The following is a 121896-nucleotide window of genomic DNA, read 5'->3' as shown; positions in this document are numbered from 1 at the left end:
AGTCCGAGAGAAACTTGTATTCTCAATTTCCGAATCAAAACAGAAACTTATTCACGGCACAAGACACCAAGTTACGTGCTAAACGGAAAAAAAACCACGCGTACAGTGTTGCCAGAATATATCTTGGTCAAAAAATCATTTATGATGATTTTGACTTTCTGGCAACAAGGTAACAAATTTAAGCGTCATTTTCATTAAGAACAAGAAAACAATAAAATTTGGTATATCACATGTAGGACATGAGTTCAGGGGTAAACAACCTTTTTTCAAAAAAAGGTTTTTTTTCGAAAATGACGCTTAAATGACACTACATGTTATCTAAAACTGTTTATTTAAAACAAAACTTGACAAAAAAACAGAGCTAATAACACTGATATGGTGACTAAAATGCTATATCACTCTAATGGAAAAGGGTCCACTAATGCACTAACGTTTCCTAGGGCTCTTTTACAGTTCTTACGTATTTAAAAGAAAAAACGTAGCCAAACTTTAAAGGGGCGAAGAGCAAAAAAAAAAAAAAAAAAAAAAAAAAAAAAAAAAAAAAAAAAAATCTGGCATCTATTTAGAAGAATTTCTACAAGTTTTTCGGCGACAGGCTATCCATTCTGTCTTCTTAACAGAACTTTCTGCTTTAAATAATGTGAGCTTTTTGCTATTGAGTATAATGGATGTTTTGGCCAATTTGCACGACATTCTTTTGGAACGAATCATTAATTTACAACCTAGATAAAAAGAGGAAAACTTTTGCATCCTTTCTTGGTCGCTAAATCCGTTTTCTTCGTTAACCATTTAAAATGGTCCTAGCATAGCCCCAGGAACTGCAGCCATAGCCCCTTCATAGCCTCAAGTTTCATAGCCCCAGGAACTGCAGCCAACAACAATTACATGTTATAGTCAAAGAAACAAACAGAGCATCAGTTAAAACCCATGTCTTAATACGTGATAAAAAAAACACACACATACATTGTCTGTGACCATTTATAGATGAGTGAAGTGGCTCACCAGGTCAAGAATTTGAAAGCGCAAATTTTTAAAATCAACACGAATTTGGTGCACAGAAAAAACAAAATCACGACACGAGCAAATTTATAAAGTGGCACTTTAGTATTTAAATGATATCAAGTAGGGAGATGGAGAAAACATTTAATATGTCCACCTTTTTTTTTTTTCTCATAGTATTTTTTTTTTATTGGTGGTTGAACGCTTCAACAAGGCTATGGGGATTCGGCACTGACTAAGACAAACTGATAAAGGCACAACCCTAAACAGAAACAGATCAAACACACACAAAATTTCCAACATGCATATGTCATTGCTATTACGTTTAGAGGTTAGAAATAATATTTTCAAAAATATTAAGAAATCCCAAGTTCGTTCAGCTGCTTGACAAGGGTAGTGTATCACATATATGGATAGGTAAATCTTAGCTTCTTGCCCTGTGTTCAATTAGCGTATTGTAGTTAATTTTTTGTAATTTTATATGTTCAACAGACAATTGCAATCATTAAGTTGGCTGTAATAGTGCTTATTCAAACCTATCAATTTAATTATTTGCTTCTTGTGCGTCAGAACTCAATAAGCTACAATTCCTTTTTTTTCTATATAGAAATTCTGATGTAAATTCTATCTGTTAGAAGAAATTAAAAATCTTCCTCCTAGAACCTTTATAAAAAGGTGCTAGAGTTTTAAGTCTTAATATTTCTTTTTTTTACTTCGACTACAATTTTTGATACAATAGGAACAATACTGGCGAAAAAAGGGGGGGGGGGGCAGGAAGTTAGATCACAAGACATTGACCATGTCTTCCAATTTTCGAATTACACACGTAAATTAACTTTGCTGTCAAAATGGGATTGAATAGACGGGGTTTTCGGCACAATGATATCTTGATCTTTTCACTCCAGAGGAGCATACGTTTGGCAAGCACATCTTATCAGAATTTTTTTAAGAGGAACTTCTCTTTTTTCTGTTGAAGGAAAATTAGATATGTCAGCAAATTACAGTATTCGTGGTTGACCGAAAAATTAAGGGGCATTTTGCTTAAGTAGATGCACAGTGCTTGCATACATAGCAAGCATAAAGATTTGACTTGAAATGACTTCTGCATGGTCGTAAAGGGAGCTAAGAAGTGTTACATTCACCTAACTCTCTAAATAGTATCTCTAGTCAGTGTTGCCAGATAGGGTACACCTGGGACATTTGGGCATTTCTTTTTTGCCATTTGGACATATGCAAATACTGCTTTAAAAAATGGTGCTTTTAGAGATTTTTTGGTTTTAAGGCAGCGCTATTTTACAAATGTTAGACTATTTGGTAATACTATGTTCAGTACATAGTACAGATACAATTTTTAGTTGTTTAATGTATATTATGCACCGCAAGATTAAAAAAAAACTTTCAAAAGAAGGTGAGGCACAACCCCTTGCCGCAACAACAACGATTTCAGAAGAAAAGAATACACTGTAAAGAGTTTCTTTTAAAGCTAATTTTCCTAATGAAGCAGTTAAACTATATTTCATTGATAAAATTGTGTTAATATTCAGATTTTCATGTAAATATTTAAACGATAAAAAAACTGTCATTTTCTTCTGGTAAGGACAAATAATAGAAAAAAAGAAAACATTTAAACTTAAATCTCATCAAGAAAAATGCATGGAGTGAATTGGCCGGAGCAATAACGAGCATGTGCATGCATAAAAGCACAAATTATAGTTGGCAGACTAAATTTATTTAGTACTACTTCTTAATTTAAGATGCTAACGTAAGTAAAGACCTTCAGATATCCAAAAATTGGCAATAATAGCAATACAACAATAGTGACTAAACTATAATTTTGATAAGGGAGTGTAATAACGTGGCAACACTGTCATACCTGTGTTGTCATATACATTAGGGAAAGCAAAGTTATAGTGACTATATACAAACATATAAGCTCCAACCAGCAACCACATTCAATTTTTATCAGGCAGCAAAAAACGGATTTCTGACTTTTTTGTTATTATTTTTTTTTTTTGCCAGAAAACCTTCGGCTGTCAGGAAAGCTCAACTTAAAATTAAAGCTATTCTTTTTTGTTTTTAGAAAAAAAGGAGACTTAAGCTAATCAAGACCAACGTCACAATTCTGGCAGGAACTAAAGATCACGTGACCATCATGTAAGAAGGAAAAGAATAACACTGTCTGAATTTAGAAAGAAACCTTTTTGCGGTGTCCCCAATTCATCAAAAAGGTAAAGTTTGTCTTTAAATACTTATTTCTGGCTAAAATTACGATGATGAGGGCCTCTAGACGGGATTCCTTCTTAAAAAGGTCAAAATCAAGTCAATATCAGGAAATAGGATAAATTCGATAATTAATCGATAACTAAATCATGATAATTCTAAAAGGATAATCACTCAATATTTTCTTACCAGTTCTAGACAAACATTAGCATGGACAAACACACGGGAAGGCTGAGTTACTAACAAACCTGAGGATTATTTACGATATTCTCGAAAGATACCCCCCCCCCCCTGAAAGCAAAGATTGAGTACGTGCCTGTCAGTGCAATTTATCTACAAGCAATTCGATCTTAAATATATCATTATATTAAAAAGTCACCATTTTTTATTGGTTTTTCAAACATTACTTTCTAAATTCATTTAGTTGATTCTTTACCGTCTTCGAGTCAACATTTCCAAACCCGTAATATTCGGACTCAGAACATCCTATTCTCAACAGCAGCATCGAAGTCCTTCTGTTTCCCAACCTCTCTCCGATCCTAGCTTTTAAAAAAGCGGCACAAGGTCAATAATGACAATAAAAAGAAAACATCAAATAAAGCTTTGACACATTACGAATGAATTTCAGGTGGATATATAAAATAAGGTTAAGCTATTGAAGACTAAAACTTACTGCCAGGGTTCCAGGACATGTTAAATCATTAAGAGGGGAATCACCTGGTAACACTGGCCCACAACCTACACTTAAAACTTGACAATTTAGGTACACAGAAATCACCATTCTACGTCACAGCGCCATTTTGGACATGGCGTATAAAAGAAAAAATATCATAAAACAGCCAATAGAGGTTTCATGTCTCCCCCTATAAACAAGATAAATTACTATCTGAATCTGAGGCTCTTCAATTTGAGCATCGTTTTCCTTCAAAGGAAAATTATACAAATACGACATTCGCTTATGTCCAACTTCATGTTTAGCTACAAATAAATATTTAACATTACTGTAGCTTAAACCAACAATTCTTGCCCTGGCACTATATAAAACTAAAAATAAAATTTGACTATCAGTTGTCTTAAGCAGAATACATATTAGACAATTGTTCCCGAATTGGAGTACAAGCTACCAAATAAGGCAAGACTGAAATCCTAGCCACAAAGAGAAAGACTAAACGCACCCAGGAGACTAAAATTTAAGATACTTGCACAGTGTTGTCATATCTAAGACTTCTGGCCAAAACGCAAGACACCAAAAGTCGAACTAAAAAAAAATGCATAATCAGAGTCCAAATCCGGGCAGGGGGTGTCGATAATCCGTGCACTGACACCGTGATGATCACTCCATTGAGATCACAGAGTCAAAGAAACAAAAGACAGAAAGGCATTACGTTTGTTGCTGATTTTCTAAAGCGATTCACTTTCACTGAGGAAAAAAACATTATCGTCTAGTGTGCGATGATCCAACATAGGACGGGCATAACTTGAATGCGTCGACACATTTTATACAAAGCACCTCAAATGTCAACCATTAAAATAACAGAACTTTTTGCGGAACAAAAAAAAACAGCACTTTGACAAAGACTAAATGGTAGTCGTACTTCGCCAATAACTGGCAGCAGATATAATCTTACATCGACTCACCGCCAAGAAGATCGCCAGGCAGGAACGCATTTAGTGAGGCATTCATTCCCGAATTGCCTAGAAAATAATTAAAATTGGGAAGCTGACTATTTAAACCTGTTGATAATACCCATTTAGTCAAAACACTAAACGAAAAATGATCACCAAGGGCAAAGAGTGTGGGTAACTGTAAGAGTGGAAACTGGTGTTAATGTCGACAAAAAAAAACTATCAATGCCATCTGGCGTTTGGCAATACTTGAGATTTTTATCAGTGTAATAAGAAGAATAATGTGTAATCGGTGAAAGTAGGGTAAGAATAGGTATCAGATCTTAGTTCCTGACAGAAAAACGATTACACAACTTGAAAAAAACGGCATGTGTCGTCACACGCAAGATGGCGTTCATATTTTTTTGTCGACACTAGCGCTAGTTCCCACTGTCGTAAGTTACCCGTACTCTTTGATCAAGGTTTTAATATTATTATGAAACACATCTAACAGGGTTATTTTCGAACTATTGCCCCTTAAGGTTTCAAAAAGAAAGAGCTTTTTTCTTTTCCTGTTCAGCATGTCCGTTCATGATTTTTTGCTTTCTTTGTCCTTAGTACGGTAAACGAGGATATTAAACAACTTGGAATTAAAGGTATTTGGAAAAGTTGTTGTAGCATTACGTTTTAGGTTATATCCAAAGACAAAGTTAATGGGTCTTTTAATTATGATGAACGAAATGACTATCTCAAAATTTTGTTCGGACGATTTTGGGAAAAAAGGGGGTGGGGGAGAGGCCTAGTTGTCAGATATCAACGTAAGTAATCTGCTGTCTTTCTAAGACCTTGAATCTTTGCTTTTTTCTTTAATTTTTTTTCCTTTCTTTCTTTTTTGTACCCCACTGTTTACAATATGGTATAAGTGGGCTAGAAATAAATCCTTATTATTGCAAAAATTGGGTCTTTAATTCTGATTGTGATGTCGTGTAAGATATAATGTGTGACATTGTTACAGAGAAAAATTTGCTGTTCAGGAAAATTTACAAACAGCATGGCATCATTACAATTAAATTATTAATGACATTACTACAGAGAAAAACTTACTGTTCAACTTGTTACAGAGAAAAATTTGCTGTTCAGGAAAATTTACAAACAGCATGGCATCATTACAATTAAATTATTAATGACATTACTACAGAGAAAAACTTACTGTTCAACTTAGCTCAACTTAGAGATGTAATCATATTTTTTTTTTCAACAAACCGATTTTTTAAAAAAAAAAAATTGTGCAGAACTATTGGCATTTCTGACACTCTGAACCTACCTGTAAAAATTCAATTAAAGGTAAAATTGATATTAAGAGAATCACATGAGCAATTAAATTTACATTTTAGACTATTTAAAATTCCAAATAAAAATTATGTAGTTTTTTTCGTAAATTGAGGAGGCTGGTTCCCCTCCTCTTGGATTGACCAGGGTTGGTCAATATTTTATATGGCAGAATAATCCCACACATAGAGCATTGTCAGCATACACTTTGGTTTGGTTCTCATTAAGTTTGCGTCGAATTATATATATATATATATGTATATATATATATATATATATATATATATATATATATATATATATATATATATTACTCAGAATCAGAGTTTGGCGTCAATGCTGATTCCGAGTCGGTCAATTTCTTAGTCAGAGCCAATCTATCTCAGTCTGCATACCGATGTTGATACCTTTCCACAAATCGCATGGAAACTCCAAAATTTTTGACAAAGCGTATTACATTCTTTAAATCATATCCAGCCATAATTCTAGTACAAACTCTAAAAATTTATATACACGAGGCAATAATACAACAGCTCAAACCAGTCAGTTTATAATATCTGTGCCAAATAAGTTTTTATTTTGATCACTTATGTGATAGCACTGGATGATTTCCATGGTTGTGAACCCGAAAATTATATAGCATTTTGAGACAGAAGACCACATACACATAATAATTTCAGGCAAAGTCGCTATTTAATTTCACTTGAGATAAAATTAGTCTTTTCAAGGTATTTTGCAGCACAAATTTGTTTTATCTCTTCCATATTTGATTTGAATGCATGATTCAAAACGATTGCAGAAATATGTGAAAAATCACCAAGTCAGTTAATGGGTAATTTAGTTTTGGAGTGTACATCTTTAAACCGACTTGTAGCAAAATCCCATGTTTCCCAGGGAACACAAATCATAAGATTCATTGAGCTAATAGTAAAAAGGAAAGTCTTACACATTGCAAGCAAGCCCTTAGTTTCTTATAGTTAAATGCTTTTATGGCGAAATCTCTATCTCCGATCAGATACAATACAAAATAGATGACCGAAAATGAACTCTTGAAAATATAGAAGATACAATTACTTTTGATTTATTTAGCACCAACAATTCTCGTCAAAATTTGTATCTTATACTAGGTAATTACTGAGTAAGGGCAAACAAATAAGAGGCCTTAGACCCTATAAGGTAAAAGGGTTACAATATCCCTGTTTGAAGAGGGCTAAAGTCACAATGATCTAGAATTTCACTATATTATTAATGTTTCAGCTTTGAAGAATCCAGTTGTAGTTTCAGTTACGAACTTCGGAATGTAAGTCCGATTTTAGCCATCTTCATCCCTGTATGAAGAGGGATAAAGTTCCGATAATCTAGAGTTCCGCTATATTACTAATATTCCAGCTTCAAAGAATTCAGATTTAGTTCTAGTTACAAGAACTTCGCAATGCACGTCCGATTTTAACGCTCTTCATCCCTGTATAAAGAATTAAATAAGAAAAAGTTTTTTCAACTGAAAGTAAGGAGCAATACTAAAACTTGAAACGAACAGAAATTATTACGTCCATGAGGGGGTTCACCCCCTCGTCGATACCTCAATCTTTACGCTAAAGTTCGAATTTTAATCCAATTCTTTAAGAATGACCCCTGAATCACAAAGTCCGTTTAATTAGAATAAATAGCTCTTTGAAAGTACAAAAACTTTAGCGTAAAGAGCAAGGTATTGACGAGGGGGTGCCCCCCCTCATATACGTAATAATTTTTGTTCGCTTTGAATCTTAATTGTGCTCCTTATTTTCAATTGATAAGACATGTTCTCTTATTTAATTTCTGATCGTTTTTTAAATAATGCTGGAAAATCTGGCACCCCCTTCATGAAAAACTCCTCCATCAAAAGATCCTCCACCTCCCACCAGACAAAATCCCCCCTGTAAACGACTGCACACTTCCCAATAACCTATACTATATGTAAACAATGGGTGAAGTTCCTAAATTGTAGCTCTTCCTTCGGGGACTGTGGAAGATTGAGTCATCCTCAAAGACAGTTATTAGATTTTTCGACAATCTTGAACTAAATAGCCACTTTAAACTTTTGATCGGGTGACTTTGGGAAAAATGAGCGTGGGAGGGGGCCTAGTTGCCCTCCAATTATTTTGGTCACTTAAAAAAGGGCACTAGAACTTTTAATTTCCGTTCGAACGAGCCCACATGCGATATTCTAGGACCACCGGGTCGATATGATCACCCCTGGGAAAAAAACAAATAAACACACATCCGTGATCTTTCTTCCGGAAAAAAATAAATAATACAAAATTCCACGTTTTTGCAGATAGGGGCTTGAAACCTCTACAGTACGGTTCTCTGATACGCTGAAACTGATGATATGATTTACATTAAGATTCTATGACTTTTATGGGGTGTTTCCCCCCTTTTTCGAAAATAAGGCAAATTTTCTCAGGCTCATAACTTTTGATGAGTATTAGATTCATTACATTTTGATGAGTATTACATTAGACTTAATGAAACTTATATATTTGAAATCAACATAAAAATTTGATTCTTTTGATGTATCTATTGGTATCAAAATTCCATGTTTTAGACTTTCGTTAACTATTGAGCCGGGTCGCTCCTTACTTACAGACCGTTTACACAAACTGTTTGATTTAGAATGATTTCCACGAAAGTACCTTAGCAAGATAGATACTGTATTTTCTTCGTTTTTTTTTTATCAAATACAGCGCTTAAATAATGTATTTAAATAATTTTAAAGGTCGTGGAGCCTTTTTGGGTGGCATTTTGTGTTTTTTACTTATCTATGAATGAATGATTTTTAGCATTTTAAATATTTTGGAGAAGCAAAAATGTCCATAGAATCTAAACCATAAGGATACGATTCTCGAATGACCATTTTTTATATTACTTAATAAAAAAAATTCTCGATATTTTATAGCATAATCTCACCGTGCTATATATTATTTTCTATATAACATTAGCAGCTACTGTTTATTTCAGAGTTAGGGTAATTTATGAGTGAAAACTGGCACTAGTGACAAGAAACAAAAAATACTTACACCATCTAGCGTTTGGCAGTTCATGACATTTTTCAGTGTAATAATAAGGCAAAATTGGTGTATTTAATTTAGTTTGAAAAATTAGTGTAGTAACAAATGTTTGATAAGACTTTCTGAAAATAAAAAGGAAAAAAAAGACGGCGTTGATGATATTATTTTGTCGACACTAGCACTGGATTTCAAAGGCACATTTCAATTATAGAATTTTATTTTCTTCGTATTTTATATTATTTCATTGCAAAACACAGTGAAAAGCCATATCAAAAAGTATTTTTATGAGCTTTCCATGGATAAGGCTCATTTCTCAGAGAGAACTTAGCCTCCCGGATTGAAAGACGAGCATTTGAATTATAGAATCTTATTTTCTTCGTATTTTCTATAATTCCATTGCAAAACACAGTGAAAGGCCACATTAAGAGGTATTTTTATGCGCTTTACATGTAGAAGTCACTCATGTTGTTTAGTGTATTTATTAAAGGACAATCATAGGATCTAGGTAGAAGATTAGAAAATGGAGTTTTTAATTTTGGTATATGGAATAAGAGCAGATTTTAAGTTAAATATTTCGAACTTTTAATGAAGTGTTTGATTTTAGAGTTTAATTAGAATTTTCAGATTATAATAGTTAGCTTCAGGGTTTGTTCAGTATTTTTAAGTTTATTTATTAGGTAAGATTTAAATCTAACTCAATAGTTATAGTATAGGATTTTATGAATTTTTAAATTATAGATTTTAGATTTGGTCATTTTTTTTAATGTTTATTTGGAATTTATTTTATACTAGTGGAATTTATTTTATATGTTGATGGGGATACGATTCACCTGGATTGTGAAGTATTTGATTTTTGGGAATTGTTTTGAGGATTATTGTAGCTACCTAACAACGCAAGGCCCAGCCGAGAGTAGAGTGTGTTGAAATGTGATGTATTAAAAAAAAAAAATGGTGTTATATATTTAATTTTTTCTTTTTATTTATGTAAATATAGTGAAAAGTGTTTTAAAGTGTTATAAGAAAGGTGAATATATTTTAAATTACAGAAACGTATATGAATTGTATATTTGTATTTTAATTGTATATGTTCTAGGCCTAATGAATGGAAGGAGCCCTTCGCTGCCGTGGGTAGCTGGAATAAAAATTTTTAAATCTTTGTATGGAAAATTAATGGATGGAGAATCGTATGAATGAAAAAAAAGGGTTTTAGGAGAAAGGTAGATAAAATGTACTAGGAGAGAAAAAATTATGTATGTGAGGAATTTTAAAAGTGGAAAGCTATGGAACGTCGAGTAAGAGCTAAGATAGATAGGTAGTAAAGTGAAGGAATAATAGAGAAATAGGGACAAATTAGATTACAAATAAGCAAAGTCTTAGATAAAAAAAAAAGAAGAAAGAAACAGGATTGATTTTTTTTTTTCAGGAGTACGAAAAGGAAACAAAAACCGGTTTGATTCTATCCATTACGTGATATATCACCAGTTATTACACAAAAACACAAAAAGAACACAAAAGAGAACACAAAAAGAGGAGGAAGCGCAGAAAGGAGGACCAAATACCGCTGGATAAAAGAAAGAAAAGAAGAAGAATTTCAAATATGCATTAGAAAATAGTTTTGTATCTTTTCAATATTATAGTATATTTTTGATAAAAAAAGGACAATTATAGGAAACTTCAAAGATGACAGATGAAGTTACCTCCTTGTCCATTACCTTCTCGTTCAAGACTTGGTGCCGACCACACACTAGAGCCACTAGCTGACGCCACGCCTGAGCTATTTGCCCACACTCCCCAGCCATCGTTAGTCTGCTTGGATGTTGGAGTAGAGCCCCTCATTCCTTGCCATTGTGATTGGTTATTGGATGACCCGCCTCCAAGCTGGGAAAGCCAAGCGTGAACATCGGTTTCTGATGGAACTTCAGCAAGAATTGTCGTGTTTCCAAGAACACATGAATTCAAGGCACATTGGGCCTAAAATAAGACAGTTTTGAATATGAAATAATGATAAAATAAATAACGAATTGAGTATAAATAAAATAATAGCGATAACGAAAACAACGAATTGAATATAAAATAAAACACAATAATATTAAATATAAAGATAATATTAAATACAGAAGGAAAATAAAAGAAATCTAATGAAAGTCTAAAGTAAGATTTAACAAAATACAGCACAATAAACCTGAAAATATCCTGGGCCATTAGCCGCTGCCACGAACTGCTTGGCTGATGTTGGTCAACCAAAAGAAATTTTTCAGCCTAGGAAAAGTCTAACCCCTCTTGGAGGCTTTGTGCAAAGTAGTACATTTTATAAAACAAAGTACTAGGCGAGAACAAATCAATCTTACTATTATTGCCGATATTATTTCTATTTCATTTTTATAATCAACTTTTAGAAGTGAAATCAGGTGTCAATTATAGTAATTCGAATCTTACAAGACAAAAATCCACTGAAGATAGTTTAGCTTTCATGTACCTATTTGAACAAGGTTTTACAAATAGAGACAGGGGAGGAGGAGAAAAGAAAACAGAGAAGAGAGAGAAAGAAAAAAGAGAGGAAGGGCAAGAGGGAAAGGGAGAGAGAAGGAGGAAAGGAGAGAGAGAGCTCGTAGGGAAGAGAAAAGGAGAGTAAGAAAGACAAGGATTCAAATCCAAGATTACAAGTCAGATCTATATTCATTCTTTGACCATACCAACATTTTATGAGGTCTCGATGATCCCAAACCCACTTCAATCATACTTTCACAGAATCGATTCTTTTTATTTTAAGAGATGGTGCTATAACATACCTGAAAAAGGACAACATACTTGCATTATTGGATCCATTAATCTCAAATCCATTTCCATTCATCTGGATAGCCACAACTTTGTCAGGTTAGCAATTTCATTTCTCTTGGAAAAGGATCTAAACTTATTTAAAAAACAGAAAAGCTGTCTCTTTTCCCATCATTTTTCAACTAATACTCAAAGCATTTTCCTTACTTCTATAATAAACCCCCTACCGCTCAAGTTGTTCATTCATTGACGCATTATAGAACTATTTTTTTTTTCGTTAGTTTCTTTCAGCTTAGCGTGAGACAAAACAAAGAGTAGTGACAGAATAGATGGAAAATCTTTAACTTGGGCTATATGTTTGCACATTATGGGGAAGGGGGAGGGTAAAGTGTTTGGACAGTGTGAAGTTAGAAAATAATTCTTATTACATAATATGCAGAAAAATTGTACCTAATACATTAGGCATGCAGATCCACTATAAATTACCCGCCCCCCCCCTCCTCAATGTGCCAATATAAAGCCAAATTTGTTTCTAGAGTATTATATTTTTATCGTACTTTGGTATATTTCATTAGGATTGAGCGTCAGAGAAACATATTAGAACAATATTAGGTAGAGGGTTTATCATAGAAGTACCGCATTTTCAATCTAAAAGACCGCGCACACAAAGTTTTCAATATATAAATAAATAAATTAATCGTAAATAAATCTTAAATAAAAATTTTTTTATGTGATTTTTAATTTTTTAAATAAATCTTAACTACCGAATGATAACAAAATTCTTGTCTTTGGCTGTATATTATATATCTCGTTATGTATTAATATATATATACATTATATGTATGTATGTTATATATATATATGTATATATATATGTATATATGTTATACATCATATATTTCGTTATATATTAATATTTATATATTTCTTTATATAATATGTTAAAACAGTCACAGAGCCACAAAAGAATATACAAAAACTGCACAAGGGAATAAACCTCACGGCCAAGGAATTTAAAAAAATGGAATATTGAATGGAAAAAAACTCCAGCAACTAACTGAGTAGCAAAACTCTTTACTTAAATAACAACGTCAGATATTAACGTTTTTCCATGGACAGGGATTTGATCAGAACATCTTTTTTTTTAAACGTGTCATTATACAAAGGAATAAGATTGTATTTGTCCGTGTGCCTATTTGATTTGCTAATTTTTGTCAGAATTTGTCTTAAGCACAAAGATCTCTGAAAGCGTGGTTTCGAATTTCTATGTTTATTTGGTTTGTTGTACTAGCCTTGATGTACCGTTAGTTGTATGAGAACTCGCACCAAATCCTTTCTTTGTTGTTGTATTAGGGCCCGTTCAGTTAATGTTCAGGTGTTAGTTGGAAACATAGACGAGTAACATGAATCAAGCCAATTCATTAGTTTCACGAAGTAAATATAATCTTTTTTCATCAAAACCTTTTATCAGAAATATTCCTTCAGAAAAATTGCGTTAAAAAAATTAATTATTAGCAACAGAGCATGTTGGATAGGAGCGAATCTAGGGGCGAGAGGTGCTACCCCTCCCTACTAAAAAATCCCCGAATCGTAAATCGGTCTTAAAACTGCAGTTAAAAAGACTATTTCTAAAAAAAAACTAGAAAATATTTCTCCAACTTAAATTGGTCTTAAGAATGCAGGTAACCCCCCCCCCCCCTGAATAAAATTCTTTTAGTCACCCCCAACACCAAACAAACATGATTTTTTTAAGAAGAAAATGCTGTAAAAAAAATTTTTATTTGAATATTATTTATATTTTTTTCCTTTTTTTAAACAATTTTATCCTTAAGATAAATTGCGCGAAAAAGTACGCTTTTACAAGTAATTTTATTTCCTATTCCAATAAGTTGTTTTTGATAAGATAAGGACCATCTAGTAAGTACTATGGAACATTTAGTAAGTACTATGGAGCATTTAGATAATGTAATTAGAGACGGCTAGCGTGTCTCTCCTTCAGGGGCGTCCTGAGGCTTATTTTATTGGGGCGACAATCTTTGAAAATTTTACCGAATCGCTACCTGATTTATGCCTAATTTTCTGCAGAAATCATTTCTTCTGAAATTTTCGCCTTCGGCAAAAATTTTACCGAAGGCCGGGAGGGGGGGGGACGCCCCCCCCCCCCCCTCAGGACGCCCCTGCTCTCCTTCTCCAACTTTTCTCAAATAAGAAGCAAAATCATCTGTTGAGAAAAAAGAATGAGTCAACTCACTTACGCTTAACTTGGCTTGGTAAAAAGAAAAAAGAAAAAAAAGGACATGTTTACATGCCCATTTCTGTGTGTAGAATGAAGGTAGGAAATGTTCTGTTTCCCAAAACTGGAAGCCGAACTTCAATGATCTCTCGATACTAGAGCAAACATAAAATTAAAGATCAAAAACATGAATTGTTATTATTTTCTTGAGTATGTCTCCAAAAAAAAACACAGAGATATTTAAATTTTGTAAATGACATCTATAGTTTGCGGGTACACGGCATGTGTGTTTCTAACTTAGCCGTGAATTTTCTGGGTTCAGATTCACTCAGTTTCTTAGTGCGGAACGAATTAATTTGTTTTTTATTTCTTCATTCTGAGGAAGAGCCACATGCGACTCGCCAGCCACAATTTACCAATCTGTAGTATATACCATAATTGAAGGCAGGCCCAACCTTTAGAGGGGAATTAGGGGATTCTTTGTACTTACATCAAGGGTGGGGGGGGGGTCACCTCAAGTGTAAATTTACGACCCAGCTAATCGATTCCGTTCCTTCAGATAAACGAAAATACGATAGATCATAGTAGACTGACTTCAGGGTTTCTAATTTCTCTGAACTTGTCAAACCTGAAATCTGGTAGTCTAGTACAAGTAAAAAAAAAGCTCCCCGCTAGCTACTAAAAAGCCAACGTGTCAATACAGCGCAATTTATTTTGATGCATATATAGTGATATCCATATATAGTGATATACATATATAGTGATTTTGAAGTTATATATTGTGATTTTGATATTTTTATGTTATTTATATTATCTTTTATAATACTGTTTTAAAAAAGATGAGTGTTGAATCAGATCTTAAAACCCAGCTTTGGATCATTCTCTGGTATAAATTGGAGTTCAACTTTTGGTGTCTGAACACCGTTATTGTGCAGTATTCTAAAGAGCAGAAAATCATTCGGTAAGATGCCTTACCTTAGCTGCTTCGTCTCCACTTGAGTAGCGGACTAGAGCAATCCCATGATTCAAGTACAAATGAAAGTTTTGGAGGGGGCCGTGCTGAAGACAAAGAGTTTTCAAAGTCGAACCATCAATCTAGAAACAAGATAATTTATAAATATAGATAGAATTTTCTGAAATTCATTGTCATTTTGAAGTAGTGTGGACGAAGTAAGAAAAAAGGAGAGAGAGAGAGAGAGAGAGAGAGAGAGAGAGAGAGAGAGAGAGAGAGAGAGAGAGAGAGAGAGAGAGAGAGAGAGAGAGAGAGAGAGAGAGAGAGAGAGAGAGAGAGAGAGAGAGAGAGAGAGAGAGAGAGAGAGAGAGAGAGAGAGAGAGAGAGAGAGAGAGAGAGAGAGAGAGAGAGAGAGAGAGAGAGAGAGAGAGAGAGAAAGACGACAACAGACATCTTGACTTTTTTCAAAGACGATCATTTTTATTTTCTTCTCTAACAGACAAAAGTTCTTGAAAAAGTTTACAAAAACCAAAAACAAAGTTAGATCCTCATTATAAATATCTTTAAATACTGATTGGAGTTTACAGAAGACAAAACTAAAAAGAAGTTAAATAGAAGCCTAATAGAGACGAATCTCTTTTCTGAGAGGTACGTAAATTTAAGATCCTTCGCTTCACCGAGTCTCCGGACGTAAAAAGTGCACAAGAAATCCTACATCACCAGTACATTTATCCTTCGCAAAACTCCAATAAAATAAAACCTCCCATATATCTTATTCCTTTTGCAATTAACCACAAAATATCATTAATTAGCTTCCCACACAGGTTCCATACGAGTAGTCCTAGAAATTTTGCTCTAAAGGAAATATTCAGTTTTCTTCCAAAAGACGTTTAGACACCACATGTGAGGCCAACATGAGATGCCTCGGGTTTTTCTTAAGAAGAGTTTTGTCGAGCGCTGAAAGTCGTAAAAATCTGATACATTACGGTAGCTAGGAGTTCGTTTTTTTTTTTGCAATTTTCAAATTTACATTAAATATATTTTATTCCTGAGGAGTAAGGAGCAATATATAATTATATATTTTAATTATGATATAATAGCCCTAAAAATTTCGCTCCTTAATCAAAAGTGAAATATAATTATATATTTATATAATTAAATAATTGTAATATGTAATTATATATATGAATATAATATAATACCTGAGGAGTAAGATTGCGAAGTAATAGCCATGGAGATCCATTTCCACCCCAATTAGAACCACCTGAGCGAGACTGACCAGTGCCCCAGCTTTGAGATCCTTTTATTCCTGGAGGTGGGCCACGAGATACTCCCCCCTTAACACTACCAGCATTCCAAAGATCAGCAGAAGAAGGTGTTGTATCAGCCCAGGTTGATTTGGTTCCGCCGTTTCCACCGAATTTACCTAAAATTGGAACATTTATTTGAAGCAATATTAAGTAGCAGATGAATCTAGAACAATAGAATTGAATGAACTTTGACTTTATTCAATATAAGCACACAAATAAAACACAACTCCTGGGACTGATCAATGATCCCTAGGGCCTAAATTTAGTCCTTGGAGAACTGGAATATTCATACAAATACTATCACTAATTATTGACAAGCAACAAATTGACAAACAAACAAACTTTGAAAAAAAAGGACTGATCAATGATCTCTAGGGCCTAAATGTAGCCCCTGGAGAACTCGAATATTCATACAAACACTATCACTAATTATTGACAAGCAACAAATTGACAAACAAACTTTGAAAAAAAAGAATAAAACTGAAGAATCCAATTGAATAAAATCAAATAGTGGAATCTTAAAAAGAATATAAATAAAATAGAACTAATATAAACAGAGTCAGACAATTTAAATTATAGAAGAGGAATCCAAACAAAAGAAACAATTATTTTCTATACATTATCTGGTAAACAGAAAGCAAATAAACAAAAGCAGAATAGCTCATGACTAATAGAAATCAAATCAAACTAGAATAGTACAACGCCTCGCGCACGAAAATATTCCGTTTAATAAAATTACCATTTTTGTTATTCTTAGATATTTATTCGTGGACCACCCTACCGTTCAAATCATAATTAGAATAAAATGAAAATATTAAAAAACGGGTAAAAATTTTAGTAACAAAGTGAGGCATGCACAAAAAAAAGAAGAACTTATTGTACAAATTATGATCCAAGTCCGAATATTTCGGCTTCACATCGGGAAACCTCCCTAGGTTTCGAAAAAAACCTTTCGTTTTGCTGTTTTCACTGAAGAATACCCCTTTTTTAGTATTTTCAGGCTACTTTATTTGATTGCCAGGAATCAATGGAAAACAGACAAAACCTAGACTATAAAGACCAAGAGCAAAACAGCCATAAGAACAAATATCAAACATACAGAATAAGAAAACGAATAAAAAATATAATAAGACTTAAATAAGAAAGAAACAACAGAGTAACAACAAGTATCGATGAAACTAAAATAGTACAGCACCCAACATACAAAAATATTTCATTCAATAAAATTATTATAGTCAGCGCAATACCGCTGCTTAAGTAAAGAACAAAGTTGGCACAAGGTGTTTTTTTTTTTTTTTTTCAAGGAACTTGATATGAAAGTTGTTGAAGAAACTTCAGAAGGGGCTTATTTGATTGCAAATTGAAGGTTCTAGTGCCCTTTTTAAGAGTCAAAAGTGCATGGAGGGCAACCAGCCCCCGTCCGCGCACCTTTCTCCCCAAAGACATCCGATCAAAATTTTGAAATAGCCATCTTCTTCGGCATAGTTGAAAGGTCCAATAATTATGCCTCTGAGGACAATAGCCCCCCCCCCACAACCCTTGAGGCAAGGGATGTAAGCTGTACAATTTGCTCACTGTTTATATATAATATTTGTTATCGGGAACACTTACTACAACTACTACTTCTATTGCGACTACTACTAAAGCTGGAGACATTAAGGTGAAAATTTGACGAAATGTTGAGGGGGAAGTTGAACTAAATTAAAACACACTATGTACATAGTAGTTGTCAATCAGGCGCATCAGCAATATCTTAGGAACAGCTATTTATATTAAGTTAAAACTTGCTGAAAATGATGAGGGGGACGTTGAAAAGACAAAAAGGCAATATGTGTATACTAATACTACTGCTGCTACTGTTACTACTGATGCTAATTCAACTACTACTACTAAGGCTAAGGGTATAAAGGTGAAAATTTCAGGGAATATTGAAGGGAAAGTTGAACTATTAAATCTCAGGGATTCCATAATGGATAAAAATCTTCCATAAACTTTCACCGTCTTCGGAGTCGAAGGCCTTCGCAATGTCTATAAAGTTCATTTGTTTTCAAACACCAATCTCTGCTTTCTTCAGTTATAAGCCTAAGCGTGAATATATGAATATAAAATCTGCACATGAGTGGTTCAGCCAGAAGCCATACTGTTCCTCTCTGAGGCATTGATAAAGTTATGCTGAGATCCTCTGGAGGGTAATAAGACAGAGCATCTTCACAAGTACTGCCAGTGCAATTATACCACGTTAGTTGCATGGCAGGGTAGTGTCTTCTTTTTGAATATCTTAACTAGATTGGTGCATTTTCGGTCCGAAAGTACTTTAGCCATTGTCCAAATCTGACTGATGGGAGATGGTCTTTAAGGAGATGTTCCAAGGGTTGCTCAAGGTTGGTTCAGCAGTTTCGTACTAACAGTACTTTATAACTTCTCGTACAACTTCAAATTCAGTTTCCTCTGGCACGGATAGGACTAAATCTGTTGCATAGCTTTATTTTAAAAGCTTATTTTACGGTCCTGCCATGAAGCTTCTCGATGTCCAAAATAGGATGGAGACTGTCTTTTGGTTGCATATATTTTCAACTTTAGACACAAATTTTACTATAATAATTTTATATGATGCGTCTGCACCTCTGTAGGCCCGAATGCCCGAATACATTGTATGTCCGATCATCATTTTCTGCTTATAAAACAGTGATCAATGCGGTTCCTGGTCAACCCATCTGGCGACGTCTAAGAGTATTTGTACACATCTCTATGAGGAAACAGATACCCACGAAGTGCGTGGTCATTTATAAAGGCTGAATCAAGCACAAGCTCTAAATTATTGAATCTTTGACCCATACTATGCTGGCCAAGAAAATGTGAGAAACACTGGTCATTCCATACATTGGCAACGTATCTTTGACAACGACTTAGACTTAGAGTGGTCTACAGAACTCGCTTTTTATTCCAACCAAGGTATTTGTCTCTTATTTTAAGTCAGGATCACAAATTAGAACCATTTAAAAGCAAGCGAAAGTACAACTGCTCACATTTAAAAAGATATGTCCGAAAACTGAGGCTAGCTTTTGGAAAAATGACAGAATTTGCGTTTAATTTCAGATATCTGTTCCGTATTGTCAATAACAAATAATTTTTTTTCCTTTAATTAAAAATCACACACTGAAACGCCATGGCGAAAATCTTTCTAAATATAGAAAACTCACCAAGTCCTCCTCCAAAAGCAGGTGTGGTTGACGTAGAAGTCGTAGTACTAAAACTCCAAGCATTTGAAGACAAACTTGTGAGCGGCGTGAAATCGCCAGTTACGGAAGGCTGTTGGCTAGGTGACTGTTTCCCACTTTGGAATATATCCGAATCTTTTAAGGAGGAAAGGGCGAATTGACCAGGAGTTAGGGTTGGGTCATCGTCAACAGATTTAATAGGGTGACCCTAGAAATAAATAAATAAAAGACCTTTTATTGCCAAGAACAGACCAGTCACAACAGACCAACAGTCACAACAAGAAGTATCTTTAAAACTATTTTCAGCATATTTGAAACACTTACCATACTTATATGCGTCCAGCTCACTTTTGGCGCAAATGAGCTAAAAGCTCTCTAGTAGCTAAAAAGCTACTGACTACTTTTTTACATTTAGTATCTACTTTTCTGAATGTAAGGCCAACCAACTTCAGCAAAAACACACTTGTTTGTGCGCTTAGCTCATATATTACCAAACAAAAGTTGTGTATGTGAAAACGAAGCATTATTAACTACCAGCTACACATTGGGAGTTTTATCACTTTTTCTGGTTTAAATAATCGAAACAAACTCCCCCTCCTCCCAGAATCATTGAAACTTGTGGTCAACACTTTTATACAAAACAGCATGGAATATAAGGCCACAGGTACGATCACTTTGGACTTTTTCTAGGGGGATAGGAAGATGGATCAAAAGGTTCTAACAAGCAATGGAGGAACCTGGCACATGCTAAGGTTTCATTTTTAGTCCAAATACTTGGGACTAGTGGGAGTACGCTGACATACGTTTCTCAAAACATTCGAAGAGCAGTTCTAAGAGACAGATCTTAGGGGATATCCCTGTGTATACATTTATGCATGAGATCAGACTTAAAAAGCTAGCTAAGAAATTGAAAAAACTCGATTACAGAAGAAAAATCTTATATAAAGTTCACAACAAACACTAAGTTTTTCCACTCTCCTATTGATTTTCACCAATATTGACAAAATATATCTTCAGGATAATATCTAAAGCTTTTTTATACTTTAAGAACAAATTTTTTTGAACTCTGAGTTTTTTGAACTTTGCAAAATACGTTTGATGTATGACAATAAAGAGAAAGACAAAAAGAGGAAGAAAGAGACCAGAGCTTGATGTAAGATTCTTTTTCACTTATGCCATTCAAATGTCAAGCCAAAGGTCTGAACTACGAGAACTGTTTAATGACTTTTTGGTTACTAAAAACATACCTCTTTTGCTGAAGTTTTTTAAAAATTTTAAGAAAGGTGTAAGCTAAGGCATAGCAAGTTAAGGCTCTGGATGAATGAATGAATTTTCGGCTCTTGAAGAAACATTCTTATTAGTAAGGCGTGGGTTTTGTGTCACTAGAGATACCTAAACACCGCTTTTTAAATATAGACCACTATGGGCTGTGGTTTCCTATTTACTAAGTTGCAACAACCGCTGCAACCATAATTGCCATTCCTCAGCGCTAAGGTTATTAGTACATTTTTTCCAATTTCATAATGTTAGAATTTTTCTTAAAGTAAAAATTTCACAAAGTTAAAAGTTTCATGAAATTAAAAGTTGTCATAAGATTGACGCTAAAATGCTTCATAAAGTAAAAATTTCATAAAGTTCAATTTCATAATGTTAAAAAGTAAATAGCGACGACCACACTGCCTTTCCATCATAAACAATAAGTAGAACAATAGGGAATTTTTTTTATATAAGACAGTGGTACGCAACTTTAAATGAAAAATGTTAAAAAGAAACAAGCAAACTGAGTAGAGCATAGCCCCCCCCCCCCACGAGCCTTCATGACTGGGAAATAAAGCAGGGAACTGGATTTGATCGGCGAGTTTTATTGAAGTAATATCACCGTAAAATAGTAAAAAATTCTTCCTATAAAACTTTGTCATCATTAAAGAGTAATGAATATAATAATATAATAGTAATGAATAATAGTAATGAATAATAGTAATATAATAATAATATAAGTAATGAATATAATAGTAATGAAATGATAATGAATATAATAATCATTTCTATAGGAAATGAATTTCAGCCCCTCCCCCTATATTCCATTTTTTTAGGATTATACTTCCTTTTTTATTCATGATAAATAGTTATATTTCCTATTTCTATTTTAAGGTTATGCGGTGTTGCTAGGTATAAATAACCCGTCAGAAAGATTTCAGCAAAATTGAAAATGAAAAGGTTCAGAAGTTAAGACTTTTAGGAAATGACTTGTTCCGAAAATAAATTTGACTTGGCCCATACTATTACAGCTTTTTAGAACCTGCAAATAGTTTCAGGTTAAAGCAATAATGTTTTTTTAAGCTCAAACTAACACGGAATTATTACATTCTAAATAGTCAACAATTAATTACTTACCTTCCATGGTTTTCCAGGTTCAAATTCAGGCACAAGATCAGAAATTGAGGAATACGCCTGCTGATTTGGAACTGAAGACCATGTATCTTTACCCGAGTCACTGGCAGTACCAACTTCAGATGATGTCGAGTCAGGCCATCCACTCTCGGAAGTATTACGAGACATCGTCGACCATGTGCTAGAAATTATATATACTTTTACATTTCAGTCCAAATTATTCTCGCCTACTTCCACAGCAATATTCACACACGTCTATATATCCAAAAGGGTAACACCAAGTCAACGTTATTAATTTTGGCCCATTCAACCCCATTGATTAACAAGACAGCTTTCAATTTGCTTTACTTGAAAGTTTAGGCCCTTAGTACAACAGCATTGCTATTCTTTAACATAGTAACATAAAGGGGATTCGACGCATTAAAATCATTTTATGAGCCAGCACCACAGGCAGCTCCCAAAACAACTTAGGTAACAATTAATAGGGGATCTTAATCGTGTCAATAGTTCGAAAACTTAAGAAAAGGCTAAAAGCACAGTCTATGTAATGTACCATAGAGTATAAAGATTATGCATCCTGTTTCTGTAAGGCTTTCAATCAAGGCGATTAACACAATAGGGAACTCCCAAACATGCCAAATTTCTCAGATGATACTTTCTTTTAGATGATTTTTAATGTTTTCCAAGCAGGTATGTTGGAATATTTTTAGGGACTGCTCTTTCCTGAATTTCAAAAAGAGAATTCTGCTTTATTCAATCGAAAAAAAATCACATTTTCTAATAACGTTTCATCTTATCTGAACTGAAAAATAAAATAAAATGAACTGATTTTTTTTCAATTTTTACGTCACGTCACTCATGACGTCATATATGGTTATGAGTACACAATCGGTGTTAGATATTACGTCATGTCACTTATTACATCATAAATGGTTATTAGTAGACAATCAGTGTAAGAAATCGGACTTGCTTCACGAATCAAATATCTTTGAAAAGATGCAGTATGAAAAGATGAAGTATGAAAAGACATCAAAAATGCAGTTTTTGTATAGAGATTTTTTTTTATTTTTTTTTTTATTAAAAAAAGCTCTAGAACTTTTATCCCCCTTATTTTTAGCCGGGTGATTCTTTTGATTTTCTCAGGCTCGTAAATTTTGATGGGTAAGACTAAAATTAACGAAGCTTAAAAATTTAAAATATTTACCACGTTCGTTATCACGAACTGTTTGATTGCTTCAAAAACCAAATATCTTTGAAAAGACTGCAATATGAAAAGACATCAAAAATACAGATTTTTTTTATAAAAAGTGATTGTATTTAAAAATTTTTTGATTAAAAAAGGCACTAGAACTTTTAATTTCCGTTCGAATGAGCCCTCTCACGACATTCTAGGACCACTGGGACGATACGATCACCCCTGAAGAAAAAAAAAATAAAAAAAAAAATAAAATAAACACGCATCTGTGATCTTTCGTCTGGCAAAAATACCAAATTCCATATTTTTGCAGATAGGAGCTTGAAACCTCTACAGTAAGGTTTTCTGATACTCTGAATCTGATGCTGTGATTTTCGTTAAGATTCTATGACTTTTAAGGATTGTTTCCCTCCTTTTTTCGAAAATAAGGCAAATTTTCTCAGGCTCGTGACTTTTGACAGGTAACATTAAACTTGATGAAACTTATATATTTAAAATCAGCGTAAAAATCCTATTCTTTTGGTGTATCTATTGGTATCAAAATTCGGGTTTTTAAAGTTTCGGTTGCTATTGAGAAGAGTCGCTCTTACTATACAGTTCGTTACCACGGGCTGTTTGATAGCTCTTATCTCCGAAAAGAAAACTGGAGAACTTAAATGGTTTTCTAAGATTTCCGGGAAAGTAGATGTCGGCTTTTAGTTTTCTATCGTTTATTTGGATCTCTTATCTGAACTCTACAGATTATGGCAAGCCCGCCTAATCAATCCTAAATAGTTGGACCACACTAACTAAAAAAGCTTATAATGGAGACATGGTGATACTTAAAGCTATCGAGTCCCCTTAATATTATGCCCAGTAGCTGGGTGTCATGTAAATACATCTCAGCTAAGGTCCTCAGTTACTACAGTGACCATATTTTATTCGCTAATATTTATTATTTATTAAAATAATATCATTCTATGATTATGGAGACAAATCAACTACGTAGACGAATTCTTATTCAGTCAAGTTATGGAAGAGCAACCAATTATAGAGAAGGATTTTATCAAATCAAGCCAAAGATGTCACAAAGCAGTCATTACAATGGTAATGTCTCATAGCCTATCTTTGTTCGGAAACCTTTCTCCATTTTCGACATACTTTTTAGACAAGTATAATGGAAAACTAGCCATAGAGCAAGCTCAAGTTTTCAGACCCAGCCTGAGACCCAGACCCACGCAGCACTATTTAAATATTATTTACAGTCAGTCAGAACCAAATTCATTTTTCTTAATTGTGTTACCATTAAAAAAAATATATACATAATTCTTTTTGTTATATTTGAATTACAAAATTCCAGAAATTCAAAAAAAAAATAAAATTTTAGGATAGGCCGGGGGAAAGGTTAGAACATACACAAAAAATGCTCTTAGATGGTATCACTTCAAAAGGAAAAGAATATTTTTCCCCCTCTCAAGGGAAAAAAGAGAAAAGAAAAGGGAGAGAACCTTGACAGCTAATTAAAACTGCGTATTTGCACCTTTGTTTGTAGCACAAAATTACAACATGTACGACCGGAGGAATTAAATGACAAATGGCTCCTTCAAACAACGTGCTATTTGCTTGGCAAAGCAGGGTAAGGAATTTTATAAAGCAATATTAGAAAAATTTAAAAGCACCATATTCACCAAACTTAATTTTGAAAAGGAATTACCTCTAGTTTTTCGACTTTGTGACACATTTAATACATTCCAATATTCTATTACAGTCAAAAGATTATATATTGCACAAAAAGACATAAAAATTAACAGAAAACAAATTGGGTATCAGAAAATTTTCCAATGTGTTTGCCCTTTTGATAAACCTTAGGAAGAAGAAGGCCCTTGCATCCCCACCCCCTTCTGTGCAGGTATGCTTATGACCTTCAGGCACGGCATCTGTGGTATATATGTCCAAATACAGTCAAGCTTGCTTATTTAACCCATTAACTGAGTATCGCTCAGCTCAGTATCATGGCTAAGCTCTCAATTTATTTAAATAAGCTGGCTATATTGATTACTTTTGTTCGGGGGGGGGGGGCCTTTAAAACACATCAAAAAGGTGTTCATATGCAATTTTATTATGTTTTAAGAGCCAAACAATTCGGAGGGGGGGCGCAAAGCCCCTAACTCCTCCCCTGAATATGGCCTTGGCTCTCACTAATTTATTCTTTTTTAATGTCACACAAAAACTATTAAAATCTAGTCTCAATTGTTAGCACATTTGAGCCGTTTAGATGTCAAATTGACTGCAACCAAAAAACAAACAACGGGATAAAATCCAAAAAGAAGATAACAACCGGCCTTCAAGTGCTGAAGATATGATGAAAAAAACAATCTAGGAATGTTCATGTGCTGTTAAACAATGAGTTCTGAGAATCTGTTTAAAATTCACTTTGAGGTAGACCTATTCAAATTGTATTCGGCAAGTTGTTTACTATTTCATACCTAACACGCTCTTTGCCGTTTTTTGGTATCAGTCCTTTTTAAATATCTTTATAAACATGCCAAGTTAAGAGACAATCCAGTGCTTTGAGGATAAAATCTAGATAAAAAAGTAAAGGGTAGACTTAAGTGATTTGAGTGTTAAGCCTTCCATTATCCTTCTAAAAACTGAAATTGAAGGATATTATCAACTTTTAACATGAACAGACTTAATAATGCCTATTACCATAATCCAAAAAATCAAGTAAAGCACTTACTCAGAGGGAGAATTGAATTTTCCAGCCCCTGCAGAGCCTGGAGCGCGCATAAAATCCATTGCATAATCTGAATCCTTGCTGTCTAACGAAGGGAGCTTCCAGGTGCCCAGTCGAGACTGACTTGAATGACCCTTAAAAATAAAAAGAGCCGTAAAGTATTCAATCCTGATGAGAACACTAAATGTAAAGACAAATGCATTATTACATCGAAAAATATCCCTAAGTACGAAGCTTTATAAATTTGTAGGTAATTATAGGATAGTTTAACAGTATTGGAAACTAACAATTTTCACGACATTTACAGCGAAGTAGACAGAACTGACTGAAATTCTCTCTATCAGCCATTATTCAAAATTACTTGGCTTAAAGTAAAAGTGTAGTTCCAACAGCCGAGCTCACAGTGGCGTTAATTCCAGAAAATTGAAGGAGGGAAAGGAGAGGGCAAGATAAATTTGTCAAAATCTAGGATGGGGGGGATTTGTCGTTTTTTTAATTTTTCAATGAAAATAAAATAAGGCACCAATCAAAATACCCCCCAAAAGATATTTTTCAAAATGTGAAGGGGCATATCCCCCTTCCCCCAATTGACCCCACTCCCAGCTTAAACCAGTGACTTCAAACACTGGAACTCACCGAAATTCCAAGAGACTCCATCAAAAAGTGGGTTGACTCAGGTGACCCTAGCATATGGTAAACAAGAATATATGTGACAAAATTGGAAAAGAAAATTATCCATATTTTCCAGAAACATTCTAGGTATTTTAACCAGACATGGCTATTTCAATGCTTATAGATTCAACTGTTTTACTTTAACGTATTTCGTCACTCAAGGACACGAATTCTATCACGAGTATGGAGGAATTGAACTAAGAAAGAGAAAGAAAACAGACAAAAATAATTATTCTAAAGCTATAGCAATCACTCCAACTATTCAATAAACTTGTTTCGTAAGAAACGGCTAACTAAGTAGTACCGCAGCACGCAAATTTGAATACCTAGTTTCAAAAAGTAAAAAATACCAAAATTTCGATATAAAAAAAGTATTTTTTCGAAAAGTTGAGTCACGCAGTAGAAGTTTCAAAAATCGGTAAAATTTTGCTATCAAAAGAGATTCAGAGTGTCATTCCGATCTATAGAAAGACTCCAGCTTTCCGGATTCCAATCCACTGTCACATCACTAATATAAAGATATACCAGCCTATGGTGTAAAAAGTGATCTTTGAGATTGATCCCATAGTAATAAAATTAAATAGCCCATAACTCCAAAAACTAGAGTCAGATCAAAAAAGAAGGTTAGAACGGCCTTGTCCAATACTCCTATGTAGGAAACTAACTGTCCCTTGGCTTGAAGAACGAGGAAAATTTATTGGCTTGAAAAACAAAAAGTGGGTGAAAAAACGATATTCTGCATCGATGGCATCCCCCCCCCCCTCTTTTTTTTCCCTCCTCAGCTAGCTGGGCACTGGAAAATCATAGAGGGCTGTTTAATGGCTCATTTTAAAGGAAATTGTTACATCTAGTGCCTTTTGTAATTAAAAAAGTGTTTACAGTAGAATCAGTTTTTTGCAAAAAACCCGTATTTTTCTATAACTATTCAGAATTGTGCATATTTTTGTATAAAGAAAAACATATTTTTGTATAAAGAAAGCATAAGTTTGTATAAGAAAAACTTAGTTATAAGAATCTTATCCTCTTGTATTTTGTTTAATTTACTTGTTTGTTTAAATAAATACATTTTGAGCAAAGTTCTGGTTTGTTATACAAAAAATTAGTATGTCAAGCATCAGCACTATCAGCTTTCTTTCTAGCTGAGGTTCTCTCGATTATGGAACTTCAGTTGATGTCCTCATGACCTGAAATTCTAATCGGATCAACATAAAAACGATAATTTCAAAGTCAAAGTCAATGCAACCCCATTTTTTGTCTTGCCGAGCTCCCCTTGGCTTGAACAACGAGAAGAATCTATTGGCTTGAAAAACAAGAAAATTTGCTTGAACAACGATATTCTGCATATACGGCGTCTTTTTTTCTTTGTCTTCCTCCACAGCTAGTGGGGCACTGGAACATCATATAGAGTTGTTTAATGGCTCATTTGAGAGGAAATTGATTTCTTTAAAAAAAACTTTCGTAATCAATAAAAATAATTTTTAAAAAAGAATAAATTTTTTACGAATAACTGTATTTCAATGTACAAGATTGATGAATGACGTCATAATCGCAGGTTGTAACCAATGTTGGGGGAAATTCTATTTCAGCCCGAGAACAATAATGTAAACTATTAAAAAGCAAAAAAAGTAACGTCTTTTGTCATTGTTATTGCTGTTTTATTATGTTATGGAATTGTTATTGTTGAAATGTTTATTTCCGTAGAGCGTTTTTTTCTTCTTTTTATTTTGCCATGGCTCTAAGAGGCAATTTATAGCAATAAATATCTTTCTAAAATATCTATCAGAACTATAACGTGAGCAATTCAAAAGCAATGGCTTTTATCAGAGGATTAAAAACTGGGTAGTTTGACAACAAAATGGGCCTACAATTATGATCCCAGGGTTAAATTTCTATGTTATTCTATTCGGCAGACCTTTTTGCATATTCATACCGGCAAATTATTATATACTATTAAGAATCAAATTAAATTGTAATGTGCAATTTGAAATGTCTCATCTTCAGCAAAAATTTTTATTTGTGACGTTCTTCATATGAATTCTTGTGTTTCTTTTTTCAAAATTAAGGCCCTAAACAAATTTTCCTAAAGTCGTGACCAATCTAAATCGTCTTTTCACACCGAAAAATGGTAGTATGCAAATTTCCAGAAACAAATTATAGTCTCATTTTGGAGGAAAAATTTTTATATATATATATATATATATATATATATAAAAGAAAATGTAGATATATACAATTATTATTCGTTTTATAAGATAGGAATGATAAAAGATTCAGTCCTTCTATTGCCCCCCCCCCCAAAAAAAGAAGGAAAACAAAACAAAAATTACCTCTTGAACAGCCATATTCTGAAGGCCAGCAGAAATGGAAGCAATTGAATCTTTAAATGGATCTGCACCGCCAAGGAAGGGGGCGCTGCTTCCCCCTTGTTTAATAAACATATTTTGCTGAGTTTGGATCTGTGCTTGAAGGCCAGATATTTGATTTTTGACCTGAGCCACTTGTTGAACAACACGCTGAATAGTAGGCTGAGGAACTTGGCCACGACGAGCCATCATCTGCTGATGCTCGGCTGTCAAAGTTTGCAAAGTCTGGAACACCGAAAAGTGGCAATAAATAATAGAAAATTAGACAAAATAAATATAAAAAATGTTTATAGCCAGAGCCACAAACCACGACGAACCATCATCTGCTGATGTTTGGCTGTCAAAGTTCGTTCAGTCTGGAACACAGAAAATTGGCAATAATTCACAAAAAATGAGACAAAAATGATATAAATAAAATTCATAAAAAAATTATAATCAACGCTATAAGCCACGACGAGCCATCACCTACTGATGCTCAGCTGATAAAGTTTTGAGGAGTCAGGAAAACAGAAAACTGGCAATTAGTCATTGGAAATTAGACAATTAAAAAATATTAAGATTTTGTTCTCGCTAAAAGTTTTATTTGTAAATTTTTGAAAAAACAAAATCGAATCTTAAGCCCCTTTTGAAAAAAGGTTTTTTTAAACATAAATTTGCCTGTGAAAAGAGCCCGATTATCATCTGTACACATAATAAAAAGAGGCACCATTTAAAGACGGGGAAGTAGGCAAAATCCAGGGCACGTATCCAGGGGGATAAGCGACAAAAATATATGTAGACAAATTTGTGTTGCATTTTATAAAGTTTATTTTGTAAAAGCCCCCTCCCGGACAAAAATACCCCCCCCCCCCTCCAAAATATATGCTGGATACGGACCTCGCTACATCCTTATCTTTTGAAAACTGACATCGACGCCTAACGATTATCTATTTAGCCATGGGCACATAAAACAGCACGCAACAAGCTCCATGAACAAAATTAGTTTCGCGAGGAGAAAGTTCCGTTAAACACACTCCGAGGCTGCACTCACGGAGTCCAAACACGCACACACACGGAGTCCACACACTCCAAGGTCAAATTCTTTGTACGTCCCTGGTAATAGGTATAATTTTTTAACCGAAATAAGTCTCAAGCATGATCAGGATACATTGGAAAAGATCAATTCAGCAAAATACACATTACAGAAAAACTTAAAAAAGATATTACCCTCGTTTTGCCAATGCGTTTGGGAAGAAGTGACAAGGACCCTCCCCAAAGCACCCTTCTCTTTCCCCCTAAATACTCCATTAGTACTCCAAGATGTGTCAAGATCCTCCATTTAACAATTGACAATTTGTCTTGACACTCCAGTTTAGAATACGTTATTTATAAAGATATGTGTAGCAAACAATACCTTCGACCTTCCACCATTAAACTGTCTCTTTTATTTCTTTCAACAAATCTACTCCAACCTAGATGCTCCATCAGTACCTAAAGAGGCAGAACTCTCTACTTGACTCAATAATTGTCTTAATACTCCAACTTAGAATAGAATTCGACTCTTTTTCTTACAAACCTACCCATCCCTAGATAATCCATTAGTACTGGAAGAGGCAAAACCCTCCATTCGACTGAATACTTTGTCTTAATACTCCAATTTAGAATAGAACCCGACTCTTTTTCATACAAATCTACCCCTCCATAGATAATTCATTAGTACCGAAAGAGGCATAATCCTCCATTCGTCTCAATAATTGTCTTGATACTCCAATTTAGAATAGAACCCGACTCTTTTTCCAACAAATCTAGCCCTCCATAGATAAATCATTAGTACCGAAAGAGGCATAACCCACCATTCGACTCAATAATTGTTTTAATACTCCAATCTAGAATAGAATTCGACTCTTTTTCTTACAAATCTAGCCCTCCATAGATACTCCATTAGTATTGAAAGAGGCATAACCCTCCATTTGACTCAATAATTTGTTTTAAAACAGCAATTTACAATAGGTAATATACCACATATAAATACATGTGTAACAAACAGTCCCTTCGATCTTCTCCAATTAGACCTTATTTCGCTTCTCTTTCATCACCCAAATTCAAAATTTATATAGTCATCAGGGGCATTGAACCATAAATCGTTGTAACTTGGCCTTTACCCAGAAATCATAGTCTATTCAGACCCTGAGAACTGCATAATTTTCTATTTTCGTACAATTAGTAATAATATTTTATTTCTATTATTTTATATTAGTCTTGTATTAGTATGTATTTCAATTTAGTATTCATTTTTTGATCTTAATCCTTTCTCAAGTCTTCAATTTTAGTTTGTGCTCTTAAAAGCAAAAGTAGTCACGCTTAAACAGGACAAAGAATATAACGTTTTTGTCATTTTCTGAAATAGTACTGCAGCACATTTTTTTAATTGTGCTGCATCACGAGCTCTCCAATTTGACAGTGACCTTAATCTGATTCTAATTTATTGCCCTTCGACTATCGTAAATTGCCCTGATTTATGTAACTTCAATTTACGCTGCCCGCAACTTCAAATTAGTTGCGTAAACAACCCTTTCAATTTACGCAACAACGATAGAAAGAATTCTGAACTATTTTGCAGACAGAGCAAAAAACCATTTCGGGTCTCACAAACGGTATTTCTTGTTACATAGGGCTAAAAATTCTCATAATTCTGAAAATAGAAATTCGTCGTGTGTTTTTTCTGGGACGGCTACGATTAAATCGTGTTCTTTAAATGGTTTATTTGGACGTTAAACGATCAAATGGCATATATATTTTTTTAAAGTTTAATTCAATTCATCCGTATTATTGATTAGAACGATGAAATTATCCTTTGGTTGACATGGAACATTTCCTAATTGATTACTTTTTTATGAGCCTGTATACAATAATAAAAACGGCCTATAGCGGTTAGTATTATCTATCAACTATCTTAAAAAAAACAACCCACGTGTCTGAATCTTTTCAACTAAACTGTAACTAACTCATGCCCCAACCCCTCCTCATCTCTAAGGGAAAAGGATGATATAGAACAATTAAAAATGTTAAGAGGGAGCGTTAGTGACAAATACAGATGCCTCTGACGTCTTAAAAAAAATATATCCAGTTCCAAAGGTATTTGAAACACGAAAAGCTACCCTACTGTCTCATGTAATAACAAAAAATAAGAAAACAATAATTATATTTCAAGCTATGTTCAAGTTTACTCATTGACTCGTTAATTATTTTCTCTAGCTCATTAACGGGTTACTTTAACTATAGACCAGGTGTGAGAAGACAACTTCCATCAATTCTCTGTTGGACATGTTTAGCGCACAAAGTTCAGGGACGTACAGTCAACCAAACGGCTATTTATCCGGGCAAGGAATTTTTTCCAAAAGTTCAAGTATGTGTCGCATCAAGCATGGCGATCTATACAAGGATTGCGAATTATAGAAACGGACCGTGACAAGCTTACAGAAAAGGTATCCTTGCAAGTAGCATGCAATAAAAACGGCTTAATTAACGAGACTATGCCTCGTTCTCTTGCTTCTCGCTATTATAATAAACTCGTTTTTATTAACATTGTTCAACATTAATTAACAAAACTTTTGTCTCGTTAATTAACTCGCTTTTATTATATCCTCGTTGCAAGGTATCTTTCCTGTAAGCTTTTCAGTCCAGTTCTCCAATTCAATGAATTGTTCACATATTTAGCAAATTCAGGTGATAGAAGCACATAGCTACATACAAATAGAACAGTGAGTTAATAAAAAAGTGACTTACTTTGATTTGTTGAAGCAGTTGATTCAGAAGATACAAAGTTTGAGGAGCAAGTGGCTGATTCAATATTTGTGGATTTAAATGACCAGCTGTGACTGCCATTTGGATCTGGCTCACCAAATAGCGTACTTGATTCTGATTGGCAGCATTAGCACCTCCTGAAGGAGCAGCTTCAGCACGTATATCAGATCGACCCATGGCACCTCGCTAAAAAAAAGAGGAGCTATACTGTTTGAAAGATCTTCACTGAAATATTGGGATGAAAATGCGGGTTTTCTTGGCATTCCAGATACTTGCCATTAAAAGGAGCCTCCTGATACCCTTCTAAAATGTTAAGTTCATTCATTTATGAATATCTTCACAGCAGCAAATGACATACTTTTAGAGGAAGATGATCAGACGAGTTTTAAATAGATATGAGGTAGTTGATTTTTTTTTAATATTCAAGGGCTCTTCCTCCATACCGGGGATAAATAAAGGTGAAAAGGTGATGCTGGGTAACAAGAAGATAGATAGTGGGATTCACTTACCCGAGTAGCATCATTAATAAAGATGGTGGATGCAGCGACGATGTAAAAAGTAGAATAGCCAAGACCCAGGATATTTTTCACAGTTGAAAAAACTTTGGAAGAATAGGAGGATAAGCCTGCGAATCAGGATTTAGGAAGGCTATACAGGAAGTATGGCTTGGATATGTGGGCACTTCGAAACTTCCACACTTCGGAAGACAAGAGGACTTGTTACATGTTTTCCAGAGGTATTGTATAAGGAGTCTTGGGTACCCGTTTGCCTGACATTATGTCAAACAGCAAGTTGTGCAAAAAAAAAAAAAAAGTTCTATCCCACTGTCTAGGGCTATAGTCACTATCAGTGATCAAGTATGCTTCTGAAGCATGGACGCTTCAAAAGATTGAAAAAACTATACAAGATTTTTTCTCAAGAAATTGTTTAATGATTGTTCTAGATACTCCTTCAAAGTATCGTATATCAACCAATAAGCTGTATGAAAAGTGTAGTCGTAAGAAGTTATAAGAAAGGATTTAAATTAAACTGAAACCTCAAGGGAGAGTGTAAATAGTAAAGCTTTGAAAATATTAGGTTGGAGGAGGACCAAAGGAAGTTGTGTCGGTCTAAAGAGGCTTAGTGCTGCAATAAGTTGTTGGTAGTAGTAGTAGTAGTATTACATGCAGATATTTATATATTTTGATATTCTGTCTTCTTTACCACAAAAGTTTAACCAACCAATTAAAAACAAAATAAATAAACGTTTATTCAGGATTCAATAAATACAGATAAAAAAAATGTTTTTGTAAATTTTTTCTCAATTCTTTTTTTTTAATTTACTTCTATCAGGCACTGATTTGAAGTAAAAAACAGTAGAGGGTTTTTTTAATCTTGAGTATTGAATGATCAAGGCAACAAATTTGGTGACAAAGTGGCTAATACTGTGGCCAAAGCTGAATACTTAAGCAGCTAAGGCATTACATTCCTAAGGAGTGAGTAAAGTTTTCATTCTCAGCTTTAGCCAGATTTTGCAGCATAGAAGCAAGCACTAGAGTCTGTCAGACGAAAGGCTGAAAAGACCTGTTACGTATACTCTCTTGTGAGCATCGGAAACCTACTGGCGCTGATTGTTTAAAAAGTAACACTCGCTTCGGATAACCGTTGTACATACCGTTAAACTACAGTTTTCAGAGCTGAAGATTAGCTATTCATTGGGAGTTACAGACACTTACGAAGTATAATATAATAGGTAGACGTTTATTTGAGCTATTTTTTTTAGATCCTTGGAGAAGGGTAAAATCAAGCCGCTTGGAGGTGTCAAAAACCACCTAAGAATTAAAGTAAATTGAGAATTAATAGCAAGCCCAAGATAAAAAAAAAAAAAAAAAAAAAAAAAAAAATCAAAATTGCATGGATAATTCAGAACATAAAAGATCTCTTGATTGGACGAGGCTTAGGACGCAACTATGATTATAAATGCACATTATTTCGCCTCTTTTTTCCTTCTTTGAACTATTTAGGTTTTTTTTAAACTTTTGTTTTTAATCATTTAATTTTACTGGCCTAAGTACCGTTTTAAGATTTTTTTCTTACTTTTTTTAATTTCATTAAATAATAGGCTAGCGAAATAAACTAACAATATAGAAATCATAGTCATGGAATATAGTTTCATCAGTAGGTTAATTATGTGATAACAAAACGTCATAGAATTACCATGATGCAAAATCATAAAATCATTCCGCTAGCACAAACAAAAATATTGGTGGGGAGGAGGGGTTTAACAGGTAAAGGCTGATACTTTACAAGAGCAACATATTAAATTCGAAGAATTGGCAGCATTAGTTGAAACCCTCAAGCCTACTAAATTTAAAAATTAAATGCAAAACATAGGATCACTCCCAAAATTGTCGAATAGCTTGCTTCAAAGGCCCTGAGTAAGTCCATTTCTTCAGATCGTCTTGGTGGGATTAATGTGACAAGTGTCTAATCCCAAAACAGAGGACAATCACAAACCCCAAAACAAGTTATTTGGACACAGAATCACCCCCAAAACTTTTTTTTTGCGGCCTGGCTACGTTTTTTATGTAGTCCTGCCCTAGTCCCATTTTGGGTCGAGTAGATCTTCACAAGCTGAAGAATTTTGTATTAAATACAAAATGAAAACGATTTCGCAGTGTTTGCTTAACAGGATTTAAATTACAAGTAAAATTAAGATTACTCAAATAAACGATTAATAAGAGATACGCTTAATTTATGATTAAAACTGGATAGGGTAGAAAGCCTTACAAATATATCCATTGCCACAAAAGACCATTTCTTCAAATACGGCTTTAAAGCTTAGGAGAACGATTTTAGCGAAATGGGTACATGGAGAAGAGAGGAACAAAGAGAAAGACATAACTCACCCCAGGATACATCATGGGTGGTTGACTCGGTTGTCGAGTGGCCATCGGAGGTGGTACCTGTTGATTGGGAAGAAATTTACTCATTCCACTGACTAGACCAGCCTAAAATATACCACTACGTGTTAGTACATCCACCTTAGAATAAAGTACACATCAAAGCCATATACGGTGGCGTATCTACGAGGGGGAGGGGCAAGGAAGGAAATCTGTCCCTTGACGCAGCCTCGTCGGGAGCTCCAAACTGAGTTTTTTTTTGTTTACTTGTATTGTGGTAGTGATGGTCGGGGGAAGGGAGGAATCGGCATTGTCCCCGGGCACTGAAAACCTTAGCTACGCCTTTGGCCATACACCACAGCTTTTAGAAGCTTCGTTTCCCCCTGAAAATGATCAACAAGACCTCCCCTTTCCGCCTTGAAAAATTAAAAATGATGATCAAAAATTCAATGTAATATATTTTCCCGACTTGTGAAACTCAAGACAAAGCTACCGCAATATGATTTTGACGCTAAAAATGAGTTTTTAAGTAAAGAACTAACTTGATGAGATCATTTTTGGCAAGAATGTAATTAAATATACCGCGATTACAGTGGTTCCCAAAATGAGATTCCAACACCCTTTGGGGCCCCAAAGAAAATCCGTAGTGGTTTTGAAAACTAGGTTAAAACAAAATTTACGCAAGATTTAATTCATAAGTAATATTAGCTTAATAAAAAAGTATAGGGAAGATGTTAATTACAATGAATAAGATTTCATTCTTTTTAATGTCAAGAAGCTATGCAGGCATAAAATAATTCAGAGCCCGTTTTCCAACAAAATAACATTTATAAGATAATCTTATAATTCTTTTTAAGCGGTTAGGAACTCTTCCAGTGGCTTCGGGGAATATTAATAAGTATTTATATATATATTGTATATATATATATATATATATATATATATATATATATATATATATATATATATATATATATATATATATATATATATATATATATATATATATATGGTCTTTTATCTTTTCATCTTTTAATATATATATTAAAAGATGAACAGAATGTTATTCATGTATATACCCTACTGAGTGTATCTCACTACTTTTACTTCTTATTAGTAAGTTGTTTCGTTGACAAGAATTTTTGAGGAATAAAATTACAGTCTTCAGTAATTGCAATAAAAAGATTTTAATTGCAAGTGTTATTACGGTTCTATTCGTTACTTCTTTTCAAACTGAAATGATATTAGCGTTGCATTAAAATAAATAAAATGAGTTACAAATAGAAGCAAAATATTACATTACAGAAATAAAATATAACTCCAAAATACGATTAGTTCAAGATCCGAAGCTATAGCATGTAGTTGATAATTAGAAGCCATAACACAAGAACCATATCAGTAGCACCCCCCCCCCATTTTCAATATTAAGTATTGCTTAGCATGAGACTAGTATCACTCCTTACTAAATTGCCATTACCATCACCACCATGATTATCCAAAAAACGTGATGGTTCTTATTTATGTAGAGCTAAATGCATACCGCTCTATACCATAACAACAATTTCCTTTTTTCTAATTATTGTTACAAGTTACCAGAATAAAGAGCTTTGTTTCATTGCTAAAGTAGCCCGTGTATGTGTAACGTACGTCCATAGACGCGTTTCCATCCCTGAAGGTTACCAGGGGTGTAATGTTCTAATACTTAAATGTTTAAAAGTTTTGTTTCATAATCCCCTCCTTTACAGGTCATGGAGCCTTTGTGGGGATTAGTGATCTTATTTATTGAATGCTTTTTCTTATTTTTTGTTGGAAATGTGTTTTATCTTATTACTTTGTATAACGTTTTCTCAATAAATAATACAGCAATAATATAATTATAATTCTTTTTTTTTTATTTGAACAGCATATGATATCTTATTTCCATAGTCAGTTTCAGATCTGAGTTATCTATATTCACACACACACACACACACACACACACACCAAGCCACAATCCGAGTTAAGAAAAATGAAAGAATAAGTAAGAAAATTGAAGACACAAGACAAAAAAAAAACTTGTCCAAAATTTTTGACAACTTTGCAAATATGGTTACTAAGTACTGCAACAAATGCAGCTTAAGTTTTTTTAAAGTACAGACTGATTTACCCCTCCCCCTTAATTTTTATACCCCTCCCACTTTTATAGCTTCACACATTTTTCCTTTATTTTATGTTTGCTTTACCTTTTTTTAACGCTTTTTTTTTAAGCGTTAACAAAATTTCTCTTTAAAAAAAAAAGACAGAGGGATAAAAAGCCCTATAAAAAAAAACAAATTAATATAAAAAACAATATTCTTCCAAAACAGTATTCTTTTGAAACAATTTACGCAGTAAAAAATACCATTATAATGCTAGAAAAAACACTGTTCCCAACATTAAACAAAACTAAATGGCTGGACGCTTTTCGACGCTAAAGACAGACGCTTCTTCATAAATGAAAAAGCCTGGACAGACGCTATTATGACTAAATGACTGGGCAGACGCTTTTTCGTATTCTAGGCAAACATGTTGAATTTGTAAAAAATACAGGTTCAGCTAAGAATTCGCGGGGCAAAGCATGCCGTAGTATATAAAGTGAAATTGCATTAACTCTTAAATTGAGACATAAACAATAATAAAGGAACTACAACAAACAGAAAATAAAAAAAAGGAAATAAAAACAAAAAATTTTGAATCCTTATGCAATAAAATAATCAAATGAAAAAAAGGGGAAACAGAGCAAAATAGCTTCTGAAGCTCCAATAAAATTAATTTAGCCTATCAATAGAAATAAAGTAATGTTAAATACCACATTGTTTCCATAAAGTGGAAAACAAACCTGAGAGCCGAATTGCATATTTTGAGAAGTCTGGCCACCAAAACGGTTTGAATATGAAGGATCAAATGGAGGCATATCTCGGTTCAAGTCGCCACCAAACATGTTCTGACGACCGGCATTTAACATCTCAAGGGCATCTTCAATTTTTCCACTGGAATTGATTAAAGCTGTTTCTACGTCCTCTTTCTGTTAACAAAAATCAAAATTATTTTTCAATTGCTATTTAATCAATTTAGTTTAATAATTTAAGTTAAGTATTAATTTCATTTAATTAATATTTTATTATTTTATCTGATTTATTATTTAATTTAATAATTATTTAATTAATTATTATTTTAAAATTATTTTTAATAGTCTATAATTAGATTATAAATTCGATGTCCATGAATAACTAAAATGAGCAAAAATTAATTAAATTTAAATCTAAGTAGTTAAATTAGATTATTTATAAATTTATATATGAGCGAAAATTCAAACATTATGTATAATTATGCAATTAACACATTTAATTGATGCGTGAACATTTTTAAAAATGAATCAAATATCTTCTAATGTGATATTTCTTCTTTATTAAGCAGTTTGCTCACTCCATGGAAAGGGTCTATCTTGACTATTTTAGGGTTTCTTCTTGTGACATTATTAGGTCATGCCAAAAAATCTCGTAATTACTACGTGTGAAAGTATTATATATGTATGAAAAAAAAGAACGGTAAAAAAATATATTGAATGATTATAATTATTTGAATAATCATGATCTAATACTTTTTGTGAATTCGCTTGAAAAAATTTCCGGTATAAGCACTATTTACTGAAATGCTAACACTGCTCTTTAGGAAAGAGGCGCACCTTTTACACTCAGCATTTCCATCATGAAAGATAGCTATAGGTACATTTACGATGAGATTTTACTAATACCAAGATTTAGCTAGCACTAATTTAAGCGAATCAGAATATTTCGAAGTATTTTTCAGCCAATCAGATGATCCTATGAAAACTCTGATAGGCTCAAATTAACGCTAGCTAAATCTCGGTATTGGTAAAATCTCATTACATCCTCAGATTACATAAGGATCATATCCCCAGAATGGTTCTACTGAAAAGCTAAAAAATTAGAGAAACACCAGAAACCACACCGGTGTGGGACAAGATTATAAAAATGACAAAGGACATATTCCAGCATTTTCTAGGAAGAGAGAAAAGCAGCTTAAGGATAAAAAATTGCAGTAAAATCAATTTAAATAACCCGTACATAGTATCCCATCTATTGTAAGGTAATTTAGATTACAAGTTATTTTATCTAATTTTAATTACCAACCGATATTCTCAACGTTTAAATGATACAAGACAGCAAATTCTAATTCATAAACACATAAATTCTCCAAGATCGAAAATTTTATTACCTCTTTTGGTGTCAATTGAATTTACTTTGAAATTTCTTGAAGTTTAACCACTTAACTGAAAACACAATTACTCGTAAGCTATTTTTTACTATGCCTCATTGATAACTATGACTGACATACTCCTATTTACACATCGTTGACAAGAAACTTGCCAACTTCTGAATAAATTTGAAAATTGTGTAAGTTGTTTGGATCTTTATTTGAGTGGATTTTGTCTTCAAAAAGACAACAACGCAACCTGATGCAGCAGTACTACTACTAATAATAACAACTTACCGCAGCACCAGGCCTCCTGAAGCCAACAGAACTACACACACTCCTCATACAACCTAAACTATTCAAAGCCTACCTCTTTATACCCTCCCTGGAAGTTCCAATTTCCCTTAAATCTTTCTTTACGACATCCTCCCACCGCAACCGCGGGCGACCTGCTTTCCGTTTAGTTCTAGACGGTTGGCCAAGAAGGACAATATTCGGCAATCTATCATTTTTCATCCGCAGAACGTGCCCTAGCCATCTCAACCTTTGTCTCATAATAGCCCTTGAAAGTAAGATTGAATCATACTTTTCGTACAGCCTACTGTTTGAAATACGGTCAGTCAGCCGGGTACCCAGAACAATCCATAGACAATTTCTCTGGAAAACATCTAGCAAATCTTCATCTGTTTTTCGGAGAACCCATGCTTTAGATTCATATTTGACCACTGTCACACTGTAGCTTCCAATATTCTAATCTTGGTTTGCATACTTATCTTCCTATTCTTCCAAACTTTTTCAACACGGGTAGGACGGACACAAACCAATAAAATTTTTTATAAAGCAGATTCTGGAGCCAAAACACGATGTTGCAGCCCTCTCTGTTAAAAATACTTCATGCTGGGAAGGTGGCAATAGAGTGCAGATTTTTTAAATTGTATGACATAAACTAGTCTTCAACAATTAAACATTTTTATCAGAGGTCAAAGGAATGAAGAGCTGGATTACTCTCCACATAGATACACCGTGAAGACTACCCATGAAGGACCCACACCACGACCATTGGTCGAACCAATTGGTCGACCAATGTATTTCGTCATTACATTACACATCGAAATACACTATGTATTTGGAACCCGAAATACATAGACATTTGTTAGCATCTGATGTTTCAGATCCTCATTAGTGAACAGTGTATGCCAAATACAATAGTTTGTTTATATGGTGTTTATATGTATTTTTATGTATTTTCTGTATTATATGTATTTTTTTAAACGACAAAGAACAAAAAAGTATTATAACAATACAGTAATATTACTTAATCCAGTCACAGCAAGACTGGAATAGTTTTACTGAATTGTAATAAAAAATGGCATCAATTGTGAATTCACTTGTGTGGTTCATTTTTTGATCCCACCGCCGATAATTGTTGAGCCCCAAGCTTGAACTCGATTTCAGCGGGTTCGGGTTGAACAGACAGAACACATTGGCTGCAAACAATCTATAACAGATTCCTGTTAGGCCAGGAATTTCAAAAATGCACGAGGAGCTGAGTGTCAACCTATTTTGGAACACAATGCCCTAAAACGAGACTAATAGGGGATGCCTTTTTTAAGCTTGAAGACAAAGGTGTATTTCTTATTGTAGAGACTGATTTTGTTTTTGTTTGTTTTTTTTGCTGGTTTATCACCGACATTCAGTTTTTCTTTAATTTGACACTAACTAGGATTGAAAACTCCTTAACTACACATGGTGGGATTTTGCCCGCCAAGTGCTTAAAGACTTAAAGATTTAAGTCCTGATTTTCCCGTGTTTTTTTTTCGGACATATAAGATTGCGTATCAAAAAAGGGAAAAAACTCACTGTCCTTGGTACTTTAGCAACTGGATCGTGGAAAAACCTTTGAATAAACGGCACTTTTTTTCGTTAATTTTAAAATAGTGCGTCTTCTGTTCCGGTACATATATGACTGCGTATAAAAAAAAAGGGAAAAAGCTCAGTGTCCTTGATACTTTGGCAACTTAATCGTGAAAAAATCTTTGAATGAACGGCCTTTTTTCCTCCTTAATTTTAAAATAGTACATCTTATGTTTTAATATGAAGGATTTTAGATATTCGACGAATTATCCGACAGCTTATTAATGATAATCTGATGAAAAGACAGTTTTAAGTAATGGACAATGAATGTTTTATCCACTTTGTCAATTTAATTTTGTATTCTTTACTCAGTTTAAAGTCTATTGCTGTTTTTACACTTTTTTGTCCTGTTTTTGCTATTTAACCCCGAAATAACAATTCGGCCCTTCAGGACTTGTGAGCACTTTTTCGAAAAATATCATATCAAATCGATTTTTCGTGTGAAATTTATCCATCATCGAGAGCGTGTGTCAGCATTCGTCATACTGGGCCAAAGATCTAGAACTCAATTCCAGCTCAAATTCGTGATCATTATGACAAATGATTGTTTAAGAGATTGCTGAAATTTGTCCGAAAGTTCAACCCGCAGAAGAATAGTTCTGTGTGTTTTTTTTTTGTAGAATTGCAACCCAGTTCCAGCTCAAAAGACTGTCAACAAGTTTGTTGAAAAATTACCTGTAAGTTCAACCCGTAAGAACGTAGTTCTCTGTGTATTTTTGTTCGTTTGTGTCTGTGGAAATGGAAAATTCCAGCTAAAAAGACTGTCAACAAGGGTGTTAAAAAATTACCTGAAAGTTCAACCCATTAGAAAGAGTTCTCTACTACGAGCCATGACCTCACAAGCCATGTAGTTTCATGACGATTCGTTTAGTATTATTAATAGATCATCCTCCATCAATATGTAAGTCATTTGAGGTACCCATCTTATACAATTATCTACACTTAACATTAGAAAACGTACCTTATAACCCATTTCAATTAGAATCCTGTATGGTTTACTATTCCATACCATCTCTCTTGTAGGTCTTTGGGGCCCCCGACCGCTGCCTGGCCAAGATGGTTCATACACATCAGGCTCAACACCCCACCCTCCAGGTCCAACAGAAGGTACTTTCTTCATCCAAGATGGCGTAGTGGGTACTTCATCAAGGCCCCATCCAGGCTCACGTCCCGCATCAGGCCATGGCACATTATGAGGAGGGCCAGCGCCCCAAGATATGTCAGGATTGACACCTACAAAAAACATTAGCTACAATTCAGAAGGTAACTTGATTGGATTCAGTCACAACAAGGAGGATGATCACCATGTTATAGTTGACTGTTAAATAAAGCATGTAAAAACAAAATATATACCACACCACTGAAACCAGAAGCTTAATGGCCTATTGAGTAGGAGCTGAAATACGACTAACTAAAATATCTGTCTCAAATTTGTCCCGCGGCGTGCCCATCAATTTAGTATGGATGGAGGAGGAGGGTAGCTATAAATTTCATTCGGACAGAGGAAGATGGCATTTAACTTACCTTCATTTAGTTTTCAGTTGCTTTTTTACAATTCTATTGACTGAAAAAAGGGAAAAGCTTGACATTTGCAGGAAATTAGATTATGATTTTTTTTGGCATTTTTTGGCCGGAAAGAAAATTACATTACGACTGGCAAAGTGTTAATTTTACTACAGTATTTAGGACATTTTTTGCATACAACTTCGTCTGGGATATGAGAGGGCAGTATTCAGAGCCCTATCCTCGCCCCACGAGTGCACTCCTAGAAATATAATTTATTTAAATCTATTGCAAAGCAAACTTATGATTAAAAAAGTAACGTTTAAGATCATGTCCCTTTTTGGTGTCATTCTCCCATTTCGTGTCAAATCTAACATTTGACAGCTTACAGTTAACAAATTCTCACGAAACAACTGAAATTCAGATTACAGACGAGGCAAAATACGCCTGGTCCTGCTGGAAGTACAAGCACAAGTCAACTTTAACAGTGTCCAAGTCTAGCTAGTTTATTTCAATGTTAGGGAGACGACAAAACCATTAAAGAAACAATATCCCTTTTTAAAAGAACATTTCCCTTATGCAAAAAACAAAACAGTTAAGCTGATACCAAACGACCCTCTTACGGTTCTTCCTGGTACCTATACATTTTTTCCTAGCCCCATAGATCCTCGAAACCTAACGATTTGGACATGAAATTCACATTTGTGCAAAATCTATACTATCTGTATGTAGACAATACTTCTAAAAACAAAAGATCCATTACCTAACTTTATTACACTACAACTGCATAATTAAAGTCAAAGTAATTTATAAAAAGTTTTATGTGAGCAAAACTGTCAATTCTTTAGCTTCTACAAAGGGTGCACACCCCATTCAAGGTCCAATGGTATAGAACTTTATATTTTGAAACGACAATCTGCAAAATGTTCCATATTTGAATTGTACAAGTAAAAACAAGTAAGTTGTGTCTGAAGATTTTTGGAAAAAAAACTCATTAAAAGCTTTAGCAAGCCTCTGGGCGGCACCTTGAAAGAACTCAAGTTTTGGGGAAAAGAAAAGCAAGTTCCAAGAAATCCTTTTCAAACTCATCAAGTCAAAAACCTCAAAAATAATCTAAATTAATTCCATTCAATTTAGAGGAAAAATACGTTAGGAAGGTTGTTTGTTTTGGGTATGCCAGATAGACTTCTTAAAAATATTTTTTTTAGTTTGGAATTAAGAGTCTTAGTCGTCAAACTGTTCCCAAATGAGCACGAACAGCAAGCTGTTCCCAAATGAGGTAGGAAAAGCTCACAAAATTGTTAAAAAGGAAAGTACAACTCCATGGGAGGGGAAAATTATGGGGTAAAGGAGAAAAAAAACGTGGTGACCATCCACCGGTTAGGAGCCACAGATCTAAAAGGTAAGCGTTGTAATTTAATTCAGTAACTAAGATACAAATTTTCTTCCCTTGGCTCAGTGTTTAAAATGGGTCAGGTTTAAACGTGTATCATATTCTATTTAGACTGAATAATGAGTTACTAATAAGCAACACAACATTCTCTATAATTCACTATGTAAACATTCTAACAAAATAGATTGTGAACATTCTTTATAGACTCTTGTTAGCTTAGAAAGCCTTTCCCTCCTTTAAATTTCTACTATGCAACATGTTGTACATTGTGCAACATTTTTCTTGTCCTTTATATGCAAAGAAAAAAAAATGCGACAATCAGTTAAATTGCTACGTAAACAACAGCACAAGAAATGCTGTAGAGTATCACAGTAGACTACATAGCAATTTAGATGTAGACTAGAAAGCAATAAGTAGATTAGGTAGTAATTGTACAGTAGATTAACAAGAGTCAGGGACGTACGCAGGGGGGAGGGGGCTCTGGGCCCGCCCCCCCCCAAATCTCACGATTTTTTTTCATTTTCCCATAATTTTCTGATTTTTCTCACAGAATAATGGGTTTGAAGGATTTGGCCTCCCCCCCGAAACAAATTCCTGCGTACGTGCCTGACAAGAGTAAAAACAATTCTTTCAGCTACCAAGTTTCAGCCAAGAAATTGATATTAAATTAAAGCACTAGAATATTTACTGTAAAACAAGAGGGATATAAATAAGAAGCAAGAGAGAAAAAATAATAAACACAAGGAAAATAAACAAAAAATAATCTAACTGTAGAGGTAACTTTAATTGCGAGCAATATAACTGTAAAATAAATAAACAGTCAGAAACAAGAGGGAAAAAATTCAACCAAATTTACTACAAAATTCTTTTCTGTGTGAGAAAGCAAAATACGTACCTCCAGGAGGTGCACGAGGAGGCGGTCCAGAAGGCATTCCACGCCCGCCCATTTTGGGGTTGGGCATTTCCTGCCAACCAGTAGATGGCTTTTGAGCTGTGCCCCACAAATTGGTTCCATCATCGATCGAATTAGCTCTTTTAATAGCTTGCATCGTTGGATCGTCCCATCCAGTCGGTTTCGTTAGGTCCTTTGGGGGTAAGGCACCTCCCCATTGACCACCACCCATTGATCCTGGAGGTTTTCCCTAAAATTTTAAATAAACGTTAAATTCTTTTTGTTTTGCAAATCTAATGTTACCTTCAAACTATATCAAGCCATCTAAACTTATATTTACTAGTAAATTAAAAAAGCATGTGAAGCTTTTTGAAAAGTTGTTTTGCGCAAAAAAAAGAAAAGAAAAAAAAAATCAACTGCTAGCATTTTCTCGACCTTAGGCGTCGTTCAGACGCTACAGTCAGTCTTGGATAGAGTCCCAATGTTTAACATCGTTGAACTTTCTACCAATCAGAATCCAAGATTCACATAGTGTGGGAGTTGTTCAAAGATAGAGTTCATCCTATCTTCCATAAATCATTCTGAATTTTCTATGTCACGAGAAACAGTTGCAAGAGCTGGAAAATGAAGCTCTCAAAATGCCCCATCTATGTACAAAGCAAAATTTTTAGGTGAAGTGCAAATCACACTGCCATTGCCAACAACGCTGTGCTGACATCGTCATCAAAAGCCGATGTTGGGATACAGTTAATGATTTGAAAATCGTGTATCTTTGACATCTTATAGCCTGTATCTTGTAGCCTGTGGTTGCACAGTGAATTGATGCTCTGCTTTGCAATACAGGTCCCATGGTTCACGACAGGCCTGCTACTTGTCCCTGTAAAAAAGACCCAGCGCCAAATAAGGGACCCTTGGCTCTGGTTTGTTGGACTTTATGGCTCTTAAGGGTCCTTATTCTTTAACCTGTATCTTGTAACAAATTTTAGTTTCGATACCCCATCATAATTTTGGGCCTAAGAAAGATAATTTTGAAGTTCGTTAAATAGAACTCATTCTATGAACAAGGTACTATGCAATACATTAATCAGCACAGCCAAGTATTTTCCCAATTGTACTTAACCTCAAGGACACCGTAACCTCCTTTTTGACTTTAGAGCATTCTTGAACGCTATTCTGACATGTAAGATGTTAATGTATTATCGGCACTTGTGTCTTATAGTCACCACCCTCAAGTTCTGTCGAGAAATGAAGTTTGGTTAATGCTAATGAAACAAAACAATATGATGAAAATTTAATAGTTTATCAGCAACATTATGAAAACTACTGCACCGGATTATGGAAGGGGGGCCGCCCTGGTTACATTATATTAAATACACAATTTAAACTAACCTAATCCAACCTTAATACTAACTAATATTTAATTAAGTCACAACCATACTGCATTTTCCCATCGATCTAATGATAATATAGAAAATGAAATAATAAAGCTAATATAGAAAACAATAAAGAAAATGAAAACCGGTTATTGTCTCATGTTCGCGATACAAGATCTTGAGTGCGGGGGCTATAAGACAAAATTATCATATTATCTTTATTATATATGTTAGTATGTTAATGTATATAAGTCTGTTATAGTATTATCTTTAACGAAATTCATTTTGCTAATTAAGCTTTAATCGATCTTAATTCAGTAAATGTACCCAAATTTTTAGAATTCCAAATGGAATTAGATTTTCGGATACAAAATTGGTTTTATTCTTGCTAATACATGGGTGAGTGCAAATGGGGAGGGGGGGGAACAGAATTTACCAAAGGAAACATGAGAAAGGGGTTATTTTTACTTTCTATGTATTTAGCCTCCACCCTTTCAACAAGTCTTACGGCACGAATCCTAAGCCATTCTATGCTAAAAATAATTGGATTTCCTTCTGTTTTTTTTTCTATTTCACAGAGAGGTCAAGCAAAATAGAAACAAAACTATAAAAAAAAAACCGATTTTATTTGTTATACTCAATATTTGCATTAATTCTGATTCACATCTTTTTCCTTCTCTTCTATTTTCACGCGACAACATTACATTTTATTCTTAAGCAACATTATTATTTATTGTACTTTTAATTTCATCAATGACTAAAAACAGCTCATGGCCTCATCGAACGCAACATCTAGACTGAATAAAAGCCTGCCTTCTCGCAGAAAATCTCCCCTAGTTTCATAGTATTTCGTTTAACATAGACAAGGCCGTATCCAGGGAGGAGGAGGATAGCCGAGTTTGACCCCCCCCCCTGTATCTTTGTCCAAAAACTCCCCTTGAAAAGACACACCCGCCCCCCCCCTCCGAACAAAAATCCTGGATACGGCCTTGAAAATTGGCTTTAAAGCTATTTCTGCACTTGATTGTTCTTGAATTTGCCGGTCCAGAAATGCCTGAAAATCTGTGCATGAAGCTTACGCAATTAATATTGTTGGAACAGCATTTAGAACGAGAAAAACTCTTACCTGTTGCCAGGGTGCTGGTCCAACACCAAGTTCTGGTCTTACGACTCCCATTCCGCGATCTGACCATCCAGGACCAGCTGCTGAGGGACCCATGCTGCCCCAGTCTCCGTCTTTTTTCCACATAGGTGTTTGGGGTGCTTGCTGTTGCCCTGATGGTGGACCACCCATAGGAGGAACGACTCCTAAAAAATCATAAAGGAAATTAGTCATACATCCCCGTCGAAGAATACATCCCCATCGAAGAATACATCCAGTAAACGATGCAACATCTTATGAAATAATTGAAAAAAAAAGATAACCAAGTAAACCAGTTTCTTGCGAAACGCTAATATTATGCCAACGAGAACCTTAACGTAGCAAAAGTGTCAGTAGTACATCATGAAAACAGAAACCTCGATAAAACAACGACCGAAATGGTTAAAAAACGGAGGAAATCGATCATGAAATAATGCGATATATTTATTTATTTTACAATGATGTAACGTTTTCTTCAGAATTTAAAATCTTTCAATCCAACTAAAATTTGTTTAGTAAAAACAAAAAGAGACGGAAAAAGGGAGGAAAATGACAGGAAGTAAAAAGAGAGATAAACAAACAACTTAAGTGCAATTTCACATTAAGGTGAGAACTTCTGGTGGAAATTTAAAATTCGCAACTTCCAACATTTGCAGCGACTGGGGCAGAATATAAAAAAAAAAAAAAAAAAAAACATAAATAAAATTAGTCCTTCCAAGTATCTAGCTAAGAACGCAAATGATCTTAAAAAAATTGAAAAGTCAAAAAGGGGGTGGGGTAGGGCTACCTTATAGCTTTCAATTACTTCCCTATATTCATCACTTCTTTTTATACGGAATTGTCGCGCAAAAAAAAGGAAACGCAATTTTGGAAGGTTTCGGTTATAAAAATATAACCGAAAAATGCAAAAATTGTCTGTAATATTCATAATACATTTTTGCAGCATGCGATCTGGATGGAGCAGGGCTTGGTTTACAAGACCTTTCCCCCAACCCCCCAATACACTGCTGAATACATAAGTTATGCCATTCCTAGTCACTTTATAGTAGTTTCTAAGACCTGTGGCTATTACCTATTTGCCTGTCCCATGAATTATTCAAATCAAAAGCGTGAAATGTAGCGATCCTAATAAAGTAAAACAGAAAAAAAAACATTAAATTACCCATGAATTGACCGACAGTAAGTGTATAGAAAGGTAGTTTTGTCAGATAAAAATAGGTATAGTATTCACGAAAGAGGAAATACTCTCCTTGGGTGTCTAAAAAGAAGCTTAATTGTCAAAAAAATTATGCTAGCCACGTGTTCACTCTTTCTGATCAAAATACAAAAGGGGTGAAGCATCAACACACTTGGTTTAGCGAAAAGGTTTCCCGATATGACTACGAGTCTTATAGTTTTACCAAAAGCGGACTTCTTTGGCTTGACCTTTTCCCCCATAATAATGAAACAGATCATCTGTTCATGATGATTCTCAATGACTATTTATTAACTTTTGAATTAGACTGGACTTTACAGTCCCTACAGGCGGTGCTGATCTCCGTTCCATAGCCCTTCAACCAGGAAGTGACATGGGAGGGGGTGCAGCCACCCTGTGATTTCACACACCCTTCCTATTTACCTCCCTCACAATTCTCTAGGTACCCAATTGAAGCTGGGTCGACTCTGGTTGAGCTTACAGGGTCACGTTACTGACCCCCCCCGTCCCAATAATTAGCGACAGCAAACCCCTGTTCTCACGGACACAGGATTTCAAGTCCAGCATTCCGACCACTCGGCACGATTGCGACTCGACAGCTTATACAAAGTTTACATAACAAAAAATTCTTGGAAAGAAAGCCCTTTTTCCAGAAATATTTTAACTAAAAAAGAAAATCTTTTGAGGGTGAAGATTCATAATTCCAAAGTGAGACAAGAAAACTTGTAGACTAAAATAATCAAGATATTTGATGCAAAATATTTTCCTCATTCAGAAAGAAAAAAAAACTTAAGAAATCAAGAGAAAATTTTACTAGCCTGCATTGAGTTTGGCCTTTGAAGCCTTTAAAGTCAAAGGTCTAAAACATACAAGCCCCCCCTCCAATCTTTCAATAGTTAATCTAAAAACTACGGCGTAAATAATTCCTCAGACCACGCTGCGTTTCCATTTACAAGTTGAAAAAATGAAAATCAAGAAAAAACGGGTATAATATTTTAAAAAAGATAGTGAAAAAAAAAATTAATTATAAGAGAGGTACGCATATTTCGAATTTATGCCCGGAAGCCTTTATCAATGGAGAAAATTAAATATATAAAAAGAACTAAACTAAATTATCGAATATTTTGCTAAATGCATAATAATAAAATAGAGTTGATCTTTTTGCCACCCGTAGGCTACACGTAAACAATTTCTTAGATCAAACTGTCTCCAATTACAAATTAGACAAATGAAAATACAGAAAGAATAAAATTTTGTGACGAGATCATAAAACAAATAAAAATTTCAAATAAGAAAGTGGGGAAAAAATTGCACTGTGTTACAAAGATGTAATAGGACAGTGAAAAAAAAAACTACGACAAGATGCCATCATGAGAACAGGTAATAGTTTCCAAGAAAGAGGGGACACTTTTACAATTAGATCAGCCAGTTGGTTTCCAAGCACCCCCCTCTTTTTGCCTCGATATAAATAGCTATACCCCGTTAATGGGATCCGTCCCATATCGTAGTGTATAAAATATACACTACGATTTTCTTTTATTTTTTTTTTTATAGAAGTCATCTTACATGCTTCTTGGCTATTTTCCTTATATATGGTAAAAAAACAAAAAAAATAAAATAAAAGTGTCCAGTTTGAAACTCTGGATTCTCAAGTGCAAATTTTCCTTAAATCCAAGACGTTCAAATGTTACACTTCCTTTTCTTCCACTGGACGAAAAGGAATGTTAAAACATCTGGATAACAAAAAAAAGAAAGAAAATCAATCAATGCACGTCGTAAATACTAAATCAAATCAACTGACATTTGAGCACAAAGACTGTAAATTAGATGCAAAAAGAGTAAATGAAACAAAATATGCTTGCCGTCTAAAAATAAACCCGATTATATATATTTTTTTTAGTGTTTAGATGGATGTTCAATGTATTCTAATAAGCCCTGCTGTAGTGGCTGGTGACCTCCTTAATATCAAAGCCACTATTAGCCACTAGCCACTATTCTTTAGTTTATCAGCTAAAGGAGAAGGAGGAGGTCGTTCGGACCAATTTCAATATGAGGTAAGTATCCAGCCTCTGACGAACATGTATCTGCACTATCATCTCCCACATAATCATGCAGCGTCAAACTGGAATTGCCCAAAGATCTTCTCTGCATACAATACCCTTTTAATTGTGAGCAATCAAGACGTGAGGAAAATCATTAAAGGAACAAGAGGATACTTACCCCACGGCTGAGGTGGAGGAGCCTGACTTGCGGGTGGAACGCCAGTCCACATACTTGCTGATTCCGGAGTATCATCTTCCTCGTCCCATGTCCCCCCAAAATTTGTCTTTGGACCACGACCCCAGGGTGTTTTAGGGGTATTGTCAACGGGTGGAGCAGTAGTGGCTCCGCCAGAGCGAAGATAGGCTTCCCAGACTTCGGTTCCTAGATAGAAAAGTGTGATTGGAACACAAATAATTTCTTTATTCATCTTTACATTTATCTAAATTCGACACATTTCAATGGAACTGTTTCGCATTTATTTGATGGTAACGAATTAATTTTAAAATATTATTTATTCTAAGAGCAAGGGTATTTTGTCACTGTCCTATTACTAACAATTTCCATTGGCTCACAGAACTACAAATATTCCGAATAAAATCTAGAATCATACGGTTTAACATCTAAATTTCAGATACTACTTGGAAATTTTCTTAATTTTTCCTCCAGTAATCAAATTATAATCGTAAATTTATTTATAATTACCATAACGCAGAACTTTTGCTTTTTACAGTATGAATCGTTGTATTTCATCTTTGTTTTATTCGCTACTGTCGTACATTCCGTATGTATTTAATCTAACGCTTTATTTATATTAGCATTAACTTGACTTGAACACACTAACCATTTGGTAGGAAATAATGTCAAGAATTGGTCAGAGCATATTTAAGAATGAGCTTGGTCAAACTGGCAACTGGAAAAAAGGTAACAATTGGTATCAAAAGTGTTTTGTCATTTTTTGGTGTGAATCCTTAGCTTGAGCTTTACGTTCCCTGTGTAGTTTTTTTGTGTCTTGTTTTGTTACATGAACAAAAGAAGATAATTCTGCTATTACTACATACCTGAGATTCAGCTCTATCTATTGAAATTCGATGTACATGGTTTTTTCAATTTGAAAATATGTTGAAGAATAGAAGTTTCCCTGTTTTTAAGCAAATTTATATCCCTCTTGAAGAAAATGTCCAAGTAATATATAATTTTGCCTTGGTGAATGGATAAATCTGAGACTAATGAATCCGCTCATCCTTACGCAGCTTTAGGCTTGTCAAGAGATCTCTTGTTTCAGAGGGAATATAAACCTTAATCGAATATCTTCATTAATGTACGAAGTATTTGTTTTCCTATTTCAGTTTTATAATACTTTTATATAACTGAATATAAACAAATTTTTGATGCGTTTTTAAAGTTTTTTGGTACCCCCCCCCCAAAAAAAAGATCCTGGATACGACCCTGTTATACTACTACTACTACTACTAACAACTCACCGCAGCACCAAGCCGCCTGAGGCCAACACAGCTACGCACGCTCCTCCTCCACCCCAATCTATCCACAGCCTCCCTTTTTACACCCGCCCACGAAGTTCCCATTTCCTTTAAATCTTTCTTTATGACGTCCTCCCACCCCAGACGGGGACGACCTGCTTTCCGTTTAGCCCTAGATGGTTATCTATCATAGTAATTTTTTTTGTGTAAGCCTAGACTAACTGGCTAGAATTATCTAGCTTGCACCACAACCAACATGGAAAATTAATCGTGACTTACCGTTGCTAGCTGTCTGCTTCCACATGGGCACTTCTTTATTAGCCGGTTCTGGTGAGGCAGGAACATCCCATCGTGATTCTTGAACAACATTACTGCTGCTCCAGCCGTCTTGGGCAAAAATAACTTCTTTGATGTTGCTCAATTGTTCGAGAGTTTTACTCATATTATTATTAATACTAGGTATACCAGCGCCTGACTGGGATGGTGAATTCTGTTGACCTTGAGGTGGTTGCGAGTTGGTTGGACTTAGTTGAGGCTTGGGTGGTTGTCCCCATCCAGCACCTGGGGAAAACATGTTAGCTTTATCAAATTTCAAATTTGCCCTTTTATTAACTCATTAAAAGATCGTAGGATATTTCATAGACTTCTATATAACATTGAAAAAAATTAACAATGATAAGAAAAGGAATAAAACCTAGGAACTCAAATTTTCTTTTTTTCTCTCAGAATTAAATTTCTCCACACATAGCAAAAGCTGAAATTCAATATATTTAAATTTCTTCACAGTCTTTATATTCAGCACAGACCACTTAGAATTTACCTTTTTTTCAGTAAATGCGGTGTGCTCAGAAGAAGCGTGTTATCCCCTGAGCAAAATATTATTGGACTTTCATTAAAATCTTTCGCAAAAAAAACTTGCGTCATCCAAGTTAGTCAAAAAGCAAACACAAAATAATTAGAAATAACAAAAAAACAAAACAACAGTCACAATAATAAAAACAAAAAACTGGGAACACCTTGAAAGAGAAGCACAATATCCAAAGGAGAATTCGGGTGCTCAATTCTGCTGTAATAATTCAAAAGGGCTACGTTGGTTAAGTTCGTTTTTCAATGTCTCACTTAGCTCTCCAAATATCGGTAGGCTTTCATCAGAAATCCAATACATTTCCTAGTCTAATTTGAACGAATTGAGGATCTTAGTTAACATTGTTGTTCGTCATGCACTTTTAGTAATACAAATTGCTTTTAATTCAGTTCCAACCGTTATATTGGTACACAAACGTAGGAAATAACAAATATTACCAAATAACAAATAATTTAACAGGAAACGAACATAAAGTCTTTACGCACTAAGCAAAACATGACCCCCCCCCCCCCGAGTTTTCAATAAGAATACATTTGCCAAATTATGATTTCTTGCTGGATAATGATTGTGCATAATTTTGTGCTTAAAATGATTGTGCTTAATTTTGTGCATAAAATTGTGAGTCAGGTATTGAAAAATGGTTAGTATGAATTTACTTAAAGTTGAAAGCGATATTTTGGTGGATTTAGACAAATCTGAATTATAGAAATGTTTCTAATAATATTTCTGGATTAATTCATTTTCTAACTAATTAGAGATAATAAATATTTCTGACCAATGATAATAACTACATATTAGCATGAACAACACTTGTAATGAATCAGATACAATTTTTTCATATGAATGCTTGTTTCATAATCAAGAAAACCCAAAGCTAAACAACCATTCAAGCAACTGATGGCAAATATTGATACTATAAATAGTAAATTTCACTTTATTTCACAGCCAGTGTTGCAGGGAAGACAAAGATAAGATTGGATTTAAAACTGAAGATTTCGTTTCGTTAGATAAGAAAAGATTTCGTTAAAACTTATTATTACCAAATGGATTATTTCTCTTTTTTTATAGCAATCATTCTTGTCAAAATCCACGTTTATAGAAATGTAGTTATAAAAACATCAGGCGGTACTGTTTTTAGATGTGAAAGCGGTTATCTCCAATTCCTGAAATTCTTCGTGATGAGAATTTGTCTAACAAATTCCACACTAATGCAGTAAATCAAAATTGATTCAAATCTGAATATGTTACATAATCTGAAGGACAGATTCACTGGATCTATCATACAGTGATGATAGTAGTCAAATATGGTTCTGAAGCATGGGCGCTCCGAAACACAGATGAAGATTTGCTAGATGTTTTCCAGTGAAATTGTCTACAGAATGTCTGGCTACCCGGCAAACTGGCCGCATTTCAAAGAAGAGGCTGTACAAAAAGTGTGGTTCCTTCTATGACTAAATTGAGAGAAAGGTTGAGATGGTTAGGGCACGTTCTGTGGATGAAGGATGACAAGATTACCGAGGATTGTCCCTTTCGGCCAATCGTCTGGGGCTAAACGGAAAGCAGGTCGTCCGCGGTTGAGATGGGAGGATGTCATAGAGAAAGATTTAAGGGAATAGGAATTTCCTGGAAGGGTATAAAAAGGGAAGATTCTGATAGATGGGGATGGAGGAGGAGCGTACATAGCTGTATTGGCCTCAGGAGGCTTGGTGCTACAGTGAGTTGTTAGTAGTAGTAGTCACAATCCGATCGTTTGAACGTCTACTTTTGAGTCATATTTACGGGGTATCAGATCCCTTCATTAGAAGTCTACACTGGCTGAGAAGCTTCTAAGATCTACTGTAAAACTCCCCTTAAATCTCAAACCAATTCCTGTCATTGTGTCCTGGGTTCTAGTATACTTTTTTTCGATTCAACAGCTTTTCGCATATCTACAACGTTCTGACAGCATTGGGTGGGTCTCGGCCACGTCTTGTGTGTGGTTTGATTGGTGGCATCTTTAAATGTGTAATACATACTTCCAGTTGCGGCAAGGGGCTGTTATTCCTTTGGCACCTTCAAAGGTCTGGTGCTTGAGTTGTTAAAGATAAGTTTAAATTTCTACTAAAGAGTTATTGATAATTGTATTTGGTGTAATATGGTTCATTCTTATAGCTTGGATGTATTTTTCTTCTCTTACTTTCTCCTTTTAGGTTTAATATTTGATTTTCGTCGAAATTTTATTTTTTGAGTGGTTATAAAACATTCTACTTTTTATTGGTTGTAAGCGGGTTATGTATCATTCCTTTCAACTGTTATTTTTATTCTTTTTTTTGCTGGGTCTGTGGAGTCTCGGATTTTCTGATGGGTTGATTAACGGTGATAAATGGCAACGGGTTGCTTTTTTATTGTTTGACCCATTTTTTTCTTCTTTCTGTTTTCGTGTCCACTGAGAAGCAATCTCAAATTTCATGTTTCTTGTTTTAAATAAAGGATCTTGAACTTGAATAGAATGATTATTATTTAAATAATAACTACTATATTTATTAGATCAGATTTACCCAGCCTGAATTTCTCATCTAGACTAGATAAATCAAGTCTAACAGAAACATTTTTATTTTTAGAAGTTCTGTGAATACTAAAAGTTGTATAAACATCAATAAACTCGTTTCAGAATGACAACTAAAATAATTCTATTGCAAAGCCACTGTCAATTTTGACCACAAATTCAAATTAGTTGAAGTTTTTCATGTATGAAAAACCTTTCATTTATGAAAAAAGGTTTAAATTGTGCAGTTTTTCATTTATTTATTTAAAACAAGACGTAAATAAGTCTCAAGCTTCCCCAGTGAAATGGAATAAACCGCGATATCTTCTCTCGCTCTCTCTCTCTCTAAACTTGAAAAATGGGTTGTCCAGATGACAATTCGCTTACCTTCATAGAACAAACAACAGAGAAAATTCAAAACCAAGATCCATTGTTAGTTGTGATCAAAGAGTATAGGTAACTTAAAAGAGTGGAAACTGATTCTAGTATCGAAGAATAAAATCATTAACACCATCTAGCGTTTGACGGTTTTCGATGCAATAATAAGGCAAAATTAGTGTAATTAGCACAATTAGTGTAGTAATAAAAGTGTGATCTCAGTTTCTACAAAAATAAATGCAATTTTGAAGTTTGAGAAAAATGCCAAGAAACGCAAAAACACTAAATGGCTTCGGTATTTTTTTTCGATATTTATTTTTTCGAAACTAGTACCTGTTTTCACTCTTCCCCTTACGTTCCCTTATGTTCCCCTTACTCCCCTTATGTTCCCCTTACTCTTATAGTTAACGTTAAAATATACTAGTCAGGTGGTGAAAAGAAGCCCGACATTTTTAAGTATTCCAAGTACAGAGGATTTGTTTCAGTACACTTTAGTATGGAGCTGTTGCATTAGCTTCTAGGTAAATGATTTACTTTTTAATAACCAGTTCTTTTTATTAATTTAATGGTGATCCTTATTTTTCAGTGCTTTATTTATGAATATATACCCCATTGTTGCTAATTATTTCCAATTGGTTTAATTTTCTTTAATTAAGTTCTGTATACAGACATGAAATCAATAGGAATCAGTCAAGTAACTGTTGAAGCTAAATTTGGACCCTGTCTTCTAATCTGACCAGGGAGAAATTCTCCCACTTCCATTACGCTCACCCCCCAAGATAAGAACAGGAGCAACTAAAAAATAAAAGCGACATACCCTGTTGCTGTGGCTGCGTCAATGGACTAGGTGGCTGTTGAGTCATTCCACTTTGAGACTGCGCAGTGGGAGGCGGGGCTTGAATTCTATTCTGAGTTGCTGTAGGAGTCCCCCATTGTGTTTGCTGTGAGGAATTGCTGTTCAAACCCCATTGTGACGGCTGTGGATTTGGAGGTTGTGCACCCCATTGTGTTCCAGAGGGAGGTGGTGCACCCCATTGTGCCGTACCAGCATTAAGAGTAGAAGCTTCACTTCCACCCTGAAAATAAAAGAGCATCAATTTACCCTAGATTGAAATCAAGGCCACTGGCGATTTATTTGCAAGCCTTTTTCTTCACCATCATCAGTAGTTATGTTTTTTCTGAATAGAACGCTCAACTTTACAGGAAGCAATGACGGTAGGTCACTGTCCGTTCAAGAACGACCGATTTCTAAAGTTGGACTCGTAAAATTTCACTTTTAACTATTAATTTATTAGATTCCTCCGGTTGTTTTAAGCGTATGCTGAGAATTCCGCCTGATTGGATGAATACATAATTGAGATAACTTCTTAAACACATTGGCCAGCCATAATATAAAGATGAAACGATCAAAAATGGAAGTTTTTAAGGCCAAACGAAAATACCGAAAAAACAAAACGAACGAATATGTGGCTCGCTGGTTCACTTGCTTGAGTAAATGAATTTTCTTTCATTGGCCAGTCGTTTGCAAGTATCCATCGATGGCAGTTCAAGAGTTTTTGGAATGAGTTTTTGGCAGTTCAAGAGTTTGTGCAAATTGTGGATATTGGTGAATGACTCGCTTTTTTGGTTGTTAGATATTTGGTTTATCATTGTTTTTTTTTTCACATTGACTCTCCGCGTTTGTTTCAGTTTTTTTCTTTATCTTTTTGGCATTTTCCTGAAATATTTTTTGTTCGTGTCGAAGAAGAGTGGCGGTTGTCCTTTCAAAATATTCGTTGTTTTTTCAGTATTTTCGTTTGGCCTTAAAAAAACACAATTTTTTATCGTTCCTTCTTCATATAATCCATAATTAAGAAGCAATGTCACAGGCAGATCACAATAGCATTAAAAGAACCCACTTTTGGTGTGTATCTAACCATAATAAGAATACTAACAGTAATTAATGCAGTGAACTGGAATATGGTCAATTTCACATATGTTCGTAGTGCAACTTGGAAGGAGAATTTCGAGATTATAGTGAATTTTATAACTCTACCTTAGAAAACTTAATATGTTTGATTGATAATAGTAGCTACTTCTAGTATTAAAATTAAAAATAAAATGCTCACAATAATTCTAAGTAAATAGCGTTATTGGTGCAAAACTCTAAAATTACAAACTATCGCTTCACGTCATTGCATAAGATTTACATTAAAAAATCAACTTTTGCCACTAAAGTTGAGAATTTAACACTTATTTTTATTCTACTAAAATGGCGTCGTTTCTACAAAATTCTACAAAAAACTACCACTTTAAGTGATTGCATAAAATCTTAAATCAAACATTAACTTTTACCACTAAAATTAGAAATTTAACACTCATTTATTATTCTATAAAAATGGCGTTGTTTCTACAATAATCAGCAGTTGTGTTATGAAAGTCAGCCTTTGTCTATCAGAACAAATATGTTTTATGAAAGATTCTTTTTGCCACTACATAGCTAAAAGGAGCATATATTCATTTTTCATATTAAAAAGGGGGGCTTATCACCTTGGTATCAGGAATCACTTAAATTTTAAAAAAATGCTTCTTTTAAATGAAGTTTTCAGGAAGTTTTCCGGTGATTGGTTTAACTTTGTGCTTTATTATCTCTCAATCAAGTTGGTAACAATTGGCCATCTTTCCAGGATATCTTACAAACTAATTTATACTTAATACTAATAATTAACCATTAGTGCACAAATCCCAGAAAGAAACTTAACTAGAAAGAACATAGAAAGGAACTTAAAACCTACAAAGGAACTTAAAAGAAAAGAAACTAGACTATACACAAAACCCAATGGTCTAAATTTATGCATCAAAGAAGGCATGGACACCCTTCATTAGGAGCGCTATAGGTATATTCACAATGAGAACTTACTAATACCAGGATTTAGCTAGTGCTAATTTGAGCCTATCAAGAGTTTTTCATAGCATTGCCCAGCCAATCAGAACATTCTTTGAAAAATCTGTTTGACTCAAACTAGCCCTAGCCAAATCTCATTGTGAATGGGTCTTGTGCGCCCAATCAATTGTGAATACATCCATTTTATTATCCTTAAAAGTGGGAATTTTTAAGGGACAATCAGCGAAAATTTCGATTACATGATGGAAAACAATTTTGGACTACTTGTAGTTTATCACTCTACAGCTTAAGTGAGTGTTTAAACGCCCCCCCCCCACCCGAAAAATTCAACATCATATTCTTCCTAGATAATTCCGAATGTTCATTAGAAGGGAAATTGAGTTCTATTCACCAGTTCAAGTCAGAGGCAATACTATAGCTTTGCCGTAAAAGAGCCATAAGGGTTCAATGTATCAATTTTTTTTTTTTCAGAGGCACATCACAATGGAAGGGGTGGTCAAATAAACTTCGGAGGGGGCTCATTCGATTACAAATTAAAGGTTCTAGTGCCATTGTTAAGAGTCAAGTGATTGGAGGGCAACAATCCACCCCCACACCATTTTTAACAGGTAACACCACACATCAGTTACCTGTTAGCATTCAGACAGTGAAGGTCTCCGGGTGTGAAATGAATTTGGATTAGCTACGTCACTTGCCCAAAGGACGCTGCTTGGATAAACAATTTGGATAATAAGTTTTGACTGATTGCGATTGCTAAAAGTGGGCCCTAAGTAATATCTGTATATTACAAATTACGGGCCCTTGCGAGTAAGTTTTCTTTCAGGACTTTTTAAGGATTTTTTAAATTGTGCGGCATTATTGTTTAAAAAGTAAGAGATGGCTACATCACTAACAAAAGAGCATTTTGACCGGCGAATGGATGAGTTAACTGCTACGATTTCGATGCTACAACAAGAAAATAAGGTGTTGAAGACTAAAAAAAAGCTGTTAAAATTGGAACTGATTAAGGTGAAATCGTCTGCATTTCGTGTGGACTTACATACACGGAGAAACAATATTCTGCTTTACGGGATCGATACGTCAAATGAATCTGAAAATTTTCGTGATACAGTAAAAAATTTCTTCGGAAAAGAACTCGGGATTGCATATCCTGATCAAATAGGTATCAGTGTTGCGTATAGGGTCAAAAAATTCACCGCGTCTTATGATGGTGTTGGCCCTAGTCTGCGGAGTGGTAGGAAAAAAACAGTTGAGCCTATTTTCGTGCAGCTCAAGAATTATGATTGCTCATTGATTCTTAAAGAATGTGGTAAACTAAAGAAAACGGGCTATAGCGTGTCAACTGACTTACCTGCTGAATTAGGAAAGTGAAGAAAGGAATTATTGGCTCTCGGTTAGAAGCTAAAAAATGCAAAGGGAGCAGAGAAGGTCATTAAGACTTATGTTGTCCAGCGTAACGTGAAACTCTGGCTGGAGACAACAAGGTCAAAAAGCTCACAGCAGTGGGTTAAATACGATGGTGACTGTTTCGATCCGCTAAAACTGTTTGCCAAAAATGACCCAGAGGAGGTTGTTTTCGACCAGTAGTTTTGTCATTTTTATTTCTCCGATATTTAATTTTTATGTACGTGATATCGTGAGAAATTTTTTTAATTATTGTTGAAGCCGCACAGTAATTCTGTTTTAAGTTGTATGACAGTGAACGATGTAAAGCGAAAATTTTGTTTTCTTCTTTTTTTGTTTCATATTTGTTCAATTTTCTTTTCTCTTTTATCATGTTCCAAAAATTCAAGGTATCTAGTTTGTTTTTGTTTCCTTTCAGTTTTCCATAAAGAAGTTCAATCGGGTATGTTCATTGTTTTTGACTCCTTGCTCTTCTTGAATTTTCACGACGGACCGCCGATTGCAGTTGGTAAGTGATGACTTTTTCTTCAGCTTCATCCCCGAGAGGTATCAGAGATTTTGATATAGATAGATTAAAAAATTTAGAAGAGTCTTATTTAAATCTCAAGCTTATTTTTGATCAAGAAATTGGTCAAGAAAATGATTTCCATTTTTTTGATAATAATAATTTTCCTAAAAGTAAATATGTAATTTCTAATTTAATTAATGGGAAGTCCTCCAATTCTCAGGTTTCTATATTTCATTTGAATTTCCAAGGACTGTATTCCTCATTTTCTGATCTAGAGTCGCCATGTCGGGAGCTTAGACCAGATTGTACAGGCCTATGTGAAACATTTATTACATAACAAACCGAAAGCCTTTTGGATATTCCAGGTTACACTAGCCATTTTCTCCACAAAAAAAAAACAGATGAAAAGGGGTGGTATAGCAATTTATATCCGCGACACACACACGCTTCAAATTAGGCAAGACCTTACACGAAATACTGAAGGAATTTTTGAGTCGTTGTTCTTAGAAGTATGGCTGTCCCCAAATAAAAAATTTATTGTGGGTGAAATTTATCGTTCTCCGTCAGGGTCAACGTCTCAGTTTATGGAACATATGGCTCAAGTTCTGGAGCTAGCCCAGTGTAAAAAAATGAGCTTATTCTCATGGGCGATTTAAATATTAAACGCAGTGTTCCGTTAACGGCCGAAGCAGCAGATTTGTTAAGTAATATGGCAGGTTCAGGCCTATATCCTGCTCTTACTATTCCGACACGGGTTACTGAGATTATGCATTCACTTATCGACAACATATCCATCTCCTTGCTCCCAGAGTCGGTGGCAGTCCTCGTCAGCGACACATCAGACCACTTTCCCATTCCTGCAACACTCGCCCTTTCAGAACCAGCTAAGATAAGGTCCCGAATCAACCCTATGTTACCGATTATATGTTTAACAGAGGAAAACTTGAAGAATTTAAAACAGGAACTAGAGCAATTAAACTGGGATAACGTAATGGAGATTCAAGATGTAAACGAAGCATTTGGGTCATTTCACTCGACGTTCATGGATGTATACAGTAGATGTTGCTTGAGAAACCCGAGAACTAATAAACGAAAAAAAGACCAGCCACTTAGCCCCTGGATGACGGATGGTCTTCTGGCCTGTGTGAATAAGAAAAACCAGCTTTGGGGAGAGTATAGACGCTTTCCGAGCTTAGCGCGGCTAGAGGAATATGAGCAATACAGGAAAGTCCTTCGGACTGTGTTACGAAGAGCAAAGCGTGGCTATCTGCAGCAAATGCTGACGGAAAGCGGGAAGGATGGTCAAAAAGTTTGGCAAATTATCAACTCGGTTCTACGGCCAACCACTAAGTCTTCCACATTACCAGCGAAATTGGTCGTGAATGATGAAGAAATTAAAGAACCTACACAGGTTGCCGCATCGCTGAGTACATGTTTCGCAAATATTGGCGATACCACAATTCCGTCGGGATAGCATCTAAGTCATACAAAGAATAACTTGGTCCGAAGTGTATGAAATCAATGGCAGTGAGACCTGTAACACTAGGTCAACTCGAATTACTCGTAAAAATTTAAAGGGCTCTTCTGCTTCAGGTTTCGACCTGGTCCACACAAAGGCACTGAAAGCAATAGTGACGACCGTTGGTGAGCCGCTAACTTACCTTGTAAATCTTTCATTAGATAAAGGGGTTTTTCCTGAAATGTTAAAAAAGGCAAAGATAATACCTCTTCACAAAGGTGGAAGTCATACAGACACAGAAAATTATAGACCAATCTCAATCTTATCAGTTTTCTCGAAAGTCTTTGAAACGCCAATGAAAAACCAGCTTTACCAATATTTAGAGGCCAAAGGCTTTTTTAACAGCCGCCAATTCGGGTTTAGGGCTGGCCATTCAACCGAAGACGCCCTTACTTCACTAAGTTTATTCGTAAACAGAATCCTAGATTCGGGTGCTTTACCTGCAGCAGTGCTTCTAGATATTAAGAAAGCGTTTGATAGCATGCACGACGAAATATTACTAGGAAAGCTGGATCATATTGGAGTTCGTGGCTAAGTCCTAGATTGGTTTAAGTCTTACCTGGAAAATCGTCGAATTTACACAGGAAAGGACCATACAAATGATGTCGTAGTTAATTGCGGGGTGCCAGAGGGCTCTAAATAGGGACCGGTCTTGTTTCTTGTTCACGTAAATGATCTTCAGCAAGTACTGACTCCTGCAAGTCGTAGCCCTTATTGCTGCAAACTATGTCACCCACAAACGACGCCGGGGTCTATAGTAGAAGCGAGGACAAACTAACGGCATTTGCGGATGATTCACTTATGGCAAGCTCAGAGTGGAACATCAAGTCTCTCAAAACGAAGCTACAAGACATTCTTGAAGAAACGTACCTGTGGATGGACGCAAATCGTCTAGTCATCAACATTGACAAATCGAGTGTTTTATTTTTTTCACGTATAGATTCGCTGGCTCCTGATGTGATTGGTATTGAAACCTCTCGTGGACTTATTAAGAGACCAGAAAAAGGACACGTTCGTTACCTAGGGGTTTTTATCGACGAAAACCTCTCGTTCAGACACCACATAGCAAGTGTCGAGACGAAGCTTTCAAGGAACCTTGGAATCTTGAGAAAACCGTCACCATTTCCATAAAAAAATACTGATCCTGATTTACAATGCAGTTATAAAGCCTCACATTCAATATTGTTCTACGGTTTGGCAATCTAATTTCAAGACACATTTACAGAGACTAAACTCAGTTCACAATAAAACACTTCAAATTTTAGGCCCAGGACCGAACAGACTATCAATGGCATCACTTTAGAGACTATCTTGCACCGTTTTTTGTTTTAAATATTTTTCAGGAACACTCCCATCACCTTTTAGAGGCTTATTCACACTAGCATCACAAATCCATAGTTTAAATACACGATCTTCATCAGATATTTACATACCCCTGACACCGAGAGCTAGGTCAGAATTTTCTCCGAGAATTGCGTGTGCTAGAGAGTGGAATTCACTTCCACAAGAGCTGAGGTCATAGAGGTCTCTAGTCTCATTTCAAAAGAATGTGAAAAAATATCTAAAAGATTAAATATTTATTTTCTAGATTTATTTTATTATTATTATGTTTATAATTTTTCGATATTATTATTAATTATCATATTTTAGTTTGATACTTCACGGGGTGTGAGCGGAGGAGAAGTTGTGTTAAATTTATTGTTATTTGATGGCGGTTCGGGGTGGAAATTGAAGAGGACAGGAGGCCACGCTGTATTTAGAGTGTGCAATTATTACGGGCCCAAACTTGCATCAATGCACAAGGAATTAAGTTAAGTGTATTTTTATATATATATATTTTTGAATTAAAACCCATATTGAACTGAATTGAACTGAACTGAACACCGTTTTCCCCCAAAGCATCCGATCATAGTCAGAATATTTAAGATGTTCATTTTGTTCAAAATAGCCTAAAGATCCCATACCATACCTCCAGGTTTGACAACCATCCTTCCAGCCCCCTGGGCAAGGGCTGGAAGCTAAGCATGTTGCCCATAAGGTTTTAATGGGAAGGTTGGTCAAATAAACTTTGGAGGGGGCTCATTCAAGTGGAAATCGAAAATTTCAGGGCCTTTTTGAAGATACAGCCTGATTTCCAACCAGTAGCTATTTAATAAGTTGTTACCGACTACAGTGTTTTAAAAAAGTTTCTTAAACCAGTTAAACGGCCCTAGTGTTTCAGCAGTCGTTTTTAAAGTATAATGACAAAACTCCAACATTAGCATAAAGAGAGGTTTTGAGGAGGGGTAGCCGCCCTCATATACAAAATAATTTCCGTTTGTTTTAAGTCTTAATTTTACTCCTTACGTTCAGTTGAAAAAAGTTGTTTTTTTTATTTAATTTCTGATCGTTTTTCAAATCATGCCCAGGCTTAACCAAGATATGATGTGGGCTACCAGCCCAATAAAAAAATAATTTATTGATATTAAAGCGCACGTACCAATTGTAAATTGGTACGTGCAATTGTATATTGTAAATAATTGTAAATTTGTTGGTAGCTATCCCGTTTTTCCAGTTTTCTGCTTGAGAATTAAAATATTAGATAGTACATAAAATTTTGGGCTCGATTTTTTCAAAATAAAGATTTGATTATTTTAGTCAAAATTTTCAATGAACAGTAGTTTGGTTGAATAAGTTCTTACATTCGGGTAGACGGAGGAATTGTTCACGTGGATGGAAGTTCTGTGTGACTTGGACTTCTACGTGGCTGAAGCTACACGACCTCCACAGTAGTGTTTTTTTTTTCTGTTGAATTAAATTTTATATGTACATTTAAAACCATTTAAACATTTACATAGGAAAAGAGTAAAAATTAACATTTAAAATCGGCAAAAACAAAGCTGATAGTAGTTTTCATTCCATCCCCCAAGAATCCAGGCCCTCTGTGCCGGTAGGCATGTGCATTTATATTCCCAGGAATCGAGGGATTATATATCAATTTTTACCTCCCCCTCCTTCCCCAAGACTCATTTTATATTTATATGAAGGTTCAATAAGAGTTAGGACATTTGGGCATTAAAATGCACTCTTTGGGGCACCTGTCCCTCGCCACCCCTTCACACAGCTGATGTACACTTTACACATCACTTTATATAACCTTTAAGAAATAGCTTAGTTAAATTAAATAAATTAAAATATGTTTAGTTAAATGAAGCTTAAAATGAATATAAAAAACGTTGTGTGCAACAGAAAGGGAGGCATCTCCCCACAGCACCCTTATCCAGGCTTGATCTAAATGAAAAGAGACAATAGATAGGACTCCTATCCCCCTTTAGATCATTTCCTATATTTATCCGAAGGCTCATGGAAAGTTAGACAATTTGGCCATTGAAATATGTTTTTTTAGACATCTGGCACCCCCCCCCCCCCCTCGCCCACACAATGACCCGCCGCCACTTCTTTATAGTACATGATGCACAATTATACATCACCAAACATAATTGCATGAAAAATCATTTGAATCAACTGAGTTAAATCTAACAATTGGCCTTGTATGGACTACGTGGCTTTTCACTAACGAATGCGCCACCGTGTGGCATTACTTTCTCTGCAGCTGAGAGTTCAATACACGGTTTTTTTTCGGACTTTTAAGTTGATTGGCACTATCAGAATTTTCAATTGATATCAATAGTAACTTGGTTCTCTTTGAGGCAAAATCATGCTTTTTTAGGAATTTCCGAAAAATAGAAAACTTGTCTCACGATTGTAACTTTTAATGGGTGATGGATGGACATTTTGAGGTACCTATTTTTTGTGCTTTCTCTTTTACTGCTCAATCTTGCGTGTGGGGGAATTTTCCGTGTGGGGGAGCGGGAGGTGGTGTTTTCCGGGGGAATTTTTTGCGGGTGGGAGGGGGGGGCGAAACGTCGGATCCCGTTTAAACCACTACAGAAAATATTTCTACGAATCCAGCACTAAATATAAAACCTTAAGAGCAGTCCGATTATCATTGGGATGTGCTTCAGTTCAAACAAGCCTGATGGTGGCCAACAAAGAACCGCGAGGTGACCCACTTTCAAAATTACCGAAAAAACGTCCCAAAACAGAGTTAAAACTATGTAACAAAATTTAATGATAATGTGGATCCCATATTAAAAGAGAAAGAAAAGCAAACTACCTTGAGACCAATATTGTTACTGAATCCCCACCGTCTGTTGGTTGCAGGCCCTGTTATAAACACCGTCTTTTGTACATCAATTGGCAAAAACACTTTATCACCCGATTCATCACTGGATTTCGAGTTCTCGCTTGTTGATTGGCTGCTAGCTCCTGTGGTTTGCTTTCCATTGGCCAAATCATGGATGACTCCACCTTCTGAGTGGGATGGAGTCAATTCAGGTACATTAATAGGTTGAGATTGCACCGGAGCTGAGGCAGCTCTGTTTGGTTGTGCTCCGTGAGAACCCGTCTCCAATGCAGTGGAGTAACTATTGCGATCAACAGGCGAGACCATGGATGAGTTCAACTCCGTCTAAAAAAAAAGAAATAAAACAAACATATAAAAATGAGCACCTAAAGGCATATTCGGGATGGAATTTTATTAATACTGAGAAATAGTTAGATAATAAAAAGAAATAATAGAATTTTCGGACAGGCTGAACAATGCTACGAAAAATTCTGATTCGCTAAAATTAGCGCTAGCTAAATGTGGTATAAGTAAGATCCCATTGTTGATGGGCCTTAACCCACCAGTCTAGTGAGCCCATGCCTTTCTGTCATCAAATTGGCTTGTCATTTACTTAACCATATGACGGCTTTTTATCGTTTTGAGTACTTTATGTATGTATGAATACTTTCTTTTTGTATTTCGACCTAAAATTTAATACGAGTCATGATTTGTAATTTGCCATTTTCTGCAAAGAGTGAATTTTTTTAGTGACAACAGACATTCGCTTTTTTTCGTATTTATAATATATATATATATCCTTTTAATGAGACTTATTGTTAATGAGTTTGATAATTCGTTTTTTTCACTACATTTGCTCATTTAACAAAGAGCGCAAATTCGTAATTTGTTGCATGTGAAAATCATTTCCGAAGAAGAATTTCATATTATCTAAACACGAAGAGGTCAAATGAAACGGTAGCATAATACACTAAAGACTCGAAGTCCTGAGAAGTTCTAAAAGTGCAAATTCAACCAGATACTTCTTGAATGCAAACCGTCTGCCCTCAAACTGATAATCATGCTAATGAAAGAAAGGGGTCCAGCAATTCAAGGTAGGAAATGCACTGGAGAATGTACTTTGTCTAAATAGCCCATAGGCCTCTTTCCAATGTCGCATTGTGATCAAATTTGTTAAAGGACGGAATCAAAGATCTTTAGGTACAAATATTAGCTGTCAATAAATCAAAACATTTTTAGGTGCAAAACTTAAAAAGGGTAAAAGAAGAAACTTAGTCAGCCTTTGAAAGGAGAAAAAAGCCTTAGAAAGTAGAAAAAGTTGAAAGTACAAAGTAGATGCAGCCATTTAAAGTGAGCGCCTAACCCACTAGTCTCTTGAATTACCCCTTTCCGTCATCAAATTAGTCTATTATCTATTTTATCATTTGACGACTTTTTATCGTTTTTACTGCTTTTTGCATTTATACATACTTTTTTTTGTATCTAGACCTAATATACCCAAATTTTAATACGAGTCACAATCCGTTATTTTTGCAACGAGTGATTTTTTTTAAGCAACAAAAGACTTAATTTTGTTGTTTTTTTGTCTTGTACTTATAATGTCCTTTTAACTACATTTGCTCATTGACAAGAAGTGCAAATTCGCAAAGCATGGCTTGTGAATGTCGTTTTCGAAGCAAAAACTTATCTTACCTAAACACAAAGAGGCCAAACAAAATAGTAACACAACACAGTAAAGACCTGAAATGCCTGGGGAGTTTTATAATTGCCAGTTCATTTCGACAGCAAAAACTCTGCTCAAACTCAAATCAAGGGAAGCAAGAGGTTCAACAGTTTTGGGGAGGAGCTGCATTAGAATATGTACCATGTCTAAATGCAAACTTCAAACTGTCATAAGTTCTCTTTCCAGCAGGGCCGGATGTAAAGTTTCGACGCTTCTAGGCCCAAACGTTTTTGCTGCTCCGTTTTTACGAGATTTTTTGTGAAATTCCCGAAAATTCAGGGATAGTGTAAGCACTGAACAGAAAGCAACTGATGAGCCAAAAGTAATGAGAGACAGGTGATACCGAACTCTTAGCTACCCTTCTTGGGAGACATCTGACAGTTTATAAGTGACCACGGTATTCCTGTGTTGTTTTAAAATCATTTATCTGTGAATAGGTAGCGCGGCAGCGGAGTGCACCTGGCACTTGAAGATAAATCATATCAGTCCAGTTTTTGTTAATAAAAATCACTCAGTAATAATTTATTGCATCCCCTGGCAATGTGCGTCCCTCGGCCCGGGCCTAGTTGTAAATCTGGGCCTGCTTTCCTGTGGCCTATCGTTGGCAACAATTTTTGTCAAGACACGGAAACAAAGATCTTTATGTACAAACATTAGTTGCCAATAAATCAATGCATCAATGTGATGAAGCATCAGCCTGACAATTGTGATCTCGAACGTCTTGATAGACTAAGAAATCTATAAAGCAACTGGTATGAAAACAATTATTACTTATACATTTGGTGTGATATAGAATAAAATATTTAATTTTCATTTTTGTTAATCATAGTTTATGAAATTGCAGCTGCACTCAGGAGACTATGTAGGAAATATAAAAAACAATAGAAACTTTTTTCGAAATTTTAAGTAGGGATAGGCCCAGTTCCTTTCGTTTCCCCTACGTACGCACTTGGCGTACATACTTGACTGGTATTACATGGTATCTTTTCAATAGGCACTAACAATTTTTTTTAGTTTAATACATTCCTGAAAAGATGAAGTTAGACAAGAAATTTCTTTTCTAAGAAAAAAGAATCAAAAGGATACCTCTGATACACAATTTATAGTCACGTGCACAAAATGGGTGGGATCCACAGGCCTATACCCCTCAAAAATCTCAACCCCCCCCCCTCCTAGTTTAAATGAGTAAATGTTTTTCCTGCACGCGTTAAAACTGATACGGTTCTTTTTTAATATGAATTTCAACCCATGCTTGACATAAAATGACATGACTTACATGTCATACTTGACAGGATTTAAATTCATAAATAACATTGAAAATAGCACACACTGGCCTTGTGCTGAACGCATCATGAAAACAGAACCTCTGATTCCAAGACCCATTAAGTTTTGTAATGTCTGTGATCCACAAGTCACAATTGTAGAGCAAAAGGCAACAGTGTTTAGTACATTGTTAAGAAGAGCTTAAATAGTGTTTTGTTTTTAATATTATTTTTACTTAATAGTTTTTAATTTAATACCGTTTATAATAGTGTTTAGCAGCTAGAGCCCTCTAAAGGTGCAATAAAGTTATAAGTACTATTCCCTGACACATTTAATTGAGACCCTACAGAACAATATTATGGATGCAGATACCAAGAATAGATCCATTCCCTCATGGGGATCCGCCTAAGCATGAACACACAATACCACGACTACAGCTGTTGACCGGGCTTCGTTAAGTAAATTACACCAGCCCATCAAGTAAGGATGCTGACAAAAAGATACCTTTATAATCCTTGCCCCCCCCCTTTCCATAGAGTTCAGATCAGTTACAGACCATCAAAATGTGTAATTACGAGCCAAGTTCTCAGTTTACATCACGGTTGATAGACACAGCAAATTGTATTCCAAGAACTTAAGGCTCTTTAGGTTGAATCAATTGTAGACTCTAAAAAGCATATGTAAGGCAACAACTGTTAGTTCTAACTAACTTTAATTGATATCCTGCAGCCACTTACGGTACACAATGTAATAGCTACATATTTAGATACCCCTCGCCCCCCCTAGAACTCAGAAGCCCTTTGCCAATTACAACCCTCAACCCCCCCCCCCCCAAAGAGGTCAGAAACCCTTTGCCAGGCTGCAAACATTATTACAATACAATATTCCTCCTTAAAAAATTCATCATCACCAAAATAGCTTTCATGCAAAAAAGATAAGATAATTGAATTTGACAAATACATACAGACCCTTTTTGCAGCACCAAAAGGCTTGTTGGCAGGAGGTGGGAGTCTTTTCTATTCTACATAATGTAAAAGCACTATTTTGTATTATTCTACATGGCATCAGTACTTAATTCATAAGTACACAACAACCATTCTAATTACATAAAACAGGGAAGGCGTCATAACATCTAACCATCAGGAGCACTACAAAATCCGTCATAACATTGACAAAAAATCCGTCAGAACAACTAACCATCATAACATCTAAAATGTTAAAACTTCAATTTTTGGGGGTTTAGGAGGGAAAAGGCACCTAGGTTAGGTTACGTATTTAATATATGCTATGCTTTACGCCCCTCCCCCCCCAACTGATGTGCAAATATATAGCCAAAATTTGTTTCTTAACTATTATCTACTTAATACTATAATATAAACTTAGAAAAATCTTTTTGCTGTAGCCTTGAAGGATGCCAGATGACTTGAAATTCGTCTTGTAAACTGGAATTATATCCCACATACAGGGGGCAAAATTTCTAATTACAAAAGACGCATTAGTCGTATTTCTAAATGAATGTACCAGCTTCAATGATCCTTGTGTATCATGACAATAGAGATCCCTATTAATGGAAAACAAAATTTGAAAAAAAGGGTAAGAACATTATCATGGTATTTTTATGTGAGAACTGACTTAGATAAGTTCTAAAGAAGTTGATTCATAATGTAACATTCATAAATATTATGTGTAATGAACATTTTTGGTGACAAAAATTTAAGGGCTTTATTTTGAATTTTCTGAATTTTTTTATAATATATTTGCCCATATAGAAGAATCACAGGAAATATACGGGTAAAACAATACAGGGAAAAAATAAAGCAATCTGAAAATTTCCTTCAACACTAGGTTTTTAAGTTGGTGAAGCCTGCTCAGAGATCTAGACAATTTTGAAGCCATAACATCAGAATGTTGTCTATGATAGATTTTCACCAATCATAAAACTCTAATACTTTGTCCGTTTAGTTCTGAGTTAGTTTCAATGTTAAATGTCCAAAAAAATGAATGTAATTAGTTTTGATATAATGTAATGTCAAAAGTTTGAAATGTGCCCACTCAATAAATTCGGCCAATGCCTTTCCTGTTTTTCCAAAAAGTAGATCAACTGATGGGGCAGCAACAAGTAAAAGAGTATCATCTTTCAAATAATGAAATATGGCTGACAAAACGGCAGAAACATTAATTTTTTTGAAGGCCGGGACTCTAGTTGGAATGTAGGTGTTATTGACATCCCCCCCGATTTTGCTCATACAGTTCATTTCTGTAACCGAAAAAAATGAGAGGGTAATTGACTAGCCCTGACCCAAAAGGTGTCCCTGTTTGTAGCTTCCTGAGACCTGGTGCCCACGTCTGTGGACACCCCCATAAAATATTTTTTGTGCAAAGGCCTCGCCATCTAGCAAAGGTTTCGTTCTTTCAACGTGTTTTTTGGACCTGAAATGCCATCTTGTGATTTTTTTCAGAAAGTTTCTGCGACTTTTAGTGGTGTTTTAACAATCTTGAAAAGGCTAAAATAAGGAGATGAAAAAAAGCAAAGGTAAGAAAAAAGGAAAAAGAGAGAAAGTGATGAGAACGACTTCTGAGAAAAATCAGGTGTACTCTCTTGATTGTAGACAGTGCTTAGATAGTTTTAAAAGCATTTAGTTTGATAAGTGCCATCTTTTGGAACTTGGAAAACCTCCATGTCCACGCCTGTGGCCAGGCGGTTCCAATAGAGTAAAAAGCTAGGGTTGATTTTTCGTAGTTCAAATCTCGATTCTAATGGGGATAGCAGAGGCCAATGATTGTTTTATTTACTAAATTGGCAACAACCTAGCCACCACTCACCCATAAGAAATCTCCACCCTCATATAGTGTCCCCATCCACCCCCATCCACCTTACGTTATAAAAAACTTTTATTCCCTTTTTTACAAATAAATTCAACCAAAATCACAACCCGTAAGTCTGCTAAAAATTAAACTATTTCGTATATATTATTTTTTCATTGTTGAATATTTGGTTATTTTATTTGTTACCCTTTTTATCTTTTTATATTATGACCTTTAAAATATTTTATAGTTATGACCTATATTTATGACTTTTGTATTTTGTATTTTCTGACTGGTACCTGTCGTGTTTTCGTTACAGTGGTAACTATGTGTTGTTATTGTATTTTTTTTACTAAGAAATGCAAATTCGGTCCACTATGGTTTGTGATAGTTCTTTTGCCAATCACTATCTATCTATCTATCTACCTATTAGTTTCAAGCTTACTGAACCTGTTCCTTTATTGTAGTTTCCCTTGATGACGCCCTCGGAATGCTCGATGATAGTGATCTGGACCTCTGATTTAGATGATGACGAGGAATGGATAAAAAGCCACTCTTTGTTGTCTTCAGACTTTGACGGTGAACCAGCTGTTGCAGCCATTCCGTCATCAAGCAGTTATGCTGTTCTTCCAGATGTTGAAAGTGAAGAATATGATGATAACGTACCCTTAGCAACCCGTGCCAAACGCTTGAAGGCTGACGAAGTAGCAGCAACCTTGTCCTGGAGGAAGTCTCGGCGGTTTGATCATCATCGTGGCGCGGATGTGGGCCCTGCTCATTTCTAGGACCACGATGAATGGAGTAAAGAACAATTCTTTTCACAGTAGTACCCGGAGAGCTTCTTCGAACGTACAGCTTTTTGCATGAACTACAACTATCACTTGGCCCACGATAAAAGCTTGAATGTAACTCCAGACGAGCTGAAAATTTTTGTTGGCATTGTCATCCTGATGGGGAACCTCAAGTTTCCTCGGATCCGCATGTACTGGTCTGGGAAGTTTAGGGTGGAAGCAATATCGCAAAAGATGACTCGAGACAGATTCTTCACAATCCGGTCGAACCTGAAGTTCGTTTTAATTCAGAAATCTCAGACGAAGAAAAAACCAAAAATAGGCTTTGGAAGGTGCAGCCGATCCTTGACAACTTCAGGAATATCTGTCTCCAGTTGCCACTTGACAGGAACTGTTCAATTGACGAACAGATGATACCCTTCCAGGGTATATCAACTCTCAAGCAATATGTCCGTAACAGGCCCAATCCGGTTGGATTAAAGGATTTTGTCCTTGCCAGCTCCTCAGGGCTGATACTTGACTTCCAAATCTACCGGGGACTTCCAAATCTACCACCACCCTAGGAGAGCAGCTGATAGCACATGGTTTGTCAGCTGGGATCATACTGCGCTTGTCTGAGACCCTACCAGAAGGTACATACCTCTATTTTGACCAATTCTTCTCGTCTGTTAAGCTCCTTGACATGCTGGCTTAAAAAAAAATACGACTGGAACTATCATGAAGAACCGTTTGGGAGCCAACAGCCCAACGCTTTTTACCGAAACAGAAACGAAAAGAAAGGGCAGAGGAACCTCTGTCATGTCTGTGCGCTCAGATAGAAAAGTAACCGTGACCCAGTGGTATGATAACAAAGTGGTTCTCCTGTCTTCAAACTGTAAAGGTATAGAAGAGGAGACAGAGGTCAAACAGTATGACAAGCGCCAGGGGTCTAATGTGCAGGTCAAATGTCCACGAGTAGTCTCCGACTACAACACCTACATGGGTGGGGTCGACCTTGTGGACCGCATGGTCAGCTATTACCGGTTTGAGACGGATACTAAAAAATGGACTGTGCGTCTGTTTCATCATTTTGTGGATGCTGCACTATCCAATGCATTTCATGAGCTGAAGGGCCATGGCCCAGAAGTTTCTGGTGACCTCAAACAGCTCATTGACCTTCGTTTCAACGTGGCGGAGTTTTTGCTCAATTCTGGAAGCTCAGAGTCACGAGGTCGAAAATAGCAACAAAGAACTCTTGGGTGAAACTCAACACCGTGTTTTGAGTGTGAAAAAGAGGCCAATCCCTCCACCATATGCCAGAGCTGCACTACATCTACCAGAATTTTGTGACTTGGCAAATGCAGCCCAGTGCAGAAGGCCTGAATGCTGTAAAAGGTCCAGATGGATGTGCTCACAGTGTAAAATCATTCTCTGCTTGACACGAGACAACAACTGCTTCAAGAAATTTCATGAAGAGAAATGTTTTGTTTTCAACGTTTTGACAAATCTCTTTTAATAGACAAAACAGATTTTTACTATACTCTTACCTCAATAGGGACCCAATGTCCACACCTGTGGACATCCCACAGCGGGTGGGTGGGGGGGACAATTTTTTTTTTTAGTTGATCAATTCTCAAAATGATTTTTTTTTAAGTCAACTACAAAGAAATGAACATAATCAGAAAAGTATTTCTGTGGTCAGGTCTCAGGAGGGTAGGAAAGATAGTATAGGGCCCGAGTCTATAAGCTCATCTCTTAATCTGACCTTCATTAATTGGTAGACAATAGTTACAGGGAACTGTACAATGAAACAAAGTCTTAATGTGAGCAGGTTAGTCCCTAGTTGACCTAATTCTTGATTTTACTTGCTTTTTATTCCCACAGCAGAACTGTAATTTGTAATAACTACAACTTCACATTACCTTGTATTAAGTGTCAGCAGATATCATTTTACTTGCACTATAACAACAATAACACTTACCCACCATAACAACAGCAACAACGACCATAACAACAGCAGCAACAACCATAACAACAGAATACCAATAGCACTTACCCTCTCGGTCCCAGCAGTTTGGGCAGTTATCACAGATATATTGGAAGCAGTGCCAGATACAGGAGAGTTGGACTCTGCCCCAGGTCCTAATTCCTGCATGGACTGTAATTGGCCATCACCTTCAGATCCTAGCAAGATGGTAGTATGTAATCTTGAAACTATGAAACAATTAATATTTCCTTACATTCTGATGACTTTCACATAAGAATTAAGATTTTGTAAAGTAAAAACAAATAGTTATTACAAGATAATAAAATATCCTGGTTTTACTAAATTTGCAATCTGTCATGCAGGTTAGGAACAAAAAGAAGATAGAGGCAAATACAGGGTTGTAAAATTTTAGAGCTTTAAAAACAACAACATCTGGTTAAAAATAATGTCAAAGAACACTAATAAAGCTAATTAATTTAGACCAAGAAAGATTATTTATGCTACAAAAGCAGTAGATACAATATAACTAGTTGGGTTTCCTGGAGTGTCCAACTTGAAGTTTTACACTGCAATAAGCATCAAGCCAACTGAGGCTAACACAGGTACGCACGCTCCTCCATCCCAATCTATTCAAAGCCTCCCTTTTTACACCCTCTGAGGAAGTTCCCGTTTCCTTTAAATCTTTCTTTATAACGTCCTCCCACCCCAGACAAGGATGACCTGCTTTCCGTTTAGCCCTAGATGGTTGGCCATAAAGGACAATCTTTCATCCACACAATGTGCCCAAGCCACCTCAACCTTTTTTTCATAATATGTTTGAACCACATTTTTTGTAAAGCCTACTGTTTGAAATACAGTCAGCCAGGTCAGTCAGCCATACTTATCTATTATGACAAAACTGCCATGTTAAGTAAAAGCATGCCATTAGAATAGGCTATATTGTAGATAGTTGTTATAATGTTTCTAATTAACTGTTCAGAATTGTTTTAGTCGACCCTGTTTAAATTCAGTGCTGATGCAGTTGATCCCATTAGGCTACACAGAAAATTGGCATCCTTGACTGCAGAGCTGAAGTGTAGTGCATGCTATCTGGTATTATGCTCTTGGCCTTTTTAGCAGAGCTACTCTTACTGAATTATCATAAGGCTTGCTGATTATTCCTCATATTACCAAGGCAATACCTGCATCTTGAGATTTCAGGTATTGTTGGGCTAATGATCCTGCAATGTCACTAGGCTAATGCAAATGGTGGAAAAGCCACTTGTAAGCACAGCTTGCTCTAATCATATAAAGGTTTAAACGCCAAAGAAATTTACTTAAAAATAGTTTGTTTGGCACTGAGCTTTTGTGGCTTTTGTTCTGAAGATGTCTCATCAAAAGAGTCCATTGATTCCTTTAAGTGAAGATTCCACAGATGCATACAACTTACCATAGAAAGGGGTAACTTCAAACAAAATCTATAACATACAATCTTCACTCTTTTTCCAGCAACAGTTGATCTGATCAATTAGAATTGTTACTAGATCATTGACAGATGCCATCTGAATCAGCTGGTAATCCTTGCAACCAGGATCAGACAAAACAGTAGCTTGTTATTTGTAAGAGAATTGGAGTATAAAAAGGTGTAAAATGCTAAAAGTAAGCTACCTTTTATACTTAGATAAAATAAACTAGGACTTTTAGATTCATATTCTTCAATGGATGAGAAGCCAAATGGTTAGGTTTTCAGATAAAGTCATTTCCTAGTTCCATAGACTCAAGATGGCAGCAGTGTTGAATGTTTTCTGCAAGTATTTTGTTTCTGAAGTAACTTTGAATGCTCATCCAAAGTTACCCTTGTCTTTCGACAGTATTAATTTCAATGTTCTATACTGGTCAATTATTAAATTTTGATTGACTCAATGCTTGCTCTTCTGTTCAGATCTTTAAGAAACCACTGATGAATCTGTCAATCTAAGCAAATCAGGCTCATCTGCTCTGCTAAGTTTTTACTACTGTATACATTTTAGACCTTTTCCTAAGTCCTTCAGACCTAATTAGTTGCCTTTACTGATGGAAGTCAGCAAGCAATCAATGGGATATAAAAAGTTAGATAAATATTGGGAAAATGATAAATACAATTTTTTTATTGTGGGGAATATATGCTGGTCTGATAGAGATGAAGAAAAAAAGAGGAAACAATATTTCTAAAAGTTTTTAAATAAGAAAGTAGAAGCTTAAGAGTAAGTAATGAATCTAAAAAATATTTTGAAGTCAGTTTTTCAAAATGTAAAGTTTTTATTATTTTTATTGGGGTGTCAAATTGATGCAACCTCATATAGAATAGCAACCACTTGACATTGCTGTTTCCACTCAAATGAAAAGAGCCAGGAAGAAAATACTTGGGAGATCACACAAAAAGACACCCCCCCCCCCAAAAAAAAGAAATATTAAGAAAAGACAGATCAGGCCAGGAAACTCCATAAGATACTGCAGCATGTCCTGCAAACCCAAAGATTTGACAAATCTGTGAGGAATGTCACCTGCAAATGACTTAGCATTCCACTGGCAAAAAGTTTGAAGTGTATAGGATTCAAGTGTTAGGTCAAACACAACTGATATCAAGACATGAGAGTGAGCCTGAAATAGAAGTTGGTGAGCCAGCAAGCACAGGCCCTTCTACACTGTCAAGCAGTCACTGTGTAGCAACCAAATCAGGTCCAAATTACCCAACAACCTGCATGGATAGACGTTGGTTCATTGTAAACTTCTTTATGCATCATATTTGCTAGTTTTTAGTGTTGGAGGCAGATATTCCTTCTTCTGGTGGCTTGCTGAATATAAAATGCCTGTAGAAAAACAAGGATGGATCTTTCTATGTTCCCACAATGAAAGACTCAGTATCTATCTGTCTTGACCAGGTAGAGGGAGACCATCCAGCCCCCCCCCCAACTCAACATGACATAATATGTGTATTTAATCATGACTTTACTGATCTGATGCTGCATTAGCTGGACTTTCCTTTACTTTTTTATTTTAAAAATAATACTTTATTTCTCCCAATATGCAAGTTTTTTTTTCAAACTGGAAGTTATATGCAATAAAATATCTAACTTTTCCATTTTCCTGTTGAAAGTTAGATGTCTCAGTTTTTCAGTTTTAAAAGCCAAACACCCCCAGAGGTAACTTTGAACACCATTTTAGGATTAGTACAGCTCTCACACCATGAACACCAGCAGTTTGGTACAATTGCCATCTGATACAGAATGATGTATTCCCTGAGCAGCAAAAAGGATTTCAAATAAAAACTAGTTTAAAGAAAAATACTGCAAACAGACCTTTATTAAGCCTGCAATTTAGATTTTAGGGTTAGGCTCATAACTCAGATGTTTTTTAATTATTATGTAATCATGTTTTTATTTGCTGCTGATATAAACACTGGTAAATTAGAAATGATTAAAAGGATGAGTCTGCAATCCAGGTTTTAGTGTCAGGCTAAGAACTCAGATACTTCTCAATTATTATACAATTATATTTTTATTTCCTGCCAGTAGAAACACTGGTAAATGAGAAATGATTAAAGGATGAGAGTCTGCAATTCAGATTTTAGTTTTAGGCAAAAAACTCATATATTTTTCAATTATTACGTAATTATATTTTTAGTTTCTGCTGGTAAAAACACTGGTAAATGAGGAATGACTAAAGGATGAGAGTCAACAATTCAGATCTTAGTGTTAGACTGATAACTTATTAATTTTTCAATTATTATACAACTATGTTTTGGTTTGCTGCTGGTGGAAAATAGTAACATTATTAAAAAATGTTATAATACAACAAAAACTTTATTATTCTAAGTACTTTATCTGTCCATTTTATTTTTTCAGTGTGCAGGGAGGTGACAGGTATAGGCTACTGACTGGTCAACACAAAATAGAAGCAAGTTCTTGTCCACTGTTCATGAACAGTTTATATCAGATTGTTTATATTATAAACAATATAATTTTCAAACAATTGAATTACAAATTGTAGAATCTATAAGAAAGCTTATTCTTCTTCAAAGGCATTTCAATGCTATCTTCATGACAACATGGGCACTCATGTAGTCCAGTTTAGTGGGTCCAAGAATATTACACAACAGTGGCAACTCTGCACTGTTAAAAAGAAAAAAATTGACAAGTCAGCTGCATGACCAGGTTGCCTACAATCAGATAAAGTAATAGCTTGTAAAGAAGCAAATTTTTGAACTTTGTAGTGCCAAAAGACAGTTTGTATAACAAATGTTTTTTTAAATAGATTTTTTTTTATATTTACAAAGTGCCTGAAACAAATTAATATTCAGGTCAATAGCATCTAGCTGAATTGGAGGCACAAACACAGACTAAAGACAGGAAGGTGTTAATTAATACTGAATGAAAATAATATAAATGATAATAGGTGCACAAAGGCCCAATCCATGGGGAAGGGTTCAAAATACAGAAGCACATTCCTGGACAAAATTCTACCTGATAGGAGAAATTCTACAGACTAGACTCAAACCTAACCCACTATACAAATGTGGATACATATTTGCATAAATAAACCAATCAACTTTGATATGATGTTGTATTAGTCATAAGTACATATTGAGTAAGAAATAAAATGTCACCAAAAATCAAATACAAGCCAAAATTTTGATTAAATCTTATTGTAGTAGCATAAGTAAACAACTTACTCTTGGATCCGAGTTAATGGTCAGACTGACTTAGCAATACCACACTGACTTAGCAAAAAATATTTTTTATTTATTTACAAAGTGCCTGGGTTGATAAAACAAATTAATATTCAAGTTAATAGCATCTAGCTGGAGTGGAGGCTCAAACAGGGACTAAAGACAGGCTGGTGTTGATATATACTAAATGAAAATAAATACAAATGATAATAGGTGCACAAAGGCAAAATCCATGGGTAAGGGGTCAAAATACAGAAGCACATTCCTGGCCAAAATTCTACCTGACAGGAGAAATTCTACAGACTAGACTTGAACCTAACCCACTATACAAATGTGGATACATATTTGCATAAATAAACCAAATCAACTTTGATATGCTGTTGTATTAGTTATAAATACATATTGAGTGTTTGATGAAATTTTGATTAAATCTTATTTTAGTAGCATAAGTAAACAACTTACTCTTGGATCTGAGTTGATGGTCAGACTGACTTAGCAACACCAAAATAGATGAAGCTGGGCTATCAACATATGAGGTACTACACTCCAAAAGAGTAGAGGATTTTGATTCCTGAGGTAACATCTTCACCTTCTCATTATTCTAAAAGCACAACCAATGGTTATGATCAACAAATTGCACAATATATATTAAAAAACTATATTATTTTTTTTTATTTACTTAGAAGTGTCTTATTAATTTAGTTTCTTAATACTGTAATAAAAAAATAAACACAAATGTTATAATTCCAAGTAGATATTTTCAACACTGATAAAAATCTTATTTCCCAAATCATTATAAATACATGGCTAGTCCTTGTCATTTTGATGGATATCCATAGGGACTTTTTAGGGCCCTTTTTCATTACCTTTACAGTTATTATAGTATTAAATATTAGGTAATCCAATATATTATTATCAGCCCTATTATAAATGTCCTTTAAAATTTAATGTCTATTATAATTGAAAAATCTTTAGCATAGGATGATAAAATATCTTTTAACCAATGAGAGAATTTGTGGAGGAGATTAAATTTGACAGAAGCAAGAGAGGAAAAAAAGAAAATGTAAACTAAGTAACAGCAAGTATTGCACTCCGAAAAAAAACACTCCCTTAAGACTTGAAAAGCAACACCAAAAAAAACTGTTTGGATTAACCCAGTTTGTGGACTTTCAAAATGAGGCAGAATGCACAATGACCAAATTTAAAGTCCCTGAAGGGACTTAGCAGCAACTAGAATTCAAACTTCACTGGGAATATAATTTAGTTATTGACAATTAGTTGAGCATGGAATACTACCAATAGATAAATTTAGTCAACATACCCCGCTCTTAAAGGTGTTGTTAATATTAAAAACAACATAAGAACCAGGATTTGAGTCCTTCTAAAAAAAAAGTCAACCAAGACATAGGAAGACTTTTCTTAACATATTTCAACCATATATTGGCTCAAAGTTAGGATTCTAAGCTTTATCCCCATTAACATTAGCTACTATACAGGCACACATGCAGACCTCTCTCAAGCCCAGATTCTCACAAATTATCAAGATTTTTAATTCTCCAAATAATTTTGGCCATAATCACCATATCTTTTTTTTTCTTAGCTTGCCAATCCTTCAGAAAACATATTTTTGCATACATACCTGTACTATATACAATAAAATGAACTTCAACATCTATTTTAAGAGAATTAAGGAAAAAGGATCTCAGCAGATAAAGTCAACTATTATTCTATTTTTGTTAATAGTTCAAGATTTGAGCCTTCCAAGCAGAAAACATTATGGCTTCAAAGGGTAGATCAGTCATAAATGGTAACAGAAATGATTAATTAGACATTGGACTTTAAGACAGAGACATCCTGATTTTTTTTTTTTTATCAGGTTCTACCAAAATCTGTAAATTTCTAAAACTGATAATCCTAGGATTACCATCCCAAAATTCCTTTAACTCTGACCTATCATTAGTGATTGTATTTTTTTCAAATGATTCAGCATTTCTATATGTTAAAATTAGTGATGGGAATACAAATGAGAATTAGAAAAGTCAGTGATTTTCAAAGAATCAAAAATCATATTAAAATTTAAACATTTTTTTCTGATTCTCAAAGTTCTACTTCTTAATAAGGCCCATGAACTTCAGGGGAAGTTTCTTTCACCTCTTTATTGAACTGGCTGAAGGGTACTTGTTAATTGTTCAGGACACACTCAAGTTTTTGACCTGAATATAAGATTTAACTTATATTCAGAAACCAGAAAACTGGTTTCGTGTTCACAAAGACAAGCAACGGATGACAGAATGCATTGGACTTATATAATTTGGGCTATATATTTGCAAATTAAGGGGGGGGTAAGGTATTTGGGTAGCATCAAGTTAGAAAACAATTCTTACTTCATAATATACAGATTAATTGTAGCTAACACATTTTGCATGTAGACCCACTATACTTTACCCCTCACCCTAATGTGCAAATATATAGCCCAAACTATATAAGCCCAATGCATTCTGTCACCCTACACTTGTCTTTTTGGCTATGAATCCACTTTTCTCAGATCAAGAATTTGAGTGTGTTCTGAAAAATTAACAAGTACCAGCTGAAGTACTGGGACATGATTATGAATGAATAAACTAGGCAATCCTGGTTCCACATCAGCTATAATGTCAAGCTTTATTTTTAAAATAGAAGAATTACATCTTAGGCTACAGCAACACTGTAAATATTTAATTCCTCATTTCAAAGCTCATAGTCATATCTATGTCCTGATTATAAATTTGTATTGAAAATGTAATTGCAAAGCACTTTTTGGTGTAAATGAAAGACTAGGAAGCCAAAAAAATGGCACCATTATAACCACTATAGTCAAGAACCCTTGAATCAAGGATTACAGCCCCCTCCCCTTAGAAGCATAAATAGTCTAATACTGAAATTTCCATTGTTAATAATTGATAACTAATTCTTACAATGAAGCTCTTGGTTTTAACAAGTGGAAATCAAAAACAAGTCTTGGAAAAAAAACTAGTGAAAAAACATTTTCACTTAAATTCAAACCTTTATCAATAATTATAAATATTGTTCATGTTTATCCTAATTTCTCTGCCCTCCTTGCTACAGACCCTTGTGGGGGTAGATGAAGTTGTATGTATTTTTATTAATTACTATTGTTGGTTGATTACACACAAATAAACATCTATCAATTAGTAAAAATAAATTACAAAAACACATTTTTAGGAACTCTAAAAAGAGCTCAAAACCCTAACATGTTCATTTATTTTTTCTCTCCACCACTAATAGGGTGTTACTGAATGTGTAACCAAGTAAGATTTTACTCCCCTATCCTGTCAAGATACACATAAATTTGTCTCTTAATTTGATGTCATAAATAGATTCACCAGGTAGAGGCAGATTAGGCTTGAAAGAGATTGATTATTTGGATAATTCATCTTCTAGTACCAGTGATTTCTGTAAGAAAACTGCAGATTCCTGAACCTTATCTCATAGAAGAAACATTTAACATAGAATACCTTAGTTCAGGACATGATAAGTTGAAATATATAAGTTTGGATCCATTGCTGAAATAACAGCTAGTTGTACAACTCAAACAAAATTTGGTCTGTTACAGTGTTTATGGCCCAGCAATATACCTTGCAACTAGGACTGTGCTAAAGTGAAATTATTTTATCTATTTCCAATTGGTGACCACCAGTAGGTATGATCTAAGTAGCCTACCTTTTGTGCACAACATCAATTTGGTCAGATCCTGCAGGTTGGATAACACAAGCAGCATTTACAGAACTCCATTTTTTCAATCAATTGTTCATTACTAATTCTAGGACACAAAGGCTGGGTAGACCTATTTGTGTCTTAAAAGTTTGGCTTTCTATCCCTATTGAGTCTCCTTTTGAAAACTTTAACTGACTCTTTTGTCAACAATTGGTTCATATTTTGAAAAACACAAAAAAATTGAAAAATTTGCCAAATTACTTAGAAGTGTCAAATGGCAAAAGAAAGGTCATGGCGTCTTGTACTTAGTAAATTAATTGAAAATTTACCATTATTTTAATTTTGGTGATCATGTTGAATATTTTTAGACTGTGCAAACTTCTTGTTTATTTTAGGAGCTAGTTATTATATCTTACCTTGATTAACCTTATGCTAATGGTAAACTGGTAAATTTTTGCAGTTCATATTATTGATATACAAATAAAGTAAACATACCACTCAATGCCTTTCTTTGTGCTCTTTCAAAATATGATAATCTTTTTTTGTCAGAAATGAATTTTACCCCCCCCCCCCCTGATATACATACCAATTCAGAGTATATATTTGCACATTAGGGGGGTGGTGGTAAATTTTATTTATGATGTAAATGAGAAGTAAGTTTAAACTTTACCCCCCCCCCCCACTAATGTGCAAATACACACCCTGTTTGGTATATATAGGGGCAGCAGTAAAATTCATTTCCAACAAAAATGATTATTATATTTGAAAAGAGCATAAAAAAGGCATTGAGTGGTATGTTTACTTTATTTGTAAGTCAACAATGTGAACTCCAAAAAATTTACTGGTAAACTTTGGACCTGTCCACACAAGGGCAGCAATTGAACTCTTGTTCATATTCTATCATTGTTCAGACAACCATTTGGGTCAATATCTACCAAATCATATTATTGAGTTAGGACTAAAGTGAATACACCATTTGATGCCTTTTTTTATGCTGATTACAAATATAATAAGCATTTCTATTGGAAATGAATTTCAGCCCCCCCCCCCCCTCTATATGCCAATTCAGGGTTAGGTTAGGTATAGCCTATATAGGGGAGGGGGGGGCTGAAATTCATTTCCAATAGAAACGCTTATTATATTTGTAATCAGGATAAAAAAAGGCATTGAATGGTGTATTCACTTTATTCCTAACTCAATAATATGATTTGGTAGATATTGACCACCATTTGTTTAACAAAAAGGTAGATTGATTTATCCATCTGAGTGTATGCTTATAGGCCTACCAAAAACAAAAACCTATCTAAACTATCTTTCTTAGCAAAATATGGAAGAAAAATGCATTTCATTCTTGATATTACTGGTTAAAATTAAACTGATTTTACAAAATAGTTTACTTGAACACAGTCTAGCCTAGGGCTAGCCTACATCATATCCAAGATTAACCAAGGACCCTAAGCTAGCCTACTGTCCATGCCTACATTTGAATAAAGACTGAGATTAGGCCTTATCAGAGTACTGAGGGTATTATCCTAACCTTAAACATAACCTCAAATGTTCACCTGCAGATTAAGAAACCTAAACTTAGATAGGCTGAGAAAAAAAGAAAATCAAAAATCAAGACGAAATATACAAACATAACTCCTAAGGCTACAAAGTACTGCTTGAAGAAATTGAAGTGAGCACTGGTTAAGTGGTGGGCTAGCCTAATTTAGGTAGGCCTGGGAAGTGACCTTGAAGGATAGACGAAAGAAGCTAATATAAATTTACACGAAATTGGACTGTTAGAGAAACTACTAACACATATAACCAAATGATTCTGAATTTTTATTACTTTTTCAAACCTTTAAACATCAAAAAACACAAAATAATACAATATAAGATGTCTAATTTGTAAACAAATGTTGCCAGATATGAGACAATGATAATGGAGAAAGTTATTTCTACATTCGCCATCTATTTAAAATTGATTAGAGATGAAAATGCTTCAACCATAGAAATAGAAAAACGAAGCCTGATACTCACTAATTTTGACTATCGTTTCTTATTGCTGACTTATTTCGTCTAAAAGTTCAGTACAACTCCAAATTATCGGGCAAATCTAACTATGGAATTCTACAGAATCTGGAATCGAAATGCATATCGTCAGTTTTCCCCTTTGTAATTTTGATTAGTTTTCTGCCTTATTTTATTTTCTGGGAACTAAAGTAGAGGAATTAAATCACCTTTTGAACTGAGAGGGGTACAATTTTCCTTTTAATTCTGATCAATTACCCCTGAAGATCTGGTGAATGTATATCGCTCTTTTATACAAAAGTTAATCCAAGGAGCATATCACATTTAAGCCTTCGAGTGGCTGACGATTTGTTGGTTATGGTATACACCAGGAAAACTGAATTTTAACTTTGCTAAAAATGAGCTGAATCCTGACTCGTTGCAAAAAAAGGTTTAAGCCAGATTGCTCTCTTGAGCCAACACACCCCACCCCCCGTCACTCACTCTGTCCCTCCGATTTCAACTTTTGGGCAAGAAGATCGGCATTTTAAGCTCTTGAAGCATAATAATTCAATGGTTTTTAATTTGTTGTTAGATTTTTAATTTGTATGATTGAAGAACCAAAGTGAGACACTTGTATCCCCCCCCCACGTGTTTTAAGGTCCTCCTACTACTCACTTCTGTTTGGAAGAGTAGGCATACTGTGCCCATGTTTGACCCAGGATCATGCAATTTTTTAATCTTGATAACTGGACGACCGAAGTGGGCTAAAACCCCTTAAAATACTTCCCTAGTCTTCTGCCTATTACTTTTAATCAGAGATATAGGCAATTTAAACCATTTTAAATTTTAACACCTGCAACGATTTTCAATATGCGGTATTTGAGGCACCTAGTAGGCTTATAGTCCATCCAGCAAAGTCCCTCTCACTCAGGGGCGGATCCAGGATTTTTTTTAGGGGGGGGGAAATAGGTTGCTCTGAAAAAAAAATCGGGGAGGGGGCAAAATAGATTGATCCGATAAACTTGCGTTAGGATCAAGCTTAGTTAACGCAAACTTGAGTTAATTAAGGAAATTACACTACTTTAGACTACGCTATGGGGGGGGGGGTTCCCCCCCTTCCCCCTTAGATCCGCCACTGCTCTCACTCCCTGCTAAGTTTTTAGTGCAAAGGTAGATATTTACCGCATTGTTTGAAGTGGATTCACGCAGGGATTTCCAACAAGTATCGATGGAGATATAAATCTAAACCTTTTACCCCCTTCAGTTATTTCCCACGTGGATGACACTGTTGCTCTTGCTGCTGATCCAGAAACTGCCCAAGCAATGCTAAATGAAACTGAATATTTCTCTCGGTTATTGGGTATGAAGATTAACACGGTAAAAACTAAAGTCATGGACTTAAATATACAGTCAGATTATCAGCTCATGTTTGATGGACAGGAAGTGGAAAAAGTCGATAGGTTCAATTGTCATGACTTGCTAATAGACTCTCGTGGAGGCTGTAAACTTGACATACAGAACAGAATCAACAAAGCCCAAGACAACTTCTTTCAACTCTGCCGCCACTTTTGCCACTCAACTCTGCACGATCAGTATGGAGGCAAAAGTTTGTGTCTATAAAGTGGCTGTTAAATCTGTACTCTTCTATGCAGTTCCGACTTGGCTACTGATGGCACTTCATCAACAAGGCATGGAAATATTTGACCACCGCTTTTTATGAAAAATCACGAAGATTTGATAACCCGACAGAATCTCAAATGCTATTATGCGTCACCGCTGCTGTAACATCGAGCCCATAGCCACAATTGTCAAACAGATAATACTGTGTTTGTTTGGCCATGTCCTAAGAGGATCCAATGTCCACATCATCAAGCAAATGCTTCTAGCTGCTCCTTTGCCAGATTGGCGTAGAGATCCTGGCAATCAATTGAAGAATTGCTAGGCAACTGTATTAAACGACCTCGATACCATTGGTAAATTTCAAAATTTTGGCAGAAAGCGGGGGAGCTGCTGTTGCCGCTTTACTGAAGAGCTGGCATAAGATCGCAAGAAATGGGAGGCAACCATATAGATTATTCTATATGCCGGGTGAGGCGTCTGGCTCCGCAGCAAGTACAAGTAAGTAGTAAGTCCTTCCCAACTCATGTAGTGTAAAATTTTCAGCAAAACGTTAAGTATGTTGCACTCTCAGCACCAGCTTTTTAGGAGAAAGTAGGAATGTTGCACCCGATCTTAACAATGGCACCCGATCGTGCGATCTTAACAATGTTTATTCATTAACATTTAATCTTAACATTTAGTGCGATCTTAATAATGTTTATTCATTAACATTTAGTGCGATCTTAATAATGTTTATTCATTAACATTTAATTTTTAAGGACTATTTCCTTAAAAAAATTGAATAACCATGAGGTGAAACAGGTTTAAAACACCTATATATGTACACTTTAAAATGACCCAAGTAGATTTTGTACATTTTGAAATGATCCAGGGACCAAAAGGCCCTGACTAGGGCCCTTCAATGGTGTAAATTGAAAATCTTTGCATACCTCTGATTTCTATAAAGTGTAACTTACGTTATATTGGGGAATTTTTTCATAGACAGCGCAATAGCGCCACCTAAGTAAAGAACGATGTGGGTACAATGCATTATTATTATTATTACATTATAATGTATTATTATACTCTCTACATGTGCAGTGTTGATATAGCTGCAGCATTCGATTTAGTTTTGCACCCACAGTTTCTTCTGACTATTCTAGAGAATGGGGTTGATCCCAGCATAGTTAAGGTCCTGCATTTTTGGTATAATAATAGCAGGGGCGAATCTCCAGCATTTTAATTGGAGGGGCAAGAGGGGTCCATATCTGGATAGTCAAAGGGCTCGGGATGTATAATATTTTTTTTCTCCACATTATTGGGGGGGGGGCAACTGTCCCCCTTTCCACCCCCAAACGACGCCCCTGAATAATAGTGTTATTCGTGTTTTTACCGGTATAATGGAACGTGAAGGATGATCTGTACCTATTCTTACAGAAGAAATACACCTCAAGAAAGGAGTCAGGCAGGGATCAACTATTAGCCCGGTTTTATTTATTGCGGTTATTTACAGCGCTACTAAGCATATCCATGGTAACTACTTTTTTGATGGTGTAGATTTGAGTTTCATATCGTATGCGGATGACCTCCTCCTACTAAGTTCTTTACAGTCACTTTTGAAAGAAAATCTTGAGCATCTGGTTAACCTTTACGAAAATATTTATCTCCGTGTAAATATCTCTGAGACAGAATTTGTAGTACTTAACGGCACATATATCACGAGAACTCTTCTTTCGGTTTGCGATCACCCTGCTGTCGCTCGATCAGAGACAATTAAGTATCGTGGAATTCAGTACGGATCTGACACTAGAATGCTACGCGGCCTGGTTTTGTCTTCGGCATATCGAGGCATGCGCACCGGGTACGCAAAAGCGGTAGCTCTGAAAAATACTGTGAGCAGAAGGATTTTGGCGAGACTTCGTCACCTGAAAAGGGTTTTGCCGAATCTGTTTTTCCAAAAAACAGGAGAAAAACGAATTTGAAAATTTTGTCATTTGTATCTCAGAATCGGCTATAGCTAGAGCGTCGATTTTTGTTTCAAAATTAAGAAGAAAAATCGCTTATATTGTTGTGGTTGTTTTTGTTGGCCTAAAATGAGCCTTTCCTGAGATAAAATGGAATGAATATCAGTTTCGGCAAAACCACACAAAAACTCCGGAACATAGGTGAGATATGGCAAAACAGAATTGGCTCAGCATGAATTGGAAATGCGACTTTCGACAAAACGTATTTCATCTGATAGACAAATTTTAACTTTGTTAATTAACTGGACAATTAACAATTTCTGGTTTTAACCTTCGGAGCATTAACGGCAGAGGCTGCTTCGGGACCCGCTGTGATTTCAGCCGAAGTACTAGGTACCTTAGCTCTGTTACAATTTCTAATAAGACTTTTCACATATGCCACATCTACTGCTGGCATGAAACGGTAAAGCGACTCTACGTCTTTATTTTTGTTGTTGGCAACTCAACTACTGTACTTGAAGGTACAGGAGGCAGAAACCTTTCCACAACATTCACTGCTGACGTATTGGGCAATGACCTCCTTGGGCTAGCTTCTGATGCAATCAGCGCTACAGAAGGAGTAGTATCTGCAAACGAAGTTTGGTAGAACACCCTTTTGCATAGTCTTTGCTTAAACTGTAATACTTTCACCTTTGAAAATGGCACTAATCTATATTTATAGTATTTGGACGTTCTAGCGGAATCAAAAAACTTCTGCTTGGTCATTTGAATGATGACAAACGGGTTACGGTGCCGAACAATCAAAAGCATTTTCGTCAAGTCTAGTAGCGAAAAGACTTCCTTGTGCTTCAAAGACCTCTCAATGACGCTGTGAACAGCATCGACCTCCTGAATCATAGAGTGGGCAGGCTCAGAACACTCCATCGTTATACTCTGGACAGGACCTGTGAATGCTTCTTCAGGATGTCTTGCATCATGTAGCTCATTATTTGATTACGATTTTGAGGCACACATGAATGTGACCACATGAATCTTGGGCCTCATAATTATATCTTGTTCACTAATATAAGAAAGATCGTCTTCTTCTTATCCAAGGTCGCGTTTAGCAAATCAGCAACTTTCGGCAAAAACGGACCATACTATAATCCCGTGTGCGATTCAGCAAAGGAGAACTGCAAAATACAGGCAGTTAGAAACGTCTTACAGCAATGTCAATTAGACAATTCGAAAGATAATTTTTTTTACACAAGATAGCGTTTGTGACTCAGTTTCGCCAAAAAAGGTTATTTTCGGCAAAACCGCTTTAGTAAAGTGATGAAGGGTAACTAGTCCCCGCCCCAACTACCTCTCTTTTCACCAAATGCATCCGATTAAAATTGTGAGGTAACCATTTTGTTCAAAATAGTCCAGAAAACATATAACAATGCTCCAGTGTTGAGACAACCCAGAAAAGCCCTGGGGCAAGGGCTGTAAGTTTTGACCTGGGGTCGTGTAAGGTTTTCATGGAACGAGTGGTTACATAAACTTCAGATGATGCTCATTTGATTTGAAATTGGATGCCCCCCCCACGCCTATCATTTCTCTAAATAAACATCCAAAGAAAGTTTTAAAACATATATTTTTTTCCCGCATTGTTGATTGGTTTAGTAATTATGTGTTTGGAGATGTCTACCCCCCTCCCCCTCACCCGAAGCCTCAGGGCAAGGGCTATAAATTAGGCAATTTGTTCATTGTTTACGTATAGTAATGTTATTGAAAAAAGGTTTGGATGTTTGACTTCTAATTTCCCAACATACGAAGAACATTAAGGTGAGTCTTTCAAGGAATGTAAAGGGGGTTGTTTGAACTAAATTAAAGTATGTTATGTGTGTATGGGTATTCAGAAGAGCGTAACTCAGGAATGACTGAGTATATTAATTTAGAATTCTTAGGAAATAATATAGGAGATGATCAATTGACCAAAAAGGCAGTATTTGCACGCCACTATTACTATAACTACCACTGCTTCTACTGCTACATCAACTACTACTACCACAACTAAAACTAAACAACTACTTTTGTAGCGAGTGTTAATAAGGCTGAGGATATTGAAACAAACATCTGAGGAAACGTTGAGGGGAAAGCTAAACTAAACCAAAACATACTATGTGCATACAAATTGCTGATATGGGCATATCAGCCCGTACTATCAGCAATATTTTTGGAACGGGTAATCCTATCAAGAGAAAACTTCAGGGGCAGCATGAGTGGGATGTTGAGGTGACCAAAAGGCAAAATATACCTGCTACTGCTGCTATTAAAATTGCTTCTTCTACTGTTGCAACTACTAATAATAATATACTATTACTGCTACTACTGTTCCGACTACTACCGCTACTACTATGACACTAGTACAATTAAGGTTACGTGTATAAAGGTGAAAATTTGTCAGAACATTAAGGGGGAATTTGAACTAAATCAAAAGAAAACTATGTGCATGCAGATTGTCAAAAGAGCGTATCTTAAGAATTAGTTTGTTTATTAAGTAAGAATTCTCAGAGAATGCTTAAAGGGGAAGAGTAATTGACCAAAAGGCAATATATGCACACTCCTACTAATACTACTACCACCGCCACATTTGCTAGTTCTACAACTACTAATACTATTACTCTAACTAGTGCTTCTTCTGCAAATACTTGTAAGGCTAAGAGCATTAAGATGAAAGTTTCAAGAATTATATGAATGTACAAGCTGTCATAGGCGGCACAATAGCGCTGCCTAAGTAAAGAACGATGTTGGAACAATGTATTATTATTATTATTTTTTCTTTAAACCAGGACACTTCATATAGAAGTAGTTATCTTAGGAACTTCAAAAAGGACCCATTCGATTGGAAATTGAGAGGGCTAATGTCGTTTTTAATAGTCAAAAGTGATTGGAGGGCGAACAGCCCCACCCCCACACCCAACAATTCTCCAAACACATCCAATCAAAATTCTGAGATAGCCAATTTATTCAAAATAGTCCAAAGATCATGCAAGAACACTTTTGGGGTTGAAAAAAACCCCAAAGCATAAGGCTAAGGGTTGTAAGTTATGTCCAGGGGGTATTTAAGGTTTTTAGGGAAGGAATGGTAGCATAAACTTTAGAGGAGGCAAATTTGGTTGAAAATTGGAAGTTCTAGTTACCTTTTAAGATTCAAAAGTAATTGAGGGCATCTACCAACCCCCCCCCCCTCCCACCACCCTGAACTCCTCTCTTGTCACCAAACGCATCTGATTGAAATTGTGATATAACCAATTTGTTCAAAATAGTCAAAAGAGCTTATAATAATGCCTCCAAGATTGATCAACCCCTCAGAGCCCTGGGACAACTTGACTTACTTGACTTAAAACTCCTGCTGGAGGTCCAGCGTAGAAAGAGATGTGACTCTTTGCCTCTATTCTGAACGGTCTTGTGCAAGCGTGACTGCTTCCTGGAGATCATTACCGATCATGGATAGATACTGGGTAAGACTGTCCCTCGATCTGAACCGGGGTCTTCCACGGGGGCGCTTCCAGCGATGTCTAGGGGGAGCAAAATTGATAAGTGTGCTGGCGGATACTTCTGCTGGCATGTGAATTAAGTGGCTGAATCACAGTAGGGTTCTTACGGTGAGCTGACGAAAGTCGGAAGTCTCTACTGTTAGTATTAGCAGTCTGGTTTCGAGACGTAGTCGTACCACTTAATCCCTTCAATTCCTCTTAAGAAGTTTGTATGGGCCACAACTATGGCGTCAAGAACAGAAGCAGCAACCGGTGAAGTTTCAGCACCGTAGAGAAGGACTTGCGTTACGGTGGTGCTGTAGATCCGCATTTTGTTTTTCGGCTGATGTTGGGCTTTGACCACACAAAACAGCATAATCGAGCCATAATAGACGCAGCTTTAGCGATACGCAACTGGACTTCCATTTCAATTGAGCCGTTATCCAAGACGGAAGATCCAAGATACGTAGAATACTTGACATCTTCAACAATGTGTCCTAATACGTTGAATGCTGGTGAGTCGGCGGAAATATCTGCCGGGTCGATGATCATTATTTTGTTTTCTGCCAGCTAATAAATTACATGAGCATAACTTACGACGCTAGAACAAGGGTGGTAAGTTATGCCCTGGAGGCAAATAAGGTTTTTATGGAATGGGTAGTCGTATAAAATTCAGATAGGGATCATTTGATTTGAAATTGGAAGTTATAGTACACCTTTTAAGAGTGAAAAGTGATTTGAGAGAAACCAGCCTTCCCATCCCCGTCATTTCCCCAAACACATCCAATCAAAATTTTGAGATAGCAATTTTATTCAGCGTAGTTAAAGGGTCTGGAATTTATGTCTTTGAGGATGACAACGCCCCTCCTCCACAGCTCTCAGGTCAAGGTTTTTAAGCTATACACTGGGGGCTTTTATAGAAGGGGTGGTCATTTATACTTTGGAGAGTCTCATTGGACTGGTAATCAGAAGTTCTAGTGCTCTTTTTGAGAGTCAAAGCAATCAGAGTGCAGTTACCCATCCCCCACACGTCGTGTTTTCTCGAAATGCATTCACCGTAAATTTTGAGATAGTCATTTTATTCAAAATAGTCCATAGATCATATAACAAGACTTTTTTGGTTGATATAAAGCGCCAGAGCCTGGGGGTAAGGGTTATAAGCTATGCCCCGGGGGAGTTTAAGGTTTTTATGGAAGGGATGGTTGTATAAACTTTATAGGTGGCTCATTTGGTTGGAAATCGGAAGTTCTAGTTGCCTTTTTAAGAGTCGAAAATGATTTGAGAGCAACCCCCCCCCCCACGCCCGTAATATTTCAAAACAAACATCTAAACAAAGTATTAATACATCTATGTTTCTAAGCATTGTTGAAAGGTTCAGTAATTATATGATTGGGTGGGGATGTCATCCCTCCCCCCTTCCCGCACTGAGGCTTCAGGGCAAGGACTGTAAGTTAGGCAATTTGTTCATTGTTTACATATGGTATGTTATTCAGAAAAGGTATGCATGTCTCACTTCTACTTTCCCAAAAATAAATGGCATTAAGGTAAGTCTTCCAGGCTTAATGTTGAGAGGAGTGTTAAAACTAAAGCAAAACATGTTATGTGTATATGGGTTGTCAAAATGGCATTGCTGAGGAATGACTGGGTACATTAATTTGGAACTTTCAGAAAATGATAAGGGAGGTGATCAATTATCCAAAAAGGCAATATTTGTACGCTACTACTACCACAACTACCACTACTTCTACTGCTACCACAACGACTACTAGCACTACCGGTACTATCACTAAAACTACTACTTCGGTACCGAGTACAACTAAGGCTGAGGGTATTGAAATAAACATCTGAGGAAACGTTAAGGGAAAAGTTGAACTAAATCAAAACATACTATTTGCATGCACATTGCTACTACGGGCGTATCAGCAATATTTTTGGAACAGCTTTTTGTATCAAGAGAAAACTTCAAGGTCATCATGACTGGGATGTTCAGTTGACCAAAAGACAAAATGTACCTGCTGTTACTGGTATTAATACTGCTGCTACTATTGTTACTACTACTAATTAAATAAAAAAAACAAGTTTTTTTAACTGAAAGTAAGGAACGACGTTAACAATTACAACTAACATAATTTAGTCCTTATATGATGGGGTCTGGCCCCTCCTCAACGCCTCGATATTTAAGATAAATTTTTTTTTTTTTTTATAAAATTATATTTGTGATAAATTCAAACTTTATCGTAAAGTGCGAGGCTGTGAGGAGGGGACCGCCCCCGTCATATACGGAATAATTTCTTTTAGTTTTAATTTTTAACGTCGTTCCTTACTTTCAGTTAAAAAAACTTGTTTTTTTTATTTAATTTTTGAACGTTTTCGAATTAATGCAGGTTTTGATTTTGGCTCACCGTACATGAATAATTAAAACAAAATTTGCATATTATATTTGGTTAAATGGCTTTCTCGAAACTTGTTTAATTTTATTTACGAACGTTTTTATTAGTAATAAATATACGTAACTTAGAATTAACTTACGTAACGACCTTCTATATTCATAAATTTTTAACACGTATATTAGGGGGTTCGCCCCCTAGTCAATACCCTGCTCTTTAAACTATAGTTCGAATTTTTTTTTCCAGTTCTTTAAAAATGACCTCTTAATCACAATCAGTTGATCAGTTGAAAAACTTGTTTTTTTTTATTTAATTCCTGATCTTTCTCTTTAATAATGCTGGGAAATCCGGCGCCCCCGTCGTAGCAATGTCCCTTCCCCCATGAAAACGTCCTTCATGGAAAGTTCCTTCCATATAGCCCCCCCCCCGCTCCGTCCCCCCCCTACCAGAAAAAATCTCCTCTGAAAAAGTCTGTATACTTCCCAATAACCAATACTATATGTTAACATTGAGTAAAGTTCATAACTTTCAGCCCTCCCCCTGGGGACTTTGGGGGATCAAGTCATCCTAAAAGACATTTTTATCATATTTTCGACCATGCTGAACAAAATGGCTATCCCAAAATTTTGATCGGGTGACTTTGGGAAAAAAATGAGCGTGGGAGGGGGCCTAGTTGCCCTCCATTTTTTTTTTTAAATTAAAAATGGGAATATAAATTTTTTTTTCCGTACAAATGTGCCCTCCAACTAATTTATATTACAACTGGGTCGAAACTTAAACCCCTGGGTAAAAAAAAAAAAAAAAAAAAAAAAAACAACAAAAAAAAAACCCCTCCGTGTTCTTTCTTCTGGCAAAAAATTGAAAATTCCACATTTTTGTAGTTAGGAGCTTGAAACCTCTACAGTAGGGTTCTCTGATACGCTGAATATGATGGTGTGATTTTCATTAAGGTTCTATAACTGTTAGGGGGTCTTTCCCCCTTTTTTCGAAAATCAGCCAAATTTTCTCAGGCACGTAACTTTTGATGGGTAAGATTAAACTTAATGAAACTTATATATTTGAAATCAGAATTAAAATCTAATTCTTTTAATGTATCTATTGGTATCAAAATCCCGTTTTTTAGAGTTTCGGTTACCATTGAGCCGGGTCGCTCCTTACTTACAGTTCGTTACCACGAACTGTTTGATAATAATACACTATTATCGCTAATACTGCTCCTACTACTACTACTACTACTACTACTACTACTACTACTACTACTACTAACACCACTACTACTACTACTGTTAATGCTACTGCTACTACTATTACTACTACTACTACTACTACCACTATTACGATACTAGCATAATTAAGGCTATGCGTATGAAGATAAAAATTTGACAGAATATTGAGGGGGAATCTGAACTAAATCAAAACACACTATGTGTATGCAGATTGTCAAATGAGCGTATCTCAAGAACAAATTTGGGTATTAAGTTTAACTTTCAGAGAATTAAATAAAAAACTAAGTTTTTTTTTCAAATAAAAGTATGGAACAACATTAAAACTTAAACGAACAGAATTTATTACGTATACGAGAGGGTCACCTCCTCCTCAATACCTCACTTTTTACGCTAAAGTTTGACTTTTTGTTCCGATTATTTAAGAATGACTCCTGATATACAAGGACCGTTTAGTTAGAATAAAAAGCTTTTTACAAATTCAAAAAAACACTTCAGCGTAAAGAGGGAGGTACTGAGGAGGGGGCAACCCTCCTCATATTCATAATAATTTCTGTTCGTTTCAAGTTTTAATGATGCTCCTTACTTTCAGTTGAAAAAACTTATCGTTTTTATTTAATTTCTGATAGTTTTTTAATTAGTGCTGGGAAGTCCAACTCCTTTCCCACACAAAAATTCCCTTTCCCCACACAACTCCTCCATGGATAGATCTTCCCTCTTGAGCCCCCCCCCACCAGAAAATCCCCCCCTAAAGTACCTTTGTACTTTCCAATAGTCAATACCCAATACTATATGTAAGCAATGGGCAAAGTTCATAGCTTGCAGCCCTTCCCTGTGAGCTGTGGGGGTTAAGACATCTTTAAAGACATAGTTATTAGATCTTTCGACCATGCTCAAGAAAATAGCTATCTCAAAATTTTAATCGGACAATTTTGGGTGAAAAGGTGGGTGGGAGCTGCCCTCTAATGTTAATGGTCACTGAAATAGGGGACTAGAACTTTTGTTTCCAATCTAATGACCCGTCTCTCCCCATCTCCTAAAATAACTGGCTCGATACGATCATACCTGGAAAAGAAAACAAACAAATAAATTAACAGGCATCTGTGATCTTGCTTCTGGCAAAAAATTCAAAATTGCCCATTTTTGTATACATGAGCTTGAAACCTTTACAGTAGGGCTCTCTAATATTATGGATTTCATGGTTTGATTTTCATTAAGATCACCTGATTTATTAGGGGTATTTCCTCCCTTTTTCAAAAATTAGGCAAATTTTTTCAGGCTCGTAACTTTTGATAGGTATCATTAAACTTCATGGATTTCTTAAATTTCTAACAAGCATCAAAATTAGATTCTTTTGATATATCTATTATTATCAAGACTCTGTTTCTTACAGTTCTGGTTACTATTGAGCCGCATCACTCCTTACTTACAGTTCGTTACCATGAACTGTTTGATACTTAAAGGGGATGATCAATGGACAAAAAGGTAGTATATGCATGTTACTAATAACACTATTACCAATGTTACTTTTACTAATTCTATTACTGCTACTAAACTGCTCCAACTACAACTTCAACTGCAACAACTTGTAAGGCTTAGAGTATTAAGACGAAAAGAGCGTTACAGGCGGGGTCAAAAGTGCACATCAGCAACACTTTGGGAACGGCTGACCGTTTCAAGTTCAAACTTCCGGGGCATCATGAAAGCGATGTTCAACTGACCAAAAGGCAAAAGGCTACTACCGCTATTAATACTGCTGCTACTACTGCTACTACGACGACTAGTGGTTGCAGTTACGGTCCCAAGTAATCGCAGTTGTAAGCATTCATAGTTGCCAATTGTTACAGTCGTAAATAGTAACAAATAGTCCCAGCCGCAGTCGTGATAGTTTTATGTAGTTTCAATCAAAAGCAGTGATCGTTATTCGCAGTCACAGTCAACACTAGCTGCAGTCGCAATTAGTCGTGGTTGCAGTCACAGTAGCTTTAGTAGTGAAATTAGCAGCAGTAGTGGTAGTAGATAAGCCCTTTTGACATCCTGCATGTACGTACATAGCTTGTTTGAATTCAGTTCAAAATCCCTCTCAACATTCCGGGAAAGTTGTACCTTTATGACCTTAACTTTAATAGCGACAGGAATACAGCCAGAAGTGATAACAGTTGTAGTACATGTAGTAGCAGTAGCAGGAGTAATAGAAACAGTATGCTTCATCCAATGCGTGTACTGCAGAATAATGCAATTAGACCTTTTTATGAAATAGAGAGGCAGGATTTGGTCAGGGTAGTGTATAGTATAATTAATATAATGCCTACAGTTGGATTGTGTGATTTTTATACACTGGCTTTTATGTACATGTATTGTAATTGGTGCATTCCAGACTGCTTTACAGGAATATTTTGTGGTAGGTCGAATGTTCCTTGTCACGGAACTTGGACAAGAAGAGAAATTGAGGTTCGTCACCTAGTTTTAAGTAGGACTTGTTTAAAAAAAAAAAACGATAATTAGTGTATAAATGTTTTTGCTTCGGGATCAAGATATTATATAATTTTATTGTGCGTGATATATTTATATAAGTATTTTTTTGGTACACAGTTTCATCCTCCAACTTCTTATAGCATATATTTGTTGCTGTTTTTTTTTCTTTTTTCTCTTCTTTTTTCTTTTTGTTAGTAGCACACCCTCGCAAGCATCACTTTTGGTGTGCTGGCGATTGATTTTACCTCTGATGTTTGATAATAAATTGTTATGACTACTACTACTAACACTACTGCTACTGCTACTACTAGCACTAGTTGTAGTAACATTAGTAGTAGTAATAGCAGCAGTAGTAATAGTAGTAGCAGTAGTAGTAGTAGCAGTAGTAGCAGTAGTAGTAGTAGTAGTATTAGTAGTACTGGTAGTAATAACAATACTTGGTGAATTTAAAAACATTACGCAATACACACATTAAACAATCATAAATATACTTGCTGGTGCCTCGCTTTTACTAAAATTTTCAGCAATCAGCAGCTGTAGTCGTCAGTGGTATAGCATAAACAGGCTTTCGGATGAGCCGAAGGTAAATGTCGTATACACTCGGCTCTTTTCAGCCAGATTCACCACTTGATCTGCATTACATATCCCGGTCAATATATACGAAATCATATTATTGAGTTAGGACTAAAGTCAATACACCATTCGATGCCTTTTTTTATGCTGATTACGAATATAATAAGCATTTCTATCGGAAATGAATTTGAGCCCCCCCCCCTATATATGCCAATTCAGGGTTAGGTTCGGTATAGCCTATATAGGGGGGGGGGGGCTGAAATTCATTTCCGATAGAAATACTTATTATATTCGTAATCAGCATAAGAAAAGGCATCGAATGGTGTATTCCCTTTAGTCCTAACTCAATAATATGATTTCGTATATATTGACCCATATCCCCTTTCAACTTTCCCTAACCTCCACGCCCAGCACAGGATGCTCAATCTCATAACTGAACCAAGCTCTATTTTAATAGCCCCGTGTATCGCGCTGTTCATTTGCTCGTAATTTTGAATAGACTTTGACTCAGTAAGATTTAATTTGTTGTACTAAACTTTTAATATATGTGATTTGTTTAAATGTTATTATTGATTTGTTATTAAATTAATTTGTTTTTGGGTTAGCCTGTTCATAAGAGGCAACGCTATAGCGTTGCCTATAGTAAAGGCCATACGGCTCCAATGTTTTATTTTTTTGTTGTGTATGCTCCAATGTTATCATTATTATTATTTTTTTTTTCCAGAGGCACTTCATATGGAAGGGGTCGTCGTAGAAATTTCAAAAGGGGCACATTCGAATGGAAATCGAGATTTCTAGTGCCCTTTTTAAGGGTCAAAAGTGATTGGAGGGCAACTGGCCCCCTCACGCCCATCATTCCCCCAAACACATCCAATCAAAATTTTGAGATAGCCATTTGTTCAGCGTAGTTGATTGCCTGGTAGAAAATATATTTTTGAGGAGGAAACTCCCCCACAACTCTCTGGGCAAGGGTTTTAGGTTATGCCCTGGGGGCATATAAGGTTTTTAGAGAAGGCGTTGTCGTAGAAACTTCAAAACAGGCTCATTCGATTGGAAGTTCAAAGGGATAGTACCCTTTTTAATAGTCGAAAGTGATTTGAGGTCAACTAGACCCCCCCACGCCCATTATTTCCCCAAACACATCCAATCAAAATTTTGAGATAGCCATTTTGTTCAGCGTAGTGGATTTCCAGATACAAAAAATGTTTTTGAGGAGGACACTCCCCCACAGCCGTCAGGGTAAGGGTTTTAAGTTATGCCCTGGGGCATATAAGGTTTTTATACAAGGAGTTGTAGTAGAAACTTCAAAAAAGCCTCATTCGATTGGAAATTTAAAGGGCTAGTGCACTTTTTAATAGTCGAAAATGAATTGAGGGCAACTAACCCCCTCTCACGCCCAACTTTTCCCCAAGCACATCCAATCAAAATTTTGAGACAGCCATTTTGTTAAAAGTAGTTTTAAGTTCTGGAAATTAGGTCTTTGGGGATGACAACTCCCCCACAGCCCTCAGGGCAAGGGTTGTAAGTTATGCCCTGGGGGCATATAAGGTTTTGTATAGACAACGTTGTCGTAGAAACTTCAGAAAGGGCTCATTTGATTGGAAATTTAAATGGCTAGTTCCTTTCAAATAGTCGAAAGTGATTTGAGGGCAACTAACCCCCCTCTTACGCCCATCATTTCCCCAAACACATCCAATCAAAATTTTGAGATAGCCATTCTGTTCAACGTAGGTGATTTCCAGATAGAAAATATATTTTGACGAGGACACTCCCCCACAACCCCCAGGGCAAAGGTTTTAAGTTATGCCCTGGGGGCATATAAGGTTTTTATAGAAAGGAGTTGTCGTAGAAACTTCAAAACAGGCCAATTCAACTGGAAATTCAAAGGGCTAGCGTCCTTTTTAATAGTCGAAAGTGATTGGAGGGCAGCTAGCCCCCTCCCACGCCCATCATGTCCCCAAACACATCCAGTATAAATTTTGAGATAGCCATTTTGTTCAGCGTAGTTGATTTCCAGATATGAAATATGTTTTTGAGGAGGACACTCCCCCACAACCCTCAAGGCAAGGGTTTTAAGTTATACCCTTGGGGCATATAAGGTTTTTATAGAAGGCGGTGTCGTAGAAACTTCAAAAAAGGCTCATTCGATTGGAAATTCAAAGGGCTAGTGCCCTTTTTAATAGTCGAAAGTGATTTGATGGCAACTAACCCCCTCTCACGCCCACCATCTCCCCAAACACATCCAATCAAGTTTTGAGACAGCCATTTTGTTAAACGTAGTTTTAAAATCTGGAAATTAGGTCTTTGGGGATGACAACTCCCCCAAAACCCTCAGGGCAAGGGTTGTAAGTTATGCCCTGGGGGCATATAAGGTTTTGTATGGACAACATTGTCGTAGAAAGGGCTGTTGTAGAAACTTCAGAAAAGGCTCATTTGATTAGAAATTTTAAATGGCTAGTTCCGTTTTTAATAGTTGAAGATGATTCTGAGGCAACTGACTGACACCCCATCCACGCCCACCATTTCCCCAAACACATCCAATCTAAATTTTTATATAGCCATTTTGTTCAACGTAGTTGAAAGTTCTGGAAATTATATTTTTGAGCATGACATTCCGCCCAAGTCTTCGGGGGCTAGGGTTATAAGTTATGCTCTGGAGGCATATATGGTTCTAATGGAAGGAATGCCCGTATGAACTTTAGAGAGGGTTCATTTGATTAGATATTGAAAATTCTAGTTCACTTTTTAAGCGTCAAAAGATATTGGAGGGTAATCAGCTCCCCCCCCGAAGCCCTTTTTTCCCAAATGCATCCAATCAAAATTATGAGATAGCTATTTTGTTAAAAATATTTCAATGATCATATAACAAAAATTCCGGTGTCGACACAACCCTCCAGGGCCCGGGGGCAGGCGTTGTAAGTTATACCTTGGGGGCATATATGGGTCTTATGCAAGGGATGCTCGTATTAACTTCAAAGAGGGATCATTTGATTGGAATTTGAAAGTTCTAGTTCACTTTTTAAGAGTCTAAAGAGATTGGAGGGCACCTAGCTCCCCCTCTCCATGCCCTTTTTTCCTCAAAACCATCCGATAAGAACGAAACTCATATAACGAAAATTCAGGGGTCAACACAGCCCCCCAGGGCCTTAGGGCAGGTGTTGTAAGTTATGCCCTGGGGGAATATATGGTTCTTATTGAAGGGATGCTCGTAAAAATTTAGAGATGGCTCATTTGATTGGAAATTGAAAGTTCTAGTTAAGTTTTTTAGAGTCAAAAGAGATTAGAGGGCAACTAGCCCCTCCGCCCCCTTTTCCCCAAATGCATCCAATATAAAATGTTGAGATAGCCATTAAATTAAAAAGTTCTCAAAAGTCAGATAACAAAAACTCAGGTGTCGTAACAGCCGCCCAGGGCCCGGGGGTAGGCGTTGTAAGTTATGCTCTGGGGCATATATTATTCGTATGAAAGGGATGCTCTTAAAAGCTTCAGAGTGGGCTCATTTAATTGGATATTGGAAGTTCGAGCTCATTTTTTAATAGTCAAAAAAGATCCGAGGGCAGCCAGCCCCCTCTCCTCCACGCCTTCTTTTTCAAACCACATCTGATGAAAATTTTGAGACAGACATCTTGTAAAAAATAGTTCAAAGGTGGATAAGAAAAAATCCAGTGTCAATAGAACCTCCCAGGGCACAGGGGAAGGCGTTCTAAATTATGCCCTAAGGGCATGTATGGTTCTTATGAAAGGGATGCTCGTATAAACTTCATAGAGGGCTCATTTGTTTGGAAATTGAAAGTTATATCCCACTTTTTAAGAGTCAAGAGAGTTAAACTAGCCCCCCCCCCCCACGCTTATTTTTCCCCAAAGCCGTCCGATACAAATTTTGGGATAGCCAGTGTTTTGGATATTGTTCAAAAATTAGATAACAAAAGTACCCCCAGAGCCCGGGGGATAGACGTTGTAAGTGTTGTCCTGGGGTCGTATATTCTCGTATAAACTTCAGAGGGGACTCATTTGATTGGAAATTGAAAGTTCTAGTTGAATTTTTAAGAGTCAAAATATATCCGAGGGCAACTGCCCCCCTCCACAAACCCTTTTTTCCCAAAGCCCATCCGATGAAATTTTTATTATAGCCATTTCATTAAAAATAGCTCAAAAGTCAGATAAGAAAAATCCCTGTGTCGATGGAACCCGCCAGGGCTCGGAGGCAGGCGTTATGAGTAATGCTCTAGGGGAATATATAGTTCTTATGGAACGGATGCTCGTATAAACTTCGGAGAGAGCTCATTTGATTTGAAATTGAAAGTTCTTTTTCGCTTTGTCAAAAGAGATCGGAAGGCAACTAGCCCCCCTCCTCCACGCCCTAAATGCATATGATAAAAATTTTGAGATAGACATTTTGTTAAAAATATTTCAAAGTTCTAATAACAAAAAACTCCGGTGTCGACACAGCCCCCCAGGGCCCGGGGGTAGGCGTTGTAAGTTATGCCCTGGGGGCATATATGGTTGTTATGGAAGGGATGCTCGTATAAAATTCCTAGAGGGCTCATTTGATTGGAAATTGAAAGTTGACATTCACTTTTTAAGAGTCAAAAGTGATTGGAGGGCAGCTAGCCTCCCCCCACACTCCATTCATTTTTTTCCCCATAGGCACTTCATATAGAAGGGATCTTCGTATAAACTTCAAAGGGGGCTCATTCGACTGGAAATCGAGAGTTCTAGTACCCTTTTTAAGAGTCAAAAGTGATCAGAGGGCAAATGCCCCCCCCGCCAAAGCTCTTTTCCCCAAATACATCGGATAAAAAATTTGAGGTAGCCATTTTGTTAAAAATAGTTCAAAGATCGTATAACAAAAACTCCTTTACGTAAGGTCATTTCGTTAAAAATAGTTCAAAGATCAGATAAGAAAAACTCCTGTGTCGACATCCTCCCATCCTCCACGCCTTTGGGTGTATTGGATGGATCAACCCATCCGATAAAAATTTCAGGTGAGTATTTTGTTAAAAATGGTTCAACCATCAGATATTACAACTCCAGGGTGGACACAACCCCCCAGGGCCCAGGGATAGGCGTTATAAGTTATACTCTGGGGATATATATATATATATATATATATATATATATATATATATATATATATATATATATATATATATATATATATATATATATATATATATATATATATATATATATATATATATATATATATATATATATATATATATATATATATATATATATATATATATATATATATATATATATATATATATATATATATATATATATATATATATATATATATATATATATATATATATATATATATATATATATATATATATATATATATATTTTTATATATATATATATATATATATATATATATATATATATATATATATATATATATATATATACATATATATATATACAGCGGCGGATCCAGGGGGTGGCCCTGGGCCCCCCCCCCCCAAAGATTTTCTGGCGCCCTCTCATCCATCGTGCAAACGACCCTTTTTTGTGAATGATTCAACTAAGGCCGACGCTAAAAAAAATTAATCGGATACGCCGTCATTTTTTACTTTCTTTTTATCACATTATCTAAAGTTCAAATCCGACACTGCACGAATCATGATTATTGGGTTTATTTTTGGGACGTGCTAAACGAGCAAAACATTTTGTGAATGCTTACGAGAAACGCATGTCTTTGGGGAGTTGCGTGGGTGGTTAGATCCAACCGGTGGGAGGCTAGGCGCGAGCGACCCTGCCACTGCCTTCGGAGTATTTTTGCTCCGTGTGTTAGACCAGTTAGACGGAAACGCATTTAAAATGGATCGGAAAAAAAATCAGGGCATGAATATAGAACAGAGAAGAAACAAAGAATGATGGCGGAAAGCCGTAAAGGATCGAGGGACATCTCTGATTATTTTGCCAAGAAAGATCAGATTAAAGGTAAGCTTTTAAAGATAGAACAATAAGGAAGGAGTGTCGTTTAAAGTGGGTATCAACACTTCTAATTTCTAGCTTTAGCCCAATGTCGGATAGCTTTCCTGATAAGGCTCAATAGTCAAGCTTCATCGCTTACCAGCTGCGTTTGTTGTTATATATTTCATACGGTCCCTCTTGTACAGTGTTCTTCGTATGCAATTTGTCCGAAGCGTTTGACCTGATTTTTACCAGCCCACTCGTCTCGCCTGACGGTTATGATATTGGCTTAAAGCAGTATTTTTACCGACACACTGTGTCAGCTCTGAAATTATCTTTCAAATTCTTGCAGTTAAAGCTCTCTCTTTAGCCTTGTAAACTTCGGTGATATTTGTTTCGGGTTTCAGCTCTTGAAAAATATTTGTTAGCATATGTCGGGGGATCGGTTCTTGGGGTTGCAAATTAAATTAGTGATGTTTAGGGTGGTATTTTATTTCAAAGTCCGGGTTTCCTAGAAATAGTTTTGGGGTATGAAAGTTCAAGATTGTTGGGGGAGTTTAAAGTTAATGTTGCTGATTCAGTTTATTTTCAAATTTAGTTCCAATTCTGCCTTCACCATGTTGAGAGTTAAATCTACTAAAGCAAGCCATTATACAAAGTGTATATACGTTTACAATAAATGTCTTGTGCAAACTTTAAAAGAGAAATTTTTTTTGTTAGATGTTGAGACGACGGCAACTTCTGATGCCCACTCTGAGTCGACGGTCGGAATGCACAAAAACGCATTCAGCCAGGAGAACGAACTGTCACCAACAACTCCGTCCACTTCACAGACGGCCTTCATAAAAAACTTCGGCGAAACAACACACACTGATCAGCTGACTGAAGGATCAAGAAGCAGTACTCAAACCTTGGTGGTACATAGCCCAACACTGATTTCACAGTCCCCGCACCCGCAGCAGAATCAAAGCGCTATTTTTTCGCCTGAAACTGACTTCACGCCGTCGAATGACTTTGGTATTGCAGTAGCGCTGAAAGAGCGAAATCAGTTGTCTTCTGGCGAAATTATGTTTTTTATGAACGAAAGGTGGAAGCCGAAGAACCAATTTGATCTTCCAGTCTCGACACAAAAGAGAAAAGGTGGCGAAGTCAAGCGTCGCTTGAATACCGAACATCTTGCCCGGTATCCTTGGCTCGCAGTGAGTCGTCATCCAGACCACGAAGGCCTTTGGTGCAGTGTTTGTGTTTTGATGAGGACCAACGAAAGTGGAGGAGGATGGTCGACTTTATCTGGAGGCGGCGGAGGGCAAAAAATGGAAAAGTTGGTCTTGAAACCGCTAAAAGACTATTCGAAACTTACCGGGAAAGATGGTGCGCTGACAAACCATGCTGAAGCACAGTTTCACAAACACTGCCAGGAAAAGCTGCCGCGCTGCTAACAACGTTTCAGCGCGGTAGTCAAGATCAAGATATCAGGAATGCTCTGGACTGTGAAAGGGTCAAGCAAATACAGCAGAACCGTGCACTCTTGAGAAGCGTTGTTGAAACTGTCAAGCTTTGCGGGGCACAGAATATCCCCCTTCGTGGCCACCGTGATGATGGCAAACTTGATATCCAAGACTCTAATGTCATTACAGCAGTAAACGACGTGAATTTCCACCACCTACTTCGGTATCGGATTCAGAGTGGAGACTCGCAACTTAAAGATTTACTTGAAAATGCACCGAGCAACGCCAAATATACGAGTAAACAGATCCAGAATGAACTGATTGGAACAATTGGGGAAATGATAAAAACCGAAGTAGTGAGAAAAGCAAACAAAGCAACGGTTTGGTGTCTTCTTGCGGACGAGTCAACAGACAGGCAGACCAGGGAGCTGATGGTCATTGTTTGTCGTTATGTGTGTAAAACCGAGCAGGGATACATGATTCGAGAAGATCCTTTTGCAGTTGTCGATGCCTTTCAAACCCTGTCAAGACTCACTGGAGATGAGGAAAGGGACAACGGTAGAAGCATCGAAGAGAAGCTAGACGGCAAGAGCCTCGGGAAGCTGCTGTTGAGTGAGGTCAGGAAGTCAAATCTGGATTTGTCAAAGTGCGTTGGTCAAGGATACGACAAAGCTGCTAGCATGGCAAGCTTGACAAATGGTGCTGCTGCTGAAGTTAAACGCCATTGTGAACTGGCAGATTACTTCCACTGTGTGAGCCATGCGACAAATCTCTCATGTTCAAAGATAGTTTCAGTTCCCATTCTGCGCAATGCCCAAGACGTTGTTCGAGACACAATTTCTCACTTCAGCTCAAGTGCCAAGAGAACAAGACTTCTAAAAAAGTATCTTATCGCGGACAAAGCTAAAACAGAGACACTCGTCAGTCTTTGTACCACGAGATTTGTAGAGAGACACGAAGCAATCAGCAGGTTTTGGGACTCCCTTCCGTCGATCGTTTCTGCTCTTCAGGAGATGGAAGGATGGCACGATCGAGAGGCAAGTAGCAGAGCTTATGCATTACGATCCTGCATTGAAAAATCAGATACACTCGTAGGACTGGTTTGCCTGAATTCGTTTTCGTCGATCATGAAACCTTTGGCTGAGTCACTACAACAGAAGGATGGTGACCACGTGAGAGCCTTGTCCCTCATTAGCAGCGTGAAGGCAATGCTGGAAGATATGTGATCACATGCCGAAACCAAATTCAGACTGCTTTACAAAGATCTTCTGAAAATGGCCGAAAAGATTGATGCTACCATCAAGGTAACGCAGCCACGCATAGCTTCACGTTCTACATACCGGACAGGGGTACCCAAGATGGATCCAGAAAGTCATTATAGGATGGCGGCATTTATTCCAGCCCTGGACGCCATGCTGCTTGATTTTACGGAGTGGTTCAGCTGCCATTTTACGAATGCTGCAAAACTTTCAGCTTTGATCCCGGCTGTGGTTAATGGCAAACGCTGGGAGGACGTTCAGCCAGGGTACGAAAAGTACAAGGAGCTGCTCGTGGGTACGGAGATAGACGTTAAAACCGAGTTCGAGATTTGGAACAAGTATTGGTCTAAGGAAACCGTGCAAAAACCGAAAACAGCTATTTCAGCGCTGAACAGTTGTCAGGAAAATGTATTTCCCAACATCTTCGCATTGTTGACAATTCTCACGACGCTTCCTGTGTCAACCTGTGAAGCAGAACGAATGTTTTCAAAGGTTGACAGGACATGTTCATCAATACGAAGCACGATGACTGAAGAGAGGTTGGAGGCTCTACTACTCATGCAGACTTACAGAGACGAACTGCCGAAAACAGACGATGCTATCGATATGTTCGCTCTCAGAAAAGCTCGCCGATTGAGTTTAGCTGTGTAGTGTGGTACTGTTTTTATTTTCTTTTGCTACGTTTTACCTTTATGAGCATATTTGGCAGTGTTTTCATATAAATAAAGAGCTATCAAATTAGTCCTGTATAATCAGTTTTTGGCGCCCTGTGTCCGGCGCGGCCCCTCCAAGATTTTCCTCTAGATCCGCCGGTGTATATATATATATATGGTTCTTATAGAAGGGATATGGTTCTTATATATATATATATGGTTCTTATAGAAGGGATACTCGTGTAAACTTCAGAGAGGGCTCATTTGATTGAAAAAAGAAAGTTCTAGTTCACTTTTGAAGAGTCAAAAGAGACCGAAGCCTAATCTAGTCCCCCCCCCCCCCGCCCTATTTCCCCAAACCCATCCGATAAAAATTTTGAGATAGTAATTTTGTTAAAAATAGTTCAAACATCAGATAATAAAAACTCCCAGGTTGACACAAACCCATTTTTTCATTTTGATATTGTTACTTTGATATCAGTTTTGGTAGTTTGATGAATTTTTGATTTTTTTTAAGTTTGATTTTGAAGTAAGGAATTTTTAAAAACATGCAATTTTTTTCAATCAAAAACGAACAAAAATTAATTAAAAAAAACTTTCCCAAAAATAAGTTTTTCAAAGAGAAGTAAAGACCATTTTAAACTTAAGCTCAGCAGATGCAAATACCTTTTAAAATTCAAACTCAAAACGACTAGAAATTACTATTAAAGAATAAATGAAAACCAAAGCGAACAGAAATTAAATAAGCAATCATCGCATACACATACAACAAGTAATGATATAAATGAATAAATAGATCTGTAAAAGTATAAAATCTACTGCGTCATTGACGCTTTACTGTAAACTATATGCGTCTTGAACAGTCTTGGAAAGTATAAAGAACATCAAATTGAATATTTGATGTATAATGGTATTAATTTTTGAAAGATCCATCAGTTCAAGAATTTATTTTACTGTTATTGTATTTTTGTTTTCAATACCGTAAGAACTGGAAAAGAAAATATTTGTAATATAATCCGTTTTCAGCTAAGCGCCAATGACACAGTAGGCTTTTGGTTTTTATTTACAGTTTGGAAAGGAGACAGTATCAAAACACTTGTTTGTAGGGAAACTATATTCGTCTGTAACAACTTTAAAAAGAGCTAATAAATTTAACTGAATATTTGATGCAAAATGATATTAATCACTGAAACCTCATCAGTTCAAAATGTTACTATAATTTTAATGTTTATTTTCAATATTCAGTGCAAAAGAAAATATTTGTCTTTAAAATTGGTTTTCAGTAAAGCCCCGATGACGCAGTAGGTTTGAGACTTTTACAGTAAGAGAAGGAGATCATACCCAAATTCTTTTTTGCGGTGATTTTTGTTCGTTTCAAGCTTGATTTGCATATTCAATTTAATTTTCACTCGTTTAAAGATTTATTTATTAATTTACATTAATACCTATTGCATGTTAGTAGTGAGCTAGTATGCACAGCTGATTGCACAAGAATATACAGTGCAGTTTGACGAGCACAAAGAATTATACAAGAATATATGTGCAGTTTCATTGGTTCATGTCTTACCATGTGCAGGCACCTATTGATCAAAATTGTGTGTTTTTCTTTATATATCGTATTTAAAATATGTTTTATGATACCCGTTCAGAGATAGGCTATCTGGTTTAAAATGCTTTTTATGTACTTTACAGATATATCACATTTCTAGGACTAAAATTGAGCAATGTGTGGCCTTTAAATATACAAACAATATCGTTAATGTGTTGGAGTACACATTATTATGCCAATGCATAATCCAAGCGCTTTGTGACAGCTGATCAGGTGTTTTAACTAAAAAGGGTTCTTGGCTAGCTTATAAAAAATATCTCAAATGTTCGTAATTGAAAAGACATACCATTTTTTCTTTTATCCTGTGTTGGGGTTTGGTATTGGGGAGTGGGGGAAGGGGGCTCCCCATTAATATTCTGAATAAATAACAGACAAACTAAATAATCAAAATTGTGCTTTTTTTTCTTTGTGTATCATACTTAAAATATGTTTTATGATACCCGTTCAGATATAGGTTATCTGGTTTAAACTGCTTTTTAAGTACTTTACAGAAATATCACATTTTTTAAGACTAAAACTGAGCAATGTGTGGCCTTTAAATATATAAACAATATCGTTAATGTGTTGGAGTACACATTATTATGCCAATGCATAATTCAAGCGCTTTGTGCCAGCTGTCCAGGTATTTTGCCTAAAAAGGGTTCTTGACTAGCTTACAAAAAATATCTCAAATGTTCGTAATTGAACAAGACGTACCATTTTTCTTTTATCCTGTGTTGGGGTTCGGTATTGTGGAGTGGGGGAAGGGGGCTCCCCATTAATATTCTGAATAAATATCAAACGATCATAATACTCGAAATTGTGTGTTTTTTTCTTTATGCATCGTGTTTAAAATATAGATGGTTTAAGCTCCAAATAGTAGCGGCGTTCTTTTTTTCTTTATGCTTGCTATTTAAAATATAGACAGTTTTTAAGCTCCAATTAGGATTAGCGTTCTTTTTTTCTATGTGTTTAAGATGATTGTGATTTTAAGCCTATAAGGTTATAAGTTACCTTGCGAAAAAAACTGAAAATTAGTTTTTATTTTAGGACACTGATGCTCAAAGTCCCGAGCAAAAGCGATCAAAGTTAGATGTCGGCTCTGAGAACATTGACAGGAACCTTATACGATCTTTGAACTTGATGAGGCCAAGTGTAATCTGTTACGCTCCACATTCAGATGGACAAAGGATTTTTAATGAACTACCTGCAATTTCTAACATACGTGCATTTATCAAATAACCCTATATTTTTTATTTTCTTTTTTGTTTATAACTCACTTACAATTTTACAAATTCCTTTTTTAACTTTCACGCCTTGATTAATCATAGATGGCCTCTATGTGGCATAGTTATAAAATAATACTAAACCAGATCAAGGCGCCTCTTTGCCCTATGAGATGCAAAATGCTTCAAGGTATAACTCTTTTTAATTGTTTATTTGGTAGGACAAGGGTTTTTTATTTTAAAATGTATCGTAGGAATTGATGACAACTTTTGTTTCTTTTAATTGTTCAGGTGGTGGGACAAAAACTTCTTCTTTTGCCTAGGCTTTGCTTTTGTCATTATGAAAGACATATCGCCGTAACTTTGTTCCTTTTAATTGTTCAGGTGGTGGGACAAACACTTCTTTTTCTTCCATCGATTTATTTAGTCAAGGTCTTTTATTTTAAATGGTTTGGTAGGAATTTATGACAGCTTTTGTTTCTTTTAATTGTTCAGGTGGTGGTACAGAAACTTCTTTTTCTTCCAACGATTTTATTTAGTCCAGGTCTTTTATTTTAAAAGGTATGGTAGGAATTGATGACTACTTTTGTTTCTTTTAATCGTTCAGGTGGCGGGAGAAAAACTTCTTTTTCTTTCAACGATTTATTTAGTCCAGGTCTTTTATTTTAAAAGGTATGGTAGGAATTGATGACCACTTTTGTTTCTTTTAATTCTTCAACTGGTGGGACAAAACTTATTTTTCTTTCATCGATTATTTAGTCCAGGTCTTTTATTTTAAAAGGTATGGTAGGAATTGATGACAACTTTTGTTTCTTTTCATTGTTCAGGGTGGTGGGACAAAAACTTCTTTTTCTTCCAACGATTTATTTAGTCCAAGTTTTTTATTTTAAATGGTATGGTAGGAATTGATGACCACTTTTGTTTCTTTTAATTGTTCAGGTGGTGGGACGAAAACTTCTTTTTCTTCCAACGATTTATTTAGTCCAGGTCTTTTATTTTAAAAGGTATGGTAGGAATTGATGACAACTTTTGTTTCTTTTAATTGTTCAACTGGTGGGACAAAACTTCTTTTTCTTTCATCGATTTATTTAGTCCAGGTCTTTTATTTTAAAAGGTATGGTAGGAATTGATGACAACTTTTGTTTCTTTTAATTGTTCAGGTGGTGGGAAGAACAATTTTTTTCTTCCATCGATTTATTTAGTCCAGATCTTTTATTTTAAATTGTATGGTAGGAATTGATGACAACTTTTGTTTCTTTTCATTGTTCAGGGTGGTGGGACAAAAACTTCTTTTTCTTCCAACGATTTATTTAGTCCAAGTTTTTTATTTTAAAGGTATGGTAGGAATTAATAACCACTTTTGTTTCTTTTAATTGTTCAGGTGGTGGGACAAAAAACCTCTTCTTTTGCCTCGGCTTGTCTTTTGTCATTATGAAAGACATATCGCCGTGACTTTGTTTCTTTTAATTGTTCAGGTGGTGGGAGAAAAAAACTTCTTTTTCTTCCAACGATTTATTTAGTCCAGGTTTACCTTTGGCTTGTCTTTTTTCATTATGAAATAGATTTTGCCAAACTTTTTTTGATAAGGGAATGATAGGGATTGATGTCTCTATGGCTAATTTATATGACTGAAGTGGGCCAGTATTTACCCAATACAATGCTAGGAGGGAAATTAAGCTTAAGCTTTGACGGGGGGAAAAATTGGCATAATTTTTAACATTATAAAATAGTGTATATTTCACATGGAAAATAAACCCTATTTTTTATAGATTAAAATCAGTGAATTACCGCCACCATCATCAGCTAAAGAAGCACTTATTTGCAATGAACCTGCGGCAATCATTACACCGCCAGTGGACTTTAGAGATGATGATACTTTAGTTGTTGATAATATGTAGTGGGGATAGGGGTTTCTAAATGATTGTTTTGGGGGTATGGCTAGCCTAGACGATTTAAGTTGTGATATAGGTATGGCGGAGGACCTGTAAAGGACAAAAAGGCTTATGAATTTGGGGGGTAGCCCCACAAGTGCATCTAAACCGGGTTCTCATAAAGAAATTCCGTCACAGGACAATAGAGGCTGGTTGGATCAACTATCCCCAAATACCCTGGAATGCATAATCAGCGAATTGGGTGATTTTACATCACGGGCAACTAATGCAATCGAACAGACTGGGGGTGGTGCTATTGACATTTCTATGCCACCCCCACTATTGAGGTTAACAATAATAGTAGTAGTGAAACATTACCCCACCAGCATTTATACTTCCAGATTTTATCCTTTCTAACTCTGCCTTGCACCATGCAAATGTCTACAGCGCAAAATTCTGTGACCCCTTTAACTCTTTAATGTCAGGGGATATAATAACAGACCCCCTGGCTATTACTAATTCCTATGTTAACAAGATTCGAGCCATTATTGAACAACAGATGGGGGTTTGGGGAGGGAGGGACAGCTTATAAGTATCAATAGCACTAAAAATATTTTTTTTTAAATGAAAATGCTAGCGAACTCTATTCAAAATACTTGCATACAGAAATGTTAGCAATTCGCCCGCATTTATCAAATTATGAGGAGGTTATATAAAATTGGGTAAGCAGCATTGTGGCTAAACTAGATAATTATAAAGAGGGGGGTTTAGCGGGTCGGTTGTTTTACTCATAGAAAGTTTAAGCGAGAACATCTGTTGATTTAAAAAGGATTTCATTTTAAGAGGTGGTGGGGAGAGGGCTATAGTTTTGAAATATCATTCTGATTTAGAGGGTTGTAAAGGAATACAATGAATCTGTTTCGACGCGAGGCTACAGTGTTTAAAGTATGCATTTTGATTGCCGCCTTTAGACCCCTATTGAGGGATGCCTCTAAGAAAAAGTTGGACGAATTAGGAGCTAATGGGGATGGGTCATAGTTTCCTAAAGTAGGTTTTAATTGATTAAATGGTCAATTTCCCGTAATATTAAGGGGGGTAGATATTTTTGAGCGGCCTAATGCACATTTAAAGATTGGTGTTACGGTGTTGCAGTATGAAATAGAATTTGAAGAGGGCCAGCGTTCTGATAAAAAGCGGGTGTTTTTGCCAGTTAGGGCTCGGTCCAGTGAGTCAGTGAAGCATTGGGTCTGGCTTCTATACACGCCACCCACAGAGGCTGATTCAATAGGACATTTTAATCCATTTACAGATATTAGTAGGGTTTTAAGTGAGGGTAAAAAACGGGGTGGTGTATGATATTATTGTCAAAAATGACTCTCAAGATTTCGCAGTAATTTAATTTTAAAGCATCACATGAGGCACTGTAAACGTCATGTATACCAGGCTGTGGAAACGGCAAGCGGAGATAGAGCAATCTTACGTTTTAAGAATTTCCAGAACACGCTCCTACAAAGCAATAAGATCTCTTCGGACTGCGAAGTGAAACTCACAGTCGTGTACGATTCGTCTAATCCAAATCGTGTTAAAATACACCAAGCCATAGGGGTCTCTTACGCTCATGCGCAAAGAGATTCCAGTAATACCATGCAAGTGTTGGATGTAGTTGAGTCGTTGGGGTATGATTTCATGCGCTCTGCATTTACCAGTCTAATTAAAACAGCGAATGATGCAATTTCTCGCCTTCGCTACACAAAACTATCCTCTGCTCCTATCACCAGATGACAGATTGGCCATTAAAAATCGTAAAATAAGTTGGGTTTGCAAAGGGGAATTTGATGATGGTGTTGGGAATGGGGGAAAGAGGAAGATGATCAACCATAATCTTTTATGGCAGGAAATAACATCAGGAAGGAGTAACTTTAGAGGGGTTGCACATCAATAGTGCAATTTAAACGTTAAACAGGAATATTTCGTACCGGTTTTATACACAGTTACAATTACGATTTAAAGTTTATTTTACCGGCGTTGGCCTGCATTGCAAAGGAGGGAGTTGTAGATAACACATGGATAGATGGTTCTTTTACATATAATATCATACCCAAATCATCGGAGAAGCTACTGCTGCTAGAATCCATGTGGAAAACAATTGACAAGGGCAACAGGTGCCTGAATATAATCCTTTTTAAGACTCTTTCAGTTTCTTCCTCAAGTCCTTAAGTCAATTGAATCAGATACAGAAGAGCGACAATTTCGATAGCTTCCCCTCCTTAATCAGCGCTTCCCCGATGAGAAAATATATGATTTATTAACGTGTAAGGGCATATATGCACATGATTACCACAACTCTGCTTCGAGGCTAGAAGATGTGTCATTACCGCCCATTGAAGCATTTTAAAATTCTCTTAGTGACAGTCAGTGCACCACTAGCGTCTATGAATTTGCTAAGAGGGTTTGGGCAAACGGTGGGTGTAAAAATGGGTGGATTACTGTAAACTATACTTGGCCAGTGATTTACTAACTCTTCTGGACATTGTGTGCAAAAACACAGATAAAATCTATGGGGAATTGGAGTTGGATTTAGGGTATTATTTTTCCACTCCTCATCTGGTGATGGACTTGATACTTAAAATCAGCAAAGAAGAAATAGGTCTGATCGCCGACGTGGATCAGCATCTGTTTGTAGAGAGATCAATGAGGGTATGTTTTTCACGGGGATCGTATCATGAAAACTGATCCGACCGGACAGCATACCGATGAAAAGTCAGATGCAGTTTTTTTTGGATATAAATTCTCTTTATCCGTCGGCAATGTCTCACTACTGTTTACCGTGTGGGAGTTACAAATGGCTTAATAATCCATGTGCTTCGAATTTCCCCAACATTGCTACCGTTGTCGAGAATGGGGAACAGTGATGGTTTTTTTGAATTGACGATGAAATACCCATGGATTTCCAAGACTCGGTAAAGGACTTTTTTTCCCGTGCATAACTAGGCCGGTTGGTAGGGACTCTCTGAGTCCCTACAATTTATCTTTAGTAGAGGATGGGAGCATGCACTGGGTGCCTTCAAAGCAAAAACTTATTGCCAGCCTCAACCCGAAACAGAATATCGTTGTATATCACCTGCTATTGAAATGGATGGTGTCCAATGCTTTCAAAGTTACAAAGATGCATAGAGCCCTCCACTGTGATCAAAAGCCCTATATGAAAACGTTTATTGACGCCTTTGTCAGTAAACGTACACAACCGAAAACAAAGGTTTAGAAAGAAATCTATAAACTCATTTTAAACTCAGCCTTCGGTAAAATGTGCGAAAGCTTACGAAACAGAAGTCGTTGTGACACTGTAACAAACCCCAAAGATTGTGCTCGAATCATTGCGGATCAAAACTTCACATTGTTCACAATCATAGACTCTAATATGGTGCTCCTACATCGTAAGAAAAGAAACATCATTCTAAATAAAAATATCGCAGGGGGGAGTGCAATAACGGAAATATCAAAAAAACTCTTGTTGTCATTTTATTATAATGTATGCAAGGTACAATGGCCGATTGAGAGACAATTTCAACTGTATTATGGAGACACTGATTCACTCCTGTTAAAAGTTAAAACTGAAAATTTGTTGAATGATTTGTAAAATGTATAGTACATTAGCTCACAAATGGACTACACCAACTGGAATGAATCCCACTACCCGGAGCTAGTGAAACGCCAGGCCCTAAATCAATTGTTAACGTTAAAATCTGATACGGAAAGCGATCTGATATCCAGTGGTGTGTTTCCTGGGCCGAAGGTATACTGTGTGGAAAGGCACAACAAGGATATCAAACAAGTTTACAAGGGGGTGCCTACACAATTTTTAAAAATAATTTCAATATGAGTGTCTATAAAAACTGTGTGTAACGTAGTTTAGTCCCAAAAGCAAAAGTCATGGTGATTCGCCCTTTACAATTTAAAAACTAAACAATGTTAGAATTTCTTGTTATTACATGTATAACTTTTATCTGGGTCGTTTACCACGGGACAAATCTCTTCTTGGTATCACCTTGGAAGTGCTTTTGTTTGTATGATTTGTATCATAACAAGTACCAACAGAAAAACTAGATTGTAGACGAGGTAGGAAAAGGGTTTAGAAAGGGTAGTCGGTTTTTGGAGCTTGCCGGTGTTAGTTGCTTGGCATAAGATGTGAGTACAAATAAATTGTTCCTTGAGTTTCATAATGCAAATTGACTTCTTTTCTCTACAGCGTGACATTGAGTATCGCTGTAATAATCTAAATGTTATGGAACATTTTGTTTGCTCACATATTAGTTATTAGTTAGTTTATCTTAATATCACAGAACTCTTTTTTCAGTATGAAGATTATGCAAATATTTTACTTATATTACAAGTTATAAATCTCTTTTGATTTTCTTTTAAAAGGATACATTTAAAATCAAAAACATAATTCTTTTCAAAATAAAACCTTTGCTCTTTTTAACTGTTGTGATGTGTTCACTTTAGCTCAAGTCTTAGGTACGGGTTATATTTTAGCACTTCTTCTTATATTTATTTAGCTTCTGTATATATTTATTAACCGGCAGAGTTTGATGTCTTTACGCTACCCTAGCTCTTAGTAATCATCCAGACTCTGTTTGAACCGGTTACAAAATGGTGGCAGCTACGGAGATAAAACCCCTTCCCAACAAAAATTAATAAAGTCTAAATAATATTTTAAAATGCTTTACGCTTCGCTTTAAAGTCTAAGACCAGAATCTTTTTATTTCAAAGTCTTTTAATTTCGATAGTACAATGCATGTCTCCTCTTCTATATATTGCCTTCTTTTTATTTCCCTTCGCATGCTATGATTTTTTTTTGCCTAATTGCTTGCTTATTTGCACGTTATTATTTTATATAACAAGACTACATGTCGGAAGACTGCTTCTTTTGGTTTCCATTAAGGATTATTCATTCAGTTCCGGGTAAGTCTGTAAAAATGTTTTTAATTAGTGTCGAAGTTAAGATTAATGATCCAGGGGCTTATAGTTTATGAGATTCATGAATTCCAGCATGTAGCTACGCTACTGACCCTTTTTCTGCCAATAACATTGGTAAAACCCTAATAAACAAGCTTACGGGTATATACACAAAAAAATCGAATATTTAAGAGAATAGAGACTTATCAAGTAAGATGTACAGTATTTCCTTGTTAATGGATAGTCCATTGTATACTTATAAACGAATTCCATGGACGATTATGATCGCAGATATTATTTCAAGGCCAAGTAAGGAAATAGTTAGCAACAGCGAAACCTTATCTTTTATTGATGATGAAGAATGATTTTTAGCAGCAGGGATTTTTAGTGGTCCCAAAGTTGACTATTTACTGTTCGCTGACGAGGAATTAATCAGGGGGCAACTACAGGATCCTGATATAAAAATTATTGTTGACATATTGAATAAATTAAGGAGCTCCAGTGTTGAAACCCCTGCTGCAACGGGCATAGGTCCCAATCTGGTGTCTAAAGGTTCGGAGGGCCCTGAAAAAGAACCCTGGCATCCAGATGAGCGCTCTATTAGTGAGAGACATAGTGTTCTTCGCTTAATTGATCTCCCTCAAGAAGAGAGGAGTATCTTATTGAAGAATATAGCCCCATGGTTTATTCCCATTGCTAATGAACTTGGAATTTTATATAGAATTGAATATATTTCGAGTGGTTCTTTTAGGTTAAATCAAAATGTGCGGACATTATTAAACATTTAAGTAGTTTTACCTAAGAGAATGATTCTGGGTATATTAAAACTTTTTCATGAGCATTTAGCTTTAAGTATTCACCTATGTTTTTAGCAGACTTTGTGGAAAGTCAAAAAATTTTGCATTTTCGAAAATATGGCCTTTACGATCAAAGAATTTGTCAATAATTGCGATCTTTGTAACCGATCAAATACAAAAAAATCAAACCGCCACTTGGGAAAAATATTCTTCCTGAAATGCCATTTTTGGTCTGAACACTGCATGGTGCTGGGCCCTTTCTGTTTACAAGCTCTAGGAAGCGACACGTTCTAGTTGGAGTAGACCTTTTTAGTAGTCTAGTAGTATTAAAGCCTATACCCGCTATGAATACAAAAAACACTAAAAAATTTATCTGGGAAAATATTATCGCTTATTATGGTCTGCCCGAGGCTGTTTTAAGTGATTATGGTTCAAATTTTGACATATAGAGATAAGGAAGATGTTTTCTGAAATTAATTGTAAGAAAATGTTAGCCCTCATAATCCCCAGTGCAATGGAGCTAGCGCGAATAAAGTTAAAATATTGAAGAAAATCCTGTTTCATTCTTGTAGTAACTTGACTCAGGTAGATTGGGATGAAAAGGTTCCCTTAATAATGTTAAGCATAAATTCTTCTCTAAATACTTTTCGAAAATTTTCCAGCTTTACCATTGTGCATGGATTCAGTGGATACTCGTTAGCTGATTTACAATTTAATAAACCGACAAACTTAAGTTACTTTGATGGCTACGAATCACAAGTTGCACGATTAATACATTATATCTGTGAAATTCATCAAACTTGCTTAAATGAGATTAAAATACAAAGGTCAAAACAGGCTATTCAGTTTAATAAAGATTCTAACGAGACATTAATTGCCTCGGGAGGTATTGTTTATTGCTGTGATACCACCCCGATTGGTAGAAAATCTACCAATTATTCTTTTCGTGGACTATATGTAGTATTATCCAAACTGCATAAAAATGTTTTCTATTTGGCTTCTTTAAATCCAGGTGAATTAAGAAAAAGAACGTCAAATGCTAGGCTTCTTAAAAGAGTCATTCACGAAATTTGTTTGAAACATAATCCTCAATTTTACAACATTTATGAGAAAGAGATGAACCAGTATAAAGAAAAAAATGACACCACACACCCTATTTGCGATGTTTGCTCCCAAGAGGAAACAGAAAATAGGTCATACAACCTTAGGTCTTACAAACCAAGCACTCTTGTCGTATTAGATGATAACTTACCCTTTTCTAGTTAAGGCACTCCTGAATCCCTAAAAAGCCCTTCTCCTACCGAAGAAGAATCGTTTCGTTCATCTCCAAGTATCGATATGCGCAATAGAATGTTAACTTATGAACCACAAAATAATTTAATTGACACTGATAATGTTAACGAAACAGAAGGCACTAATATTTTTCGAAGTACTCCTTGTGCTGAACTATCACAAATTGCTGAAGAACCCAAAACATTCATAACTTCATTGAATTGAAGTTATCAAGCATTTTACAATAGGTTGTATAGGTTGCATCAAGACGCTGGGTAACTGTAGGACAGAGAAAAGTCAAGACAGATAGTCCAAGTAATTGAGAGGCAAATGTATAAATGGCTGGGGCACGGTAAATGACGGTAAATGAAGGTGAATGCTCTGTAACTATTCCTTCGGCTAAAGAAAGTGAAATTATTTTGTCATCCCAGACTTCAAAGGTTAAAATAAATGCAGATCAAAGCAAAACAAAACCAGAAGAAAATTCCTTTTATTCCTTAAGAAAATTAAAATAGTTAAAAACGGAAAGTACTCGATTCCTTCTTGTGGTTGAAAGGAAAAGTAGAAATTCAAGTTATGTTTAAAGGCCAAAAATTTGAGACCTCTAAAATTATTATTTGGTTGAATTTTTCAATATAAAAATTTCAGAATTAATATCAATGGCTTTTATATTTTCATATGATAAAGCCATTTCTTGCATTAACAGAAACAAAATTACATATTATCCCAAGGGTAAAATACATAGTTTTGTTTTCTTTCTATGTATCATGTTATTAGCTTAGTGTTACTCTTGAGTTAGTAGGCTGAAGGTATTTAGCATTAAATATGATTATTTTCAGATCAATTTCTTTACGATGAAAACTATAGTTATTATTAGTGTCTTCCTTAATTTGGGAATATTTGCTAAGGATTCAACCGTGTCATTAGATGGACAACAATCTTCTGTTCGCAGAGGCATAGGTTTCCAATATTTGAGCGAACTCGGAACTGGATCGAGTGGAAACCACAAAATTATTTTCTTCCTTAGCGTAGAAAAGCTTAAAAACACGTCTTCGCTGCTTAAGGTTCAGGTGGGAGATATGCTGAGTCATCTTAGAGAAAAGAGACTAAATTTTGAAAATG

The 121896-nt window shown here is 35.8% G+C and overlaps 1 protein-coding gene and 1 pseudogene across 1 annotated transcript; one reads left to right on the top strand and one right to left on the bottom strand.

Annotated features, from left to right (window-relative positions):
- Positions 1 to 566: 566 nt before the first annotated feature.
- On the bottom strand, positions 567 to 85916 carry gw (trinucleotide repeat containing adaptor protein gawky). Its single transcript, XM_089086542.1, has 21 exons — positions 85889 to 85916; positions 80803 to 80941; positions 75723 to 75850; positions 67097 to 67450; positions 57443 to 57701; positions 53138 to 53419; positions 51558 to 51761; positions 48128 to 48309; positions 45632 to 45878; positions 42802 to 43073; positions 38548 to 38733; positions 35697 to 35798; positions 32791 to 32994; positions 28990 to 29250; positions 25994 to 26124; positions 22083 to 22260; positions 19671 to 19896; positions 16363 to 16586; positions 15184 to 15303; positions 10898 to 11171; positions 567 to 4914 (listed from the first exon to the last, which is right to left on the bottom strand). The coding sequence occupies exons 2-21, from the start codon at positions 80921 to 80923 to the stop codon at positions 4844 to 4846; spliced, it is 4026 nt and encodes a 1341-aa protein (XP_088942668.1). The 5' UTR covers positions 80924 to 80941; positions 85889 to 85916; the 3' UTR covers positions 567 to 4843.
- Positions 85917 to 121619: 35703 nt separating this feature from the next.
- LOC148954485 (uncharacterized) overlaps positions 121620 to 121896 on the top strand; it is a 1918-nt pseudogene continuing 1641 nt past the window's right edge.

The sequence above is a fragment of the Artemia sp. Qi Xiang Cuo genome, chromosome 3, assembly GCF_049724085.1.
Source record: "Artemia sp. Qi Xiang Cuo chromosome 3, ASM4972408v1, whole genome shotgun sequence".
In the NCBI taxonomy this organism is placed as follows: domain Eukaryota; kingdom Metazoa; phylum Arthropoda; class Branchiopoda; order Anostraca; family Artemiidae; genus Artemia; species Artemia sp. Qi Xiang Cuo.
This window is presented reverse-complemented; position numbering and strand designations above follow the sequence as displayed.

What these genes read in the sequence shown, in the direction of transcription:
- gw (XM_089086542.1), bottom strand. Translation starts at nt 80,923, where the DNA reads ATGTTACCTCAGGAATCAAAATCCTCTACTCTTTTGGAGTGTAGTACC. An exon ending in CCATCAACTCAGATCCAAGA is followed by an intron (nt 75,851 to 80,802) that starts GTAAGTTGTTTA and finishes CCATCTTGCTAG; the next exon opens with GATCTGAAGGTGATGGCCAA. An exon ending in TCCTCCACCTCAGCCGTGGG is followed by an intron (nt 48,310 to 51,557) that starts GTAAGTATCCTC and finishes ATGATTTTTTAG; the next exon opens with GAGTCGTTCCTCCTATGGGT.